Raw genomic sequence first — 144,179 nt, forward strand, 5'->3', positions numbered from 1 at the left:
ATGACAAACATCACCAAAATACCAACCAGGATCTGGAATTTTTTGCTGTTGCTTTCCTCGAACTTTTTTCCATCCCTCTTAGAGAAAGCAGCTGTCTTTGGGATTCACTCCCAAATCAAGCTGGCTTTGTAAGCACTTCCATTATTGATTTTCATTGCACAATTAATCATAATTTTCAATGCTTCAAAAAGGCTTAGACACTCACACGAATAAAAAATAAAGCATCAGCATTTAGACTAACTAGGAGAAAAAACCATGAGGACAATCAATCCACATGCCTCAGGGTACAGTCTGATCACCAGATGGACTTAGAAGGAAATGTCCCCCCACAGAGTAGTAAAGCATAATTAGGTGTATGATGAGGATTTTACACCTTCTTGTAAATCATCTACCCTAGCTAGAAATCATCAGTTCTGGCCTTAGAAAGGGGACAGCAAGCAGTATGGCTGGCTGCTGTGCTTTTGTAGAGATAAGGTTGTTCCTATTTCTTCCAGAACTGGGACTGAACCAAAACCCCAACCTGACATCACTCGTCCTTCTAAGCGCAGCCTTAGTTCTGTTATGAGCCTAATCACGAATGGCAGCTCTTGGTGTCCACTGCTGCCTAAACGAGCAGCAACTTTGATCTGGCTTCTGCTTGGAAAATGCCTCTGTCCTGTCTCTGTCAGATGGCTGCAAAAAGCACATGAGCAGCACTGGTCCTACAGCAAGTACCAGCAATTGCTGTTTTTAGCTTGATGGAGAAATGGATCCTGGTGCCTCCAGTCTTGCAAAACCCCATCCTGAGTTGCTCAGAGTCAGGTCTCTGTCTTCTCTCACTTCTAGCAGCCTCCTATACCATATGAAGAATAGAGTTGCCAAAAATTTAGGAGTATTTTCCTTCAGGCTGCTCAGCCACTTCAACCCAGTAGTTTTTAGGCAAGCAAACAAGACAAGCAGCAGAGAGCAGCACCACTGAATGCCTAACTCTAATTGCCTGCTGTGTGGTGAGCCACTTTGGAGCTACAATTTATCCACAAACCTAAGAAGCTGTTCATTAAGCAGGACGTGAATCAGAAGAGCACTATGTACTGGTAAGGTGGCAGCTATGGATTTTGTACAGCTTAATGTGAGAAAACTGTGAATTAGGGCCAAGCTCACATTATAATGCTCTCGATTTTTTTATGTTAGTCAGTGCTCGGTAGTGGTTCTCTTCTGCCACCAGGAAAACTGTGCCATTCCCCTGACAATTCCTTTCCTGCTCTTAAAGTAACACACAGCTCTTAGTTCTCACGAAGTAAAATGGCTATATTTACAAAGGACTTTTTTCATTGCACTTTATTTACTTTTTGTGCCCTGATAACTTTTCAAAGGCACCCGTGCTTTATGGGAAATCTAATTTGTTCCCAGAGTACAAACTACTATTACTATTCCAGATCCATGATAAATTGTCCAAAGCTGAGAAAGGCCAGAATTCACACAGGTCATGTGCTCGCAGGTAATGCTGTGTCGGAAATTTGTGAAAAGAGCAAAAACCACATAACCAATCACAGGTAGATACACTGAACTCCCTCAGGACAGGCACTCATTCAGTGCATTTGTTAAGGATCTAAGGAAATACAGCAAGGTAAATGCATAAAGCACAGAGAGGAGCCCACACATCCACTCCAGAAATCTCCCAGCAGGTGCTTCACATGCATGGTGCTGCTTTGATTCACACAGACAGAAAAGCGATGTCCCATTGCCAGGCACCTCTGGCAGCCTGTGAAGTTATCCTCATTCTTCACTGCAGAGGAGCAAACTGAACACCTCAGAGCACACATCCATTTGTCACTGAGGTGGGGAGATGCCATTCTGACCAACCCCTTAGCAGTATGCCCTCCCTTGATTTTGCAGCCCTGGAGCAGAACACCCTGCATGTCTGAGAGGTGGTGGGCAAGACTTAGGAGCATCAGCCTTGCCATGCCTTCTCCTGTGTTTGCTTGGGTATCAGCGAAACCATCCTGTGGTTTCATTTTACTACATGCCAGTGAAAGGCTCAGTCAGCCTCAGCACGGAAAACAGAGATTCCTGAGGAGGGATGCAGGCCCTGCTCCACTGCTTGCTGCACTGTCAAGTCACAATTGGCATTAGAGAAATATGCCCTCAGTGTCTCATAATGCTTCTCAGACCTACCTGGGCTGATGCTGTCCATGTAGTGATCAGATCTTGCATACCACTCAAATGCCTCCAGAAAATTTCCAAGTTTGTAGACACTTCCCAAATTTGCGGTTAAAGCTAAAGCAGTGGTGGGTGTCTCCGCAGTGTGGATCTGCTTGCACAGACTGCTGGTGGTGGGGACCACACCAGCTGAGAGAGGTGAACGAAAGAGGGCAGGACCTTTGCTCTATGGGGTTTCTCTCAGCATCCTCAAACAGGCCCTGACATCTTTTTAAGAGATCCCAGCATTCTCCAAAAGCCCAAAGGAAGGGTCCACTCTTCTAATTCCTGCCAAATGTCATGCAAGAAATGTGAGCAAGTGCAAGGAGTGCAAGGAAGAAAGAAAATCCTGTTGATCCAGCCAGAGACAGGCAGAACACATTTAGCAATTAGCTCCAGGGTTAATTGCATTCTGGGTATATGCACACATAACCTTTTTACGTAGAGAAGGGGACAGGTGTGCCACTATTCAAGTGCAACTTGGCCAAAGTGTGCTCTCTGTACGTGGCACTTGGTCATCTTCCTCAAGTGCTCAGAAGTTCTGCTTGGAGTGCTTCTGGGACTCTCTTTGATATCCTTTGCTTACCAAAATAAAACTTGCCTTACAAGTGCTCCTTGTTAAGGCACTGGCAAATAAGTCAGTGTGTACAGGCAAAAAGAAAGCATGAGTCACTTGGACAAGGTGTTGTTTGGGTGGTAGTTTGTTACAGACCTACAGGGAGCAGAGCTTATGAAGAAACTGTTTAAACAGTATAGACACTTCCCCACTTACCCCAAACCATGCATACACTACAGCAGCTTTCTCTCTGCTAACCTAGGAGAGCTGACTAGCAAAGAGAGTAAAATAAAAGAATTAATCAATAAAATAGGTTGGCACAACTGAACCCTCAAAAATGCCAAGGAAACATGCATTTTCAGCCTCTTCTCACAGCTATCAGCAGTGATTGAAACATACTGCTGAGGTCTGTCTCTTCCCAAGTTAATCCATTGTTTTCCAGCACAAGCAGCATCTGATTTTTATATTTGAGAATGATATGAGGTGAAATGCCAGAATCATAGAAATTTTGACATACTCCAGATTTTCCCCTCCTGGTGGTTTCATGGGCTGCAAAATTGTTTCCTGAATGAAATAACAGAGGTTGGTGACATTGGCCATGTATGCAAATGATCAGAGTGTCCTACAGAGATTAATTGGTTCATGAATAAAGATGAGGAGCTGAGGTGTGCAGGGAGAAATCATTTATCAATTATATGCCTTGGAAAACTGAAAGATGATCCTGCCTTAACGGCTGAATGGTTTTGAAAGGGGGACTTGTAAATTGAGTTCTAATTCTGTTCTGCCACATTCAAAATAAAGAGCTGTTACACTAATTGCATCCTTGTGTGGCTCATGAGCTACAGCACTCAGCTGCATCGCACAGGGAGCAACAGAGATCAGAGTTTAGTTAGATTTTAGTCATCTTCTGCCTCATGTGGGAAGGATGCTCACCGGTTACCTTTGGCCTCATCAGTAGCGATAATGCACAAAAAAATTGGCAAGAGCCTATCAGCCATTTTCACGAGATTATTTTGCATTTGAATTGAATTCAAAGAACCAGTAAGGACAGCACAGACTCACTTGGTTTTTATGTTCCACTTCAGTCACATGGATGCATCAGCACGATTACCCGTCCTGGAGGGACTCCCTGATTAACTGGAAACAAGAGGATTCTGGAGGATCAAAACCATAACAGACTATGCAAATCCCAAACAAGGAAAAAGATCTGAGGGATGTGACTGCTGATAACAGCTGACCTTTGCTCCTCCTGCCCCTTCTGAGTGCTTGTTAACAGGTTTACTGTTACAAACAGACAGCACTAGCCTACCATGGGCTTTAGCACACAATGAAATACAGACTCAGATCTGAGAATCCTGATGAGATTTCTTATTTAAAATCTTGCTGCTGGATACTGTGCAAGCCCCAGGATCAAAGAGGACAACCACACTTAGGTCACAGTTGAGTATAAAGGAAATCTCATGACACCTGGGTTGCTGAAAACCAGGGGTGGCACTGGAGATTACTCAGTGGCACTGCTGCAACTGCTCCAGACCATCTGGCTGCAGCAATTCAAGAAGTTTCTCCTTTGATTTGTTTTATCTGACAGCTTTCTCTTTCACCAAAAAGAGCGGCCTGTAGGAGTCCAGCATGATGACCAGGCACAGCCCAGCATCCCAGCATGTGCAGAAGGGTCTTGAGCAATGATAGATACCCTGACTTAGCAGGGACGCAGGTGTTGGTCTCTTCTGCTGCCAGTGACATTTTTGTGGCACTGACATCTTAAACCACCACACAAAGATCTGCTAGAGCTGGTCTGGCTGAGATACAACACCCAGTCTCTGTCCAGGGGACACTGGGGTAACTACATGTGAGTGTGCAGAGGGAGGGGAAAGACAGCATTCAGCCAAGAGTGAAGACATCTCTTTAGAACTGCCTTTAAAGTGTGATTATATTTTTAAAAACAACATAATAATGGCATCAGGAGGCTATATATGTTTCCAGTCCTAATTCCTAGAGGCATAATTTTCAACAAGGAAATCAAGAGAATACCTTGTTAATTATCTGCTCTGAAAACAAAGACCTGGTCATCCCTTTTTAAACGAGAGCCTGTGCATCTTCCAAAGCTACCCTGAAAGTTATCACAACTGAAATTGTCCCCCCATTAGTAGGAGTCCTCTGGTCATATTTGCTATGGCAACACTTGCAAATATCAGGTCAGCATAGCCCATGGACTAGCCACTGGAGAAGGAATAATTAATCCAAGTGCAGCAAAAATCTTTGAACTTGGACAGAATTTTTGACCAAGCAGCTCTTTACCAGGGAATGCTGACCTGACTCAGCAGAAGCGAAAAGGGTTCCTGGAAATTATAGGTTTTGATGAATTTTCTAATTAGAGAAAAATAAGTTTGTTCAAGAAAGAAGGATTTCAAATCTCCTCAAATTCAACTAAAACCTCACCTTGCAACTGTTTTTAAATTCAATCTTATTTCCTACAGGTTTCAAAAACAGACTGTAGAAATGCAAGTTAATTTTCAATAAAATAATTAAAACAGCTTAGAAAAAAACCAAGCAACAGCTAAAATTCTAAAAATGAAATGGTTTTAGTAGCTCAATTTTTTAATAGTTGTCCTTCACAGTGTTTTTTAAGGCTGCATTTTTCTTCCCAAATAATCTGGGAAATACTTCCCAGGTTCTCAGAAGTCCTCAAGGGTTATTAAAAGATTTACTGCTGCAGGCAGAGTTTCCTCAAACACCATTTTTCTTCTTTTTTGTATGTAATATTTTCTCTGCATTCCAGAAACCACAAAGCAAGGGAATCAGTAGCTTTCAAACACCGTGCAAACAGTCTTTTTGCAATAAACTGGAGAATCTACTGGAAAAGCAACCAACACTAAAAAATATCTTACAACTACCGTTTGTCTAAAACTTTTTTCTCGGGTAGACAGCAGAAAGTGTTCCCTTTTCCAACTTCATTAACATCAGACTAAGACATGCAGAGATATGATTCTTTCCTTTCCTTCAATAAGAGCAACTCCATCAGCTTTTCAACCTCTTCTGTTAAAACTAGCTCAGCAGATCAAATTTTTCTTCATATCTGTGCATGAAACATTTCCACATGAAAGTGTCTGGATGAGCAAGTTTTGTCTTCTGTATTTTATTTTTATTTGACAGCTTCCTTTTGCCTGTGTGAGGAAAGAGCATCAGAACCACTGGTTTAAAAATCAACCCTTCTGGCAGAGTGCTGCCCTCCGCCCTTGCTGGGAATGGCCTCTGTACCTTACCAGAACTTCCTATTTGTTTGAACAACATCTAGAAAAGATAAAATAAGAACTAAAAGGTCTAGGTAAGGCATCAGTGGCTTCATTTCTCATGAGCCTTTCTTTGCCTTTCCTTTTGGTGTCTGGTTTGTGCTCAACTCCAGTTTGAGGATTTTCAGTGTTGGTGTATTTTCACAGAGACATTAACCCCAGCGTACTCACTGGGGAGCATGATTCACCTCTGTTGAGTTCCGTCACCAAAAACTCAGCTGTCTGGCTTCTTAGGACAGGGCTGCCCTTCTGAAACAATTAGACCAAACAAACAAAAAAAACCCCAGGGCTGTGTTTGACTTCCAAAGGCCTGGCTCCCTGCTTAGGTGGAGAATTGGCTCTGATCCTGACCACTCCAGAGCTGTTCTAGAGGATGTTCATGGATGCAATCTAGTCTGCACTGGTTAACCTTAGGTCCAGGGCTTGTTCCCAGGCATTCTTCACCCAGGGTATAGCTATAACCCTGAGCATCAATTAATTTTGTTCCCTCATTCACATCCAGGTCTTGGCTCCCTGGTGTTCACTCCTCAGTCCTCGTCTGGAATGAATTCCCTCTGAAAGAGGACTTAAACCAGGATAATCAGTTGTGTCTTAGTCAAGTTTGGATTTGCTATTCAAGCACGGAATGGACATGGAGATCACCTATTCTGGACATGCCACATTCACACAGCTTTTCAGCAGGTCCTCTATGGATAATTATGGATAGAGATATGGGAAGCAAATCTTGGGGGCATGCAAAAATTAATAATAATGAGATGAAGTGTCACTTGTACTTTTTCTTGAAAAGAAATCCTTATGACATCCCTAAGTAAAATACATGGATGTCAAAGCATCACAAAAACATGTCTCACTTGCTCCTTGTTTTCTCTGCTAGCAATTTCCAGGAAAAGAGGCTTTCCTGTTCAGAATTTTTCTGTTTGGACTTAACCTCATTCCCACTGCTTTGAACTAGATTCATGCTTGGCTGTGATGTTTTATATGAGACCTGGATGCAGCATTCTGCTGTACCTCCACAAATATTAGATTACAAAAGCTTTGTGCTTAGTGTTCTTTCTTATGTCTGTGGTTCGTAGCTGCAACAAAATAAAAGGCTGAGATGACAAAGTAGTTTGTCAATATGAAAATGTCCAAAATGTATTTTATCCTCTTGTACATGGATGACACCAATACGAGCAGAACCTCCCCAGGGAGCTCTGTCATATTGACTTAGCCACCAGGAGTTTGGGGTTGAAGTAAGAGGCAGTATTAAATTTTAACTACTCTTTAAATAACATTTTTAAAATCAATAATGTAGGTCTTGAACCCTTGGCTTTCCTACTGCATTTGGTCTTGTTGTGGGTGCCATGAAGATGAAGTTTTACCTACTCTTTTTTACACTTTTTATCTTGGTTCCAGAGAAGCATGCCTTCACTATTCCAAGGTAAAATATCTACTGATGCTACTGAGCATTCTGGTGTGTGGTGTGTGGGACAGGGAAAATATTGATGCAAAATATTCTGAGTTGCATAAGAAAACATTTCTCAAAGGTTGACATATATTTATTGCCCTTGTAATTGGATACGTGGTTCAATTTAACATAAAGATGGTGGAGGAAATGACATTATTTTAAGTCTTCTTTGCATCCATAAATCCTATGTTTTTAATCATATTAAGACTACTCTTTTCGGTCTAAGTGCAAATCAATTCTGTTCATTCAGTACTTTTGAATGCCAATAAAGGGCATTTTGAAACTTAATGGGAAAAAATAATTTGCTTCGTTTGCCTTAAAACAAAATCTTAAATGAATTACTTCTTGAGGTAGAAAGAGAAACCATTTCAGAAAGTGCTAACAATCTGTTTTCTTTCCAAGGCAGCTTTTATGATGCTTTTTCCAGGCATAAATCATTTTTGAATAACCATCTGGTATTTGTACCATGTTTCAGAAGCAGCTTTATTGTTACCTATCGATAAACTTCAGAAATGCCCTGAAACCAAATGCTTTCTTAAAACATGAGAACATATGTCAAAGATGAAGACAGGCAAAGTGCTTTTATTTTCTGCATGTACCACTGGTTTAAAAACCTGAAATGTTTTAAAGAGTAGAACCAAAAAAATAAGTTCCTCCTGTGGTGATTTTAAGCAAAGCTGAACAACCTAGGATTGAGTACAACCTGCTCCCAAACTAAAATATCTACACAAATAAAATGTGAATTATTTCCCATATCCCTTCTGTGATTTTGCACCACTCTGCAGACCTTTGAGAGGTAAACACCATTGAGTTCATGCCTTAAAAAGTGGATCTTTCCTCTCCCTTTGTCTTGCAATCATAATTTGTTGTGGATTGCTATGGAGGTGAGAGGGTTAAAGTAGGGGGAAACAAATGCAGGTTTAGGTGAATTCACTGGAACAATATTGCTCTGTGCTACTTGAAGATTTATTTATTTCATGTTTAAATAGAACACTGAATATCTGACTCTTTAAGAAGAAGAATATGCTGTTTCCCACTGGAAAGCAGAAGCCTAACCCCAGCCCCAGTTACAAAAATAGCTAAAATAATGAGGTTCACCTGACTAGATGGAATTTTTTATACAGCTTGGTGTAGGAAGAAGTCCTCTTCACCTTTTTGTACAGTTAGTGGGGAAAAAAATGTGTGTTTAGAAGGCAATTCATTTCAGGTTAGCCGACACATCTAAATTAGCTCAGATTAACCTGCCCCCTAAAGTGCCTGTTTCTTTATTAAGACAGTGCCTAGCTCAGATGAAGTTATCAAACCCATCTAAAATTAACTGAAATGTATCTTAACCAGTTACAGGGTAAGAAATGAGTATTGTAGGGTGGGGATAGCAGCTGGACTTCTACAAAAAAGTAAAAGGGAAAGGAAAAAGATATGGGAAACAGAGACAGAGCCCAGTGGAACTCTGGCAGAATGTAGGAAGAAGAGAACGAGAAGGATCTTTTCAAAGACAAACTGAAAGCAACCAGGGAAGGAAGGCATGAGAACAGAAAGAAAAGAGCTGTGTTTAAGATGACCAGGTCCAGCTGTACAGGGGCTGCATGAAGCAGGGAGTACAGGGCTGTTCCAGGGCTTGGTATAAGGGTAATGATTAAAGATTTTGTTTGGGTGTTTTCTATGAAGAGTGGGGAAGAACGCAGATGAAAGACAGTATAATGCCAAATCAAAGCAGGGGAACTGAGAAGGACAGCAGCTACAGTTTTGGCTGTCAATACCCACTACACTGAAATGCAGGGGCAGAATTTGGATCAGCTTATTCAGAGTATTCAGGTCCTATCACAAGAGCTAGAGAGGAATTATAACACCTGTTCAGTACTTGCCACACTCAGAAGAAATATTTGTGCAACAAACGGTGGTGTACCAGTACACACCAGCTTACTCATTATGGTGCTCTCAGCCTGTGGGAATCATGCAACGAAACCAGATGCAGCTCCTGTATGAAAAGACTCCTTCAGCTATAAGAAGACATTCATTTTTAAGATAGCCTCAAACACACATTTCAGAGTGCAGTTACCAAAAGAAATAGGGAAACTGCCCACCTTGCCTGTCCCTGATTGTTTTTTGATGTTCTGTCAAATGATGGTGGAGGCAAAAATAGGGTTGGCATGTTGTTGGTTCTGCATGAGAAACAACAGTGATTGCTTGGAGCCTGGCTAAAAGTAAAGATGAATCACCTGGTTGCCAGATGTGTCAGGTTTCTGCTTGAAATCAGTCACAGCAATAAGCTGTGACAATCATGTTATGCTGCATGGAAACCCTAGTTTTGAGGGCCCTGCCTCCTTTCTTTTCAGGACAGTCTCTGCAGACAGGGCTGGCAGGGACTTTGATCGTGCCTGGTTTACACAGTGCCACCAGTTCCACATGATTAGATGGCTGAGAGCCACACCAGCCCAGGAAATGGAAAGACGGGTCTGACATTCCCCTGAGTCTCCTTCTTCTACACACACAAGTTATTTTCAACACCTATTCAATGCGATTTTTAATTGATTAGGACTCAATGCAGAGTGCTATTTTTTATTTTCCAGAAAGGGAATTTCACTTCTGTCACCAACAGTGGGGTCAGGCATGGAGTAGCTAGGAAACACCATGTCATGTACAGCACGTCCAGACCATGGTTTTCAAATAGAAGGGGAATATAAGTTACTGGGCAAAGATGGGGAGGACAGTGGTGCAGACAATCCAAAACAATAGCAGCAGAGGGACACAAATGAGGAAACCAGAAAAACTTGACTGAAGTAGGAATGCACATCTACAGAACATCATGCATGGCTTTTTGCCATACCTGTGGGGGCTTTTGGCAGACTGGGAGGGCTGATGTCTCTGCTGAATGATGACTGAGAAACTCACGGGACAGTAGGGGAGCCATCTTCCTGTTCTCAGCTCGTTTTCAACTGCTGCTGATGCATTGTGGATTAGCTGGGACTGGTGGCTGCAGTGCTGATGCCAGCTCCCAGGAGCAATCTCAGTGTTCAGCAGGAAATATTGGCTACCAGAGCCTTGCACCATCTTTTTCATGGATTTTACTGATTGGGAGATGCAGAGGATGGAACCAGATTCAATATCTTCACTACTGGATTGTCTTTGGGTTCACGGCAGCCAAGCCAGGGAAAACGAGAGAGGCCAAGCCTGCTTCTCCACTTCTGCGTGAACTGGAGCTGCTCCAAGTACCTGTGCTTTCCCTAAACACCCTTGTTTTTCAGCGATGAAGTTTTGTGGGCTCTCCCGCAAACTGATGAACAAGTTGAAGCTCTTCAGGATTTACTGAACACCACTGAGGTAAACAGATTATTCTGCCTCTCTGAACTCTGGGCCAAATTTTACCCCAAGTGCCCTAATACTGCCTCTCCCTCCCACAAAAGATCTAGCTCACTTCCATTCATTTGTTCTAATACATCAGTTCAGGAAATGCTTGGTTTTCCTTTCTCAGTACCTTCTGATTTACATGAGGAGACCCCTACATAATGTTTCAGTATTATACTGGAGCTCATATTTCTGCAATTGATTTTGTGTATTAAGACACTGCTAAGCTGGCAAAGCACAGTAAGTAGAAATATATGTGCTAAGGAACCTCAGCACTTTTGACCGGTGTGATCTCGACCTATATGGCCTGCACTCCTTTGAAGATCAAGACTGGATTATTGTGGTATTATTTTAAAGGTAGCATCTAGAAGAAAAAAAAAATCTTAAATAATACTTTTGTATTATTATTGCTTTTATCTTCCATTAGATAAAGGAGTATTTAGTTAAACTGAGACATCTCTTCCTCTGCACTTGCCCAATCACACCTCCCCAGTTTGAACTCAATGCCGCAACAAAGGCGTAACCATTCTCTCAATCAACATAGCTTACAGGATGATTGAGGACAGGTTTCATATAACTGAGAGCTTTTAAAGGTGTCCATGCCAAATCTTTCTCTGTCTTTCTTACCTCCTATTCATTTTATGCCCACCCCAAAATCCTTCTGTTGTCCCTACTAGCATCTTCTAATCCTTCCCTTAAGTTCTCAGAAACATTTGGATTACCTTCTTTGCTTCCTTTTCCACCTTCACAAGTTAAATCACATATACATCTCTTTTTCTGCACCAATATAAACCTCTGCTCCTCCATCTTTTTTTACTACGTAGTTCTTCACTTTCTTGTACACAGGAACCCCACGAAGTCAGGAAGAAGAACTGCAGCACACTCAGCGCAGAGAGGGCTTGTGACTGAGTTTCAAGTCTTTAATGGGAATATGCAAACCAAATATTTTTCATGGGTTATAAACTGGACAATTTGTTTCCATGACTATAAACTATAGTCAAGCTATAAGAAAGAAACAGAATGGGAATGGCAAAAGGAAAGGCAATAGGAAAGGCAATAGGAAAGGGAAAAAGAAAGGGTAGACACAAACAGTACCTCATAACTGATTGTAGTGGTTTATTTGTCATTCAAACATTTTTTCTTTTGCAACAGAACCATAAAGGAAAAAAGTAAACTCTATTGTCTGGTGAATTCATGCTGTATGATGCCCTAAAAATGCATCCAAGAATTATGCTGACTTTTTTCACACTCTAAATTTATGCCTAATTTACTGCTGTCACCCCTAGATATTTTCGTATTATTGGTTCTGAAGTTTCAGTCTTTTATTGAATATATTTGCTTCTGATTTTATTATTGTAAAATATTTAATTTTACCAAGAACAATCTCATTTTCTTACTTTTCTCCAATTTCTAATCTCTGTATTGCTTCTTCAGCTTGACTTATATTCAAACCCCTTCTGGCATTTATTTCCTCCCTGATCAAAGTCATCAGAGAATACAATAACTACAAAGACAGGTCTGATCTTCATTAATTCTCCAAATACCCTCAGGGAAAATAACTCTCAGCAGACTTGAAAACATGTAACATAATAACCAGCTAAACATATCTATTATACTAGAAATACTATCTCAGCAAAGGTTATGTTCTTGTCTTCGTTCTTGATTTATGAATTTCTGTGCAGAAGTCATTATAAACCTTTCTTAAATACACACATTTCATTTCCAGAAGTAGCAGAATGCTACATATCACAAGGAACATTAAACTACTTGTTACGAGCAGTCTCTTAAATTGAAAACACATGCTTTCATTATTTCCAAAATGCTTATTAAATGTTACTAAGAATATTTTTGCTTTCCTCAAAAAAAAAAAAAAAAAAAACATAAAATGTTTTTGGAAACTTTGTAGGTCATTCTCTGGCAACCTGTTGTTGTCGAAAACATCAAGAAGGACAGAGAAGTCCATTTCTATGTCAGGGCATCCAACATAAATATCATAAAAGCTCAGTTAAGGCAACTGGCCATCCAACACAAGTATGTATTTTTTATCTGTTGTCACGAATGATTCTGTAAAGTTGTTTGTCATTTATTTAACAGGAGGTTGTGCTCTTCCTTTGTTATTCAGAGTCTTGATGGGAGACGTTCAAGGAATTATTGAAAAACAGACTGCCAATGACACAATCAATGTTCGTGGATCTTCCTCATACTATGAAAGCTACCATTCAATGAATGAAGTAAGCTATTTTTGCTGTGAACATCTGTAGTTGCAAAGGGTGAAATTTGTCTCATGGTTGAGAATGGAGATGGAAAAATTCATTAGCAGTTAATAATTACCACTGTACTGCTCAACAAATAAGAGTTATATTTATTGTAATGCTTTCATAGAGATAGAAAGAAGCATCAGACAAAATCTCTCATGCATGTATTGCCTCAAACTGTCATTGAAAGGGAGTAAATACAGAAGCAAAATGAGGTCACAAAACAAACATAAATATTTAAAATATGAAATCAATAATAACTTGAACAAATAGAACTAAACAAGAATTTCAGGGCTACATTTGGACTGTGTTGTGACTGTATCTTACTGTTTGTTTTAACAAAAATTAGAGTCAGGCAAGTGGTAAGTGGATTGAATTATTAGGGTTTTTTTTTACCATCAGATAAAAATTAGGAGAGGTAAAATTAATTTAAGTCTAGACCACTTTTAGGGATGAAGGAAAACAATAGAGAGAAGACCCACTTACTAACTTCTCACTTGCAGATATATCGTTGGATGGAGAAAATAGTGAAAGACCACTCTGATCTCCTCGAGAAAATATATATTGGATCATCCTATGAAAAGCGACCGCTTTATGTTCTGAAGGTACACCTGTGACTTACTGCAAAAACTGTTGAAGTAGTACTGTAAGCAAATGATGGGATTTGGCCAAGACATTTCCTTGAATCTATCCCTACATTCATATTTTTTGTGCTTTTAGAAGTTTCCTAAGTTGTTCTAGTAAGATGCATTACTGTTGCAGATGCATTTGACCGGATTAGGTTCCTTTCTGGGTGACAAGGAAGTTACCACATCTAGGCCATCATGCAAAGGCATGAAATACTGACGCAGGGGATATCTTCTTCTGTTGATGAGGCCAGTCTAGTCTAGTCTGTTGCCCTGCATAGCTGCTGGCAGACTCACCTGACCTCAGGTCTTGCTGTAGTCTTGATGCCTGTGCTAGGACTTTGCAAGCAGCCTGGGTGCGGCTCTGTGACTGCATGCAAACCTAATCAATGGCTGCATCCTGGCCCAGGATCAGTCTGAGCTCTCCTTACAAGACAGATGCCTCTTCTTTCATCTTGGCTGCCTTTTCACTTCCACTTTAATGAGGTACCCTTTACAATGGTGACATTTGAATGCAATCTCTCTTTTATCAGATTTCTAAGAGCAAGGAAAACTCAAAAAATGCCATATGGATTGACTGTGGTATCCACGCTAGAGAATGGATTTCTCCTGCTTTTTGCCTGTGGTTCATAGGTCACGTGAGTACACAATCACATCAAATTACTGTTTTCAAAGCAAAGCAAAAAATCTTGATGCCATTTACCTCTGACCAACTGCATTCTAGGATCCATAAAGCCTTAATCCATTTACTCACACAACAGCAACACATGACATTTGTGTCTAAGCTGCAAGCATAGCAGTGTGTGTGTGTTGTGTGCATGTCAGTAGATAAGGGTATGTGTGTATGAGAGAAACAGAAAGTCATTGAGAGTGAATGCAAAGGAGCTCAAATATATTATCAAGTGTGAAAGAAAACCCAAAGTATGTACTGCAAATTCAACAGAGACATTTATTGCTAAGAATGGTCAGGGATGGAGAGGGCATGCCAGAAAAAGCACGTGTTTGGTAACCTACTAGGGCCGTGTCTGCACTGCCACATGGATTCCAGGAGTGGTCTTGGCTCTAAGCCACGCAGCACACGGTGTCTTGTGTCCGTAATACTGCAACTGGCACTGCCTGGAGCAGATCAGAAGACACACATGGTGAGCTCAAGCTGTCCTATAACCCTTGGCGCTTCCCTATGTGCCTTCCTAGAGGAACAGGTATCCCATACTTGCCTGTTACAGACATTGCACAGCTCCACACCAGCAATTCACTGGCTACGATGCATCACCTACTCCCGTGTCTATTGCTATTGCTCCTCCTGACTCCATGTTTTTCATCTGTGCTCCTGCTTTTTTCTGGATCTGCAGAGAATACAGCCACATAAGCCACTTTCTTCTGAAGGTATTATCCCTGCTAGTGATACCCTCATGTCAGACCTCCAGAACATGACCAACAACATCCAGCGGTAGTACCAGTTCATGGAAACTAGAAAATCACTGATGGGTTGAGCCTATAGATTAATCACTGATGGGATGGGCTTAGAATAACCAGCCTTAATGTGTGGCCACAGACAAACAGACACATCTATCTTTAGTATCTTTATTATCTACACTGCTCAGAAGAGGGAACAAAGGTGTACCAAAAGAAACAACATCCACAGTTTACAACTGGATTTTAAAATATATTGCCTTGGTCCTGTTGAACTTAAGGCATCTCTGCTGAACTCCTTATGGTGAGCTGCTGACCCAGTCCCTGGTATGGACCAGGAAAAGACTTCTGAGGCCTTTCTGGCCCAGACAAGATTGCCTATCTTGCTCATTTAATGTTCTGAGGTATTATTTTATTATTACTTTTTCACAAAAGCAAAGTTCACAGTAAAAAAAAACTAGATGACACTGAGACTTCAGTCGCCAGTACTGTAGTCAGAGAAACAACAGAGACAAGTCCTTGAAATGTGAATTATGATTTGGCCATGATGGAACTAAATAATGTGGATGATGATGATGATGATAATAATAACAATAAAAAATTTATTTATTTTTGTCATCAGTCACAGCTATAAAATCTCAATGCCTAAAATATTTCAAAGGATATTGCAGGAGTTAGGGACAGATATAGCTGAATGTACCTTGTGACACACTGATAATCCCAGCTTTCAAGGTTCTACTGGATAGAAATGCATTTGCCCTTTTCACACTGCTCCAAATAATTACCAGCTGTGCTGTCATTTTGCCAGTGACATGTCCCTGCAGCATTTTTCAGAAGTAACAAGCTGAACATTTAGGTTCTCCATTCCTTTGATCTAATTTATGTGGTTCAAATTCAAATTTTGTTTCTTTATCTCTTCATGAAACAACATTTTAAAATCTGACATTAATACATATCTGCACACATGCACTAAAATCATCAGGTCTCCCTAGCAAATCCTAGGCATTCTTTATAATGGGTCCACTTTTTATAATTTAATTTTGTCATTAAGATTGTAGAAAGATTGACATTTCTCATTTACTCAAAGGTAGTCAATTGCCTGAGGATAACTAGGAAGGATTTAAAATGAAAGAAGGTGATCTAAGTAAGGCATTAAAAAAAAAAAAAAAAAAAAAAAAAGGGATGATGAAGGACTTAGTCTATTCTAATAGTAACAAACACACTTACCTAGATTAAAATTTATTTCTTTGTCATGGACCGACAACCAGGTTTGGTATCACTAAAGCCTTCAAAATAAGCTGAGAAGCAAAATTAGTAATGTAGATCTTACTGACTCTTGTCATACAGCTGCATTGAACTCACAATCTAACAACAATAAATAATGATATGTACAGCAGCCATTTGAAATATTACTTGCTATTTTGAAGCTTGCTGTATGTTGGGTAGGGGGAGGGTTTCTATTACTTACACAGGCAGCAAAAGCTCAAACCCTCCTATTAATGGGCTTCATTTCTGTCTCATGACCACCCACTAACAATAAAGGACTGTAGAGTATCTGACTGACTGTATCAATTTCTCCCCATGGCACTTCTGAGCAGAGACCTACTTTGCTATTTAACCATTTCCATCATGTGATGAGCCTTATCAGATTCAGGTGGACTGCTCTGATAATTGCACATTTATTTTACATATGCCACCAGGTACCTTTGTAGGAAGGTAAGAAAAATAACAACTACAAATACTTTTAATGTGTTTTCCTTGTGCTTTATAGGCAATCCATGTGCGTGAGAAAGATCCAACTATGACAACCCTTCTGGAGCACTTTGATTTCTACATCATGCCTGTGATAAATGTGGATGGTTATGAGTACACGTGGAGCCACCCCTCTGTATGTAGACCTTTTTTGACAGGTTGTGGAAGGTACTGATTTATGGGAATTATCATTGTGCATGGCTAGGGCATAGTTTCCATCCTGGAACTGCACACCCCAAACTCTTACTCTGTACTTGGAATTTCTGCATCTTTGCACAAAGAATGCTGGATTTGTGCTCCTAAATTCACATACTTGGGGAAACTGTATGTCTTCTGCCCTCCTTCCACAGTCCTTTCAAATTCCGTTGAAATTAGAGTGTGATCGCTTCCCATCCTACCCAACATTTCCTTTTATCACGCAGCCTTGCTGGCAAGCAGACTGTGATTTTAGAATCTTCCTTGGCTTTCACTAGCACAGGATTGCAGAGGCACAAATGGGAAGTCACACTTAACTAGCCAGTGAGGTGGTGCAGTCACTTTTTCAGCATTTTCCCCTCAACATGACTTGTGTGTCTCTTTCAATAGAATCGGCTGTGGAGAAAAAGTCGCTCCTCGCACGGTAACAGCAAGTGCATTGGTACTGACATGAACAGGAATTTTGATGCACACTGGTGTGGTAGGACATAATTTTCTTCCTATTGTACTCCCACCTCACTTTTGGGCTTTAATGTTTTTTTATTTTGAAAACATTTTCATCTACCGTTCCACAAAGTTAATACAAAGACAAATGCAGCTGTGTAACTGTTATGAACTGGTGAAAACTTTCCCAGCTTTAGATAATCCTTTTTGGGACTCAAGATTTTTCATCCCCAGATAACACATCATAGAATAACCTCTTCCCAGCACAACAGAGCCCCTTGCCTCACACCATGGCACACCTGGGGTAGGCTGTTGGTGCAAAGAAAGAAAAAGGGAAGAGGTGGCCCTTGTAATGTCACCCAAGGCCTGTTGCACTATCCAGCTGAGTAGATGCTCTGCTGTGGTGTACAAACTGGTCAGCTCCATCATCCTTCCATAATGCTGGGCTGACCAAGGTTTTTTGGTCCTTAGTGATTCTTATGAAGACTATATCATATTTAATTACTGCAGGCACTTTAGTAATTGACAAGTGTTTTTCATAGGCTGCAGAATAGCTGCCTTAAAATGTTACTCTATAGATCAGATCTGACTTCACTCAGTGCTGACACTAAAGTCCTATATGGATTTCAGTAATTCTAGCCCATTGCTAAACTATCCATGGCTGTTATATCAAGAAAAACATTTTTTCCCCTAAACACTAAAGATCCTGACTGCTTCCAGAAAGTTATTTGGTCTTATTCTGAAGGCAGAAGTGGTGAATCCTAATTATCTTCTTGATAATTTGTTCCACTGTCAATTTTTCTTTAAAATCTTCGTTTTGATTTGTTTCGTCAGCTTCCCATTGGGGGTTTGCTTTCCCACAAGATTAAATAACCATGTAGAACTGCCTTTTTCCTGTAGTAGTTCTAGATTTTAAGATGTGGTCTCACAATCATGTGATGATTTTAAATGAAGCCTATTCATCCTCTCCTCTAAGACCTTTTTATCCAGTCTTTGAATTCCTTTTTTTCACATATTCTCCTTGATTGTTTCTAAAAGCATTATAGGTAAGAAATCCTGGTAGGTTCACAGAGATTTCTACAAGCAGGAGTTCATTCCATAGCATGGTGGAATCCATGATTTCTTGTGTATTAGCATCATACTAATGTTCTTTCATTTCATACTCTTGCATTTTCCATGAACAGAAATGCAGAAGGGAAAAAGGAGCAAAACTGTGCACTTTTTTTTGTTGTTGTTAAAGGTCCAGGAGCATCTCACTCTGAATGCCAGGAGATATACTGTGGACCCTACCCAGAGTCTGAGCCTGAAGTGAAAGCAGTGGCTCGCTTCATCAGAGACCACAAAGACACCATCAAAGCCTACATAACCATGCACTCCTACTCCCAGTTGGTGTTGTTTCCATATTCTTACACTATGAAGAAAAGCAAAGACCATGAGGAACTGGTAAGTGTTCCCACCTCCTGAAGTTTCACACTTATTTCAGAACTATTCACCCAGCTTGGTTAGTCTTGTAATGAGAGAGTCGCTGTGCTGTGAAGATCAAGAATAAGGAAATAACATTTTTCTAGATGTTCTTTAAACTTTAAAAAGTCTAGGCTGGTCTAGCAGTGTGTAAGTCAGTAAGCTTCTTCTGAAGGCTACAGAAAAAAATGAAAATATTTGTTCCAGACTGATTATACATCAAAAACACCTAGTAAGTTGAAGCTGCTGCTAAAAGAGCAAAGTCCTGTTGCTCTGAACATCTTGAAAAGATAGATATGTGCAAATTCTTCATTATGTTGTATGATTTATATAAACTCTGAAATTAATTGGGTGTAGAAAACACCCTTTGCATACCTCAGCAATGAGGTATTCTGGTGGACACTTGCTACTTTTACTAAAGCTTTTTCTAGAGATACTTATTTAAAATTGTCCTAGTGGTAGGATGGAAAGTATATCCTGCATATGTACAATTTACTTTCTTGAGCCACCAAATGACACTGTACAAACTCTCACTGGAAAGAGTGGAGTTCAAAACAGAACAGTTACTCTTTCCCTGTAAAGCAGAAAGAGGTGCACTGATTCTCGGCATTTCAGCCTTTTTTGTGGCTTAAGAGTAGGGTTCCTTCAATCAAAATATTTTCCTGTCATACTTGTCAATATTACTTAAATAAAGAGTGACTTAAGTACTGTGGAAAAAAAATGAATGAGAACAAATGGTTTGACAACAGTTTTCTGCCAGAAGAGGGGATAAGGTCCCATCTATACTTTTTATCTGTTCTATAGCAGAACTGCAATCTGTAGCATGGGCATATGCTGAAAACTTTTACCACATTCAGTGGGTTTTCTAGAACCTTTCATATGATTATTTAACTAATGTGAAATCCTGGGCACATGAGCACACAGTAAGTAAATTCTAACTGCCTACATATTATCTATTTTCATAAGGGCTTAAAGTCAATAATGCTTTGTTTAATTTCAGGAAAGTCTGGCACAGAAAGCAGCTAAAGCTATAAGGAAGACAACTCGGAAAACTTACAGACCTGGTGCTGGTGCACCAACAATCTGTAAGTATGACTTTACTGCAATGAAAGGCATGAGAGTGTGCCCTTGCTAGCACCAGAAGATAGGTTTTGAGCAGAAAAAGGTCTGGTTTCAGGCAATTTTTCTGTTTTCCCTTCCTCACGTAGATTTAGCTCCTGGAGGATCCGATGACTGGGCTTATGATCTTGGCATTAAATATTCTTTTACCTTTGAGCTTCGTGACACAGGAACTTACGGATTTTTGCTTCCTCCTCGAGAAATCAAGCCAACTTGCTTAGAAGCACTTTCTGCTGTCAAAGAGATAGCTCAACATGTTCTACAAAAGTTGTGATGTTGAATATAATTTATTCCGGCATGACGGCACTTAGTTACTTACAAAGATGTAATAAAAAAAAAAAAAAAAATGGTTGTTCCTTTATTGAAATTCTTTCTACACAGGCATAACCCCAGAAGGACTGCACCTCCTATATTTTAGAACACATCAGTTTTTCTCAGCCATACTTATATACCTACATGTACAATGGTAGCTCACTGCATCACAACTGTAATAGAGAGAGCACAGTATAGGGGTTAAAAAGCACACATGTCCCACTAGATGGTGAGAACTTCAGGTAAAGGGTCTCTGACTGACACAGGGCACACTAGGCAGACTCCATCCACAGAAGAGATTCCCCCATGCAGGTAACTTGCGTTACTGTAGGATTTTGTTACAAGAGAACAACCCCACCTATCATGTCCACTGTGAAGGAGGAAGGGTGTTCAGAGCAAGGTGAGGACACACAAGTGGCCAGGCCACCAAGTGGCAGCTGCCCAGAGGCTGCTCCACTACGATTAACCGAGTCCACTCACCCTGCAGCCAAGGGCTGGCTGCAGCATAGCACTGGCCTGAAGACTCTGTAAGACCTTTGTAAGGTGACAGGACAAGGGGCAATGGTTTTAAATCAAAATTAGGCAGGTTTAGATTAAGAAAGAAGGTTTTACAATAAGGATGGTGTGGCACAGGCACAGGTTACCCAGAGAGGTGGCGGATGCCCCATCCCTGGAAACATTTATGGATAGATAGGATGGGGCTCTGAGCAGCCTGCCCTAGTTCAAGATCACAGAAACACAGATTCAGTGAAGTTGGCAAAGACCTCTGAGATCGAGCCCAAGCTACAATCCAACACCACTCTGTCAATTAGACCAGGGCACTGAGTATCCATATTTCAGTATGTACAGTATTTCCTTAAACACCTCCAGCTACAGTGATTCCACCACATCCCTAGACATCCATTCCAATGTTTAATCATCCTTTCTGTGAAGAATTTCTTCCTAATGTTCAACTTGAATCTCCATTGGTGCAGCTTAATACTAGGTCTTCTCGTCCCGCTACTTGTTGCCAGGGAGAAGAGACCGCCCCCGCCTGGGTAAATTTCCTTTCTGGTGGTTGTAGGGAGCGATAAAGGTCCCCCCGGGGGCTCCCCCAGGCTAAACACCCGCTAAAAGCTCCGCCAGGCGCTCCTCGCCCTGTCTCAGCTCCAAGGCCTCAGCCGCCGGCATCGCCGCCCCCGGGAGGCGGGGCCTGGCGCCTCCCCAAGATGGCGGCACCGCCGCTTCTGACCTTCCCGCCACCGCCCCCCGGCTGCGACGTCACCGCCGGCGTCATCGTCGTCATCATCGGCGGCGGCGCGGGCGGCGCGAGGGCCGCCGGGAAGGGCGCGCGGAGGCGGTGGCGGCGGCGGCGCTCCCACGACGGCTGTCCCGGCGCGCGGGGCGGGAGCGGCGGGTCCGCGGGGGCGCGCGCCGCTCCGCGCGCTCCTCCCCCTCCTGCCCGCGCCGCTCCGCGCTCAGGCCCGGGAGGACGGACCCCCCCCTCGCCCCCTCCCACCCTCTCCGCCCCGGGCGGCGGCGGAGGAGGCGGCGGGGAGCGGCGCGGCAGCGCAAGGAGCAGGTGAGTGCGGCGGGGCGGCCGCGGGCGCGGAGGGTGGGGCGGAGAGGCGGGGCGGGCCCCCGCGATCCCTTCCCCCCGCCTGGCCTCGGCCCCGGCCTTGGCTCGGGGCCCCGGGCCTGCGGAGCGGCGGGGAAGGGCCGCGCTCCCGCCCGGCTCGGGGCGCGGCCGGGGCCGCACCGGGGGCTCCCCGAGGAGGACGGGGGGCGCACGGCCGGAGGCGCCGTGTGCCCGGGGCGCCGTTCCGTCGGCCGGTGGTCGTGCGGGAGTCTCCTTGCCGTATACTCGGATAGTCCCTGCTCACGGGGTTTCTTTGGATGGGTTTTGGTTTTGTTAGGGGTTTTTTTCTCCCACTTCAGTAGTGCTCTCCTCCCACTTTCTGGCAGTAAAATAGTTTCTGCTTTATGTGCTCAAGAGGGACTACTAATTTCGCTTGTATAAATTCAGACATCACCGTTCCTTCAGGCAGCGGCTACAGCTAACTCCCATCCCTTCCAGGACTTGTAGCCGGGCTCCTTGGGTTAGTGTGTTACGGGTGGTCTGCTTAGGGCCTCGCCTTTGACTTCTCGATGGATTCTTACTCCACCCTTGATTTCTTGTCAACCTCAACCTTCTGCAAGACTTTTTGAAGATCAGGTGTTTGGCTCTCAGTGGGTTAGCAACCAGCGCTTAGAGGGATCTCGGGCTGGTGATGAAACACTCACGGTTCCTCTGTGCAGACGGGAATGGACTAACTCAGCCGATGCACCTGAACATTAAAGAGTTGTGGCTTTATGTGGCTGTGTCCGAGATAATACGCCCTGCTTCTCAGCGGGTTTGCTGAGAGTGACAGCAGGCTAATGTGCTGATCCAGCTCACAGATCGGAGTGTGTGTACCGAGCAGGCTGGATACTGAGGCAGAGTGAACTTGGACCTGTCCATGCCAGTCTGCACAGACTGTCCCTTAGTCTGGGGACGCATCTTTGAGTATGAAGACTTTGTTAGACCAGGCGTGGAATACTCTATACTTCCTCATATTGTACTGGGGCCTAATGTTTTTATTCACCTGTAGAAAGCCAACCATGATTTTATACTTGTGCAAACATATTTAGCAGTTGTTTATTGCTACTGATGGAGAAATACCGTATGTGAAATTAGAGGGATAGGTTCAAGTTGCTATGGTGATGGGTTACCAACAAGGAGTTTTCAAATTGGGATTAATTTCTAGTTTTGTGTCAAACAGGCTTCTGTGTGTGAGTATTTGACTGCACTTTTGGAAGGTTCATTATGGATGCATTTTTCCATTTTTAGTAATATTTTTAGGTAGTAAACCCATGGAACTTCTTGAAATATTGCTATTTCATTAGTGATGTGACATGGAAGTGTTAACATTGTAATAGTACTGGAAATATTTTCAGGTAAAAGCTCTTCATTTTAAAAAAGGCAGGAAACCATACTCGAAGCTGTTATTTAGTTTTCAACACGTATTTAGTTTATGAAGGAGTGTTAATAATGAGTTTGTATCTGAACTTCTGTAGGACTTTGAAGTAATTTTGCTTGTTATTTGAAATGGCATTTCTTTATCTCTTCACAGGTAGGATTTTTTGAAGTGATGTTATGCTTAGCTTGTGTGCGGTGTGATGTGCATGCGCAGATGTTGACATGCTTATGAGTGATGTCTTGGACTTCCTAAAGAGATTTTTATCTCCTTAAATGTCTTCTTGTTTTTGAACTTTGCTTTTGTTCTGTTACATCTCAGTTTCAAGTTTTCCTGTAGAATCCTTCAGGATTCATTTTTTCAAGGGGCTGGATTAGGTTTTTCTAATAGAAAACCAGGGGTTTCAGATATTGCTTGATTGTAACTTATGTAGTATCACCCTGATTTTGAAGAAAAATGTTAAGCATGCTTGACACCAAAATCTAGGAATACTGGTATTAAAAAATACAGAACTTCAGTGAATGCTGTGTCAGTCATATCATGTCTCATTGATTTCAGTTCATTGGTCAGTGCCCGCTAGGTGCACTCACTTCTCTCAAGTCTGTCACATTTTATATGATTCATGTAAATAACACTCTGTGATGTGTTCTCCTTCAAGTGGTAGTGTAATTAATGTCATTAACAGATAGTCTGTCTCCTTGGGAAAGTTGCTTTATTTAAAAAATAACATAGATGCACCTGTGAATGAGTTATCCTAGTGTTACAATATTTCTAATTTATTGTCAAGGTTGTCATGGATCTTATTTATGCATGGAAAAGTCATAATTTACAGTTAAAATTTTAGGTATAGAAATTATTTTAGGAGGATGAAGTTAACTTTACTTAGTTTCAGAAACTTCATTCTGTTTCAGAAGTAGCAGAAAGTTCCCCTAAGCAGAGTCAGCAATGCAACATCATTTCCCTGAAATAGAGAAGTACATAATATTCTACTTAATTTTTTTTTTTAAATCCTGGTGGTAATTATTTGAAGTGTAGAGAATGCTTAAGGCTCAGTCCACACTGATACTCCCAGCTGTCTAATCTAATCCCACATTAGTGTTTCATAAGGAGATGGTAATTTGGAGGTACAGACATCTGATGGAAAGTCACTGCAGTGCCCATCAGCATGGGATTGATAGCCAGACTCTGATCATCAGTGGTAAAACAGGAGAAGATAAAAATGTTTGAGAAGGGGAATATTTATGGGATGTTCCATTTAAACTGTTCTTGGTTCTCCATTAATGTGCAGTCTGAGAAATCTGGAAATTAAAGACGTAATTTTTTCCCCCAACAGTACTTTGTTTATGGGCAAGTAACCTTCTTAGAAACACCAAACCTGCCCATTATCCATCTGAGATTTTCAGCACTGTTTTAATGTCTGTTTATTTTTCCAACTCACTTGGTCCTCAAAGAATGAAAATGGGACTGACTGCATTTGCAAATGCAGTCTCTCAGATGCAATGTTTGACAAAGTGCAATTCCTCAGTTTGCCTCAGAGTAATGTGTCTGGACTCTGCAGCCTTTGATAACATCTGTATTCACTTAGCAGTGGAATATCTTGCAGTTCTTGTTACATGAGCGAGGCCCTCATGTGATAATATGTGCATACAGAAAGTAAGATGCTGTGCACTCACAGCATGCTGGATTTGTTTCCATGGAGTAATCTATCATGAAATATCTCTTCTGTTAATAAAGGATCTGTTGTTAATTGCAAACTGGTAGATATGGGCCAGACTATTGCTATTGACAGATTGCTGCCTGAAATAGCGCAGGTTTGTTTCTCATTGTAAGTTGTTGTTTTGGGTTTTTTTATATAGGGGGTTTTACAAACCTTAGAAGATTCAGGGTTGAGCGATATTCTTCTTTATGCCAAAATACAGGGAAAAAGGCGGTTGGAGTTAAAATTATCTGTTCAGTTATGATGATGTTGGCTCCTTCATCCTCTCCATGTTTGCAACTATCCTTTTAAGCCTAGTCATCATCATAACTTCCTATACAAGTTAATTCCAAAAAGGTCCTATATGCAGGGTAAATTTTAACATTTAAAATGAAAGTTTTGCCTTTGTTTCTTTGAAAATGGAAGTACATTGGAATCGAGGCAAAATGAATGTGATTTTTCTGTATGCTGCAATGATGCCAGTGTGTGCTGTACTTGCATATTAGATAGGCTCATCTGTCCTTCATGTGTCGAACCCTGTCCCTCTGCCATTGCCAGTGTCGTTTATCTAACCCTTTTTATTTCAGATGTGGCTCTTTCAACTGTAAATATTTAATCCAAATTAGGCATTTGTTATGTGATTGTCTTATTGAAAAAGCTTTTGCATGTGTCAGTTGATTTTTGTATCTTCTATTAAAAGGGTGTGACTGTGTGAAACTGTAGAAATTTAGTAATTTTTTTCTGAAACTCTGTGAGGATCCTGAAATGGAAGGGTGCTCAGCTAGGTGAGATATGGTATTGTTTTGCTTTCTAACTTTGATGGTTTATCCTGTCAGACTTTTTAACTATTGCTGCACATTGAGCTGTCCACAATGACTCCTAATTATTTTTCTCAGAAGACTGGACTAATTTGGTCTCATCAAATATTTAGACAAAATCATTTCTCCTTGTGTGCATTGCATTATATTTATTTGCATTTCATCTGCTGTTGTGTATTACTCAGTTCTCTAACTCAATTAGATCTTCCTGGAAATTACTATTCTTCACAGTTCTTACTAACCCAAATAATTTCATACTACTGGAAATTCTAATATTTGACTATCTGCTTCCACTAATTGATGTTAACCATTGTTTTTAATGTTTGATATACACCATATGGTTAACTTCTACCCTCCCTGGACATCTTGATTCATGTCTTGATTATCTGAACCTTATTAATGAGATAAAATTCTTCAGATAATCAGAGGCTTGGAGAAGGAGTTGGTAGAGTAGTGGTCTACTCAGAAATCTCAAATACACTGTCTAAACTTGCTTCTGTTGTTTATAAAGGAGCTAAAGTACTTCATAAGAGCTTCAGCACAGCATTTTGTTTGTAGAAAATGCACAAGGGTCAGACTCCTAGGGAAGTCTTGCCATGGAAATAACTGTAGGGTTCAGATAATGAGGTGTCCACGTTTATACATTATAATATTTTGTTTCTATGAAATGTAAGCTTACCATACAGATACTGTGGGAACATAATGCTGCTGATCATATGGTGAAAATGTGTATTAACCCTCTCTGGTGGATGTTAGTTTAACTGTGTATTATTCTGGCTTTATGGATGAACTTTGTAGTTTGTAACCTGTTTGTGTATGAGATAGTTTGACAGTGTGTGTGTTCTAAGTGCGGTGACAGGTGCTTAGGAGCAGAAGAGACAGCAGCAGAAGGGTGGGAGATTAGTGTTTGGCTAATCATGATCTACTGATTAATGAGGCTGATGGCACATTGCAGTACAACAAAGAGGCGGTTTTTTGAGCTGTATATAAATTGTTGAGCACCTGGCAGGTGTTCCCAAATTGATTTTATTTTGGTAGATCAGCTAGAATGTAAAGAATGGACAATAGTTTTTGAGGCCCATTTTGCCCTTTTTGTACAATCTGTCTCTAGTGCTAAATATATATGTTCCCTTTTTTTCCTTTAAATATGTTTTTTTCCGATAATGCCTTCCTTTCTCAGGTAAGATGAATTATGGCTTCTTGTTTATCAAAGTTATACTGTATTTTCTTTAAAAATCTGTTTTTCTTAATGAGAAGGAGCTACTTTTTGAGCAGCTTAAGAATTGCATCATCATTATGGAGGGTTTTTTTTTTTCCCAAACTCATGTAATTCCAAATACTTATAGGAGTCACACCGATAACAAACACGGGCTGTGGATGATACCAAGATGGTTTTCAGTAGGTTGTCATACACAACAAAGGAGGGGAAAAAAATCAAGATCTCATTTTTTGAAATTTATTTCAGAAGTGGGAGTCGTTTTTAGTGGTTGGAACTGGTTTGTGAGAGACTGGTGAAATAACATTAAAGGTTCTGTTCACATCAAGTCACTTGAGTTCGTGCACCAAAAATACATGATGAAAGAAAGCATCTGTCCTGTGTGGTGTTTGCAGCATAAATGAATAACATGTCAGATGATCTTTCCCAAGGGGAAGCTGAAGAATCCAAATCAGGTCATGAAATAAAATGAAAAATTATCGTTACTGGTGTTCAGCTGACTAGTTTAAGTCAGAAGCATTCCTTGTTATTAGATTCATTTCATTCATTTATGACTTCTTTTTCTTTCTTCATCACCTCTGCAGCAACTCTTGCGACATACATCATACTATTTTATTCATCTGAGTTCAGTGTCAATAACCCCAAACTGAAGGATTTTACAGTTTTGCTTTTTTTTTTGGTTGAAGTAGTACAAAATGTCAAAAATTAGAAGGAAGGTCACAGTGGAAAATACCAAGACCATATCCGATAGCACATCCCGAAGACCCAGTGTGTTTGAAAGGCTTGGACCCAGCACTGGAAGTACTGCAGAGGTGAGTTGTAAAAGCGTTCTTCTTTTCCTCCCCACTCCAGCACCTTCTTTTCCAGGATTTATGTGGTGGGTAGCTCACAAGCACCAAATGCTCAGATGTTACTGAGGTTAAGTAAAGGAGAAAAGAATTAACGCATGGATGTTCAACATGCTGATACTAGGCCTTTCAAATACCGTGTGTTGTGCCAGCTTTTGGACGGAGCAGTAGTACTGTGCATATTAATAGTATTTCCACCAACCTAAATTTTTCTCTGCCAGACCTTATGCTCGTTGTTGATTTTTTTTTTTTTTAATTGATTATATTACTGGTAGACAGAAATTACAGATAAATGGGACTTAATGTGGAGTCATTTGTTTGTTCTGCCACACTCACACCAATGGTATTTCGAGAAAGGAGTGTGAAATTCACCCAGTAATGTCTGTCTCTTAGACACAGTGCCGTAACTGGCTGAAGACTGGCAACTGCCTCTATGGGAACACATGTAGATTCGTACATGGCCCTTCACCACGAGGTAAAGGCTATAGCAGCAGTTATAGAAGGTAAATCAAGAACTCACTTTGAATTCTTCACATGCTGTAGGAAAATAGCTTTTGCAACTCTGTCTTTTGTTTTGGTTTTTTTTTTTTTTTTTTTTTTTTTTTTTTTTTTTTTTTTTAAGTGAAATGCTGTGGTGTGCCTGATTGTATGTTATATCAATAACCAATTGCCTTATGAACCTGCTTAAAACAATTATTTTGGCAATGTGCAAGATTTTTGTGTGTATACAGCTTTAAAGAAATGGATAGAGTTGACTGGATTAACTACATATTACTTGAAATGGGAAGTTCAGATACCTTAGTACTTTTTTGGTTTGGCATAGTGTCACTGCAGCTTTCTGGTGTCTTTTTCTGGCCTGTACTAAAATGCTGATTTGCAATCAGTTACAGCAGTGCTCGCACTCACAGCCCTTCTGCCTTTGCTATGTTGTGTGATGAATGTCTATCCTTTCTCTCCTGTTGTGAGAAAACACTTCTCTCAAAAACATGGCTTTGTGACTATCTGTCAGAGACAGAAAAATGTCCTGTATTCTAGGGGGAGATCCAAAAAGTTTCCTCATTTTTCAAAAGAGAGTATTTTTCTATTATATGTCTCTTCATATATTACTAACATTGAAGGTTTTTTTTCAACTGTCCTTCATGTGGCGTAACGCCTAACTTAATTGAATTGAAACAAAGTATGGCAGTAAGCTTGTAGTATTCTTGCTATAAAGGACAGAAAGATGTTATGGTTTTAGCATAGTATCTCTTTCTGTGAAGGCGTCACAATTTACAAACAGCTGTCCTTCATAATGCCAGTATTACCTATAGATTATGGATGGGCACACTGAAGCCTGAGGAAGGTTGGCATGAGGTTAGGGTTCTGTGTCTGGTTCTTTTTCCTGTTGCTGTGGCATGCTCTTAGGATGATCTTGACTTCGCTTGTTTCATCTTCAGTTGCTTCTAAGGTGGTAGCAGCTGGGATACAAAATACTTCACTGAGTTTAATGTTTCTTTTGGTGTGTAAAAGATTTTACTCTGTTCTGCACTGAATGCTCCAAATGAATAAAGTGAGTGATTTACTGGTAGGGATTAATTATTAAAACAGTTATAATGTCACTTTGTCCTTGCTTTCAGTGTTTGGAGCACTCAGTGCATAGTGCCGCTTGGTCATTTGAAGAAAAGTGACATTTCTTTTAATGATTAAAGCTGTGTTTCTGCTTCACTGTAACCACTGACATTTAAGAAAAACGTTGATTTCCTTCTTACTGCTAACTTTTTTCCTAGGACTATATGAAAAGTCAAAGGACAAATCTTCTGCTTATTTGCTTGGCACATTCAGCATTTAATAAAGTGTTCTTAAAAGTAAGGAGGGGGAGGAAGCCCACCACCTCCACACATCCCCCCCCAAAGCAGACAAGTGAATGAGCTGTGCCTGTTTTCAAAAGTTTCCACTAATAGCTCTTTGCCAGGCAACGAAAAAGCTGGTACTTAATATGTACGTTAAATGGCATGAAAATGCCAGTATTTTATTATTAGAGAGATTTTCACAAACGTTATCCAGGCACTTCAAATACAATTTTATTGGTTTCAGGCAAGCCAAGCTAATGCTGCTTCTGCATCAGTTCAGTTAAAGCAATATTCTTGTTCAAGTATCTGGGATAGCAAAATGGCAGCATGTCTGCATGTGTTCAGCCATGCCAGGGAAGTCTCATCTGCTTTGCAAGGAGTTGAGTAGGACAAAGCATGTCTTGCTGCCTTTCTGTCTTCATACCTTCTGCCTCAAATTCCATACCTGTCTGCAATAAATCCTGTTCTTCTTAATGGTTTTATCTGACCATAATGCCTCCCCATAGGCCAAAACATCACCAGACAGCGGGAAAACTTTAAAGTGTGAAAACCATTGTTTCATTTAGGCACTAATGTTACCTCTCACAAGCATGAATTTTAATCTTGCTATAGAAATAAAACCTAATGTGTTTTTACATGAAGCTTACCTGATGGTAGTATTAAGATTTCAGTATTAGACCAGCCAGTCTTCCCAACATCAGAATTAAGGAGAAGCTGACAAAGAGCTGTGTGTAAACATGCTATCCTATGAGGAATTTTGCTCTTTCTACACTTACAGATTGTTGGTTAGCTGCTTGGCAGCTTCCTGGCTGGCTCCTTCATGCAGTTTTCAGGATCTCTGCCATTGCTGGGCCCTTTTCTTAGTCTGACTGATCCTCTTTATTTGGAATCGTCACACTACGTTTGAAAACCAAACCAGCAGTTATATTAGGAAAGAATGTATGGATTTTGAAAGTCTCAAATATTGTATTATTGGAAACTGGAAAATAGGACAGTATTTCTTGAACAGTTATGTACTTAATACTTATGTAATATTGACATAATACATACATATTGACATGTACATAACATACATGTAATTAATGACAGTAAGTATTGGTCATCTGCCTCTATGCACATGTGTGTTCTCACACAGGTGCACAGAGCTGTCCTCAGGTAGGTGTGTTGCAAGGTGTGCCTGTTGCTTGGTACTTGTTTCTGACACTGTAAGAAGTGCAGGAGCAAATGAAGGCACTGTTACGGATGTGTATTTCCTAAATGCATGAAGAACTGAACTGTTGCAGGAAGTAATGCTGTTTAAAATCACTTAACTGCCTTAGAATTTAAAATTAGGAAATTCTGCATTTTAGGCCTTATTTAAAAGATGGGCCCAAGACAAAATATTAAAAAGAAATTTAATAATGCCTTTTGTATGAAAGGTTCTGGCTGTTGCAGTCTAGCGACATCATCTTAAACAACAGAGGTAAATTGTCATGGTCTGTTGAAATTCAACAGTGAGCATGACCTGGAATAACCAAAAATTCCTTTTGGAGTGCTCCGGGGGAAAGTTACATGGAAATGAAGCTGTGGTACACATAAAAGAAAAATCAGCTAGTAGACCAGCTTGTTTTTCTGTGCATTTAGCCAAAGGATCTGAAAACTGTCATGGCTTCCTGAGTCATTATTTCTTAACATTTGATTAAGTGTTAGTCTTATTTTATTAGAGTTTTTGGAGGGTTATGATCTCTTTGGGAAAGGAGAGATAGAGTGATTTTGACTTTCCTTTGGTGTTCTAAAGCTGAAAAAAGCTGACCCAGTAACAGCAAAACCAAACAAAAAATTGACCAACACACCCCAGCTCTGAATGTACACCTTATAAATTTATGTGGGTTTTTCCTAACTTTTATTATGAAGTAGATTTGAATAATGTTTTAACATAATACCTTTTTTCAGCATGAGAGGGAAGAAAAAGTTTATTAATTGACAGTAAAATGGTTTGGATATTTTGGTTTTTTACTCCAGCCTGTAACTTAGAAAAAAAAACCCAAGTAGTATTAAAATGTCAGATATCACTATAATGTACATGAGCTGTACAATTCGGTGCAAGTTCTCTTGCTTTCTGCATTCAGCTAATGGGATTTTTTTCCTGAAGGTATTCCTCTCAAGGAACAATATTACAAATACATTATTGATAGTTATTCTGCCTTTTAACTTAATTTTCACTTTCACTATTCCAAATCCTTTGTATTTGTAGTTTAAATATTATTAAAAATTAAGGTGTTGAATTGCATTTTAATGCTGAAAGACAGTTTATTTGTCGAGGTAGCTGATGGTTGGAGTGCTTCAGAGCGTTTTGGTAATGCAAAGAATTACCTGTTTAATAAGGGGGAGGGGGAAAAATACTTTGAATCATAACCTTTACTAAGTCCAAACACTTTAAAGATCATATAGTCATGCATGCATAGGAGATAACTTATTTATATTTGTATGCTGGCTATTATTTGATCCTTAGTGGTGAAAAAAGCAGAGCTCTACTCTTCTGTACATTTCCTCTGATCTAGATTGACCTGTACTTACAATTTCACGGAGACTTAAATGCTTTGAAAAATGAGAGCAGTCACTGGTCTTTGTCTCTTGTAGGTTCTCATACATTTAACCCTATGATGCATTTTAAAGAATTAAATACAGGAAACAGTGCAGAGGAGGAGATGGAAAAAAATGCTTTTTCAAATATGAGCAGATTGAAAATGAAATAGTATTAAATTAATTTTTGTATGTATTGACTGTGAAAGACAGTTTACCCTTTATGTATAATGTGACAGGAAGAGTGGGAGAAATTAATTTCTCAATGGAAACTGATTCAGTCTGAAACAAAAAGCAAATTTCGTTATTCATATATTATGTATAAGTTTTCTAATCAAAAGCATTAGTATCTCTTTATGATTCTTTAGTGTCAGCTGGTAGGCACAGATGTAATACTTGTGTACAACCGTTTCACAGAAGAGTCTGTACTTTCAGCTACCAGCCGTCACAGAAATACTAAACTCAGTATCGAGCCAAATGCATATGAAGAGAATATTTGTTTTCTTGAACAAAAAGATCATCTGAAACAGCACCTACATTCCCTTAGCTTAGGAATTTGTTTGAATCATAGAATCACAGAATGGTTTGGGTTAGAAGGCACCTTAAAGATCATCTGGTTCCACCCCCTCTGCCATGGGCAGGGACACCTTCCACTGCACGAGATTGCTCAAAGCCTCATCCAGCCTAGCCTGTAACACTGCCGGGGATGGGACATCCGCAGCTTTTCTGGGCACCCTGTGCCAGTGCCTCACCAATGCAATGGTTGTTCTCTTTTAACTCGTAAGGGGTGAATGAACTCATGAATCCATACTAAGAGGTGACAAAATTACAGTAGTGTAGGATGCTCCTCCCCCCATTCCACGTCACTGCAATATCTTTTACAGAAACTATATAATAAAGGTGCATGACTAGTAAAGTTCATTCAGTATTTTGTACTTAAATAATGAAATAATTATATTTCTGCAAGATGGAAAATGGAAGAGGCCTCCAAGAGTTACTTTCTGGTTCATGGTCTTGCAGCAGTGTTATCCTGTGTGGCAGCCTCACCTAGACCATGGGAAGATGATGCTTATGTTATGTTATCTCTGCTTGCAGACTTCATCCACATTCAGAGTTGTGCTTCTCTGTGGCTGTCATTGCCAGTCTATAGTAGTTCAATTCTGCATTAATTGTGGTTTTAAATATATATATGTAATGTGTAGAGAGAGATGCTTATATTTATGTAATATATATAAAAATTGTTGCAGTTTAAATTATGGAGAATAATTTTGGTAGGCATGATTGTGAAAACATTTGCATGATGGTCAGGAAAAAGTTACTTATTCTGGATGGGATCACTTGAAGCTGATCTAGAGTATTAACTTAGTCATGCCTATAAACATACAAGTAATTTTTCTTCTTAGAGTCAAATCTTCCTTGACTTTTTGAAAGGATTGGGGTTTTTGTAATGCTTAAGCCCTTTAGAAGGGAATATTTTCTTACTCATCCACCTTGCTTCTGGGTGGGAGGTTTAGATTTTTCTGGATATATACTAATAAAAGATAATCCTTTAAAAAGAGTCCCGTAGAACTAGTTATATAATGTTTCTGTATAATGCAGGTCACCAGAAAGACCCACTGGAGATCTTCGGGAAAGAATGAAGAACAAACGTCAAGATGTTGAAGCAGAGCCACAGAAACGAAGTACAGAGGAATCATCCTCCCCTGTTAGGGTAAGAGTGGAGTTTGCAGAGCTCCAGAATCCCTCAGTAGCAATTGGGCAGTGTGTCCTAGAAACCTTACTACTGTGACTTGTAACATTGAAAATGTTTTAAGGAACTGATAATTTTGTACATAGCATATCGCATTTTTTGTTATGACGTGCCTTAACAATTGTACTGTTTTGCAATTTTATAGTGCTTTCTGGTCTTCTGGTTCCCAAAGATTTTATAAATCCTACAGACTTAAAATGTGTTATAAATACTGATAAACAGGTATTTAATAACAGCTAAGACTCTTCAATTATTACCAAGGAAGTATATTAACCATTGTTTCAGTTGTCCACTATTTTCCCCCAACACTTACTCATATCCCTTGTATACGTGCATCCTGACTTCAGTTGGTCACCCCAAATTTGCTTTTGATGAAACCATGCAGTTACTATTGTGCTGGTTCATTTTGCCTCCCTCCTCACATACTCATCAGGCAACCCCAACTGCTAGCTTAATGGATTTCGCAAAAAAATAATTACTGTTCTTATTTTGTAAACATCTTTCTGCAACCCTGTGGCCCTCAAATACCAAAATTTAATTTTTTTAAATTGTGTTACCTGTTTCTGATGTTACGAACAAGTAGGGATAGAGTTCATAGTGTGACCCTGTACTTGTCGCAATAGCACCACTGTGTTCCTGCACCATGTTTAAGACCATCTCCATATGAGTAATTTTTTTTAGGTTTTATTTGTAAAAAATCAGGTTTGCTTCTGCAGGTATTAACAATGTTCTATCATTTCCTCTTGGTCTGTTCCTACTTGCTGTGTAAAATGATTTTTTAATGTCAGCTGTAAATAAATCAGCAGCAGCTGCTATCATTAAATTTAACAGAATGGCTTACCTTCCAATCATGTTTTCAGTTGCTGTAAATTTGTGTAAACTCAATCTTTTTACTGAAATGTGTTTCTTTTATTTTCTAATAGTTTGAATAAACTGTTCAGTTATTGAGTACATGGTTGGTGGGAAAATTTTTTTTCCAACCGTCATTAAACATTTGCTGTAACTTCTGTCCTGGTGCAACTCTAATTTTGATGTAATTCTTACTTTTGGTTAGTTAACCTTGCTTTTTATAGTGTTCTCTTAATGTAATAATAAAATACTCTTAAACAACTAAAACCCAAGTGAAAGTGAACTGGAAGCAAGAATCTAAAGGAATTGGAGAATTAGTGTTAAAGTATCAAAGAATTATTTATAGATTGAGTGCATGGCAGAGTAAAAAATGCTCTGCTTCAATCTCATAAAATGGAAGATAGAGGAAACAGCTGAACTTTTAATTCCATGGAGGCAACTCTCAAAACACAGGATATCAAAGAAAATATTCTGGAACAAGTAGATGAAGAGGGACAGTCGTCAAGAGTTGCTTTGCAAAGAACCAGGATATCTAAAAGGACAGAAGACTCAAGTGACTGAACTGCTAAGAAAAATCTTGCTCCATCGGTAGAGCTGCTGTTATGGTGGAGATCTAATATGTGATGTTTCCATATTTTATTAAAGCTTTTGGGGTAATAGCAGAGTTTGATAAAAAAACTTGGAAATAATGAGGGTAGCTTGTTCCGTAAGAAGTTTAAAAATAAAAAAATAAAACCCGATCAGAAGCGTTCCTGCAGATGAAATCTTTACTTCACCAGACTACTAGACTGAAACTTTGATGGAGGGTAGTGGTTAAGAGAGAACTGCCTGACATAGGTCAAACCTGTTTTGAAACAAGGCTTTTGAGGCATATGTATAGATAGTCAAAGAATAGCAGGTATATTTTAGGTTTAGAAGCCAGCTAAGGGGAAAATTTTAGATTAATTTGAAGTTGAATAGCACAGAATATCATCATAATTAATTTAAAGAACTGTAACTTCAAAGAAAGTAGAAAAAATGTTGGACATCCCAAATGTCAAATGTTGCAGAGGGTTTGAAAAGAGTACTTGAGATTACTGAAGTCTGAGGAATGCCACGGTGGTTGGGAAAGATAGTTTTTGGCATTACAATGGCAGATGAAACTTGGTGTTGGCAAGGGCAAGGTAACGCACAATTGAAGAAAGCATTTAAAACAAAAAATGAATGATTTTTTTAAAGTAACTGAAAGCACGCAGTAGAAAAATAAGTTATTGTGGACAGCTCAATGAAACCATGTGTTCAGGGTGAAGTCACAGTTGTAGAAGCAAACATTTGAGTATATAGAAATAAAATAGAAAATGATCGGTAACATGCATTAGAAATTCATGGTCCAGTTTTATTTGAAATGCTTTTTGGTTGTCACCACCTGTATGCAAGAAAATACCGTGAAGGTCTTCTTGAAGTGGGCAAAGGGGTGAGAAATAAACTGGAGAGAAGAAAGGACATGGGACGAATGCATATAATGTATGTTTGAGAAAAATATAAATTAGATGCGTCATATTCATACTTTATCCCAGTAGAAAGAGTGGCAAATTTGAAAATGACAAGGGGAAATGCTATTTACATTATATATAACAATTCTGGTTTCCAGAAGATAGACACACAAAGCTGAATAGGTTCCACGAGAAGCTAAGATAGTATGACTAATACAAAATCTTTTCAGAAGAGATTTTGTGTTATTTGGAGACATAACAAGTACAATCTGTATGTATTCAGGAAGAAACTTCCTATATGGGCAGTTTATATCCCTTTTTATTTCTTCATGCTTTCTACTATTATTTGCATAGACAATATGCTGTGTTATGTGGACACCTCCATTGAACTCAATTGATTTTGTGTTTCTTGGATTTGTGTTTAGAATTACTTCAGCACTGTATGTTAGTGTATGAATTAATATACAAATAATTAGATGAGGTTCCTGCTGTTACTTTATTCAATTAGAAATTTTTTTTAAGCTTCTCACCATATTATGAGAAGACAGTTACATTGGTGTATATGAAGTCTTATCTAAATTCTTAACCTGAAAAGTATGTGTGATTTGGGAGAAACAGCGGGAGGACTTAATGTACATTTAGGAAGGTTTTTGTAAGGAATGTGTGTTGCTTGTTTCGTGTCTGTGGGTTTTGTTACTGTAGCTTTTAACTATTTCCACTGGAAATAGGACTCAGCATTGTCTTCCATCTCTGAAATGGGAACAAATACCTCCTAATGTCAGGGGAACTTCAGATTCGTTTTCTTGTGTTTCTATAGCTTGGTAGTAGTTTACGCTATAAAGATACTATACCTAGAGCAAAGTAGTACTGTGCTTGCCTAGAAGGTTGTAGCTGTAATACATGTAGCTTACTGTAGGTTTAAAGGAATCTGTGCTTTGGAATGGTTTATTTTGCTGCTGCATGTACGTGTGCAACCTGAAAAGGTTGAAACCAAGATTTCCGCAATGCAAGAATTGTAGGTTGTATGAGTCTTCTATTCTTTCCATCAGTGTTGGCAAAATAACACTTCTTGGCTAGAAGCGTGTTTCACAGATTGGATGAGTCCTTTCCTTTTGTGCTTGGCCAGGCTTTTCTGGTAGTAGTGGAAAATTTATTCAGGTAGACATCAAGTCTTGTGCTGTAGAGTGCTGATCACATGGGACAAGGAACTTCAACTTAAATAGATGTTAAGTTAAATAAAGTATCACAGAAGTCAGCCATAATGCCATCCATTTTTCCCTTTCTTATATGGCGTCTCTCCTGAACATCAAAATGAAACTGTAAGCATCTATCCAATAGCTGCTATGTCTATCTGTGAGCATATACCTGAAAACAGTGTAGACAAAGTCTACTAAATCGTTGTTTCCTCTTAGGACAAGCTACAATTTTTTTTAATAAATAAATACTTAATTACAAAAGTGTATTGTTTTTCATCTAGTAAATGGCATTTTTTCACAGTCTGCAGAGAAACAGTTAATAAGAGTGACTGAATGGATATACAGCATTTTCAAGTACAAGTGAAAGACGTGCTACTGGCCTTTAGGAACTTGCCTTACTTTACTCTTGGTGTGTTAAGGGAGGGACAAAAAAGGTCTGTAAGGATATGAAGGAAATATTTAATTCCCATAGTATGAGGGAATCAAATGTAACAAACAAGTGTAACAAGTAAAACAAAAGGAATATGTTGAAGATTTTTCACTGAGAAAAATTAGGTATATGTTCTAAACCATCATAATTTAAATTCTTGATTTGCATGCCCCAGGAAAAAATATACTCGATTTTTAAACTGATACTTGTTGTTCAAGATGCAGTGTTGTCAAAACGTTTTTTCTTGACAACTAAACATTAGTCTAAGATACTCTGCTTCCCCTATATTCAGAATTTCAGTTTGATAGCTATTTTTGTCTTCAGTTCTTCTGTAGAAATATGATTGTGCCACTACTGAATCGTTCCACTGAAAGGAGAAAATACAAGCTCTTTCGAGATGCTTGTATTGGCTTGTAAGTTTGAGGAGGTAGGCATGATACATACAGGTTGTGTAGTATTTTTAACCTGGGTTATTAAATTGAATTTGAAGCATTGACTTGCTGCATGTTCTTTGATGACAAGTTATTTGATGAATTGTCTTTGAGACGTTTTTTTAAATTGGCATAGAGAGGTTGTCTTAGTGTTCATATTTATTTGCTAGTAAGATGTGGTGTTGAATTAGTAGAATTTAGTATTTCTATTTGAGAAATTATGGTTTTGTTAGTTTGTGTTGTAGGACTTAGTTGAAAAATATAGCAGAAATACACAGTTCAGTATAACAGATGTGGCTGTTATGGAGGGTGGAATAGAAAAATGAGAACAGTCTTACAAAAGAAAACAATGGTTGCAGGGAAGGCTTGTTACACTTAGAGATTTTTTGATCTCATCGGGGTAATCTTCTTTAAAAGTAATTTGCTTTGGGGCATAGTAGAATTCTCATCCTTAGTCTGAATGCCTTTAGTGCATGCTGAGACAATGGCTTAATGGATATGGGCTTGTCTGCAGTTGATGTCAGCAATCAACACGACTCAGTAAGTTATGACCTTCTGCATCATTTTAGAGATTTACATCATTAAACTAGAGATAAGTTTTTAACATTGTTACTGAATAAAAAGGAGTAGTGAATTTTACTCATTTTTGAGTGACTGCAATTTTATGTTGTTTCCCTTATGTGTTTCTAAGGTGATGCTAAGGTTTTAAATTAAATCAAGATGTAAATCCCAATAAGGAATTGCTAGTGAAATTCTCAGGCATCTCCTTTTCTTGGTGTTTCTCCCACATACCAACATGAAAGAATCCCCAGAAAAACAAAAGAGATGGTGCTATGTGAAGTGAGAGCAACAGGGGACAGACTTTGCTTTTCTAGTTTCCTATTTAACACATTAACCTGAGATACTTCTAAGCTTGAATTTTCTTCTTTTGCTAGTAGTGAAGAAATTTTGTCCTGTATTCCACTTGAGCCCAGGTAGATCATTTAGAGAATGTTGCTTCAGCAGATACAGAGGTACAATTATGTAGCTTTATGCTGGAATTTAGCAGGGGCCCAAGAGCAGCACAGCATCAGTTGACTTGAAATTATCTTTTTTCTTGTAAGGATGGTGTCTGGCTTTCTTAGGTGTTTACAGGACCATCTGCCAAATGGGAAATGGGTACTACTTGTTAGTTAGACTTGTCTTGGAGACAGTGACAGTCAAACACAAAGCTATCATTGGAACTTGATTCGATTGTGTTGTTCTAGAATTTTTTCCTCTTCTGCCAGCAAAGGGTCTCTGGGTTTATTTATTTTATTATCTCCTCCCCCTCCACATTCTTTATCCTCTGAAGAATTAAGTGGTCCTACTTCTGAGGCTCATCTGCTTTGCATATAAATATTCTTATTTACAGCTGAGAATTCTTTCTCAAGCTGTTAAAATTATACTCTTTAAATGATCATTGAACTTCTGGTCTTTAGAACTTAATCTCTTCTTTCAGTGCCTATTTTAAACTTTATTCTCTGATGTGTGCTTGACTCTTGCCCTGCCTTTAAGCCTTCTCTTCTCCTCATCTGCTATTTACATCCTGATTATATGAATTTGCATTAGAACATGTAGCCTGTGGAGTCTCTACTTGTTTAGAAAGGTATTTGTTCAACAGACTAAAGGAAAAATGCTTTTTGTACTGTGAAAAAAACCCAGCCAAAATGCTATGTAAAATACACCTGCTTCTTCAGGCTTCTTTTAAAATAAAGTTGTTTACTCTAATGTGGCACTTTTCCCTTTATAGAAAGAGTCTTCACGAGGAAGACATAGAGAAAAGGAGGATATCAAAATTACAAAGGAGCGAACACCAGAAAGCGAAGAGGAAAATGGGGATTGGGAAACAAATAGAGAAGGTACGTATAAGGTATTCAACTGAGAAGTCCCCTGACACCTCAAAGAACTGAGGTTTCTGGGCTGTGTGTCAAGTGGAGTGCTTCAAGATCTGGTTTCTAGGCAGAATACTTTCATGCAGTAGCCATTAATTTTTTTTTTGAGGAGAATGAACAAGTTACGTGAGTCAGACTGCTACAGTGGTTATATCAACTAGCTTTAACAACGCAGGCTTTTTTTTTTTTTTTTTTTTTTTTTTTTTCTTCCCCTCTTTGGCTACTCAGGCAGCAAGGAATTTAGGTATAGTCTACTCCATGGTGAATCTTTCACATTAAGGTCAGTAGATGAATCCAAATTGCATCTGAAGTAATTTTGGAACTTGTCAGTGTGAGGAGAACGTGTAACTCCTTTGAATTCAAAAGTCAGCCGTTTTTGTTGCATAACTTGTAATGATGTAAACTGTCATTAGCAAGGTCTCCATTAGAATGAGTATAGCAACAGTTGAAGTGAACATTGATGAAATATTTATGTTCTAAACATACTTGAAGAGTGCTAAGTGTCTTGCATTACCTTCTGTAGTCACTTGTTGAAGTTGGTGGTTGGGAGTTTTTGCGTTTTGAGGTTTTAGATGGTTTCGTTGTTGCTGTGGGCAATTTTCTTCTCTCCTAAGTTTCACTTTTGTTGGAGTCCTAGTTCACTTGATAGTGATGTTACAGGAGCTTCTACTTAACTGTGGTGTTTCTGTGATTTTTTAAGTGTCTGTGTCTCAGAAGTAGTTACAACATTGGAAGAAAAAAATGGCAATTCTGATCCGTCTGATGGAATTCAGATCTGATGAACATATTTGCAGTGAAGTTCACTACAGGTTGTAGGATGGAGCAGTTGGAAATGTCAGTAACTAGGGAGCTTTTTAATACCGTGTGCTAAAAGTGTTGCAGGTCTCATTTTGCTGTGTATTAAGTACAGTACATGGAATGTATTGTGGAATGGAAAAGTAGCCATTGTATATATTCACTCATTTGTAGATTTCTTTTTACACACTTTCAAGAAAAAATGATCTATGGCATGTATACATGAAAGTAAAACCTAACTCAAAAAAGTTTGGAACATAGAAACCACAAGGTCTGTATAAACGTATGGTATGAATGTCCAAAGTCATAGACACTGAGACTTTAATCTTGAGAATTCAGCTTTTTTTTCCAAATAGTGTCTATTATCAGTATATGGATGAAGGAGAACTACTGTCTGTAATTTCTACTGCGTGCTATATAAGTAGATGGATAGACTGGGGAAAAAAACATACACTTAGGAACTGCACCTTTCTCTGAACTCTTCCCATGCGTTCATGCCACATGAAGGCAATTTGTAGACTGAGTTTAGTTATTGCAAAACCTTTTATATAGTTCCTTTATGTAGGAAGGTAGTGAAAGCTAATGACTTTTTAATGAAGTCATCTTTTCTCTGACAGATATTTTCCCAAAATGCTTTTTGAGTATTAGACTTAAATAGCCATCAACAAAATAAATATAAACAGAGTGCATAAATTCAATTTTCAGTAAGATTTCAGTTGCCAGGTTGGAAGCTTAAGATATTAACTGTCCATGATTTTGTGAAAAAATGAGAAAAATAGCACTTTTTCTAATGTGAAAACCAAACTGATAATGTTGTAAAACCAGATGTAAACTCTTGAAGTGTATGTTTATTCAATGAAAGGGTTCATACAGAACTCCTGTCTTATTTTAAAATAAATGTTTACATGTGATTGTGTATCAATTGATTTGTAAGACACTGTACTAAATAAACCCCTCTAGTATTATGCATCTCTACACAAATTTGTTTCATGTGAGTTCTCCAGTTAGGCAGTGCTCTACATACTATTATTCCTTGTGAAGACACACAGTTTTAATTTTTTTTTTTTTTGTTATTTAAATATAAATAAGTGGTTTACTGTGTTTCCCTTCTTACCTCAGATGAATGTCCATGAAAGAAGTTAAGGTGTTCTTTTTAATGAAGTTTAAGAATTGAACTTCAGGTTGTATGGAACTAACTGGAATTACTTCAGGTTTGCACACATAATTGGAGAAGAAATTTGGCATTCATTCCTTGGTCCACTCATGCAGTGCTTAAAAGTCATGGAAATATTTATAGTTGGCATCTAGTATGGTAAATGTTATTGTTATGTTTTTAGAAGAAATTGTCTACTAATCTATTTACTTTCTTTTTTCTTCAAATAAAGACTCTGATAATGGAGATGTTAATTATGATTATGATCATGAGCTGTCTTTGGAAATGAAGCGCCAAAAGATTCAGAGAGAACTCATGAAATTGGAACAGGAAAACATGGAGAAACGAGAGGAAATAGTAATTAAAAAAGAGGTTTGTATTACATAAATGTGAAATAAGACAAGTCATCAGCCATTTCATAGCCTTCTCATAGTTTCCCAGAAGACTTAGTTTTTTTGGGCTACAAATGCACTATTGTGTTTCATAATAAATAACTAACACCTATATAATTAGTGTGTGACTTGAGTATTAGAAGTAAGCATCTGATCAGTCATCCAGCACAGTAACCAAGTTTCCTCCTTTAAATGAGAAGGATTTTATGCAATTTTGTGAAAACTGTAACTAGTAAGATCTGTAACAGAGAAGATGTGTAAAAGAAAACACAAAGCACTTTTCAATCTCATTTTCCAGCTTGCCTTGTAGTAACAGCGTACAGTAGCAGAGACAAAGCTGTAGGTGTTAGAAAATGTAAAATTTTGGGGAAGATTAAGGAAAAATTCTCTAAGGATGTCTTTTTCAGACAAATGTGAGTGTTAGTTGTGAGCATACTGATGCTAAACTTTAAGTTACAGTTTTTGTAACATGTTGCAGAATGTATCACCTTCTCTACACTCTATTTGTTGTCTTCATTTTATGTGTTTTTCCTTTATGGTGTTCTTTGCAAACAGTGTGATGAGGTTGAAGTAGAGATGTAGATGGTTCTCATTCTATCTCACTTGCTGAATTAACATATTTGACACACATATTGGCATACAGTTACACTTTTGGGCATCAGTATCTTATTGCTTAATTATATTCTCTCTCTCAAGATTTCTCCAGAGGTGGTTAGATCAAAATTATCACCATCGCCATCACCACGCAAGTCTAGCAAATCTCCAAAACGAAGATCCAGTCCCAAATCATCATCTTCAGCTAGTAAGAAAGACAAGAAAGTATCTACTGTCTCTTCACCACTTTTGGAGCAGCAGAGGTCAGTGTGTAGATTCATCTTGCAAGAGAGTGAAAACAGAACCACACTTATATTTATTACCGGAGTTTTCATAAATAATATTTTCCATTTTTCTTCCCTTCAGTGCCCTTGATTATATAAATTTAGGAGAAGATCTTGAAATTGTGCATTGTGAATCATCTTAGGCAGAAAATTTTTATATGGATGTAGTTGTCAGTTGATTATTTTTTCATGGTTTACAAGCAGATCTTTTCTCTTTGAATCTCCAGAATCTTTGTGAGGTTATGAGAAAATATAAACCATTGAAAAGTGGAAAACACTTCTGTTTGAATTGCTGTGGCCTGTGAAGCAGCCTCTCTAAGCTGAAGTGTTTAAAATTTGACCAGCTGCACATTTTGTTGGTATTGCATATTATTGTTCAAGATATAATGTGGGACTTTCAAGGCAGAGAATTTCTCAGAATTCAGAGGATAATAAGTGAGAGATGTGGGGCTGCTGGGAAGAATTAAGGATAAAATATGTAAATGTCACAGGATTTTAACTAGGTGCTGTGCCACCAAAGTCAATCTCCAAAACCTGTTTCTGAAGTTCTTGCTGGCCACAAGACATTGTGAGTTGTTGTTTGCAGCTTTTAGATGGGACAGTAATTACTGCAGCAGTGTAACCAGACACATCTGTGTTTGCTAAAATCCTCTATTTAATCAACTTGTTAAAATCTCCTTTAAAATAGGGGAAGAATGATGTTTCTACCACAGGAATGTGCTATAACATGTGCTGCTATGCTACTGGCTTATGCAGTGATACCTAGTTCATAGGATTTATCTTAGTGGTAAATTATGTGGTAAATACATACTATTTCATATTGTGAGTTGCATATTCAATAGTGTTTAGATGCTTCATCCTGTCAGATAGCTAACATTAAACTGAAAACATGAGTAGTTCAAGTAATTTTATGTATATGGTTGGGGTATTGCCTTGCAGAAATGGGAGTCTAAACAGACAAGGTACTGTATGGTTTTTGTCTTCTGATGTACGCAGTTCATGTAAGGGCATTTTATCTTTGAAAACTGGTTCTGTCTGAATGAGAGCAATTCCTGTTTTTGTTCACTTCCTTCAGGAAAAAAGCTATAAATTGAAGAGCTCAACATAAATTTTTACCATTTCTATTCACTTTTCTGTCAAGTTTTACTATTCAATGGTGCTTGCTAAGGGAGTTGGTAAATCCTGTCCTAAAAGCTTCCAGGCCTTCTATGTTATAACTTTCCTGTCAACATCTGAGAAATTGTTATTTGAAATAGTTGTCAGATCTTCATTTTTATACCCTCCTGCCCTGTTAATTTCTCTCTAGGAGTTCTAAAAGTAACCAGAGTAAAAAGAAAGGTCCTCGTACCCCTAGCCCTCCTCCCCCAGTACAAGAGGAAACTTCCCTGGGGAAAAAACACAAAGAAAAACATAAAGCAAAAGAACGTTCAGAAGAAAAGGCAAGGGAGGTGAAAGAGAGAGGGCGTGACTTTGAAAGGCACAAGGAGAAAAAAGAGAAGCAGAGGTAACTTATGTTGCATTATTAACTTTTAACTGTAATGTAACCTTGCTTTTAGAGTTATCTTTTATAGAACACTGAATAATAAGGGTGGTATTACCTACTTTGCTGACAACCTTTTCAGTACACAATGGAGTATTTTCAGTATGTTATATAGATGGGTTGATAGACTGTAACTAACAAATTGGTAGGTTTTAATTACATAACTTAGTAAGTTTTGTAAAATGCCCCTTTGAAAGATTCATTACTTTTCAAGAACTTGGATCTTCACCGGTGGAACAGATCATTTGCCAAAATCTTTATTGAAATTTATTGAAGTCGTTCACTGGTCTGATTGCACGCTTTTCGGAAATCTTAGAGAACTAATACCTTTGTAAGTTGTGCAGTATGCATTTAAACTTTCCACAATCTTCAGTAGCTTCAAGTATTTTTGAAGTAGTCAAAGATTACTTTTAGAATTGCTTCACTTTTGCATATATACATATCTATATATTTTAAAAAGAGTGGACTACTATGACTATTCCATTAATTCCTGGAGCATATATGTCTGCTTAAGCTGAAAGATACAAGATACTGCATTTTTAAGTCCTGTATTTTCTTGATGAAAGTAGGGTACATGTTCTTAAGTCTTACTTTGTAAGTGGCATTGCAGACTAAGGATTGGAAGAGCAGTGAATCATATATTTTTAATCCATTAAATAAATTCCACCATACTTACTTGAGAGTATTTTATTTTCCTCATGATTGCACACTCCATTACTAGAAGGAAGTTGCAAGCAGTAGAAGAGAACATTCTAGGTAGTGGTGAAAGGATCATGACAGTACATGTCTTATCATTGTACTATAACCAGATGTTGCTGTGGTAACTACAGCCTTATATTTCACTGCTGGATTTTTGTCTTTTTTTTTTTCCCTACATAGTAAAAATGAAGTTGTGATGTCAAATCTCTATGAGGAGCAGTCAGTGAAATAGTTGAAGGTTTTGACAGATTACTTTCATTCACTTGCCACCGAGATTAGCCTTTAAAAATGTGTCTGAGCTTGAAACTTAAAAAAAGTTCTGATATTACAGAAGTATTTTAATAACATAGCAAAATATTTCAACATTGGTAAGAATTCTGTTTTACTACCACAAGAAATGTTAGGCAAAATTACAAGAAGGTTTTTTTTGGTTTTAACATGTTCTAGTTTTTACAGTCGAGTGTAGCAAGAAATTTGGTGCATATCATGCATTCTTGAGTTTTGCTAGCTTAAGGTAATTTCATATGTGAAATCATAGCTGGAACAGATGATTATATAACATATCTTGATGTGGTAATCACAGGTTGTGTCTTGGAGGTGTTTGCAGTTTCTTAGAAATGTGCTAATGCCATCTTAGCCCTGTTAAACAAGCTGCTGTTTATGTTTCCCAGGGATCCGTCTGAAAGCTCGCGTAGACAGAAACGGTCTCCTAGTCCTGCAGATCACTCTGGCAGTAATTCTTCCCCTTCCAGAGAGTACTCACCACCTGCTGCAAGGCGAAGGCAAACCTCCCGAGCTCCAGCCAAGTCTACCACTCACAAACATAACTTCTCACCCTCTCGAAGGTTGGAAGTCAATTCTGTGGATTTTATTCCCTTTAATAGTTCTGGTTTGGAAACTTCTTCTCTTGGTTTGACTACTTGTTTATATGTCTATTGTGAATATGTTTGTGCCTCAAACACTTGAGCTTTTTTTTTTTCCTCACCTGGTTACTACATTGAGAGTACCTGTCATGTCAAGAAAACAAGTCATGGTGAAATTTCCATTTATCAGTTCCTCTCAAATGTTTTGCCTTCAGGTAGAACTTCAGAAGTCTGATATGAGATATAGTAGTCTGTGAGCCTTCAGGAACTTTCTCCCTCCCTAACCGTCCCCTTTTTAAAAAGTGGGACACAGAAAAATCTTTTACCTTTGGGATGGGAAACTGCAGTTTCTCCATTCTAGAGTGGGCAAAGTGATACACAGGTCCTGGTTCTGCTCATCTTTCTTGAGAAGCTGGCACAGCTGGCTAAACAATGCTGTACAAAGCTTCTTGCAGGAAGTTTTGGGGACGGTATCATATCTGTTAGTTCTTGGGACTTTGAAAAAAATGTTTTATCACCCATTAAAAATCAAGTAGGCTCCTTACTTTGGCCTGAAAGAGTGTAAGCTCAGGTTTAGAACAGTAGTGCTAAATACTACCATAGCCCCATAATGGAAAGCAAGGCATTCTTATTTTCTGCACCTCTGTTGAAGGGTGGAGGAAGCTCCAGATGTCGTCCATATTTCTGTGTGCTCATTAAACAAACAAAATAAAACCCATCCAAGGAGTTGTAAGCGAACTGTTTGGCTTCTGTGGTGACTCAGTTCAGCTGGAACAACATTAGGTTATTTTATGGGGGTTGCCACTGATGGACATTTTTGCTGTGTTGGATTTTTCATAGGGAAGAGAGTTCCTCCTGGAGCAATAGTATGGAGTCTCTAAAAAATCTGTTCTCCCTGTTTTTTAACTTACTCCAGTGTCATGGTTTCAGCTGGGATAGAGTTAATTTTCTTCCTAGTAGCTACTGCAGTGCTGTGTTTTGGATTTAGCATGAGAATATTGATAGCACACAGCTGTTTTAGTTGTTGCTAAGTAGTGTTTATGACAGTTTCCTACACCCTACCAGTGAGCAGGTGCACAAAATACTGGGAGGGAGCATGGCCAAGACAGCTGACCTGAACTGGCCAAAAAGATATTCCATACCATGGAGCATCATGTTCATTGTATAAACTGGGGGAGTTGGCCGGCAGCTCCCAGCTGCTTAGGGACAGGCTGGGCATCAGTTGAGGTGAGCAAACAATGTTGTGCATCACCGTTTCTCTTGGTTTTCATCTTCTTCTCTCTTTTATCTCCCTTTTTATTGCTATTATTGTTACTGTCATGATTACATTTTATTTTATTTCAGTTTTTAAACTGTTCTTATGTCATCCCACAGGCTTTATCCTTTTCTCATTCTTCTCCCCATCCTGCTGGGGGTGGGTGAGGGCGTGAGTGAGCAGCTGTGTGGTACTTAGTTGCTAGCTGGGGTTAAACATGACATGGAGTGTTTTGCTCATCATTGCCTACTTGTATCAAGTATTGTGCAAGGGAATGTTAAACAGGGAAGATAAATGGGCCTTCTGCTAGAAGCAGGGAAGGATATTCTAAATATTTTGTCCCATACCATTGAAAAAGCCTTCCATGCAAGCCAAATTGAGCAAACCTGTGTTTCAAAATAATGGTTTCACAGGAAAAAATAAATATAGTCTTAGTTTAACAACAGTAAGTCATGAAAGTCTTTTGGATTCTATCAGTCATATCTAGCCCTGACAGAAATTTACATTGACTACTTTGGAAATTTTATTACTAATTCCAGGTCATCTGTTTAATTTGTATATGAGTTGTCATCTTAGAGGCATGCAGGCTACTTGTTTCCTAAGGATCAGTGAGATTTTTTGAAGATATGTTGTCCATATCTTTTAAACTTTTTAACTCCCACTCTTCTTCTTGTCATCTCTGTAGTTTTGTGAAGTAGAAGGAAGTTGGGAGTTAAGGACAGTATATATTACATGAGAAAAGATACTTTCAAGTTCCTTTGATGCTGTTAAGGGGAAAAATACCCCACTACTGAGCCTAAAGACTTGAAGTGTGTTTTTGTCCATGTTAGTTATATTATGAGGAAATTTTTTACTGTTGTGTAAATTATCTTTAGTTGGTGACAGAATTTCAAAGATCAGAAATATATTGTATACATTTTCTTATTCTGTCAGATGTGAGTTTTTCATGTTTGTGTAAACATTCACATTTGCTAACATTTTAAGTAGGTGTATGTATGTTTTTTCTGGCTCTAAAAATTGTTTAAAGATCAATCCTTACAATAAAAGGTGTTAAAAATGAATAGGAAGGAGACACTGTTGCTTTGTAAAAGAATTGGATACTGTTGTAAACAAAAAAATTATAGTTACACCTTGTAAAATTATCTGTCATTTTATTATGAACTAAAAAAACGATTTTATATTGAAGAAAACAATGGTTTTCATTTGGGGATGGGAAAAAAGATAATGATTTTTTTTCTGACTCCTCCTTCCCTTCTCCTGCATTCTGGTAGCTATGTAAAACAATTCTGATTGGACAAATTTTTCCTGAGTATTAAATAAATAATAATTTAAAGATAGGCGTATTTTGAAAATATATACTTGGCACTCTGGAGGGAAGTCAAGTTTGATGTTTTATAGAAAAAGCACATATTTTCAGCAGTCAGAGGATAGAGAATACAAAAACTATTTTAATTGCTTTTCTGCATGGTATGTTAAGAACCTTTCAGATCAAATTACTGCACATATACCTGTTTTAACTCTTCCTTGCAGGTCTGCTTCTCCATCAGGTCAGCATCATTCTCCCATATCCTCCAGACATCACTCCTCGTCCTCACAGTCAGGCTCCTCTGTTCAAAGACATTCTCCTTCCCCACACCGCAAACGAACTCCTTCTCCATCCTATCAAAGGACAGCTTCCCCGCCTGTGAGGCGCTCATCTTCCCCCTATCCCCCACACTCTTCCTCTCCACCTCAGAGGAAGCGAAGTCCTTCGCGACACCGATCTCCTGGAAGAGACAAGGGAAGACACGATCGGGATCGGACTTCGCAGTCTCATGACAGGCGCCACGAAAGGCGGGACGGTATGAATGCAAACAGCACTTCAGAATTGTTTTTTATTTGTTTACAAATTGCATTTTGAAACTTGATTTTCAAATTGTGGCTTTGCGTGTACCCATCCCAGTGGCAAGGGGGTGAAGAAAATGCTGTCTGTGTTTACTCTGCCTGTGCTGGTGGTGCTGTTTGCAGGTACTGTCTATTAGAGTACCCTGGGCAGAACTGCTTATGTAGGCTCAACTGATTGTAAAGGCACTTACAGATATCTATGTGGGTGTTCCTTATGTAATGCAGTGGTGGTGTCAGCAGGAAAGTGATTTTCACAGCAGGGTACACATAAGTAACTATTACTCTTTTCTGTGAGGTGCCCAAATCCAGTCCGCACTGATTGCTGTCTATTGTCTTTGTAATTGACATTAAGTGAGGTGTGTGCAAAGAAACAGTCATTCCCTCTATTTGGGCAATATGGGATGAGCAAACATGCTGTTTGCCTCTAGAGACAGGTTACAAAGAGTGCATATGTCAGCTCTATTTTAGACTAGCTGTAAACTTAGCTTCCTGTAGCAGTAGTATTATAAATATGTAATAGAAAAAACCCAAGACAAATCAGACCTCCCAAATTCAAACCAACAGATTTTAGCAGGGCACTGATGCCTTACAAGTGGTCTAAAGATACCACAAATGTTTTGGAAGTGTCTGTGTGTATGTAGGAAATAAGAGGAATCTATGATTAGAGGAGTAATCACCCTACCTTAAAATTATTTAAGTGCGCTTACTCTTTAGTATGTTTGACATTTATTTTCATTATACTTACTGTGTTCTGAATGGGCAAATAACTGTAGAGATTCATATTCAGAATAAGATCTTTAAAACTTAATAGATGCATAGATAGATAACCTGACATGGTCTTGTCCTACTTATGTATTAATTTTGATTTGCTAAGTGTATTTTGAGTATGTTATTTTAGTATTATTTGTGTGCTGAGTGTTTGCTTGCTCTAATTAAGCCAGATATACAATACTCTTTTGAATGTTTTACAGAAACAAGAGGCAAGAGAGAAAAAGAAAGAGAAACAAGGGATGATCGTGATTATGACCAAGAGCAGAGTACCTCCAGGGACCACAGGGATGACAGGGAGTCTCGCGATGGAAGAGATCGGAGGGACACGAGAGACACCAGAGATCGGCGGGAGCCACGGGATTCCAGAGATACTCGAGACTCCAGAGACACCCGGGATTATGGCAGGGATGCCAAAGACAGTCGTGACCAGAGGGACTCACGCTCCACACGGGACTCGCATGACTACAGGGACAGAGAGAGTCGTGATGCCCATAAAAAGGATGACCAGTATCAAGACGACTTACGCAGCTATGGAAGATCCCATGGCAGAGAGGAGAGCTCTCGGGCTGAAACAAGGAATGACTCCAGAAGTGACTCTAGAAATGAGAGCAGAAGTGATAGAACTGGCAGAAGTCGAGGCAGAGGTCCAGAATTATCTGACAAAGGTATTGCATAATTTAAAAAATTCATGTGTCCCTATCATTGAAGATTGAATATTTGCATTCATACTGCCTTGTTAGATATTTGACATGCAAGAATGCCAAATAGTTCACACTTTTAAAGCTGTGTCCAATTCTTCTGTCTTTAATATAAAACTGTTGTTGAAATTTAGAGCGTTTCTGTGTTCTCTATTCATTAAAGTGGCATAACATTGGTATTCTGCTGTCCCATTTTAAAACAAAGCCTTACCCTTACATCACTCTGTTTAATGTTTCTGCCACTCTAGGTTTTCCCATTGGCTACAAACACAGTAAGAGGCTGATGTGTAGTGGAAAATTCACAGGGGGTAATGCATCTCAAAGCTCTAGGCAGCAAGTTTCTTATGGTCTTTCAAAAACAACTGCATGTCATAGGGGCCTGAAAACCATCTTCACACACACCCACCTCTACCTGCCTCACCACCTTGCCCCATCCGATTTCCAAAAAGTGTGACTTTAATCTTTAAAATGGTTTCTGAAGTCGAATGCATTAATAATGATAATTATGATAATAATAAATAGCAACTTTTAATAATCTGTAATTTATTTGGCTCTTTTGGGCTTGTTGTGACATTTTTGTTAGGGAAATTGCATACAGTTGTTACATGGAGAATGATCTCTGCTTTCTCTGCCTATTCTTGCTGCACTGTCTATTAGCTTACAGCCTACACAGAACAATTGCCAACTGGCTTTTGGACTGATCTTTCTAGTCAGGAGACCTTGTACTATGAGCAGGGAATGAGGATTTAGAAAGTCTTGATTTTGCAGTTTGCAAATAAGAACTTTATAGTTAAAACATATGCAATTTGAGATACTGATTAGAGTTTTATGCTACAATCTTAGGTCTGTGAACAGCTAATTCAAATTTATTAGATGTTAATACATAGTTGTTATAAATGATTAGTGGATTTCCTTATGTGCGGAAGCTCATGTTTTGTGTTGCTGCATCTCCATTAGGGAGTCGGGGAACTAGAGGATCCCAGGTTGACAGTCACAGCAGTAGTGGGAACTACCACGACAGCTGGGAATCAAGGAGTAGCTACACTGATCGGGATCGCTATGACAGTCGGGATCAAGCAAGGGATTCCTCCTTTGAAAGAAGACATGGTGAACGGGATAGGCGTGACAACAGAGAAAGAGGTATTTCAGTGTCTGTTTTTGCTCATACATCTGTAGGCAAATGTACATGTATGAATGAATGTTTCCTTCCTTCTTCTACCTTGTTCTGCCTCCACAAAATCATAAATAGCTCATCTGACACCACACAGTGACACTACTCCTATCCTTGATAGAAGATGATCGTTCATTGGCTATGGCTTGATGTTGGTATCTTCTGTGTTTATTTATCTAACTAGTATTTAAAATATTCAAGGGATTTCATTGTACAACTTCACTGTAAAATTTTTTTTACAGTGTTTTTGCCTCCTCCTCCACTTCATGTTACATAAACCTGTTAAGCTTAGGGTCCATATAAGCTTAGAGTCATGATTGCGTTTCATTGCTGGTACTGTTTGTCTGTATAGAAACATTATGCTTTTGTACTGTAAATTGCTTGAGTGCATTTTGGGGAAGGCCTGAACCAGACTGACAGTTATGGACTACTTGCTACTAAAGTAAGTGACAATTTAAATTCATGCCTAATTCAAAAATTTGTTGTCTGGGGAGTTTTATAGTGATGAGGGCTTTGCTGTTGTCAATAATAATTAGCTAGTAAACGTTGATGCAGATACCAGTGGTCATGAAAACAGCATGCAAGACTTATAGTAGTCTTTGACATAGTGTGCAAGATGTCAGACTTCTGTACCAGAAAGTGTACTGTGTTGGCTTGAAGGAACTTAGTACCAGCTTACACTCTGGAATATATTTATATTGCTCACCAATTAAGAGAACAGGAAGAGTCAGGGAAATGAAAATAGCGCGGAAATTAAAAGAGGAGCTGTGAAGACTAAACATAAAATTACAGTTGGTTATTTTCTGTCATGAGTTTTGGTTTAAGGGTGATAGATACATTCTAGCTGCTGAGTAATTTCAGTTTTTCAAAGAGATATTTTGTATGCCACTTTGAAAGATAGTTTTTAGCCTATTGAAACAGATCTGTTGCTTGTTCTTGTGAAAGGCTCAGCTTCAAATTCTCTCTCATCTTCAAGGCAGGATTTCAACAGACCTAAACTCCAGGCTTCCTTTTTCATGTCAGCTGAAAAATCCTGAAGACTTGAGTGTGTCCTGGGGGTTGGCTTTTGCAGTCTAGCTTTCATCTCTTTCACTTCCTCAGCCCAAATAAATGCTACATATATATAATATAATTTTGTGCCCTTCATATCCTACCAACTTCTTAATTTACTAGGAAAAACAACAAACGTCCACCCCCCAAAAAAATCAAAACAAAACCCCCAACCATCAGAAGAAACCTTGGAAATAAAAGTATGTAACAACAACAAAAGAAATTTCTAGTAAGGAAGTTGCTTTGAATGGTTTGTGTTTCCCTTTGGGGGAAAAATATAGAGTGTGCATTCAAAATTTATTGTCTTCTTCCTTAAAAATTTAGATCACTTTTTGTATATGTAAATCCTCAGAGTTATAATTCAAGACAGTTTCCCTAATTAGACTACAGTTTTAATATGTGTCATTGTGAGAAAAACTGAGATAGATTTTGGTTCTATAATATGCAAGGAGGGTGATTTTAAAATGCAAGCTTGCAAATTCGAGCTGTCTTTTTTCAGCTAAGGCAAATATGGGAGTTTTCCAAACAACCACTTTCCAAACAGTACTTCAAAAAATGAAGTCACATAAGAAGTGCTGACTATCTGCATTTAATTGTCTAATACACTTGCAGTATTTGATTTGCATAAGACTTTCATGGGGGTATTTTGTCACCAAAACTGACATAACAAATAGGAGTTACAGAATTTCTTTATAAAATCTAATACTTGGTATGCACACTAAATCATATTACAGTGTTGTAGACCCCATTAAAAGAATGTGAAACCTGTTCATGGAACTGATTGCGTGGATTGATGGTTTACTTTTTTAAAAAGGCAGAAATGTCACTCAGCTTTGCTTTCAATTTTACATGGTAACAGGGGAACACTAAATCATTGTTAATTCACTCAGAGATGAAAATTGATTAAACTGACGGAAATTCACATTTTATTGATTTAGTCCAAACTCTGCCTGCTCACGCCTAGTGGACATTGCCTCAATTTACAGCAAAGTGCACTCAGCCTCAGAGTAATGGAGTGAGAAATACCAACTTCTGTTCATGCCATTTTTGTCCTCTTTTGTATAGTTTTTTTATATATATGTTGTAGGAAAATAGTTTTATTGATTTGTTGCAGCTCAAATACTACTAAAATAGCGTAGAAATTGCTATGAAGCAGTCAAAACTTATAGAAATACTCAAAAAATAACCAAAATACAATGAAAAACATGTAGATAAGTCTGTGGAGAGTAAATATAATTGGATAAATCAGATTTCACTGTTCTTCTGGATCAGTAATTTTCGACATGTTTAATTTTCCTTCTGACTCTAATCCACTGTCTGAATAACAAACTGAGATTCCTAAATTTTAAGATTCTGCAGTGGACACGAATGAAAACTTCTGGCAGCTCTACTTCCCTTATTTCATCCTTGCCTCTCCCTGTGTTGTAGATTTGGTTGTCTGTTTCTGTACATCTTCTGTGATGAGACAAGCTAGGCTTTCTAATTTTGCAGAAACTTTTACTCTGTATTGTAAATAGCTTGAGTCCTTGTAAAGCACTTGACTCGTAATAGATTAAGGAAGTAAAATCTTTGTATGGAAGTCTTAACATTTCCTATGCATGGCATTCCCAGCTTTTTAAGATCTTACACCAGATTTGAAATCATTGGGTAAGGCAATTGTAATAGCTACATTGTCTTTTGACGCCATTCAGAAAAATCTGGTAGAAAATTAAAAAAAATTTTGGCAACTTTTGTTGAAGTAAGCAAAGCCTACTTCCTAAATGTCGAAAAATTCTTTAAAAATTTCTTCTGCTTTTTGTCTTCCTTCCTCCCTAAAGGGAATATTCATGTTTCTGCAGGAAGTTGCTTGTCATTTAATGCAAACCAAGATCTAGACTGTCAAGACAAAGGCTCTTTGTTTTATTAGTGTAGTTGAAGCAGTGTTTATCTGTTTAGCACTTGGTAATCAAAGCTGCTTCTGTTTGCAGATCAGAGAGCAAGCTCACCGGCACGACACCAAGGACGGAGTGATGATCTCGACCGGGATGAGAGGAGAGAGGAGCGAAGGGTGGATCGGTCTGATGACAGGAGAGATGAAAGGGCCCGGGAGAGAGAGCGGGAAAGGGAGAGGGACCGAGAGAGGGAAAGAGAAAGAGACCGGGAAAGAGAGAGGGAGAAAGAAAGAGAGTTGGAACGAGATCGTGCTCGGGAGCGGGAGAGGGACAGAGAGCGGGACAAAGAAAGAGACCGTGAACGGGACCGAGACAGAGACCACGACAGGGAAAGGGAACGAGAGAGGGAGAGGGAGAAGGAGCGGGAGCGAGAGAGAGAGCGGGAGGAACGAGAAAGGGAGCGAGAACGAGAGAGAGATCGAGAGCGGGAGCGCGAAAGGGAGAGAGGTCGAGACAGAGACAAAGAAAGAGACCGCCAGAGAGACTGGGATGACAAAGAAAAAGGAAGGGAAGACCGCAGAGATAAGAGAGAAGATATTCGAGAAGAAAGAGGCTCAAGAGATGTTCATGAGGAAAGAAAATCCAAGTGAGTGAATCTAAATGTTACTTCAGTCAAAGGAAAAAAAAGGCAGTCTTTAACTGTTGAATTTGGTAAATTAGTAGACAAGGGAGTATCTTAAGGAAGAAGGCATCCTGTTTATGCATAGTCTTGGTCTGGAGCTGTCCCCCCTGCATCTGTGTGGCACATGCTGGTAGCCCCCAGATTGGTGAAGTTATTCCAGTGTTTTATTAGTGCTGAATCATGTAACTACATATGAGTTAATAGTTGAGCTGGACGATGTAATTTTCCCTTTTATGCATGCTTGAATTGTCTTGCCTTTAATAATACAATCATTAATGGAAACGTAGTAGAAAACTGTGGTACATTATGAAGTCTGAAATTCAAATAGCAGCTATCTAGGTCAAGGTTTGTGACTTTGTTAATTAAATTTCTTTGGAACATGCATTACCCTTTGCACTACCAAATTTCCAGCACCAGAAGACTACCAGTGAAGGTGTGAAAAATATCCCCAGTATATGTGTTATGCTTCCTTTAAGTGCATAGCTGTTACTTGGAATGGCAGCTTAGAAAACTACAGAACTTCATGACATCTTTAAATGTCTTTTGTATGAAGTGCTTAGACTTCAGTGATTGTATTGATGATAAACTCAGAGCATCCTGAAGAAGTTTGGTGGTGCATGTTCTTTTTCAGGAAGCGTCACAGAAACGAAAGCAGTCCAAGTCCCCGTCAGTCACCCAAACGTCGCCGTGATCATTCCCCTGATAGTGATGCTTACAACAGTGGAGATGATAAAAGTAAGTGAGAGTGGGCTCTCTCTGCAGCTGGACACAGGTTATCTTCTGTCTGTGGAAAATAACTTGCAATTTTAGATAGAAAAAACATGGGGAAAGTTTTGTAAGTGTTCCCCATATTTTTATGAGGACTTCCATTTTTCTTCATCTTTATTTGTTGTTTATCTTCATTTTGTCACTGTGTATTATGTCTGCTAGGTGACAGTGACTTCCACAGCCCCTGTTTAAGATGCATGTTTACCAGATTGGAAATTGTCTTTTGCTGCTGCAGCAGTAGAAAAACCTAAGAAATCTAACTGAAATGATAGGTTATGTGTTTTAATGGAACACTTTCTTTGGCACACAGAAGACAGCAAATGCTCGCACATTCTCCTTCGTACACACTCAAGACATATTCTTTTTTGCATTTTGCAGATGAAAAGCACAGACTCCTGAGCCAGGTTGTGCGGCCGCAAGAATCCCGGTCACTGAGCCCCTCTCACGTCACGGAGGAGCGGCAGAGCCGCTGGAAAGATGAAGAGCGAAAATCGGACAGAAAGGAAAGTTCCCGGCGCTATGAAGAACCAGAGTTTAAAGAGAGGGTTTCTTCAGCAGATAAGCAAAGAGAGCAACCAGATGCTTCAGAAGGTTCCCGGTCCAGGGTTAAGGAAAATCTTGGAAACCGTCCTTCTGAAGAAAGAGATGCTTCTGATAGAATGCTTGATGACAACAAGAAGAAGTCTAAGATACAGAAAAAGGCCACGAAGAAGAAGAAAGATGATGACAGTGGGGTGGAAAGGTATGCTAATGAACCAGCACCTGAGGAAAGCCAGGTCTTTTCTCCTAAAAAAGGTCAAAAAAGGAAAAATGTGGAGAAAAAGCGGAAGAGATCCAAGGGTGATTCTGAAGTTTCTGATGAAGAAATTGTTCCACATCATAAAAAGAAAAAGGGCCCAAGAACCCCTCCTGTAAATAAAGAAGAATTGGTTGAAGCACCACCTGAGAAAGCAGTGGCAGAAGTCCCCACAAAAAGAGAAGATACAACATTTAGTGACTGGTCAGATGAAGATGTTCCTGAACGTGGTGACATTGTTGTTCCAGAAAGAACCACTGAGGATTCCCATAGAAAAAGTCACAGGACAAGGGGAGAAAAGGTGGAAGCCCCTCATGTTACTATAGAGGATGGACCACACCGTAAGCCTGTGGACCAGAAGCGCAGCAGCAGCCTCGGCAGCAATCGGAGCCATGCCTCCAGCAGGCTTAGATCCCCCTCCAATGAGTCAGCGCATCGCAGCGGAGACGATCAGACTGGACGGAAGAGGATCCTGCACAGTAGCTCTAGGGACAGGGACAGGGATAGGGACAGGGACAGGGAGAGGGAGAAGAAAAGCTTAGAAATCACTGAAAGGAAGTCCCGAATTGATCAGCTGAAACGAGGGGAACCCAGTCGCAGCACATCTTCAGGTAATAAGATATATTTTAGTGAGACCGTGTCATTCTGTGTACAAGCCCAAATTGTTCTTCATGGCTCTAATTAGTGTGACCGGGGAGGGAGGTGCTGTCTGCCTTTCACTGTAAAACTGGAATGAATTAGGATTCCTGCAAGTGTTAACATGTTTGAAAAGCTGCTTTTTCAGTGGGCAGGATTACCATTTTGTTTACACCAAAACATTCAGTTGGATTTGGTTCATACTGTCTGTGGAATAAAGTAATTTGTAGGACAGAAGAACCTCATGGAGAAAATGCTTGTGCTAACAGAACATTGAAGTTGTTTTATAATCTAAATAATGTTCTTAAATTCATTACTAGTGTTAATTTTGCTAAGGAAATTCCTGAAATTATGCAAAATCAGGTAGTCTTTTATGGTTCCTGTTAGGCATACTTCTAATAGGCACATGGAAATCATCTTCATTGCCAATCAAAATAGTCACATTTTTTTAATGTGTGTAGTTGCTGTGAAAAAAACAGGTAAAATACTTTAAAACTTAAACAGCATCAATACAAAAATACCTCCTTCCGAAAGCATTTTGACTCTCTGTTCTCCTCATGGTTATATGTCTGAAATTATTTTTCTGAATTCATCTGTTAACTAAAGCATTCCTAGCTTTTAGAGGACATGTTATAAAAATTTTGAATTTTGCTGTGATTCTCTTTTCTTTTTCCCCCAAGCCTAAATTTCTGAGTTCAGTGTGTATGATTGTATACCTTCAGTAGAAAGTAGCCACTGAAGTTCTTTTTTGGAAGTGGGAAAAGTTACCTCATGTTTTGAAGTAAGGTTAAATCTTCTAAGGCAATCTGAAAGCATTATTAATTTGAATATGATGCTTTTGAGAAGTGTATTTTCATACCGGAATCTTTAAAATGCTTTGGTCTAGTAAAATAGTGTTACATTTATGCATCATAGTCATGCTTACATATAATCTTTTATTCAGATCGTCAAGATTCAAGAAGCCACAGTTCCAGAAGAAGTTCCCCTGAGTCGGATCGTCAGGTTCATTCCAGATCTGGGTCCTTTGATAGCAGGGAAAGGCTTCAGGAGCGAGATCGACATGAACACGATCGAGAGCGAGAGAGAGACAGGAGAGAGGGGAGACAGAGAGACTGGGACCGAGATGTGGACAAAGACTGGCCGAGGAGCCGGGAGCGAGAGAGACTCAGGGAGCGGGAGAGGGAGAGGGAGAAAAGACGGGAGCTGGAGAGAGAGAGAGACCGACAGCTGCCTGATACTGCTGAAAGAGAGAGAGAGAGAACTCTTGACATCTCCTCTCAAAAGGAATCAACAAAGCACAGTGAAACAAAATTGGACAGAGATCACGATAAGGAGTTTGATGGTATTTGCCGGGACTCAGCGGCTTCAGAGAAGGAAAAAACAGACAAAGATTTAGGATCTTTACAAGGCTTTGAAGATGGAAACGAGGCTGAAAAAGTAGAGAGTGTAGAAGGTGAGCTATTCTGGCAAAGAACCTGGATTAACAAATATTTTATTCTTTTTCTTTTGGCATAGTGCTGAACTGAGCTATATTGCAATCATTTTCTACTGAAAGGCTTATTGGCTTCAGCTTCTCTGCTGTGGAAGAAGATAATGAGAAAAATCTGATGAGCATCTTCCTTACTGTTAATTGTGCTAGTGCTGTTTCTTAATTTCTGGAGAAGTCTTGAGGCAAAGAAGCATAAATTGTCTGAGATATTTTCACCAAAATGTAATGTTTCTGAATAGGCAGTTTACAAAAAGATAACACCTACATTTGATTGCCTTCTTATATCATTGTAAGATCTGTTTCTTATTTTGGGAGTGACAGGTAATGAGTGAAAAAAAAAAAAAAAAAAAAAGAGTGTGGACTTGAAATTGTTTCTTGGGTTTTTTTCAGCCAGAGCCCAATTATCACAGAACTGTTTGTATGATTAGTAGGTGAAACATATGTATGGCTTGGCACAGTAGTCCAAAAATAGCTTTCCTGAGGTAATCTTACAGATCTTTCCTGATCTAACCTTATCTGAGGTGATCTCAGTAATATCAGCTGAAAATGCAGCTTCATTTTGCTGGCCCTAATGGTACTGAGGGAAGCATGCATAGAATTGATAAAGTCAGTGAGGGGTAAACACTAACAAACTCCTGACAGTTTGTCACATGGATTAAAAGCTTGAGCTTTGCAAGAATAGCGAGTTGGCTTTCATAGGAGCAACATAAAAGAAACAAGAGTCTAAATCCAGAGTAACTGTTGTATGTTATGGTTCTGCTCATTGTGTGTGCCTTTCTTAGTAAGAGTTACCTGTAGTGTTCATTGTTAATTTGGGCAGTTAAATCAAATGCTGTCTCAAGAGGGTGGTGAGGAATATTTAGTACTTAGGTCTCCTACCTGATTACTCTTAAAGTGGTCTTTAGAGTTGAGAGATCCTGTTGAGAAAGTTTCATTTAAGAAGATTATCTGTGGAGTGGAAGCACTTGACAGACAAAGACAGTATTTGAAGTGAGCCTCTAAAAGTCTACTTTTGCTGCAATAGACAGAATTAACTATTTTTAAGCTGGAGGAAAAGCATGATGTGATAAATCTGAGAGTACCATGTGGTAGCTTGAGAAAAGAGATAATGAAAGGCCATTCTTGGGCACATGACCTGTTTCCAAGAGGGCACCTTTAACTATATAGGCTGTACATGTTAAATATGTTCCTAAGTCTAGCCTTTCAGTGTATGTGTATTCTTTTGTCTGTTTTTCAGAGGCTGTGTTCTGAATTCTGCAGATTATAGTAGGGAGTTAGGTATATTTAGGATTTCTTAATTTTTTTTAGGAAAATCTATTTTGGGAAATACTTAGATGGCATTCCATTTTATTAAAGCATACTCTATATAGCATGGTTGTGGTTTTCTAAGGTTTAGTATAGTTCATGGTCTTTCATTACTTTGTAACTCCTCTTAACATTGCTCCGTTCAGCTGAGTATGTTCAGTTTTTAATGCAGAATTAATATAAAAGTACACTTCCACATAAGAATGATAAAAGATAGTCTAGAAATTATCAAACTTTTACTTGAAATCCAAATATAAAGTATTTTAAAAAAATTACGTGTTGAGAACTATGAATTGTATTATTTTCCATTTCTTTATACAGTAAATTTTTAATGGGTCCAGGCATGTAGTACTGGTGAACTAGTAGATTTGGTACATCAGTGTAGATGCAGCAGATGGATCTTACAGGCAGTGAATATTTAAAGTAGTAAGACACAAAATGAAATCTAGTGCAAATCACCTTATTCTCCTTTCTAAAAAGGAAAAAACTTGTTAGAAAACAAAACTAAGTACAGTTTCCAAATGTGATGATGTTAGGGGGAGGTATCTGGTGTTTACTTGGGGAAATTACTGTTGTGTATTGTCTTAACAGAGTATGTTGGGATATTATTAAATTGTCTTAGGGTTTTGACCCTAATATGTTTGCTTTAGGAGTGTGGTTAAATAATGCCTAAGATGCTATATGCTTCCTCCAAAGCATTGCCAGATGGTCTAAGTAGTTTGTTTATGCATTATTGGCTTGTCTTTTACTTGCTTTTTCCTTGATGATTTTTAGGCTAATTGAGGTGACTATTTTCTCTTCCCCAGCAAAGGCAAGCCAAAAAAAAAAAAAAAAAAACAAACCACAAAAAAAACAAAACCCAAAGAATCGGGCAAAACTTAAAATAGAAGCAGTTTTAATCTGGCTAAGGGAGATAACACGTATCAGAATAGTCATCCACAGAGGAAGATCCCTGTAAATTCTGTCCAGTTTGCGTGGCACAACTCCTTGCTAGTAATCATGGTGGAGAAATGTAATGAAGTCTGAGTTCAGAGCAATGGAATTTTTAAGTGCTGGAGTCAGATCTTTCAGTCTGGAGGTGAGAGGATGTCCCTTTTGTGAACTGCAAAATTCAGTGTTTAAGTGTCTTGTGTTCACAGGTCCTAAGGAATATGTTTCCACATACAGCACGTGTATTTTTGTATGCAGATAGTATATGGAGGGAAAGGAAGTCAGCAACTAAAAGAAGTTTGGCATGGTTTTCTAAAAGCTCTCCTTGTGACTGCTACAAACAGTCTAAATTTCTGTACATAATTGTTTCATTCGGGATACCTGTTACCTTTTTGTATTTTGGAGTTTGTTACTTATTTTAGGAGCTTTGGACTAAATCCTGATTTTAGATTAACTTGCTAAAGCATCTGAAAGACTTTGTGGCACTTACTTAGATTTTTATAAACTATTTATTATTATAAACTACATGTCAGATATCAGATAATCAACATGTATGTCGTGAAAATGGCCTTCCCTGAGCAGTTTCACTAATACTGCCCCCAAAAATTGACCAGTGTATGTAAAATTTAAACTGCCACATTGTGTATGGGAGGAATAACTTGACTGTTTCTGTGGGTTAATACAAGTTTTTATGTTGAATATACTTGTTCCTAAAAGCTAGCAGTTTAGTTTGCTAAACCTTTTTTGTCTTCAGGCAGTGTACAGCATGTTTAGAAAACAAATATGATTGCTTTAAAGCTACAGTATGTATCTGTCTCTGTAGGAGGAGAGGATGAAACAAAGACTAATGATGTGCAGTCCCTGGGGTCTGGTGCTGGAGAATATGAGCCAATCAGTGATGATGAACTGGATGAAATTCTGGCAGGTGATGCTGAAAAGCGTGAGGATCAACAAGAGGATGAGAAGATGCCTGGTAAAAGTATATCAACTCTCCTTTGTGATTATTTGAATATACAGATTACAATTAGGAGTGCAGTCTGTGAGCAGATTCTGTCTGTGCTTGAATGCTTTCCAAGTGCATTGGGAAGAATGGAATTGGTCTAATTGTCCTGAGTTCAGTTGGGTAACCTGGGCTGTGTGAACTAGCTTTCTGAGCATTTAATTTGAATCTATCTTAGCATGTTCAGTTGTATTGTGACTTTCCTGAATGCATAAGTAATATGCCCAAACCTGCTGGCTTAGCAGGATCTGAGCAACCTTTCACAAAGGGATTGCAATAAAAATAAAGCAGAATATTAGGCATGGGTTAGTTTCTTTTAATCCTTTTTATTCCTATTTCTTTTTGCATTTCTTCTGTTTTCCACCCGTCCAAGTGAGTTTTGACATTCTTACCTGAAGGGTCCAAGAGGACTGCAGAACAATGTTCATCTAATACATCTATTGCTTTCAGGAGACTGCCATGTACACAGCGTATGAAGTTAATCAGCTGTGGCAAGGGGTACTGGTGTGGTAACTTATTCTCTGTCGATGTTTTTGCAGATCCAGTGGATGTTATAGATGTAGACTGGTCCAGTCTTATGCCAAAGCAGCCAAAAGAACCACGTGAGCCTGGCGCTGCACTCTTAAAATTCACACCAGGTGCTGTTATGTTGAGAGTTGGCATTTCCAAGCGATTGGCAGGACCAGAGCTCTTCACCAAAATAAAAGAGACATGCCAGAGAGTGTTAGAAAAACCTAAAGGTAACTTCTGCAGGGATTAAACTGTCTTTTGTGTAGTGAAAAAGTCCTTATGAAATGTGCATTAGTTCATTATTTTAGGTTTCAAGACCACAGAAAGTGTATAATGAGTATCATGTGAAAATTACAGAAATGTAATACCAGCAGCATGTTAGTTGGATTAGTGTTTTGATTCCAGCAATGCTGAGGAGGTCTAGACTATTAAACAAAACAAAATTGCTGGTATCTTAGTGAAATATTCTTTTTGTGAGACCGTGCATGCTTTCCTAGCCTAAAGTGCAATTTCTTAGCTAAATATCTTTTCCAGTGAACTACTAGCAGTATTTCAAGAAAGAAATAAGATTTCTTATTTTCATTCTAAGGATGCTTTCTAGAATTCATGGATAGGGGTGTTGGATCAGAATGAAGGCACTAAGTGATATATATATTATATCTCTACTAAAAGTGGGAAATTCAGCAGTTTACAGGTTTGGAATTTGGACAAGGCGTATGTCATAAGACATGCATGATAAATGGGATAGGCATCAATTTTACTAGTGCTGTTTGCTACATTTGTGAGTGTTAGCAGGGCTTTTCCATGAGAAAGAATACTAATTTTTCTCCTTCACACCCCAGGAACCAGTTGAGCTGCTTGCAACAACTTGCATGGTAGAATGGTTCTTTTAGGACTATGAAACAACTGCTTTCTGTAAGACATCTATGCAAATTATTGCAGGATCTAAATTAGAAAATTGTGGCTTATAAATAATAGTATCTGCAGAGCTCATGGGTTTTTTTACTCTGTAAGTTCTAGTTCTTAATTTGAAACAATACCTTTCACTTTACATTATTCTTTATGCAGTTGTCTTGTTAACCTCACAGTCTCAGGTTAGTGGGGGAAAAAATCCCAAACTTTTTTTCACTGTGCTAATCTCCATCAATGTCACTGTTTGCTTGAGCCATTTAAATCATTTAACTGTATTAATCATGAGCTGTTACTACTGCTCCTACTATTTTTTTTTTTGAGACAAAGATTGAGTCTTCCTGAGTGTACGAACTGATATAGTGAGGTATGAACTATGTGTCTCTCTTTAATGTAAGCTTTAATTTTGCTGTATACTTCAACAATTCTTACCAGGGATTCCTTGCAACAGCAACTGCACTGCAGGATCATTCCACCTGGCTGTTTAAAATGATACCTGAAACAATCTTAGCAATCCTTGCATGCTTCCCTAGAAGTAAAGTCCTTACTGGTAATAGGAGGCTCTCCAGCACTGCCTCTGGACTGTCTTAAGTATACTTGGATTCAGCAGAACCTTGCTCTGGAGAGTACGGGGAATTTGAAGTGCCTCTCTTGATTTCCCTTTGGTGGGTGTGTGCAGTCTGTCACACATCAGAGTTCTACACTGCCACTAGGCTTTCAAGCGTATGCACTTCCTCTGCAGTCTGCCAGGTGAATGTTCTCTGTGTAGAGACTACACAGCCACAGCACATATATTCTAAAGAAAGGCACAAATATGGTGACCTGAAAACTGAGTGAATCTGGGCTAGATGTGCTCAGTGTGTGTAGCAGTGAAAAAGTAGTGTTTTCACTCTGGACTTCATGGTGGTATAATTTGTCTCCCTGTCTTGTTCCTGAGGTTGGTGTTCCCATCTCTGTTAAGGAACAAATTGAAGTATTTCTAGTAATGCTGTTAAATGCAGGAAGTAGGGAAGTGATACCTTGTTTCAGGGCGTGCTTTCTAAATAATTTTTTCTTTGGAAACAAAAATCTGTATTATGTGATGATTTTGAGATTTTTAACTGACTTGCCCTGTATTATATGCAATTGCTCCTCTAAGGATATGGACATGCTTACTTGCCAGATATGCTCAGCAAGCATCTGGCACCTGAGAAGACACTGCAAGCTGTCCGTGTTACCTTTGCAGTGGCCTTTTTGTGTCTTGTCACTTATTTCCATTTTTTGATTGTCCATGGAGGTTGTCTTTGACTTCAGTGCAGTGCTCTTTAATCTGCCCTTCATTTCATGTAACTTTCTTGTTTCTTTTCACCTTGTTTAAAAACCTACTGAGTTTCATCCAGGTTCTGAGTGGTTAAAAAAATGCATCTTTGTCCTCTTCTGTGTTCATGCTGCCAAACTGCTGGGGTGGTCTTTGCTTTTAAATGCTGTATTTTCCCCAGGGTTCTTCACATCTTGAATGAGGTGTTAAATTCTCTGCTGAACACCCAGCTTTAGTATATAGAGGCAGCTGGATTGGACTCAGCCACTGTTGGGGAAGATGAATCAGGGAAACCTTATAAATATGATTGCTTAGCAAAATATTCTGAAAATATGAAACTTATAAGCAAAATAGAAATGAAAGCTTACTTTAAGTTGTAGGATACTGAGTCTTAGTTACTATATAACCTGAAAACAATAGCTTAGCTAGCTGAAGGAGAATCCCTTTTGATTGAACAATACCTTTCTGCTGGCTAAGGGATCCAAAGGTGAATGCAGCAAAACAGAAAAGTCTAAAGAGTAGTTTTTAGAGTTTGAAATATAACACAGTATGGTAATGTAGTAGTTCTTATAGGCTGTATGTAGATTCTATAGGATTTTGTGTCTTGTACTGGTTGGTCACTGTAAATTAGAATATTCATCACAAAAGGAGATATAGTGTATTGTAACAAGAACCTCGCTCTCTTACCTCTTCGCTCTTGCTCCTCTTCTTCCTGCTACTCTTACCTCTCCTGCTCTTAACTCTTACCTCTTACTCCCCCTACTCTTACCTCTTACTGCTCCTCTCTTACCCCTGTCCTTTTCCCCCTGCTCTTCCCCCTGTGCTCTTCCCCCTGCCACCTTGCTCTCTTGCTCCCTTCTCTCTGAGCTCATACCCTGCTGTTCTTTCTCCCTCTCTCTTTAAGGGTTTCCCTTCAGCCGAAGCTGGTGGCTGAAGGCAAGGTCCTTTTACCCACGACCCTTGCAATAAAACCACGTGTTCTAGAATATCTCAGGTCAGCAGAATTCCTTGTCCCAGCCGTGCGCAGATTCTCCTACAAGCCACATACCCTAGCTTTTTTTCTATTACATGATAATCTTCCTATCTATTGTAAAAGGGCTAAAAATCAATGAGCTCTGGTCCAGCCCTGTGTGCTCTTTTTGTCTTTGCATGTCATAGAAACAGACTTGTTGCAGAACACCATTCACTTCAGGATATATCTTTTCTAAAAGTGTTCTTTCTGCACACTATTTCTTCTGGTAAATGTGTTGAAGGACTGCTACTGTCACCTTGAGTTCTGTTAAATGCCTTGGGTGAGCCGGTAGGAAGGGGTAGTCCATTGGCAGCTGCTGACTTGTTCTCCAGGTTTATCCACCAGAAATAAAAATTTATTCTAGATAGTTGTGTTTCACTTCTGCATAGTCACACAAAACCAGTATTGACACTGGCATAGTTACCTGATGTCTTGCAAAGAAGTGAAACTTGGGCTACTTTATGATTAATGCAAATGGTAAACAAACACTTTTTATCCATCACACGTCCGACCATAAATCATACCCTGTCTTCTGTCCAAAGCTGTCACTTCATTTTTAGGCTTCCCAGTGATTGCTGTCTCAATATTGCTTTCCAGTGCTGAAACTAAATACAAGGGTATCCATCCTTCCCTTTGCATGGTGAAGAATTTATTCATGTTATTTTATAAACTCAAGTACTTTATTTTCCAAACCTTTATATTGTTTAGAAGGCAGAAATACAAATAGTAAAACCTTAAGAAAATTAATATGACTGTATGTTGCTGTTCAAAAATACCGTGTTTATTGATCTCTGTAAATCTCAATTCTTTCTAGATGCAGAAAACCTTTTTGAACACGAACTGGGAGCACTGAACATGGCTGCACTTCGGCGAAAAGAAGAGAGAGCAGGTCTTCTGAGCAATCTGGGCCCTTGCTGCAAAGCACTGTGCTTCCGCAGGGATTCTGCAATTCGTAAGCAGCTCATGAAGAATGAAAAGGCAAGTGCTGGATCGAAGTGTGGGAACACAGATGCCCCTAAACAGAGCTTTTCTCCTGGAAGATAATTTTTGTCTTTGTTGTTCTGATGCAGATCTGGTCCTTTAAAAAATAAACTGACTTTTATTTAGAGAGATTGCAGGGTGTTTAATTTTTATGTAGAATGAGAGATGGAGTTTGAGACTAGAGCTAAGTCCTGTTTCTTTTCATTTTGAGGTTTAAGTTCTGGAGATAGATTTTCTATATTTAGAGAATACATAATAAAAGTAGTTAGGTAAAATATTATTTCAAAGGTATCTGTTGAATAACTTTCCTGCTTAAGATTCCACGTGCTTTTATACGAATTGGAAGAATCCAAGTTAAAATTAAAACTTCTGCAGTAGGTTTTATGATTTTGTATGCTACTAGAAAAATCATTAATTCTCCAAATCTTTTCTAGTGGTATGATTAGTATGATTAAACCTCTTAATTACTGAGAGTACTTAAGGTTAATTTCCCAGCTTGCATGTTAAAAGACATTGTTTTTAGTTCTTCATTTTTTTAAATTCCATTTCCAATTTCAACAGGGTGCAACAAAACAAACTTACACAAATTCCGCAGCAATGGACAGCGACTTGTTACGGTTGAGTCTACGGTTATTCAAACGAAAGACTGTGTGCCAAGTTCCTGGGCAGGAAAAGACAGAGGACAGCAAAATTCCACAGCCAGCTCTCCAGCAGGAAGTGTGTGTGACTTGAGGAAGTGGCTGCAGTGGCACTGCCTTGATTTTGAGTTGATTTCTCACTTACCACTGTGGGTGTTGCTGTTTAGAACTGGTGGTTATAAAGCAGCTCTAGAAGATAAAAGGAAATAACTCCATTTGTACACAGTTAAGAGTATTTGGTTTAGATGTGAATAGGAATGAAAAATTAAGACTTCTGTGTGGGAGTCTGTTTTGTAATATTGAACCTTACATTGTAACATAAACCTGTTTTATGGTGCATCAAGTGTAATAATGTGAAGATGTCTGAGTTTAGCAGTTTATAACATCAACTGATATTAAACTGAAGAAAAGTGTCTGTGTATCATTTTCCTTATTATGAATGGGTATTTCCACCACCACCTTGGTCCCTCAGTACACTTCTGAAATTTGTTAAATAGCTGTGAGTCTGTTTGCCTTCTTTTTTCCAAATCCCTTTCTTATCACAGTAGCCTCTGGTGTGGATTTAGATCAAACTCTAGCTCTTTTCCATCTTTAACGTAGATTTCCTTTATTGTGACTTCTGTACACAAAAACCTAGTCCAGTCACTTAAGGCTCTTTTTTCTTGTTGATTAAAGAGAAAGTCTAAACAAAACAAAAGAAAAACACTTCAAGAGATTATTTATTACCAGTTTTAGGTGTCTATATTTATGAGACTAACTGCATTTTGGAAATGCTGGCTGCTTTTAAAAAGGACTGACTAGTGCATAATGAAAACGGCATAGTCATTGATTACAGCCAGCAGGGCTTTTTGTGGGAACCTGCTTTTCAAACCTGATTTCCTTTTACAACAAAGTAACCCACCTGCTTGATCAAGGGAAGACAGTTGATGTAATCTTCTTGGATTTCAGTAAAGTTTGTTGATACTGTCTCTGAAATACCGTTCTGGACAAAAAGGATATCCAGCACACAGCTCATGGGTCAGGTACACAGGGTTATAGTGAATGCAGTGACATCAGACTGGTGGCCTATTACTAGTGGGGTTCCACAGGCCCTGTGCTCTTCATCATCTTCATTAAGGGCTAAGTAAGCTTATTAGTGATACTAATTTAGGAGGAACTCTAGATTTCCTGGCAGGTAGAGTGGGCCAGAAGAGAGATCTCGATAAATTAGAGATGGGCAATCACCACCTATATGACCTTCAACAAGGGCAAGGGCTGGGTTCTGCACCTGGGATGGGACAACCCTGGATGTATGGACTGACTGGGGAATGAGGGGTTGAAAAGGAGCCTCATGGAAAAGGACTTTGGGGTCCTGGTTACTGGCAGGTTGGGAGTGCCCTGGCAGCCAGGAGGACCAACCCTGTCCTGGGTTGCATTGGACACCGCATGGCCAGCCAGGCAAGGGAGGGGGTTGTCCTGCTCTGCTCTGCGCTGGGGCACCTTGAGTGCTGTGTGCAGTTTCGGGTGCTACAATATAAACAAGACATTTGACAATAGAGAGTGTTCAAAAGGAAGGCAATGTGGATAGTGAAGGGCCTCGTGGGGCTGCCATAGAAGGACCAGCTTAGGTCACTTGGTCTGCTCAGCCCGAAGGAGAGCAGAGACCTCATTATGATCTTCAACATCCTCACAAGGGGAAGAAGAGGGGTGGGAACTGATCTCTCTGCACCAGTGACAAACCAGAGGAAAGAGCATGAAGCTCAAATGGAGGTTTAGGTTGGATATCAGGAAAAGGTTCTTCACACAAAGGGTGATTGGGCACTTGGAGCATGCTCTCCAGGGAAGTGGTCACAGCACCTGCCTGACAGAAGCCAGAAGCATTTGGACAAGGTTTTAGGCATATGTTGTGATTCCTGTGGTGTTCTCTGCAGGGCTAGGAGTCCGACTTTGATGATTCCTGTGGGTCCCTTCCAACTCAGGATGTTCTGTGATTGATTTTACATTCTGTTAATTATCAGGGCAGATCGATCCCATGCAGCAGCCTGAGGGTATTTTACAGTTGCTGAGTTTCAGGAGGTTTTGTATGTTAGCTGTAGAGGCAATGACCAATGATGGTTTTGCTGGTTATTAAGATTTCAGAGGCATGGTAGGGGCTTGTCAAGCCTGGGCTCAATTTTGTAAGAATTGTTTTATTACAAAATTGGTGAGGGATCTTTGGATCATACCAGTAAGATATCTTTAGGTAGTCTGTGTTGTCCTCCATATGAAACCTAAACTACTGAAACCTCAGACTAAGTCTGTATACACCTCTATACTTTTCCTAGCTTTAAACTTGAACTGTTTCTTTGAATTCTGCTCATAGAGGATTGAAAAAAAATCCATAGCTGTACCTTGATACTGGGTTGCTGCAGAGCAGCTTGCTTTTGTTGTTCTCACTTACGTTGAAAATGAGTTATGAACCACTAAATTTTTTGACAAGTTGGTTTATATCAGTTTTTTATCCTTTTTCTCCACTTGGAACCAGCAGACTGTGGTGGGATGTTGAGTGTGCTAACAGCAGGTCTGTCTCATGTCTTGTGATTGCTGACAGTTGAATTGGCTTCAGGCAAAAGCCTATGGACAGCAATGCAGTTCAAATACAGAGACTTCTTACTATAATGCTTGCTGTAGCACCTAGTACCTAAGGGTTCAGTAAAATATTCTTACACTACATTTAAAGAATTGTTGAAGAAGACGTGAGGAAGTTTTTATTTCTGTTTTTAGTTCTATTTTTTTAAGTGACCACACAGCAGTGTATCGTACTAGTATCAAATATAAATGATGTCAGAAATCTCCGCCATTTTTTTGAATTCTTTTTAAACTATGTAACTCAGGCAGAACTTCATTTTATGTTTTTCACTTGCTTGACATTTTTAGATTGCTAACTATTATTTGTAATGTCATTGATGATTTTATATACACTTTTAAAAAATAATGTCTTGAACACTGTAGCACCTGAGCAAGAGTTAACAAACCAATTCTATTCGGCATTTAAATGTATTCTCACCTGTTTTATAGCTACAATAATGCTGCCTTTAAGCTGAAAGTATTGGATCATTGCTACCAATTATGTTAAAGCCTATTTTAACCTCTGTCTCTAAAAGACATAAAAATGTTTGATGGCTAGAAACAGCCTTATCTAAAGCCACAGTACACAAAATAGATTAATGGTGTGGCATTTAATTACACTGTGCTTTAAACTGTCTTCCTGTAAAACAGTCAAGGTGTATATATGCACTTAGTTTGGAGAAGAATATTTCACATTACCCTGGGAAATGCAAAGTAAAGTAAGTCTGGTGGGCTAATATGATTATCTCCTGGAGTGATAGTGTCCCGTCAAAGCCGGTGCTGACCTGACCATCATTTGTTGGGATTATACACAGGACAGTGCTGAAATTGCCTCTTACACACCTTTGCTTTAATTCAGTTTGCAGCACTTAGGACTGCAGAAGTATGTTCCAGTACTGGCAGAAAACGTGCTCCTGTGGGAAGCACTAAGATTTATTTTTCAAGCGTTTCTCTTCACCTGGCAGGAATTACTGTACAGGTAGAGCACAGTAAGTGAGAAGTTCCTGTGCATGAGTATTTTGGTCTCCATCATTTTAACTAAAAGTAATGTTTAGTTTGCAGGGAATATAAGTTAAAAACTGTCATCAGGTAGTTCTGCAATAGCTTTAGGAAAAGGAGAATTGCCCACATCCCAATTTCAGAAAAAGGCATGAAACTCGTCTGAATTGCAGACCTTGCTTTAGGACCACCCATCTTTGGACCCTCCACACCTTCCTTGTGTTGATCATCATTCTGTGATGGGTCTTCTTGCATCTCTTCCTTCCTCTCCATTTCTCTCCCAGCTTGATTTTGTGTGGAAAAAGAATGTGTGGAAGAATTTTAGTCCATTTCATATTTTGCAAGGCTGCAGGAGGATACCCAAGAGCCTGTAATATTTCCAGGAATGAGGCTAAGTGTATGCCTTGGGTGCCCTTTGTGCTCTGGCTTCAAGTCTGAAAACATGGAGAAGCATCTCCCCCTACTCAGTTCCTCTTTTTAAACTGTGGCAGCGACTTTAAAGTGGTCCCTGAACCAGATTAGAGATGTCTGCCCTCTCTGCTGCTAAACCCATGCTGTGCCTAGTTGGATGATAAATTAGTTTTAAGCATCCCTGAGGTGCCACTGGCACGTGGCGCTGCAGAACAATGAGCTGTGCTGGTGGATGAACCAGGCTTTTTTCCCGGTGAAATGCTGGGCTGAGCTCCTGCAGCCAGAATGGATTCACGAAGAGCAGAGCAGTTTTTTAGAGCCTTGAGACACAACTGGGACTATGACCTGTATCTTGGGATAGTGTCACATTCATTATCCCAAACAGGACTTCAGGGCTATTGCTGCTTCAGCTAGTGGAGGGAGACAGGGATTTTGACAGTGGGCCATCTGCACAACATACTCAAAAGGCGGAGTTTAAACAATTTTGCTAGATTAAGGCTTTTATTTGAATTGCCTTGACACAGTTGTGTTCTCCTTTTCCTGCTATGGGGATGCCCTTCAGCAGGGAACAGGCTGGCTGGACATGGACGCTGCCTGTGTGTTCAATTCAAAAATTTGCTACCAGCTAAAAGAGCTTGGGAACCTCTTGTTTTGCAGTAGAAGTCAAAGCCTGTTTTTCAAAGAGTCCTTTTACAAAGCAGCTGTTTTTACTGTAAAAGTCTTTGTTTTAATGCCAGTTGGAGGCCCAAAGATACAGTACCAATTGCTTGGTCTCATTCCACACATTGTAAAGTGAGTAAGGGATTGTGGGCAGAGTGGGTGTCCAAGGTGGTTTTGGATGCAATTTGGATTTGGATGCAATTGAGAATGGCAAATGAATTGTTGAAATAATAATAATAAGCTCTAAACAAAGCCCTAAACGCCAAAGTAAAGCAATGTGACCAAACATCAAGATGTGAGGAGTTTCTTCAACAACTAGCCTCTAGAAAATTTGAAAATTTGTCCCATCAAACTCTATAAAGGAGACCAGTCTTGTGGGAGAGAAAAGTGCTAAAACAGTATTTAGTGGCCAGATGCCCAGCATTTCATGGAAGAAGACTGTTTTTGTACTGAACAGCCATTATTATTGCCTCTGCCCTATCAGCAGGGATGAATTGATGAAAGGGGAAAGATAAACTTCTGGGAAGGCCTGATTTCTTAATACTTGCTTTCTCTGCTGGGGATGCCTCTACCAAAGGCTTACTTTCATTAGTGATGAAGTTGAGGTATTACCTATAAAGATTGAAGTGTCAGAATATGTGTTAGTATAAACTGCTGAGGTACAGAGCAATGTGCTGCAGATTTTAAGTGTATGTTCATGTGTGAAAGGGCTGTGAAGGGGGCAAGCATACAGTTCCTAACCAAGGGAAGACTTAAGCAATGGGTTTTGGATGAGGATTTTAAGAAAGTTCACAGCTTTGGGTGGAGTGGAAAATGTTCTTTCTCATCGACTTAATGGTTCAATTTGGGTTTGGGATATATTATGGTATGAGGAGTGCTTGGGGCACTGCCTGGAAAGTACTTGAGGAAGGGAGTAACAGAAATGGGGCACAATTTGAGTAGCATAGGTTGTAGTTTGCAGCCTGGGAATGTGGCTTCACACTCCTAGAAGCTGGTAGCTTGCTCATCCAAGGGATGGAGACAGGAGGATCTAGGTGTGCTAAGGAAGTACATGAAGCACTGGTGAAATAGCTCTGCAAACAGGCTGTAACAGGTGTGGCTGTAACATGGTTCCAGATGGATGTTTCCAGCAGGGAGAGGAGTGGTTTTACTGCTCTCTGTAGTACCTGCAGATTCTCACCTGGTCTGCCCTGGTCTGCGTCCTTGTGCTTTCAGAAGCTGGATTCAACCTAGCCACTCAAAGAGCCCTGAAAATTAGAAGAAGCATGGAATATTAATTCTGTCTTCTGAGAAAGTGAGAGATGGGGAGAAAACACTGAAGAAAAAGAAAACAGAAAAAGAACAGGTGGAGGCCTATACTGTTCATATGTACTTCTAAGATGGCTACTGAGATCTGAATAGGTGCACACAAGATTTGCCTTCTCTCTGAGTTGCAAATGTGCTTTGTACCAGCATGAAAGACACAGTTGGCTCTGTCTTAGACATCGTGCCTGCATCTGTGCCTTGCATGCTCACAGAAAATGTGCTAGCAAGAGGTTTCAGAGGACTTCTGAAATGTCTCACACAAGGTTAGTAGGGGAAAATTAAGCCGTAGTGAGTGAAGAATAAAGAAATGACATGAATTTAAAATTAACGAGGAAACAGAAGGTAAAAGAGAGGATTAACTGATCACGTCTCATCACAAATAGCTCACAGTGGGTGACCTCCCTGTACATTTGTGATTTGGGAAGGAGCTGACTGAGAAGCAAGATGAGAAAATTTGCAAATCACAGTTAACAACTGGAGGGAAACCCAAAGAGGTGTGTTTGCTGCCACGTGGCACATTCATTTAGTTCATTTAAGTCCTTCTGCCAATCAGCATCAAGATGTTGAAAAGTGACTTTATTTGATTTGCTCAGCATGGGTTTGGTCACAGGGGTCTACAGGGATGTGTTCTGTGAGAAGCAGCCAGAAGCTTCCCCCATATCTGATAGATTTAATGGCAGCTGGCTCCAGGACACCCTCCACCAGCCAAGGCTGAGCCCTGCAGTGACAGTGGTAGCACCTCTGGGGTAACAGAGTTAGGAAAGGGGAAAAAATAAAAGCCTCTATCATCGTGGATGGAGAGAGGAGTGAGAATGCATGAGAGAAACAGCCCTGCAGACACCAGTGTCAGTGGGGAAGGAGGGGCAGGAGCTGCTCCAGGCACCAGAGCTGGGATTCCCCTGCAGCCGCTGGTGCAGCCCATGGGGAGGCAGCTGTGCCCCTGCAGCCCATGGGTGTCCTTGGGGAAGCAGAGATCCACCTGCAGCCTATGGAAGAGTTCACACTAGAGCAGAGGGATGCCCAAAGGAGGCTGTGATCCTGTGGGAAGTCCGTGCTGGAGCAGCCTCCTGGCAGCACATGAGGTCCTGTGCAGAGAGGGGCCCACACTGGAACAGGCTTGCTTGCAGGACTTGTGACCCTGTAGAGCAGTTCTTGAAGAGGAGAGAAATTTCTCAGGGAGAAATTCATAGAGGACTGTCTTCCATAGGAGGACCCACAGTGGAGCAGGGGAAGAGTGTGAGTCCTGAGGAGAAGGAAGAAGCAGCAGAGACGAGTGATCAACTGACCACAGCCCCCATTTTGTATTCAATGGTGCCACTGAGGTGGGGCAGACAGAGAATTCAAGAATAAAGTTAAGCCCAGGAAGAGGGGAAGAGTGAGGGAAAGATGTTCTAAGACTTGGGTTTTACTTCTCATTACTCTACTGCGATAATAATTTAAATAAAACTTCCCCAGCTTGAGTCTATTTTGTCCACGACAGTAATTGGTGAGTGATCTCTCTCTGTCCCTATGTCTCACAAGCCTTTCATTATATTTTCTCTCCCCTGTCCAGGTGAGCGAAGTGAATCGAGTGGCTTCAGTGGCCACCTGATATCTAGCCAGGGTCAACCCACCATATTGACATAACACTGAAGCAGAAAATTTAATCAATGTCTCTACCTTGTAGTGCTGAAAGTTTGTGGTATCGGTGCCAGAAGGAAACCTAAAGTTCACAGAAAACTTCAATCTAGTATAGAGAGATATGTGTAAAGCCAAAAATAGAAGAATATGCAGAAAACATTATGTATGCAGAGGTAGAAACTGCACAACGAGTAGGTTCCTAATGTAAGGAAGTTTACTGCAAAGCAGGTGAGAACTTGAGGAAGGCACATAAGATCTTATATCAAGGATATTAAAATTCTTGGGACTGTGCCCTTAGACAGGAAAGAAGTAATAGTAGATACTATTAAATTATGTGAAGTAGTGGTCCAGAAAAACAAGCATGGAAGATACTTTTTTTCTGCTCCTTATGACAAAGTTCAGTTGATATTCAGTAGAATTGAAGACTGGCAGAACTGAATAATGAAATAGAAATGCTTGTTTTCCTCACAGTGCCTAATTAGGTTTAGAGTTCAAACTGTAGGATGTTGCAGAAGCTAAAACTTACCAAAATTTTCAAAGATTTTAGCATGCTGTGACCATATACAGATGTTTTTGGGAGGTAAATGAAGACTGTGTCTAAACCAGCTTCTATTACATGAACTTTTACACAGTGAGGAAGACTGTCAGGCATTGTGAGCTCCTGGTATCCTGCAGTTTGTATCTCTGTGAGCAAGCTCCCTAATTCCTGAAATGGGATAGGTGCATGTTGGGAAAAGTCCCTGACCCAGCTGCCAAATCACATAGGGTATTTGGTTGGGAAAAATTCATATTGGGGTGAGCCAGGTTCCACTACACAATTGTTCAGACTCAGACACATTCCTCCACTTGGGAACCATCCTGGGCATGTTTGTATCTTCCAAGGTGTCGTATGTGGGGCTTATACAGTTCATCTCTTGGAGACTATAAGAGCTGCTGAGCAGGCTATGTCAGCCTGTGTCTAACTCTGGTAGAAAATAGGAGACTCTGTCTGATGGCTTTTGAATTTCCCTTTGAGGTGTCTAGTTAGGACCACTGTAAGAGAGATAAATTGACAGATAACATGCCTGACTGTGACATTTTCCCTGCATGATCTGAATTTCTATTTTGTTTTCTTTTGGGAAATGGATCCTTTTGCTAGCTTATCCAAAAGCAAGTTGTGCAAGTAATAAATGCACTGTTAAATCCACACTTAGCAGCAACTATTCTGTTCTTCACTTCTCCAAACAGTGGCACCCCTCTTTGAAAATCTCATCTGATGCATGAACTGTCAAAACATAAATGGGCAACTGTGACTTCTCTGCTGTCTGCTCTGGAATGATAGCATAATCTATTTGCTGTATTCATGCCTTTAATTTCCATTTTTATTGCTATAATCTCACCCACTTTTTTTCTTTCTTAGTGCACAAATTATGAATATGGCCTTGCCTATTCATCAGTGGAGTCTAAAGTGCATGCAGTGTGTGATGCACAATCCTGTCTTGTTGTTTGGTCTAGTTAATGCTGCATTCATAACTATACATAAAAAATGGGAGTGCTGCCTGATGACAGCTTGGTGTAAATCATGGCATCCTCTGGCCAAAGTGGAAGCATGGAACCTTAGCAGATCTGAAGCTTAAAAGAAAACAAAGAAAAGAGAGGGATAAACAGTGCTTTTAAAGCATTTCTAAACCTGTAAAAAAGAGAGTTGTTCTACTGTTCTGTTTGTTGTACAGGTTTGAATGGACACATGAGCCTTTTCCTGGAACATAGGACCAATGGCATCACTATTTATATTGAAATGTCACCATGGGAGAGTTACATAACCACAAGATTTGTTCATAAGGAAAAGCTCAAATTAGGGTTCCATTTCAGCATCATTTCAGGAAAAGCAATTTAATCCTGTTCAAAATCAGTAAGAGAATAAATCAGCCTGCTTTTGCTTAAATTGCTGGATCTTATAAAAAAAGTACCCACTGGGTAGTTAATAAATAAAGCAACTGGATGGTGTTTGAGAGTCAGATTTTTTTTCTGTCAAAGACGTATATCAGTTCTAGGCTCGGCTTAACCATGCACATCTGGATAGAAAGGAAATATCACATTTATGTATGGGAGATTCAACTCTAATTTTCACCTGTATAAACCAATGTGAAGTGTGAAGAGAATGACATGATAAAATTGATGTACTACCAAAGTGATAAATCCAATATCTGGAAAGATGTTTTCCTTCCCTTCTTGCTTCTGAACTGTAGAAATTGGTTTTCAGCTCTTCACCCGAGGACAGTAGAGGAGGATTTATCACGTGGGGTTATTTTTTTTCTTTAGAAGTATTTTGTGTTGCTCTGAAAGTACCTAATCACTGCAGTATTGATTTCTGTATCAAAAGAGAATATTAGTTAAAGAGCAGGAGTTCTCTTGGCTTTTGTCACTGATTGTTACTGGAATACATTTATATATTTTACTGCAGTTTCCAGAGGGTAATTTGTCTGATCTGGCCATGGGACACAGGCAGTGGAGTTATTGCCATCATGCTTGAGCCTGTGGGGTGTCCCTGTGGTAGTCCTGGTGCTATGGAGGGGCCATGGACTCATTGTGCTGCTTCTGGCCATGCACAGCTCCAGTGAGAAGCACCAACACGTTGGCCATGGCCCCAGGGGCTGTCACACCTCAAGCTGCCTGTGGGCAGAGGTATCCTAAACATGTTTGCAAACAGCATCTTTAGGAGGATTTATGTGATGTCACTGTTTTTGAGCACGGCACAAAAGCACAAGGTCCGCAGCTACAAAAGAAATATTTTATCTGCAGACATTAATCTGATAAATGCTGACATGGTCCCATAAAGGGATGGAGGAGAAATCGATGTAACCCTAAATTAATTTGAATTGTTGGAGGTTTTTTTATTTTTCTTTTTCAAGACTAGGGTAGCTTTGTGTTTCAGTGATCAAGAGCTGTGAAAGTTTCTTTCCAGGCTTAGAAAATTAAATTTCATGCAGCTTTTGACCTGGTTTAGTGGTGGACAGAGCTATTGCCTGATACCAATTATTTCTTAGCTGTTACCGCTGGCCTGCTTCATCCCTCCAGTGATGGCATGTGCTGCTCTCTGTGAGCTGGCAGTTGCACAGAAGCTTGCTGGAAAAGGAGTCATGGAAGGGTTATTAGACAGCAATAGAAAGTTATTGTAAACAAAAACATTCAAAAAGCCAGCAAAAGTCTTAAAATACATTGTAAAGAATATTGGGAAGATCATTTTAGAGATACAGTTATCTTCAATGTGACTTTCCTTCTAATTGAGTCTTAGATCCCCCCTGGTTAAATGACTGACTTTAGATCTACATGGTTAAATTTACTTTTTAGGTTTTTTTCCAGATAAAAATTTATGAACATTTCTCCTGTTACAAATCCTGAAGTACAATTTACATTGACAATAAAACCTTTAACAATTGCTAAAACAGTTACCCAGCATCATAGATCTAGCCTTAGGAAGTTAACTAACAAACATGTTATTAACCACTGATGAGGAGCTGTTTGGAAGAGATCATTGCTTAATTAATCTTTGTACTGAGCTAATAAGAGTGTTAAATGGGTCTCTCTGTTGAACTGGGTTGTTAGTACAGATTGCAAGTTCCCTTGGGGGGAAATCTGAGGCCAATATGACATTAAAGTTAGCCATCCAACAAAGAAGATATTTTAGGCATTACAAATAATGAATCCAAACATCTCCATTAATAATGCCGTAAGATTCAGTGGCTGTGTATGGATGACTGAGTGTACGTGCGTGTGTGAATTACTGTGCTCTTTCCTCTTCTGGTAAGAAAGCTTTGTCAAAAATCTTATTTAGATTCAGTGTTTTTCATCACTGTTCTGTTGTGGCATAAATTAAACTTGTCACACTTATCTGAAGGAGGCAGGTTCCGCTGATCAGGAAGGCAGAATCTGACGCAAACTCTAATGTCATCTGCTTATCCTAAAAAGACAAACAAGATCAAAAATCTCTTCATATTAATGGACTGGATAAACCCTCTGCTTGATACAATTTGATGGCACAGTAAAAGGCAATGTGACCAGACTGCCCTTGTGCTTCACTGCATTTTTAGCAGTGAGTGCTCAGGTTTTAGCCATGGAGCAAGGTGCCCATAGTTAATATTAAACATTTGTTTTGGAAGGCATTATAATTCCCTGCACGAGAAGTTACCTACTGCCTTGAGCTCCTTTTTAACACACACATTACATCTTTTGGGAGAAGAGAAAGTTTCCATAAACGAAAGGTTGGAAAGGAATAACTTATCCTTGAATGTCTGGTGTTAGTAATTCAGAAAGGATATTGGTCTGTCACTGGAGGCACTTCCCCAGCAGTCCCTATCCCTCATGAGACCAACTTCCATCCTTCCATCCCTCCTTCCAGCTCAGAGGTGTTGACTCTATGTGTGCCTGCATCCCATCATCTGAATATCACACTCAATATGTGATTACATTTGTTTTGTACGAAATGATCTCAAAAACGACTAGGCAGGGAATGTACAACAGGAAAATGGCAATATGACAAAAATGCATTCATGCATACCTGTATTTTTGATGTTTGGGTTTTATCTTGCTTGAATTCTTGCTGGCTTCATGTTTAATATACTGCACACACCCCCTTGGCAAAGCCTGGGCGTGTCTAGGCAATATGAAATCCTTGTGCCTGACTCCACTGTGACCAGCCTTTGACATCTCACAGGTTTCTTTCATGGTCTTTTGTCACACACACTTGAATACTGATAAGAGTCTTGCCCTTCAGGAATGTGGTCATAGCAGAGATCTTCACTTAGTGGTCCATAGACCAACACAGGTTTCTCTGTGTTGTTTGTGTTGTCTCTAATGCATCACATTGAAGCACCAAGGCAAAACCTTCTTGATTAGCAAACCCTTGGAGACCTCTAAATATTACCTCACTTCATTACTACTGCAAAATAATCAATATGTCTCACCAGAATTAACTGTACATTGGACATCTCCCTTGCCTTATTACTGTGCATTTTTTATTCTTCAAGGATAATGGAGGTTTGTTCCCAGCCAAGATGTTACCCTGGTTGTAGGCACAGCTGCAGAGTCTCTCTGTGCCTGTGGTCTTTTTGGGAATGGGCCTTAGCTGCTAATCAAAAATAGTCTGTACATGTGCACATGATTTCTGTTTGGTCAGTATGAGCTGAGATTCATAAATGGTAAATGAGTGATTAGAATAACATACCTCTGTGCTTTTTTAATATCAGGATGAGGGCTGTAATAACTCACTTGTGACTGTCTACAGCACACGTTCACAAACCAGAGATGTTTTCCTACCCCTCATTTCATGCTGACCTTTTAATGCAGTAACCGAAGCTAATGTTACACGTACAACATCATACTGGTTGCAATGCAAACATTTATTTCGTTACAAATAATTACTATTGCTCTAGTCAGACATTTTCTCATTTATTATTTCCAATTGCTTCATGGTTATTAAAAGGCCACATTTCAAGTGTGGACAAGTGTCCATGATGATATACAGAGGTCTGTTAAGTGGAAAACTTAAAGGTGCCTTTGTATTACTCAGATCGCTGAGAAATACTGCTGTGGTCATGGTGTCTTCAAAGACATATATGATCTATCCTTGGTAAGCACTGCTAAAGGCTAGAATAAATATGCATGTTTTCTATGTTTATTAAGCAAAACTCTAGACATTAAAAGAACGTGAGAGTAGTTTCCACTGGTCTCCCAACCAACATTGTAAATTGCTCATGCTGGATGTGCCTGCCTGCCTCAGCTCCTCTCCACTCATCCATGCTGCTGTTTTTCCACACAGGCATTCATAGAAATCCATTTGCATAGAAATACAGCTCACTAGTCAGTCCTTTGCATTGTAAATCCAGCTTTAATATAACCAGCAGTGCTGCTTCCTGCTGTGCATCAAGGTCCAGTAAGCCACTCCTTCATGTTGTGGGCAGTGGGACCCATTCCAAATCCTGTGTCTTCCAGGCTCTTGCTTTCCATTGCACCTTCTTCCATGAGCAATACCAGGTCCCTCTTTCTGCAGTGGAGGCCAGCTGAGCTGCTGCAGTAAGTGCAGGAACCTTCTAGATTCAACACCACAAAATTGTCCTCAGTAAAATCTCCTTATCAAGGTTTTTCTTGCAGGATCCTTTCTGCACAGAAGGAGTTAGATCCCAAGTGAGTGTGAGCTTCAGTGTGGAGGTCTAAGTGACAAGGTCTGAGAGTGCAAAACCTAATCCCCTTACAGCTCACCACCACATCCTAACTTGTGATCCTAACCACTGTCAGCTGGGTCTGAACAGTGACAGTGCTTGGGAAGAGAGGAAAGTAAAGATGAAAAGGAAAAGCAAGTGAAAAGAGTACATACAAATGTGTGAAAAAAGATATGCAAGAATTAAAAAATTACGGAGCAGATGTTGTGAAATATCTATTCATTGGGTAGTAAAAATCTACACAGAGAAAAATAATTTGCTTTCCAGGACAGACCTAGCTCCCAACAGTCATATGGGATTCAGGGCCTTATTTTTTACAAGATTCTTTTTAAGTGGAAAAAATGCTGTCTTTTTACTGATAAAAATCTGAACACCATGATCAGGAATCCAGCTAAGGATAAACTTCAACACCAGTAGTCCTGTTTGCCCAGCACAGGTCTCCCCCTTTGCTTTCAGACCATGATATTTCATTTTCTCAGTTGCTCTGGATACTCTTTTGTTTCCAGCCACAGCCCAACCACCGCAACAGTGGTCCCCTGCTCCCTTTTCCCTCTCCTGTTTGAGTATGTTCCCACCACTGCTGTGACCTTCAGAGCTGATGTATGAAGCATCCCTGCATGATCCCCTGACACTAAACATGAGGCTGGGCAATAAAATGAGGAATTATCCAACATTTACATTCTGAAATTAATGATGAGGAGTGTGAGGCTTCCGAACATCTGTTTCTCCTGTTTTCAAGGGGGCCTTCAATTTGTTCCCACGTGGCTGTTGCCATTAGCCATCAGTCAGCAGTGTCCTGCATCCCCTGGGAAGGGCTGTGGAATGAGCTCCCTCTAAGCTGTGGTATGTCTCAGTTTTGGAGGGGATGATTGTACCAGCCATGAGGTTAGGAAACAGCTGGAGACCCCTGTAAGGCTGATGAGAGAAACACAGGGACACAGCTGTGCTGTCCTCAGGTCTGGAGCTGTACTCAGGGCTGCACAAATAGGAAATTGCTCTCCAAGTGGTTGTGATCTCTTCTACAGGGCACCACTGTCCTGTCTCCTCTGCTGTGTCCCAGGCTGACAACTGTCTCCCACAGAAGAACAAAGATCTGACCTAAAGGTGAGAGAAGAGCCAGAAACTTCAGAAATGTCAGCTTCCAGAGGAAAAAAAGAATAAGAGGGAAAATATAGTAGGACAAAAGCCCCAGGATTGCATCTGTATGGAAAAAGAAGTAAGGGGAGATAGACAAAGAGAAACTCTGGTAATGACCACTGTTTGGAAATGGGCTTGATGGGCAGAATGAACAGCAGAATGCTGTTCCCCAGTAAAACACAGGCAAGGGTGAAGCTGCCAAAGAGCAGCCATCTCCTCATCCTGTGAGTGAAGAGGACAAATGGGGATCCCTGGCACACGGTCAGGGTGTCAGAGCAAAATGTAGAATGGACTCTTTATGGAATAAAATGGCTGAGTGGATTACAAAACTAAATATAACAACAAATCTTCCTGGTGCCCCTGACTTTGACTTTCAAAGCCTTATGAGAGCACATTGTTCAGCTGTTACACCCCTCCTTGCTTTAGTGGCACTGGAAGTAACCTTCCCCTCCCAGAGTTCCGCACTTTATTGCCTTTAATAACCTCATGAAGGGTAACGAAGCATTTTAAGTCTTGTGTCAAGCTGACTGGTGTGGTGAGGGTGGGAAAGGTGGGCTTTGGGACATTGGGTCAAGGCTTTGAGATGTCTTTGAGCAGGGGCCTGGGGTGGGAATGTGACATCCCAAAGCTCAGCCCTGGGGTCAGGGTGCTGCTGCAGCAGTTTCAGCTGAGACCTCCCTGCCCCGTTCAAAGCCAGCTCCTCATACTTTCCCAAATTTTCCTTAGTCCCTCTGTGACTTTCACGTGGAAATTTTGGGCTGAGGCAGCACAAGGGTGCAGGACAGTGGAGGCATCGCCTGAGCCTCACACCTGCTGGCCACCCACAGGAAGAGCTGGAGGTGAGTTTTAGCATTCCCTCTTGTCAGAGGACTTCTCCCAGGCCAAAATCTAAGAACACTAGGGGCTGGGGGGAGCTTTAACAGCCTGATGCCAAAAACTACTTTCATTATGCATTGCACTGTTTGCAGTCATCCAAGTGTTGCAATGTCGGTGCACTCCCAAAATTGGATTTGTGACAGCTGGATTCAGGGTGGAGGTGTGGGAAGCCTCTGTGGTTTACCAAATAACAGGGAGAGACAGGAAAATCAACATGTCACACGGTGTCTGCTGGCAGTCTGATGGATTTAACCAGCTCCACATTTTTTAGCATTTGTGTTGAATTTGTTTGGCTTTTAAAAACAGACAGACTTTCAGGCTTGCAGCCATTTCCAGACTAAACAGCCCACAGCACTCTGTCCTCCCCATCCTATGCTGAGATGCTTTTCGACCTACACAGATTGTCTGATGAGGACTTGTTTCCAAAATGCTGCCTCCAACATCCAATAGAATGCTGTCATAAAACCGTTTTTGGTTTTTTTGGGTTTTGTTTGTTTATTTGGCTGTTTCTCTTTTAAAGAAGGTAACCAAGTAACCCCACCTTGCACCCTGAAATGCTGATTGCATTAAGTAGTTCAGTCCATCAGGTTCCCAGTGACACTTTCCGTCTGTGAGTTTCAGATAAAGACAGGGAACTAAAGTAGCTTAGTGGATTAAAGGAATTGCCTTTCCCACCTAGACACCTCGGCTGGAACCCGATTTTGGAGCTCACGTGTGATTGCTCATTTACTTCGGGGGAGGGAGATGGGGAAAGACCATCTGAATTTGTGTAATCACCTTCCAGCCAGCGGTGGCAGCCGCTGGCACCGGGGCCATTGGCTCCCTGCAAGTTGTTCCCCTGCCAGATGTTTTCCCCATATGGGATTTCCCCGCCCCTAAAAATTCAGTCTCCTTTGGCATGAAATACCTACCCCTCACAGCAAATATGGCGAAGCTCTTCCCAGTACGGAATACACTGTGACAAATTCGTGTTCATGGAGAGTGGTGTTCAGACAGAGGAGGTGCTAAATGGTTAACCTTTCCATCAGTCCAGGGAGAGGCTCTGGCTGTGAAAGCACCAGTAATTTACCTTCCATTAAGATGCTGCAGCTTCTCGTCTATTTGAAGGCTGCAAGAAATTGTTTTCTAAATAATAAGACTTTCTCTGTAAAAAAATATCACAGGTAATGGAAAGATTAAAACAGGGGTTGAGACACCACCAATCTATATATTCAATCAATGTCAAATGCTTTATGCAGTCGTTCTCTCCTTCCTGATACATGTTACTAGGACCATACCAGAAAGCTCAGGAGAATTTCCAGGAATTGCTGCTATTTAAACTTTCTTTTTTTATTAATATTTTTAGTCCAGCTTTGTGGTCTAGAACAGAATAATTGAAAGTTGTCCAAATGACTGAGATCAGTGGAAAATCTTTCAGACAACCAATGACTTTTGGTTTACAGTCCTAGGGCCACTTTCAAAGGACCAACACAGCTCTCAGGGCTGTTCCTTTCACTCTTCAGTGTGGCTGTGATAAAAGTGAACTTTCTTAAGGGATATTTGTTTCTGTGCGCAGCTGAGGCAAATCATTCCTTATATACCAAGACATCCCAGGGCACCTGAGAAAATGTGTCCTGAAGTGTTGTGTTGTGTTCTTAATTGTTGTGTTCTCCAAGGTGGAGCATCAGAATTCTCTCTGGTAACAGCTGCAATCTTCACAGGCAGAAAATTTCTCCAAGATAGTGAGATTTTGATTAGGAAGAACAGAAGCAGCCAAGCTGAATCTGAACAGTCAACATCCCCATTTTGCAGACTTCTTTTTTTCCCATATAGTGTCTAGGAAAACAGTCTATGAGAGCAGTAGGGAAGAGGAAACCACTTCTTACCTCTGCAAACAGAAGCTGGTCCCACTCTGCTGGTTGAGGCACAAGTGAAACTCAGAGTTTCATGGGAAGGATGTGTCTGCGTGGATGAGGGGAGGGACAGAAATAGCACTTAATGTCGAATTAATCCAACACGATTTAATAATAAGGCACAAAGGAATATAGTTGTCATTTACCATCGGATTCAAAACACTTTGTGTGTAAGCTGCCCATTTAAACCCTCTTAATACTGTCTCTTGTTAGCATTTGCTACACATCCCACTTTTCCTGCCCCTCTCTTCTGGGCTTTTCCTGACCCAGCTTTCACCGAAATATGATTCAAGCAGAAAAATGGGTTGAAAGCTGCTGCAAGGAGGGTCCACTTCTCTCTCAATATTTTCTGTAAGAGTCTAGAAGAAGGCTGACCTTGACATAGGACATGGTGTCCTTGCCTCTTCCCTTTGCTACGTGGTGTAACAGCTACTCCCTCTTGTGAGGATAAGGAGGAAGCCTTCTCTGCAGCCCTAAACAAGGGAAAAGTTTTCCTTGACACTGAATTGAGCTAATAGGATGGGAGATTGTTCTTGGGTACTATCTGCAGGGTTGATTCCAGGCTGCAGCCAGAGCTGAAGAGAGTCTTTTTTCCCCATGGAATTAGGGACTTTTGTTGTCTGTGCTGATTTTCAAGTTTCTCTGCGAAAAACCCATAGGTTACAAAACGGAAACATTTGGGAGTTTCTTGGCAATCAAAACTTTACAGATCATGAAAAATCATTAAAATAATCATGTACTTGAAAACGTGTATTGAGTGCAAAAGCTGTTTTTCACTGGAAAACATCAGGGACGATTTTCTTCACCAGTCTGGCAGATCTAGTCACGGATAAGCCTCAGCTCCTTTCTTATGCTGTTTCATTTCCATTTGTTTTGCCTCCTTCTGCCCAAATGCCCCTCTCCCTCTCTGTCAGGCAGAGGGCTGGTGCTGTGGCCAAAGGGTCAGTGCATGATCAGAGGGTCGGTGCTCCCTGGCTCAGCCCCTGCTGTCAGAAGGCTGTCAGCATCATTGAAACGTCCCAGACACCAGTGGGACTTCGTGGTGCTCTGGTATCGGGGGGAAACAATTGACAGATTCCCCATTTACTTCTGACTCTAGGAAGCAGGAGAAGGCTGGAGCTGGAAATGGGAGTAGAGCACCAAAATGAGGGAAAACTTCCAGGCCCTGCCCAGGCTTCTGCTGTAGGCAGTGATGGGTCACTCTACCCCTGTGTCCATCCACAGAGGGACACTCTCATACTCACTGAAGACCCACTCCCCTGCCCTGTCCCCTGCACTGTGGCATAAAGATCCCCTCAGCTGAAATATCAGTGTGCTATGACAATATTACTGGGATATGTTCATCTGCCTTACTCAGACCTGGTTAATTAGGATCCACTAGCCAAAGAAATTGCTATTTACCCCAGTCAGCCACCGAATACAGTTTATTTAACTTACAACATGCAGATATCCTGGTGGTCAGAGGGTTAAGAGACAGCAGTGACTAAGTACTTCAAATTGATGTAGTGCCCTGAGGGCACCTCTGCCGGTAAGGAAGTGCATCTCCAGGAGATCTGACTGTGCTACAGCCCAGCAAAGTGAAGTGGAGTGGGTCTGTCCCAGGCTACCTGCAAATGAGACTGACATTCTACTACAAACTAACACCCACCAGGGCTCCGATTACATTAATCACAAAGCCTTGGAAAACCATCTACAAGGACTTTCTCTTCTTCAGGAGAAATTAATTGATGTGATCTGCAAACAGTGGAAAAATCAGATGTACAGGAAGCAAAAGCCATTTAAGTTCTTTTCTTTGCTCACGTTTCTCATAATGGGAACCAGTAATACTAGCAACAGCTGCTACGTGTGAATTAATCTGGGTGTTCCTCCTCCCCCACTTTCCTTGCCCTGGCCTTTGAGGTAGAGAAGCCCCTCTCCCCATGGATGTGGCCACTCCCAGACAAGTGGCAGGAGGTAAGGAACCATCACTGCAAGACAGACAGTAGGAGATGAATGGGACTGTGACAGTGAAAAATGCACGAGATGGGAAAGGTTGGATTTCTCAGGGGGCTTGAGGACACCCACATGTGGTCTGAGTGCCCCTGCAGGTGAGATTAGGGTGCCATGGGTGCCTTCCACCCCTGCCTCACCCTGCAGCACCCAGACTCGCTCTATATGCCAAATCTTGCCACAGGGATGTGACCGTGCTGTCCCCAAGCCCACACCTCTGCCCTCCTGCTGAAGGGCTTCAGGGCAGGCACCAAAGGGCCAAGAGACACAGGGTGGCCAAACCTCCTCCAGTGGTTTTTGGAGGAACAAAAGTGTGCTTATTTTCTTCGCTAAAAGGAAATGTGTTCAGGAGCCAAGATCAACAGAGGGTTGAGGTCCCTCCTCATGACTTTATCCCACTTGTGCTTGTGCACTGGAACTCCTCACCCTCAGCAGACACAGCAGAAACACAGACAATGTGGTAAGCCCCAGGCTGCACACTGGATCAGGGGCTGAATAATATTGGGATTACAAAAAAAGTGAAAAATAAAAATTCGAGGGAAAAAAACCCCACTAATCTGAGCTTTGAAACTGCAATTTGTCCCAGGTCCTTCTTTCTTATGATGGGCCATGGGCCAGGATGGCTGGTAGGTGTTCTTTGAAGCAGGATAACTCCTCTTGGACTTTGATTCAAAGTCACCATGCCAGAAAGATGCTGCTTCATGCCTTATCCTCCAGTTCAGCTACTTTACATTTCAGATGCAGGGGCATGGTTTATAACCTAATTCCAAAATGCAAAGGCTTGGCATCTATTTTTTTATGCTTTGTTAAGTAGCTGTTTGGATTTTTATGATTCAACTTATATTTGTGGGGTTTTTTGTTATGTGCAGCCATCCAACAGTAACATTAAATAAAAAAGTGGAGTCCTTGTATTGATTTGCTTTTGGTTAAAAAAACCCATGTCATATATAAATGAGATGCACACTGCTCGTAGATAGTATGAAGACATTTATAAAGCCAAAGAAAAAAAGAAATAATTAAAATGAATATATCACAGCCATCTTTCTGAATCATTCAAACAGGGAAGTTTACACTTGTAAAAGGCTGATACTCTTCCTGGCAAACTTCTAATACAATCATTTGGTTCGTACTTTAAATGCCTGGCATATTTTAACCTTGGAGATAAATGAATCTCAGTGGGATTGCTGAGTAATTAAGGAAAGTGTGTCTGATGGGCTTGCTTCATATGGAGAGGTGAAATAACACCGTGAGAGTCGGCTGATCATTTGATATCTTTGCATTAAAAAAAAACCAAGACAAACCCCGAGGCATGCCATTGTTATGCTGTGTGACAGGGATTGCTTTCAAACAAGTCATGTTTTCAGTGTTAGCTGTATCATGGTTTTTAAATTGCCATTTAAAATGCAAACCAATGTGCTTTCTGGAAGGAAACCTCCTGAGACCCCCTGAACTGGAGCACGGTGGCCTCAAGGCCAGAGGTCAGGGCTCATCTGCTCACTAAGGCTTTCCCCTGATTGAGGGCGACAGCTCTCTGAGAGAGTGGCAGTGGTGGAAGGGCTTGAGGAGGAGCAGTTTGGCGTCTGCTGGCTAATTGCTGGAAAGAGATCTGCAGGAGCTGTTTAGTTTCTAGCAATAGGTCAAGACATAGTCAGGATAGTCTTGAGAGTTTGCTTTAGGGTTTTGTGTTGAGCCATCTGGATGCTGTTTTACTGAGGGCTTAGACTCTTGGTAAGAAATGTCAAAAAGCAGCTGAAACACTGAGCCCCCAAAGAAAGGAAATCAGGCTTTGAATTACTGCCCAAGTGTGGTGTGCCATGAGGATCAACACACACAGTTTTAGTCCCAGTGCTACTGCACATAAATCACACTGGGAAGGCTCCCTCAGCTATTACTGCCAGCAGAGGGATGTTTGCACATCAAGACGTTTCACTCGAAGTAGTTGCTTCTCTGGAAAAACCTTGGAGAGGAGGCTCCAGGAATTTTCCCTCCAGCACAAAGCAGCAGAGTTAAATCCCGGGCCGGAAGCATCCAGCCTTGGTCTCTGCTGGCTGCCCAAGGTCAGGCTCTTCTGGCCCCTCGGGAGTTGGCTGTATCACAGCCAGGAACCGTGGTGTCAGCTGGGATTTGTGCTGACAATATTGCTCGTGGTTTCAATGAGCGTCCTCTAGCATGAAAAGCATTCCAGGAAGGAGGTGGCTGTATCCCCAGGGATGATAACTGATCTCGTTGTGAAAAACATTAGTTGTTCTCTGGGAAACAGAGCCACCATCAAGACATTATGCAATTAGGACCATTGCCCCTCAAAATTATTATTTTCCACTAAAAGATGTTGTTATTATTTGTTGTTATTATTGGTGGAGAAGTGGCTGCAGGAGCAGTCCACTTCACAGTTGTGTCTGACAGCATGGGGCAGAAGCACCTGTTTATTGACTATATAAATCAAATTAATTTAGTTAAATTTACAAACACAGGAAGAAAAGCAATAAGGTCTGTCATGAGGCTGTGCCCCAAAACAGGCAACACTGTCAGTATTGAAACTGCCCTCCCCAGGGAAACCAAGAATGTGATACGGCGGCAAGTATTCATTTGGTTGTTGCCATTTCCAGTGCTACATATTTTATATTTACTTCAAGCACTGTTGAAAGCCTATAATGGTGAGGAATTACCTGCCCAGAGGGACTCTGGGTGACGGGCCCACCAGCACGAAGGGAAGTTGTGCTGTCCTGCTCCACAGAAATAGTGAATTAAGGGTTTATAACCAAGGTTAATAACTGCAGATATATCTCCTTCTTCCACACAAGGGAAGTGAATTATTTATAGGCAGAACTCCTGCCCCTCTAACCCTCACCTTCTGCCTCTCTCCACTGCTTTACCAACATCCTTTGCCCTGTCCATGACTCCAGCCACACCTAAAGCAGGGCACAGCTTCACTCTTCTACCTGGGATGCAAAGAAGAGGTAAAAAAGAGGTCATATTTCAAAAATCCTCCCCTACATTTCTTGCTGTGCTATTTGCCACATTATCCAAGGCCAGATGGGTTGTGTGATGTGGATCCTGGACACTTCAGTCTGTATCTGACTTGTGAGATCCTAATCCAGGGGCACAGGGATACACAGTCCCTGCAGAATGCAGCCTGCAGGGAGCTGGGTGACTTCCACTGCCCTGGGCACTTGGCAATGGCAGTCATTGGTTTGCTCCATCTCCACTTCATTCAGCATAATCACAAGGGTATATTGAGCTGAAGGACAGCCCCAGAATTTGTTTCAGGGAGGACTGAAACAGAGGGGAGCCACCTCAGTTTTTTTCTTCTGAGATTATCTTGAGGGTGAGATAAACAGTCTATTGCCATCAGATGTCTGCCTACAAATGCCACTGGTGCTGTGGGAGCACCACATGTGAGCACAGGAAGAAGATCTGGTCCTCCAGGTGAGGCCCTTCTTCAGCATCTTTTTTGTGTACAGTTTCTGGGCAGATGAGTCCCCGCACCATCTCTGACCTCTGTGCACTCAACCTAAGCTATCTGTAGGCTGGGAAAATGCCACCAGCTGCCAGGATGCCTTTGGTACTTGTGCAGATGTGAAAGGACACATTCCAAGCAAGCTGTTCCTGGGTACCTCAGGCAGGATGGCACCTCTGGTGACATGCTGGGACATGGTAATCGTCTTAACAGTACTTGGCACTGAACACTGCCTCTCATCCTCATTGCTCCCCAGTCTCTCTACCATTAGCTAATTGATCTTTGCCGCAAAGCCTTTAAAACACTGGCTTTGGCAGGCACATTTTTCAAATACAGATTTGGAAAGGCTACATGTGCCTCTTGGCCAGTGGTCATCTGTGGGATATGTGGGACCTGTGAGCAGGAGCTGGTGAGACTCTCCAATAGTGAAAGTGGCCCCTGGTCCCACCAGGACCACGAGGGAAAATATATCTGTAATCTCTCCCAGAGACTCATTAAAAGTGGCTTGAAATTTAGAAAAGGGGTCTGAAATTTAGACACTTGTCCAGCCATTTCCAGCCTGGATGATTTATCATCCTTGTGACCCAGAAAAGCAGGGAGGGACTCAGCATTCTGTCTTGCTGAGTCGTTCGGATACAGCCCACCACCTCTTTTTCTCCTTGGTGGGGGAGACAGGAGCAGCAGTATCTGGTTCATCAGGGCTCCTCTACAGCCCCAAAAATCTTCTCACTCTTTGGCATGAGCACAGCAAGTCTGTCTCCCTCCTGCTACCTGTCTGTCCTTTGCATATTCCCATGTGTGTGTGTCTGTGAGTCTGTTTTATTGCAGTTGGACTGAGCAAAGCCCACTGGGACTCTGGCAGGCTCCTAGGTTGGCCCCAGCACCCTGATTACACACCAGCGCTGGAGCTGAGAGCACACTGAGCAGATTAAAGGGCATCAGCTGTGCTGCCACCAGCCTGCATTGCCACTGCCACTTCCCCCAGCTCAGCACAGCTCTGGGAGCAGAGAGAGGGGTGAGACAGCTTCTCAGGCAGGCGTCCCAGCCTGGAAAAGCTCCTCGTCCCTTAAAAACTCCTCGGAGTTAGAGGCTACCTCTGAGCAAGCTGCTGTCGGCAGGAGAAGGAGGCTCCTCCGTCCAGCACTTGTGGCTCCAGGAGCTTTTTCTCTCCAACGCAAGGCGACTGAGACAGACACAGTCCATCCATCCAGCCGGCAGGGCCTGGGGCAGCACAAGTCTCCGGTGGGCACTGTTAGGCTGGCAATTGAAAGCAATAGGTCTTTATGGTAATTTGGGCACCAGGCAACCACTATGAATAGGAAATGATGGCAGTTACTTTATCTAGTAACAGCATGAAAATGTGAAGTGCCTTTATTGAGCTGCTGGCTTGCTGGTGAGAGTTAAAGGAGATGCTCTCCTGGGTATAACATTTGCAGAGAAGTGGCAGGAGATAGTGCCATAAACTCCTCCGTTAATAAGCGAGCAGAGGAAGGCAGGGAATACCTAATGCAGCCGTGTGAAAGGACAAAATTAAGACGCTAGAAGCAGCAACATTTTTCCCTCAGCAGCAGATGTACCCCAAGGAGAAATGAAGAATTTCCCTCTTGACCCAACAACTAGAAAACTCATGTAGTCCTAATATTAATATAGGAAGGATGGCTTTGAAAGGAATAAAAGAAAAACACGTCTTGCCACATCAGTTCCCTCCAATACCAGCTAGGAATTTAAGTCTCTGCCAAAGGGAAGATTAACAGGGAAGAGAGCAGCTCAGCAGCTGTGTGGTGACAAGGCTCTGCAGGTGGCCAGGGGGGTGCAGAAATCACTTTTACTCTGTGACAGATGGGGGAGATGTGGCCCAAGTATGTAAAAAATGGCAGCATGCATCCCCAGTTATTCCAATGATGGTGCTGGACTGCAGCGTTGCAAAGCAGCTCTGAGGGCAACAAACATGCACAGTTGAAGGTGAGGTGACCAGAAAGAGCAGTAAACAGCACTCAGGAAACACTGGGAAGAACCTCAGAATTTCAAAATTGGTTATAGTTCAGCAAATTCTGTTTTCTTCCAAGCTTTGTAAGATTGTCTGTGGCATTAATAGCTGATATCTTAATTGGTGTGTTATTTAACTGCTTAAAAGGCTGCTTTTGATACTTCTTGCCCAATGAAAGCTGTTCTTCTGAGAAAATAAAAACTGTTGAGACATTTAGGATCAATTTCTGCTTAAAGCACGTGTACATTTCCAGTGCAGATATTGCTTATATTGATTAATGGAATCAAAATGGATTTCTGAAAACCTATTTTGCAAAATAATTCACCACAGATAAAGAACTTTGGTAAAGCAAATAACTTCTGACAGCACTTTGCTTTTGAAAAAAGACAAGTATTAAATAAGAGAAAAAAAATCCACTTATATTCTCACCTCCCATCTCTGTAGTTGCCCAAGAAGATGAGAGGATGAAGAACTTCCCTGCATTTTTAGGGGAGAACTAAGATTCTCCTCCATGTCTGCAGGCAGCTCTGGCTTCCTTGTAGCTGCACTGATGTTAAATCTGCCCTGCAAGCAAAGTGGAGGTGTGGAATGGAAACCCAAAGGAGTGAACAGGTCATGCTTGTAACCAGAGCACCATGATGTCTCTTTGCTTCTGTACTCATTTATGGTGAGAAGCAGATCAGGTTCAAGAGGAGGAGGAGGAGGAGGAAGAGGAAGAGGAGAAGGAGGTAGAGAAAATGCACAGGGAACCTGCAGGAGTGACCTGACCTTGGGCAAGAAACGTGCTTTGCGAAGGAAACACTACCTGTCTCTTGGGCTTGTTGGAGGAGGTTTGGGGCCAAAACTGAGTCTTCACATGGAGAAAGTCTGATGGCAGAGACTGCCCCAGCTCAGTTAGGGGTAGCACAATGACTTACTGAAGTCAGAAGCTCATGAGGGAAAATAATTCAGACTGAAGTTATGATTAAAAAATACCTGTGGTGAAGACAAATAATTTTGGAAGAACTTAACAGGAGATGCCACTGGTCTTTTTCATGGGAATCTTCAAATCCAGGTTTTTTGAAAAGAATGGACTCCAATCAAATCACAAAGTAACTCCAATCAAAGCTCAAAGCATAAAGTGTGAAGTAACACCTGCCTTACAGGAGCCAGGCTGGACTACTGCAAATCTTGTTCCAGTTGTAAAAGTTGTTGCTGCTTCTAGAAGGCAGCTCTGATTAAAAGGCTGAAGATGACCACTGTAAATGCTTAGGGAATGCCAGGAGAATGGACAGCAGGTGTTGATCCCTGTCCACGAGTTAACTCAAGCTGCCATCTCCTGTAGTCACTGCAGGGGACAGGGTGCAGGGCTGGAGGGGTCATTGCACTGACCTGGTGGGACTTTTTGTATGTTCTTGCCTAAAAGACAAGACAGGAAAATGATAACAGTGCAAACACCTCTCCTCAAAACCTGCTGTGAGAGCCAGGAGAGCACATGAAGTTCTGTACATAGTTTGTACATGCAGAAAGGATGGAGAAAACAGACTGATGTCCCAGCCAGGTGGCCGGTTAGATTGGCCTGGTTCCTTTCTTTGGGGAATACAAGGAGCAGAGCCAGAGGATGTCCTGCCATCACTCAGCCTTGCCAGAAACTCTACGAGCACTCAGAAACATGGGCAGGGTGGTAAGGGGCCTGAACAGACACTTCTGATACCCTGAGCAGCATCTGCTTTCCTGTTCTTGGGATAGAGACTGGTGCTGATGTGGTCCATGTTAGGACCACAGGTTAGGTTTCCCGTATGGCTGCTGAAGAGAGACAGAAGCATGTAGAAAGGTCACTCACAAAAATACCCAGTCAGAAAGACTGGTTGAATCTGGTTGAAACCCAAAATCTCATGTTGGGTTTGGACAGAGCAACTCATCTCCCAGGCTATCATCCTGCCAAGTCACACGGTGGCTGGACAACTGAGGTATCCCACAAGTGTTCTCCTTTCACCTTGGCAGCTTGGGCTGAGAAACTGGAAAGCTATTGCTGCTGTGGTTGGTTTTTGTGTCTAGCTGATCCTATTACTATGCAAACCTGATGCAGCCACAGCAGCAGCTCAGCTGTAAGAGCATTATAACCGCCCATGCATGTTACAGTGATGCCACTTGGGCTGCTAATTTGGCAAAACCTGGATCCTAACAGAGATTTAGCTCATGGACTTCTGCCACTCCCCACTTGTCTGCTACAGAATCAACCATCTTGGAAATAATGCAGTCACCAGGAATTCACAACCAGCAGTGAAATGGGATTCACCAAGAGCCCCTTGCTCTTGGCGAACTTGTTTCTCCTCTCTCGGGCTACATCCATACTGATAAAGAATGCCATTAAGGACCCGCTCTGTGGTGTGTGACCAGGTGGGGCAGCAGACCTTGAATTCCCAAGCCTGGATGAGACCACCATGAACACAAATTAATGGAGTTATGCTGGTCCAGAGCCTCAGTGTGCAAAAGCAGAAGAAAGAACTGGATCCACGCCCACATGCCAGATGATGCTGCTGATCCTTTGTTTGCAAGAGAAATTGCATGCACAGCCAGCTGCTGTGCCTTGGTGGGTGTAGGGTCCCTCATCAAGCAGGTGCTTAAAGTCCTGAATTGAAATGCAATAAGCAGGTGCTGTGTGAGGGCTTCTGGACAAAATATCGGCAATATGTCCAGATGTGGCACCATGAACGTGAGCTCATGCACTGAGCACAAGTTACCTTCAGATGCACTGAATGCTCATTTTCATCCTTCCCCACAGATACTGGTGACAGACAGATGCTTCTCAGAAGGTCACATGTAGCAAGTATGATGGGCACAGATGCACGCAGGGATTTTGGGCATTGCAAAGGTCTCTCACCCATCCTTGAACATGGTCTTTTTTTTTGGAGAACGACAACCCTTTTTGTATACCAGCCCAGAGGCATGAATACATTTTCAGGCTGAAGATGATCCTGTGTGCCTGTGGGATCAGGGATGTCTCTCTTGCCAACCCTGGAAGGCAGCTGGGTCTCAAGGAGGTGGATCACAGAATTGCCAGAGCCCTGAAGTTAGCAGGACTGCAAGGATGGGGAGTTCCACCTCTGCTGCCCATGGATATGGTGGTGCTCCCCAAGTCTAGGCATTTAGTCAATAGTCAAACAGAAATGATCTCCCAGGATTCAGGCGGTAATAACCAGTGTAAATAGCAAGGACCTTTAGCTCATTTATGGCTTTGATGGCCAAACACTTGCACTGGTAACTTGCAGACTGAAATTTCCTGGTATCAAGATTTGTGCAGCTACTAACTACAAATCAGAAAAGACCCAAATAATAAATTGCTGGAGGCTTACAGTTACTTTGGGAACAGAGAGAGAAAGAATACATTTAAGCGAAACGATTCACTCACTTGTCCTCAAGTCTGTCTGAAAATATTCTTAAAGTGTCACTCAGCACTGCAAAAATTATCTCCCGTTCTCATTTACAACCAAATGTTAAGAACTGGGGGATACATATTCCTCCCATCCTGAACATTTTTTTGAGGGTTGTGTAATCAGCTGGTCCAACATTCACAATTTTTGCTTATTTATCTACTCAGGCCTTTTTTTTTTTTTTTTTTTTCTAAATGCACAGCCTCTCTGCAGTCTGGCAGAGCCAGGCTTGCAGTATTGATTTAGGAAGAGGCAGTTGTGACAATATAGTCCCAGGCTAATTCTTGTGCTGTACGGGGGCTGCTCTGCCTTTAGCAGCAGCCTCACCCCCAGCATGGGGCTCGCTTTAAAAACGAAGAAAAAAAATTAAAGAAAAGCTACTTTTCTCTGTTCTGCTTTGAAGGGAAAAAGGATTACCAAGGCTAAATAAGTCATCTGAGTACTTAGCTAGCAAGCCTAAATAGCACCCTGATAGGAAGTTCTGGCAGAGAGCTAATTAAATTAACTCTCTTTGATTTATTAACAAGCAGAGCAACATATCACACAGGATTGTCCCGTGAAATGAATGTGTTTTCTGATTCCCTTAGCTGCTTCAGCGCAGTCACCTCCCAGAAAACCCCGTTACAGGGACTCAAGTTTAATGAGACTCAATGGCCCGAGAAGGATCCCTGCTCACCAGCAGAGATACGCACTGGTAATCATACCTAAAAGCATGTTTATTTTCGTTGCACTCCCCTAATTCCTTTTTAATGCCTAGGACTATCTAATGGCTAATTCATAATTTCCTGCTAACCAATATACAGATGAATGACAAGCAAAAGCCTTCTGCATGTTTAATTATTCTGTTGATTTAAAAGCCACTTCTCCCTCAGTGCAAGTTTCTCTGTGTGTGTGTGCTCTCATGCATCACGTATTTCATTATTTTTAGAAGCATGCTCTGTGCCTTTTTATGCTCCCATAGTTCCAGCATCCAGTAATTACCATGTTTTGTGTCCAACAGACCTGATCCACCAGCAAGTGTAAAGCAGGAAAACATTGCTGTCTCCAAATGGAGTTATTCCATGTTACACCAGACCTGAGACCTGACCCCTTCTATTTTCAACGGGGAAAATGTTATTTGTGCACTGGGACTCTTGTGAAGTAGCAGGATATAAAATTCAGAAAACTTCAGAGCAGTGAAAATCCAAATTGAAGACTGTGAATGCACAGACGAGAATCTATTTATGTAGCAAGCTCTACTTCTGCTTAACCCCTGCAAGGAACTGTAACTCTCTTTGCATATTTGATTTTTCTCCCTCAGTAAAGCATAGTCTGCTTAACCTATTTTTGCTACTTTCCAGCAGTTTCACTGGAGGGATTCTTCCTTACGCCTTACATGTAGCTTTGCTATCTGAGCGCTCCTTTGTTAAATTAAGGCAATTAATAAATGGAGATGTTAAGCAATCAATTTTTGCCTGAATATCTCCACAGCCTTACGTATGACTGGCTGTAATCACAAGATAAATGCAATGTGCTGATGTATGGTAATGTTCAATAATACATTCTACACCAGGCTCAATTCATCAGGGAGTTTCTGGAGGGGAGGCATTTGTTATTGGCTGTCTCCGGACCTCAAGGATAACATTCCTGTCCTTTCCATTGGCCACCCCGCTGCTGCAAGCCTCTTCCCGTCTTATTTTGATGATGAATATGAAGGCATGCTAAGCTGTGCCGGAGAGCAGCTCTCGCCGACTGCACTCCCACCCCGGGCTCAAGGACTCCAGAGCTCCCCGGCTGCTTCCCCTGCCCACTGCCAGCAGCAGCAGCAACAGCAGCAGCAGCAGCAGCAGCAACGCCAAAAGTTGTGATGCTTTTCTTCACCCAGTGCTTTGGGGCTGTGTTAGATCTTATTCATCTGCGGTTTCAGCACTACAAGGCAAAGAGGGTTTTCTCAGCTGCCGGGCAACTTGTCTGTGTCGTCAACCCAACACACAGCCTCAAGGTGAGTTAAAAAATATTTTTTTCTCTTCTAACGTCTCCTTGTCTGCTCCACCACCGCCACCCGTGATTCTCCACAGGGAATGAAATTATGCTCTGGCAGCAAGGGGAGAGTGCTGTTAACACATTGCAGCCCTGGCAGAGAGGATGTTCGCATTGTCTGAATGCATGATTCCCTCTGGAGCAAAGGACAAGCAACCCACTGCTCCGAGCGATCGTGGGAAGTCGCGGCTCCCCCTCCCCAAAGTTTCCTCATCCTTTTCACCCACGTAATGAGCATGCATGTTGCAAGCGTTTAGTAAAAAAAAAATGATTGGGAAAGTTAGTTTGATGAATTAACATCCCTTTCTAGTAGAAGGATGCTGTGTGGTCTCCCAGGCTGACACCCCAGCGCAGGGGGATGCTGCCAGGCAGAGGGGAGCGGGAAGACGGGGGTGGCGGTACAGGATCTCCTCTGCTGCCGTTTTCTCTTTCAGGGGAAAAACGGCTCTTTCTGTCTCCTGCGGGGAGTCGGAGGCATTCCTCTGGCGCTGAAACTGCCCTTAAGCTGTTTGCAAGGTGAATCTATTCTAGGAGGGAGAATACACTTGTTTTAATGCAAAACTATTTATAGTTTCCATAAAAACATGTCTTTTACTTGCACAATTCTGAATTTACACTGACAAAGTGTCAACAGCTCCATCTATAGCAGAGCCTTCATGTTTGTAGTAGAGAAGGAGCAGCAGGGGGAGAAAGCAATCAGGAGGCTTTAATTACTTTATCACACTAGTGAGTGACCAACTTTAATGAAGCGGCTTCTGTTTTGTGAGAAGTCCTTGCTGGCCTGACTTGTGAGGTAGCTCCGCTATCCTGGTGTAGGCTTAGAAATTAATTTAATTCAGAACAACTTGGGTTTGGCTCTGCAAGGCTCCCTGTGAGGTACTTGGAGGGGTTGCAGGAAGCATCTTTCCCGAGCTCCTGATCCCTGGGACACCGTTTGATGGGGTAAATCCCTTTTCAGAACGGCATCACTTCTCCAAAAAAAGGCATGCTTCCCACAGACATTTTTCCTGTCTCAGGGTGTGCTTAGGCAGGGGGAGATGGCTTCTAGCAGGGTGCCGGCTCCGGGAGGATTTTCCCGCAAGGCTGTGCTCTGAGCACTGCCGCCTGGGGCAGGAGCTCCCGGGGGATGAAGCGCCCGGGTGCAGGCTCGCCTCTCCCGGCACCGCGCTCCGCACAAAATAAGTTAAAAACACACAGCCTCATCATTATCTAAAAGGGTCTGGTTGTCAGAATGGGTAAAAGAAGTAGCTGCATTCCTAAGTGCACGGGGAGATCTTGTAAGTGAATTCTTCTGTGCTCAAACCTTTTATGTGACTGTCTCCCGCTACTTTCATGTATAATGTTCATTATTTGAAAAATAAAAAAAAAGTGAGCAGGAAAAAAGTCTGTCAACACACAACACAATTTCAGTGCCAGTGGAACTGGCTGATAAGGTCCTATAAGCACACAGGGGGATGACTATTGCTCCACTGTTACCTAAGGCTAGATCCAAGTTTATCATTTCAGGACATGCTGAGTTGTGGGTTTGCTACTGCAGGAGCTGCAACTGTATTAACACAGAGAGAATTTAATTTTGCTAAAATTCCCCATATCCGAGCTCTTCTCTGCTCAGACTGAAAGCCCAGCAGAAAGACAAACAATCTCTACCTTGGCAGCCTTTGAATGTAGGCATAGGAAGCAAAACTGCCTTGGAAACAAACAGGAAACCTCTAGGAAAAGGTCTGGTGTGTCACTGCAGCCCCAGCAAGAGTTGTCTTGTCCTGGGTGGGAATTGCTCCCCTGATAAGGCTGCATTGGGAACTCAATGGCACAGGGGTGTGCACAGGAGCCTGCTGAGACACCATTCAAGTGAACAAGCAGATGACAAACCCTCTGCTCTGATAAACCCCTCTGACTGTAGAGTGAAACATGCTGTGTGAGTGCTCCCAGGTTACCCAGCTCACAACTGGCCGCATCAATGTGCTGGGCTTTAGCTCTAATGTGCTCCCCAAGTGTTCAGCTTCCCTCCAGCTGCTTAAGGAACACATCACCACTTTGTGGCAGCATCCAGAGGAGATGTGGGGATCAGGTCTCTTTGTGCCCAGCCTGACACAAACAGTTGATCACCCACAGCAGCCTGTGGGCCAGCTGGAGCCTGCTGGCTCTGGGCCAGCAAGGCATCTTGTCCAAACCCTGGTGTCAGAGTCAAGTCAGGTGAACCTGCTTCTCAGAGTGCCCATTTCTCCCCCAGGGATGCACAGAGGGGAGGCTGTTGTTGCTCTAAAAGGCATCTAAGGGACAATGAAATGTAAAAGGGCCTAACTTACTCCTTTGTGATGGTTTAGAGTATTGTGACTACTTTTATGTTTCTTAGTCTATTATTTCTAGCTGGGTCTTTTCATCTGTAGCATTTTGTTGACAGCCCCCAAATCTATCTTAACAATTGACAAGTGGAGTGAAAACTGTATTAAAGTTTGCAGTCGATGAATACAGACCTGCTAGGAAACAAGGGCTGGGAGCAATGTCATTTCTCTCCCTTTTCTTCGAGGTTTAATGTTTGTTTTTACTCCAAAATTGTAAGCCCTTTGCAAAGGGATTATTTTATTCTGTATCTCCACAGTGCTGGCGCAATGGGACTCCTGGCTGATTGGGGCAAATGATAAGTGACAGGCATCACACTCTGGTGTGATTATGCATGCTGACATCCTTCACACGGGTCAGGTCTTCAATCAGTGCCAATGCACATAACTTCATTAAAGTCAATTGCTGCAGGACCTCCATTTTCACTCCTTCCACCCAAGGGAGTGCTCAGGGATGGTAGTGGGATTCACCCACACAGGAGGATCCGTGGCTGGTTATCACGTATGTGTGTCAGAGATGTGGCATCGCAGAAAGCGCTCAGGGAGCAGCAGAGGACAGGGGAGATCTGGTGCCCTCCAGGGAAGGTTGCACCAGCTTCTGCAGTCACAGACCCACAGCCAGACCAAGGGGGCACTCCTGTAAAGTTATGCCAGAACGCTGTCATCATCATCAGCCTGGACATCTGACAATTACCAGAGCCCATCACTTATCTCTTTTTTTAGGAGAGATCCAGAGCTTGATAGAGAAGAACACACTTAGAGAGAAACCCATGTATTTCTTCCCACAGAAAGGCTCATTAATTGGGAAGGCTGATGAACATTTCTGTGTTTCTTAAAGGGCAAGATGGTAAAAGTGTCAGCACAGACACCTCTATTGATCTGCTGCTACTTTCCCTGCACTTGACAGGCTGACATGGGTGACTCTAAGAGGGAAAGACAATTTCGCAACTGTCCCCCTCTGCTTTGTTGGTTTGGCAGGAGTATGAATGGGAGGGGGTGTTTGTTTCAGAGCCTTTGTCGTTCTTGCCACTTTCTGCTCTTTGTCCTCCTACCGAGCTTTCCCAGATATAGCAGCATCTCACAGTATAGTGCTACTCTGGGATCAAAATTCACTTGCCAAGCAGAGAAAACCACTTACTTACCACGCTTCTATAGGTCACCTTTGTTCTCAATCATTTTATACCCATTAATTTGTAACCTGTCTTCTTTCAAGCATGTGGTCAACCTGACATCTTCCCTTGGAGAGGCACAGCTGGGCAACGGAGCTCTCTAGCCAAGTGGTTGCTCTCTCCAAAGCCATACTGATTAAAAGAGCAACACTTATGCTGCTGGCTGCAGGTCCCAGCATGCAGGGAAAGTTTAAGGGTCCTCCATTCCATGGAAGAAATGGACAGGGTTTTCTGATCCTGCAGAGGTGAGACTCAGTGAACTCCTGTATATTTGGCCCCTGTCAATAACAATTCTGCCCAGAATTGCAAACTGGAAAGAAGAGGAAGCTGGGGGGTATCCTCACTCCTTAGCATCAGTCACTGTCCCAATAGCCAGCCTTACATGGCAGGAACGGCAGGACAATCACATTCCAGACAGGTGCTGATGCTTCAAGAGATGCTGCATACGGCTGGGTAAAACAGATCTTCTTTCAAGAAGTTACTAGGTTTTTACACACAATGTTTAACTTTTTGGGGAGTGTGAAAACTGTTCATTTAAAACAATAAAATTGTGTTTACAATATTCTTGTAAGAAGCACCAATCTCCACCGCTGTTTTTTTGATTTACAAAAAAAGAATTTTCAAACAAGGTCATAAATAGTTCAATCTTATATTCTAAAAGGGTCATAACACGATTTATGGGTCCAGCTGTCTTTCAGCTAGTTTTTAAAGCAACAAGCAAATCTGCTCCGACCTAGGGAAGGGGTTGGAATCCTGTTATAACAGCTGGCTCTGCACCCAGTGGCAGCCAAATAGCATTGTAATCCACTTTACCCCAGGAGGATTAAAGTGCTAGAGTGCATTACACCCCCATGAGATCTATTTATTTGGTGCAAGGGAGGAGAGCGACTTTGAAACCTGCTGCTAACAACCCCCAGATGCCACTGTCTCAGCCCAGACCCTCAAGTTTCCCAGGCAGGGCTGTGATTTGGAGACAAAGTGGCATTTGGCCCCAGTGTCCAGCAGGATTGTGACAGCTGCGGTGAGAGGATCTGTACAATGCTCTGCTACCTGCAAACCCGGGCTCCTGGCAAGGTGCCTGTTTCCCACCCCAGCTATGGGCTAGGGCTGTGTGAGCACTGGGCATGTCAGATTTAAATCCTTTTGTAGAGATGTGGATAGCAGTAGGCAGGGCTTTGTCACCTCTCCTTCAGCCCTGCCTCTGTTTGACGGAATTCCAGTTGACCCAGAAGCCTCGGTCTGTCCTGAGATGTGACTTCAAGGGTGCCCTGCAGAGGAGGGGCACAGCACCTCAGGCAGCTCTCCCCGGGGACTCTCCATTCGCTGCTGCTCCCTGACCCCAGGTCCCCCTCTCTCCAGCAAGCCATTAACCTCAAGCCTGCAGATCCACTCAGCTGCACCACCATGGGCTGTGGCAAAGGCAGCACGGGCTTCACGGAACACTCGCTGCAAAGCGAGACAGCTTCTGCGTGCTCCCAGAGAATAACAACCACTTTCTCCTGGGGACAGCGAGGGAAAGAGCCCTCAGCCCAGGAGTTTCTGTGTGAACAGGCTCGGGTTTCCTTCTCCTCACCTCCCAGCCCACATCCACTGCAGAAAGTTAATTACCATTGTTAGCTGGTCCCGCGTGTAATGCTACAGCTCTGGAGGTGGGATAGAGTATAGGGATAGAGTAGACAAGCGCTGAGTCCTCTCCTGCCCACACTTGATTTTGAGACTGGATTTGAGGCAATAGCACAAGGGGTAATGGTTTTAAACTGAAGGAGGATCGATTTAAATTAGATAAAATGAAAAAAGGTTTTTTTATGATAAGGGTGGTGAAACACTGGCAGTTTTCCCAGAGAGGTGGTTGATGCCCTGTACCTGGAAACATTCAAGGTCAGGCTGGACAGAGTGTTGAGCAGCCTGATCTCATTGAAGATGTCCCTACTCATTGCAGTGGGGCTGAAGTAGATGGCCTTTAAATGGTCCCTTCCAACTCAAACTATTCTAGGATTCTCTGATTCTGTATTAAATCTGACCTGGTTGCAGGACATTTGAAGTCAGATGTTATCAATGGAAGACAGTGCTGTTATTTTAATATTAGAGAAACATCTCTCCCCTTGACAGGGTGTTTGACAGCAAGGTGAGGAGTAGCCATCAGACACTGCCACATACTACTTTGTAATCCTCCCACTCTGATGTGGCTCAGTATATCAGGAATTTCTCAGCGCAGCCCTTCAGGTTAGACATAATAGCCCAGGTAACTTTCTTGGGAGATATACTGTCCCAGAGGAATTGCTGTGACTAACACAGAGGGTGCAGAGGAAAAAGGGATGTTCTATTACAAGGCTTGATTACATGAAATCAGTGGCAAGGTCTCAGTTTGCTTCCCATCAGATCTAAGTCACACTGAATATGATCCTGCAAGTCCCAGGTGCTAAAATGTCCTCAGTCAGATTCCTAGACACCATGAATTTTGCCTCAAAGTCAGAATTTACAGAGTATAATTTTTTGTTTAACCATTAAAATTCTCACCTGGTAGCAAAGAACTCCCAGCATAAGTAGCTGGGTGACATTTAAAAGCTTCACTTCTTTTTCTCAGAAACGATTTGAGGTTCTTAAGTAATGCGAGAAATTGAGTTTAAAGGTAGCACATAGGATCCCAAGAGCCCTGGTAAAATGACGGAAAGGAGCTGCTGTGTCTGTGCCCAGCCTTCCTGGGACTTTGGTGTTTTCTACACTGTCCAAAAGCCCATAATTCTTGTTCTGCCTGGCTCGGAGCTGAGACTTCATGTCTCTTTTGGCAGCACCAAAGTCTGGCCCTCACAATAGGAAATTGGCATCCCTCAACTGAGTGCACGAGAGAGAACTGAATTCTGCAACAATTTCACAGGGTAGCAGTGGGGGGAAGACAGTCTTCATGCAGCTTTACTGGGAATTGAGTGAGGAAGTGAGGAGCAAAGGAGAACACAGCCATGCTCTCCTGGCTCCGTGGGTTGGGGTGTTAAGGCTTGCTGCTCCCCTGGCATGGTGACCATGGGATCAATGACCATGACAAGCTGCCCCTGGCACCTCTTGTGGCATTGGCGCTGGCACACATGGCATGGCACACAATGGTACAGAGCCATTGTCAGGCAGCACATGAGCCACCAAAAAGGAGGAATTCATTTGGAGAGCTGAACAAGGTTTAGGCAATACACCAGGCCTGCTTTTGCTGTGATTTTTGCAGCAGAACTGAGCAAAGCTGAGCCATGCACCTTCTGACGGACCTAGGAGAAGCCACTTGGGTCTAGTTGAATGTGACATCAACTTCCCAGCCCACCTCTTTATGCATATGGTGTATTTGGAAAAAAAAAAAAAGCACAGATGTTCAGTCATTATACACCTTATCAGACTGAATTCTTTTTCTCTCTTTCCATAGCTTGCCTCTTTTTGTTATCTTTTCTTCTCTGCTCTTGCTCTTTCTAATGCTTCCCATTCCCTGCTGTACCAAAGTCTTATAGCAAAAGATTTTTCTTATCTGTCATTCAAAAACCTAATTTGGGGCTTTTCTTGCTCCTGCTGGAAGGAAAGCATCACTAACTTCACTGCAACTTTGGATGTCTTATTTTCCTCCAAACTGTTTCAGAAGAAATCACAATACATTCAGTCCTTGCTGACACTAATTTTGCAATTGACAGATGAAGTTTCTTTTTTACATGATCAGGAGCATGACCAGGAGAGCTACAAAAAGCAGTGAAGCATTGTGTCCCAAGCCATGGATGCAGCTGGCAAGGAAGCCAAGGGCTTTACATGCCTGCAAAACTTAATTGCCATCCTGCACTGGACTGGGGCCCAAGCAAACAGGTCCAGCTGAAGGAGCCACATCGCTTGTTGTCCACCCAGCATATTGAGACATGGAAATGATCCCATCAGCTCCCAAAAGAGAATATCTTCCCTCTGCTTTGTTGTGGTAAAGTAAACATAATCCAGCAGGGATTGAAGCTGGCAGTTTTGTGTGCGCACCACCAAAGAAGACACACATCCCTTCTGCTTCCACACTGCAAGGGCAAGCAGCTGGGCAGGGCAGTGGCTCAACTGTTTTTTAGAGCCTCACACAAAGCTCTGACCCCTTGGCATTATTGAGGGCTGTGCTGAATGGAAAATTTTCCCTTGTGCATGGAGACTTCCTGAAAATTGCTCTGGATGACCTGCTAACAACCACCTGCAATGCTCCTGCTCAGCTCTCCCATTGCATGCTCCAAAGAGGGAAGAGCATCTTGGCACTCCGATAAATTCCCTGACACATGTGCAGTGTACAATCTGAAGTACTTTTATTTATTTAGAGACATTTCTGAGCATCTTATATAACATTAATGGATTTATCTTTAGTTCTCCCCTTTCATCTCAGCAATACCATGAAAGTGTCACTGAAGGAGAGCAGCAGGAACCTCTGAATACTTTGTATGTTTATTTTGGTGTTCTTTTTTTAAAAGACAGAAATGTTTGAAACAACTTTGGGAAGAAATTAACCACCTACTTCCATACCAGATGCAGAGCTTTCGGTTCTGGTCTTTTCTTCCAGAGCAATTTCATTCTGAATTGATCCAAAATGAAACCCTTTTTCACTTCTAGGTTGGCCTCCTCAGTTATAAAAAAAAAGAAAAAAAATCATTTGAACAGCTTTAATATTTCACATATGGAAATATTAGGGTTCAGAATAGTTGATGAACTGCCCATCAGCTCCTAGTAAATGCATAGCTGAGAAGAGACACAGGTCCTTGTGAATATTTTAAACACCAGATCACACACTCTTTCACATCAAATGCCAGCTGAAATGTAAAGAGAAACAGAGAAATGGAGCATAAATAAGATTGAAAAATATTAAATTGGTAACATCTCCTTGTGCAGAACACAAATGCTATAGATGAGCAAGGAGGCGGATGCTACGGAGCAGAAAACCACATCAGCAGAGGATGAAAATGTTCTTCCACTCCTGGGAACTGCCATGTGGAAAATAAGCAAATAAGCGTAAAAATGGAGTAAATGACCACCACACAGGGATTACGTAGGGCAGCTGGGGTAAGGGCATGGTCATGGTCACCTTCAGGCTTTGTGAAAATGAGAGGCTGAAATGGGAACAGCAGAACGGTGGCAAGTGGGATGGTCATGGCAATACCCCAGCTCAGCAGGAGCACTCAGGGGATCGGCGTCAAGCTTATGCACAGATGGAAAATATGGATGTTTTACCAGATCAGACACTTACTCAGACATACTTATTCTGAAAATTATCAAACTTGATCCAGCAAAGGACTGTATGAAAAACCTGCTGGAGTTCAGCAGATGTACCCACCTCTTTTGAAGAGTGCAGGGCATACTAGAGACATCCTCATTCTCAGTAGGGATGTCTGAGTTCTGCATTGCAACGTGTGCCCAGCTGAGGACACCTGGCTGCACACAGGGATGTGCTGTCTATGCTGGTTGGACTCCCCTGTATGAAAAGCCACACCACATGCCAGGGGAGTCCAGGGAAGTCTAGGCTTTACTTGTAAAAGGAGGGCAGTTAACTGTGAGCTCCCTGCTTTTTTTGCCTGAGAGCTGAGGTTCTCTGTGGTGCAACACCCTCAGGAGTCTAGGATCAGCGAGATTCTTCATTCTCAAAGAAAGACTGCTTTTCTTGCCACCAACAATCAAGGAAGCTGGAAGACAAGCTTAGGAAGAGTATGTTATTTTTATTTAGCTGAAGTTAATTTAAATGGACCCCACTGATATCCTACAGTTCCTTTGGCTCAATCAAAAGAAAAACCAAGCAAGATAGTTGTATTCTTCAAGCAAATCCAAAAGGTTGGGCACTGTAACATAAATACTATGTTTGCTGTTTAGCACAGGTTCAAGTAAGACAGCTTTCTTTCCACTCCAGAAAAAAAAAATGTCTGGCAACATGACTGCATGCTGAGAGCTTTCAATTTACTTCTACTAGAAGGAACTCATCACCAAGAAAAATTAGAGAATTATTTTTGGATGAGTAGGCAACAGAGAATTTCAGGCAAAGTAAGTGAATAAAGCATGGATTTCATTACCTTTGCCAGGTAAGAGGGACAAAGGGCATCTACTTGGTAGATAAGCTGAACATGAGCCAGCAATGTATCCTTGGAGCAAAGACCAGCCTCATCCTGAACTGTGTTAGCAGGACTGTAAACCAGTCACAGTGTAGCTTCTGAGATCACATCCAGAACTGCCCAGAAATCCTTTCCCAGCTGAATTGCCCTGACCCTGCAATACTCTATAAAAATAGAACTTGGTGTAAACAAGGAGGTGCAGAAGTCTAAGGGTGCTGAGAATAATCTTGGGAGATTTGCCTCAATAATGACCAAACCAAAGTCATACCAGGCAAATGCATCTGAAAAGAACAAAGAAGGCAGACAGAGAGTCATATGGGGTGCACTTGGGAATCCAAGGTTCAGCACAGGAGACTGACACCAGTGCAAAAGTATTGAGCTATGCCAGTTACACAAATATCTGGTAATTTAAACTCATCAGAAATGCAAATCCTGGTCCAAAGCCCAGAGTCATCACCAGCTAATTAAATCAATCTGGACTGGAAAGGAGGTCACTGTGGCAGATGAGGGATGGCAAAAGAGAGTAAGAATACTCCAAAATATGCTTTGGGACAAGCACCCTTATTTGTTATTACAAGCAATACTAAATAAATTCTGACAATGAGAAGACAGATTGCCCAAAATCTACCAGAAAAGACTTTGCACCATGGCACAAGTGGAAATATGTTCCTAAAGAGAGCTGAGTGGAGAAAATAATATGGAGCAAATCACATAGAGAAAATAATCCACTTGGACAAATCTTCCTCTCATTCTCCTTATGGGATGGCTTCCAGCAGAAAAAAAAATTTCCTGGGCTTATTCAATTAACTGCTTCATGATTACTTTCCCCTTATGGCAGAATCCCTGATGCTTCAGACCCGTTTTCGGATGTGCAAGCTGTGTTAATTCACCGTGCAAAGAGGCACAAAGCAGAGAAGTTACTTAGGTAGTGTCATTTCTGTTCCTTGCCTGGATTCTGGGTCTGCTTACAGGCTCAGTGGAGTCTGTTTCTGTTTGTCTTTGGTCCCTGAAAGCCAGAGGTGTAGCATGGATTTTGGTGACCTAGGATGAGATAGCATGACTAGAGGTGAGGAAATGCTGACTTTCCCAGCCTTTTTAGGCTAGCTTGTGTTCTGCAGTATGGAAGTCTGTGGGTGACTTGTGTTTTATTGTTGGAGGGGCTCTGTTGGAGTAAAATACTGCTATTCCCCATGTCATTGTTGGTTCCTTAAAAGCTGTCATAGCCCTGGTGCAGCGGCAGCAGAGGGGGAAACAAAGCTTGGTCCTCAGGCTACCCCCAACCATTTCACAGGCTATTATTTTATTAAAATAGTTTACATTTGAATGTCAAACTAGAGAGACAGCTGAAATACAACTACATGTTCTTCTTTGCTGCCCTGGCAGTGGCTGCGTTGGTCCTGGAATCAGGAATGTCCTAGGCCACCACAGCAAGTTTCACCATAAGGTATCTGACAGGAGCCCTAGACACAAGCCCTTCAAAATTGTTTTGTTTCAAGTTTGTTGGCTTGGGATATACGTTCACCTCTTATTTTCTCACATTCTTACGAAATAGTTGTGATGTGGTCAGGATATTGTTGGGCTCATTCAGTTTCTTCTCTGTCATCATTCTGGCAAAAGCTTTTTGGGAATGTCTTTACCTTTGTTGAGCCAAGCAGTGTCCCATGTAAATATTTCCCTCGAGACATCAACTCAGGCCGAAACTTCTCATTATTTGTGCTAAAGGGAGTGGCTGAAGCTTTTACAGTTTTTACAAGTTTTTACAGCCACACGCCAGCCTCAGCAGAGTGCAATCTCAGTGCAGCAATGCAGCAGGAGCACATTCCTTACAAATAGGTGCATGTCTATCTGCAGACAATTCATGGCTATACCCAGGTCAAGATTTAAATTGTGTCAGGAAAACTGATGCAAATGCTTGCAGTAATTCACCTTCACTTCTTCTGGTTCCTCACATACAGCCAAACTGAGACCCTTTGTCCAATTACTGTTCCTGCCTGGAATCTCAAGGGTCTAAATCACAAGGGAAATAATACAGCTTTAAAAGAAAATGAAACTTTTACTGAGTTTTTTTCTGCCATAGAAAATATTTCAAAAAAGAGACTCAAAAATATTAAGGTCGCGAATGGTTGCACAAACATAACCACTGATTTGTAAATAACTGATCATAAAGACTGAATTTTGTTTCAGGCTGTTGGTAAAAGATGAAGGCACTATCAGAAAACAGATCTGAAAGCAGCTTAATCTCCAGAAGCTTCACAAGGCAACTGGAGAAAATTTATACTTGCAGCTAAACATGAGCTTAACTGGTGAGGTATCTCTTAATAATTTTTAAGCTTTTAATGATTTTTTTAATAATAAACAAGTGATTAGAAAAGAACATTCCAGTTCACAGATAAATCAGGCTGTGTCTGGATATTTTGGTTATTTGCTGTTTTAACTAAAACAACTTCAATTTGCCAGCGGCCAATGAACAGCCGGTAGCAAGAGAACTCAGTCTGATGAAGCAGATGTTGGGAAAGGGAAAACCTTTTCATTACTCACTCATAGGGAAAATCTGCCAAAAGCAGCCTTTCAGCATTTTTTGTAATAGTAACTTTTGCTTCTTGGCTTCTAGAAGAAACTTGCAGATCAAGTAGCTTCCAAGTTATTTTTTGTGGAAAAGGACCTTGAGGCTCTCTACAGGAAAGTCACACAGAGGGTTGCAGCCTCCTGCAGTCCTGAGTGACCCATAATTATATCTCAGGTCCTCCAGGAAGACCTGTGTCACCTGGTACTTTCAAATAGCCGAGTGTTAAAAGTTGAGCAAAAATCTACCCTTCTGCAGCCAAGAACTCCTATAACTTAGGTCTGGTTTTTGTGGGTTATGTGTTTCCCTGGTGAGGAACAACCCTACACAATGGTGTGCATCACCAAGATTTCCCCAAGACCCTTCCATCTGTTCCTGATTTCATGGGCAAAATCAGCCTGAGCTTTCCAGAGAGCCCTCAGGGATGACTGACCAGTCTGAGCCCAGGTTACAGGGAACAGTGACAGAGAGTCTGCTGTGCTTTCCTCTGTACCCAAAACTGCCTTTCCCCTCCATGTACAAACACAGCCTTTGGGCACACCAACAGCCCTGGCAGGCTGTCTCCTGCCCCTCTAGGTCTTGGAGCTGGGGTGCAAGAATAGATGGAGCAGGGATGCAGCAGAGGCTGGATACGAGCCAGGCTGAGCCTAAAGAGATGCATCAGGCGGGCACTGTGCCTGAACTAATAAGCCCTGCAGGAGACAGGATCTGTTCAACACAGCATCCTGCCAAGGCCTTGTGGAATATTTGCCTCCAAACCTGATGGGCCTATCCATGTGCTGCAGCACTATATTGTGCTGCTGGAGCTGCAGGAGCTATCAGCTAGCTGGGATGCTCTGCAGGAATCTGTGTCTTTGGTTTGTCTCTCCATAAATTAGTGAGGGACAATATTCCCTGACATCAGTTAAGTGGTTTGAGGTGGAGGCCAAAATAATTAAACCACCTGTTTAGGTTAACCTTCTGTGTGTGTGCAAAGGGCCCATCTGCAAAACTGATGTTGTTGCCATAAATACTGTGAAGTTGCCAATCTTTTTGGTGTCAGTAAGGCCAAAGGATATAATCTACTGATCTCACTGCTGCAAATAGGTAAGAAACAAAATGAGGATGCTGAAGCTTAACTGTAGCCATCTAAGTTTATAATTTTTTTTTCTTTAATCCCTTAATGATGATTACAATGTAAGTAGAAAATATAAAGCATTTTAGGAGCAGTAAGTAATACTTAGAGGGCTCATTAATCCGCGGTTAATGTGCAGCCACCACTGAGAAGGGAAGAAGCAATCATGCTGCCTCAGCACTGCTCAGTGTGCCATCACTGCCTGGCTTCAGGAGGGAGGCAGAGGATGCTCCCTCAGCCTGGCACTGTGGGAGGAGACAGAGGTGGAGAGAAAATGAGGGTCTGAAGTAGACTCCACAAGGCACATACAGGTCCCTAACTTCCCTTGTCATTGTGAATTAAGCTTGGGGGCAGATCTATGCCAACGACTTGCCTTTTTCCCCTGGCAAAACCAGCAAAGTTGGCATCTTTTTTTTTTCAGCTTCCAACCTGAGTAAAATTCTGCCACCTAGATCATAAGTGAAGGTTGTGCTTTGGAAAGTGTATGTCAGTGCAGCAACCTCTGTGTTTTTCCCTTGCAAAGGCAAGATTCTTGGGAGCTCAGTCATAAATCATCTAGGTTTGATTAAAAAAAATACATGTGTGGAAGTATTTGCCAGCCTTATCTTCACCAATAAAAAAAAATGTTTTTCATCATGTTGGGTTTTCCTGGTGGTTCCCTGTGCACAACAGTGATAAGACTGTCTCATTCTGTCCTGAGTATCATGAGTTGCCACACCTGAAGAAGAAATCTGTGTCTGCAGTGTAGTCACCTAGTCTCTGGGCTTTAATTATGGGAAGGGGACTTAATTCTCATACAATACGTCCAAACATAAAATGGAAAATAATAAAAAACTTCTCAGCTCAGTGATCTTCAGGAAGATCTTAACTGGCAGAAATTTTCAGGGTGTACTGTGCCCTGCCTTAGGACTGGACCAAACAAGAATGGAGGGGCATATCAGGCAACAGTAGATGTACATGTCACAGTCAAAGGCAAGATTATCCTTTGTCTTGCCAGGGAACTTAATTTTCCTGATACTTTTCACCATAGCAAATGAGTAGTGAGGCTGTCGCTGTTCCATATGATATTTTTTTCATGCATTATCTTCACTTCCAGCAAGAAAAGTCTAAGGCTGACTGGGATGCAATACAGTGTCATGGCCAAATCTCCAAACAGGAGGTGGTTGTCCTAGCTGTAAAGCAAAGAGAGGAGCAAGAGCAAGAAGCCTTTTGATGGGCTTTCCCCTCACACACTGTCCCTAAGGTGAAGAAGGAAAACTCCAGTGATGCTCAAGGCGTAAATCCTTCTCTGGACAAAACCAGGAGGGGTGCAGGGCCCTTGGATGCCTCAGGCCTGCATCTGTGCTCTATGGCTCACACACTGGTGCTACCCGTGGTGGTAAGTGACCTGTGGTGTTCTGCTGTATTGGCAATCGCCCCAAACATCACAGCCAGGGAACAGGGAGTGGGGACAGGTTATCTTCAAAATATAACAGCTTGCTTCAGATCAGCCCCCTTCTTCCTGCTCTGTGCTGCCCTTGCCACTAATGTGGGTGTATCTTCTGCGCCTACACTAATCCAGGAGCCATGCCCAGGGAACCAATAAATGCCATACCTTGATGTGATGCTCCCGATTTTCCATAATTTTTATCTAAGCATAATCTATAGGTGTTATTTAATTACCATAAAGCAGCTGCCTTTTAGCATCTAAAATATATTTATTTCCCTTAATTTTGCAGTATGGTAATTAACTACCAACAAATGATTTAAAACATATTTACAGAGGGAAATGTCAGAGATGCATTATTTTTTCATGCCCAGTAAATGCATTCACAATAACCAATTTGGTATTTAATTAACTCTCTTACGAGCTCACCTATGAGAAATATTGTTTGAGAGAACATGCTGGCTGTGATGCTTAGGCAGGCTCTCAGAGGGAGAACGCACCAGCTGCAGGTCAGCAACAATTTTTGCTTTATTATGTCAGGGCGTTTTTGCTGTTTGTATGGGCTTAATGTAGTTATGGCCTTCACATAATTTCAAAGTTAAACTATTAAACATGCAGAAAATCAATATGTAATAGAAGAATGTTCATTAAGCGAACCATAAATCAACTCTTGTGCAGACAGAGCAGGTACCAAGAGCTTTCATAAAGCTCCTGGCCCATCATGATCAGAGGAGAGGAGATGGTTACCATGAACAGCACATTTCTGTGTTTCAGACCTGGGTTAAGCAATACATACACACTAAAAAATATTAATTAGGAAGGGAATTTGCACCCATCAGGACCTAGCAACAGTGTGGTCCCTCCAGTGTTCTTTTCTGCTGTAACTCCCCAGATGAGATGGAAATTGCACAAGTTAAATGGCTCTTCCATTTCTGTTCCTATTTGAAGTTTCACTGACATAACACAGGGTGAAGCTTTGGTGTGGCTATGGTAAGGGTTTGGTGAAATTTTCTTGTCTTGCAGGCACAAATACACATCCTTTAAAGCTAGAAGAGGCTCTTATAGCAACCTAACCAGGCTAGCTGCACAAATCCAAAACCAAGGTCCTTCCTCAGGAGATCAAGGCCGTAACTTCAGCTCCCAGATATCTTTTAGAAAGTCCTCTGGTTTGGACACAATGACTCTAGTCAATAGAGATCACATGTCTATGGGCAAAATATTATATTTTTAGAAGTGGTACTGTCAGTAGAAAAAAAAAGGGCTACATTTGATTACCTTGGAAGGCAAAGCTGGGAAGGCATGGATCAGTGTTTTCTTCTTCCGTAATGTTAACAAAATAGCAGCAAAGTTTGTATCAATTTGGTATAGTTTTGCAGTAGGCTTACATTCCCTTGGGTGTTTACTACATCAGCCTGCTCCCCCCACAGTCCCTTTTCCCTGTGCTCTTCTCCTACCAGCTTTTGCAGGTGCAGTTACAGCTCATCTTGACTGCTGGATCAGCACTTTCTGCCCTCTGAGGCTTTGTGAAAGTCACCCCAGCTTGCAAACCTCCTGACTGATGCTTCAGCACTCTGTAAAAGCCAGCCATGTCTGCACACACCACTTACCCACCCCACAGCAGTCCCAGCTCTCCCCGCTGCTTTCCCAGAGGTAGCTGCAGCATCCTACCCTGCCTCACTCTGCTAGATTGCTCCTTTGCTTTTCCCCCAGTCACCTCCTGACTAATCCAGCTGGATTCTCCATCCAGGAGAAGGCAGAGAGCATTCTCCCTGCAGAGCATCTGCTCCTGCAGGTTCCTGAAGCAACCCTGGTCACCCTGTATCACGGGGATCAGCTGTGGGCTTTCTGCTCCCTTCACCCTGGCCTGACCAGTCTGGCAGAATTAAAATGCCTTAATGCTACTTCTGTTCTTATTAAGTATTGAAGCTCCTGTTTCAAGGGACTGGTACTAGATATCCTCCTTTTTTTTTTTTTTTTTTTTTTTTCTCCTGGAGTATAGAGCCTGTGGCTCATTGATCTGGAAAATATTGCACTTGTCTTTGGCAAGTAGCTAGGCTTCCATAAAATGTCCCTCAAGTAGAAACTCCCAGTTGGCTTATAAATATTGTCACCTGCATTTTAGAGCTGGAAAAACCAAGGCCTTTCTGAGGTTAAAGCAAGACCTGTAACACAGAAAAGAGAAAACTCCAGTGTCTTTTCACTAAGATGGTCTCAGTAATTTTGTGGAATGAGAGATGAAACCTCTTCTGAAGTCAGAGAAAGTCTCACGGGCTCAGCACTTAGAGGTTCACACCTCTCATTAACTGAAAGAAGAGGGTTTTTTTGAAGCTGATCAAAATACATTTGATGTTGAAGTTACAGAAAGCTATTAATTATTCTGGTTTTGGAGATAATCAGTCCAAGCACCTGTTCATACAACAAACAGCAATACAATGTTAAAAAATAGAAAAGAAAAGCAAATGTAAGCTGATAGCATTTATAGTGAGGAAAAGGTGTCCTTTGAAGGGCAAACACTATTCTTTATCTCACTCTGAAGTCCATGAGCTTTGTGAGAACATCTCAGCTCCTGTCAGGGCTGTTTTACTAGCCCAAAAAAATCTAGAAAATTAGTTTTAAAAGTTACTTTCAAGGCTGTGCTGCATCATCTCAAGATTGTCCTAAACTTGTTATACAGAATAGAAAAAAAATTAAGACACTCTGGAGTGCCTGAGGGCAAAAGTGCAAATTTCATTCAAGATAATTCTGTTTATCCCCAGGGGCAGTGCTTGGGCAGTGCTTGTGGGATGCCACCTTCCAGCTGTGCCTCTGCTGCTGCTGGTCATGCAGGGGAGACCTACAGCAAATGCCTTCTGCTGATTATTTAAGAGGAAGAGAGAAGTTTTGATTGAATTAAGTCTGTGGTGGAATTTATTTAGGATTAAATTGCAGCTAAGTTTAAAGTTCCTTTCGAACAACTGGAAGAACTCTGTGCACATTGCCTAGAGGTTTTATCCACCTCTGAATCCGAACTGGAGAATGAACAGTCCGGGTGGGAGATGGTTTCAATGTCAAAATGTAAGGGCTGGGTTTTGTTCTCTCCGCTGTGGATGGGCAGTAACAATCCCAAGGCATGGGAGGTGCATGGCAGCAGCTCTGAAGCTCAGCCTGGCTCTTTGGCCATTCTGCAGACTGAGCTCCCTGGAGACCAACAGGATAATTGTCCTGGAAGTAGACAAATCTGCATTTTTCTCATCACCCAAATTCACAGAAAAGTTAATGATAGTGCAAAGCTTGTACTTTTCTCCTGTCTTTTTCTTGCTCTTAGTATAGCCAAGTGGTGTGCTGTTAATGGACATGCATCAAACTGCTTGAGACAGCATGTTCAGCACTGAGAGCAGGAAATAATCATTTCAGGGCCACCGCTAAGAAAACCTGTCGAAATGTCTTGGGGCAGAGGGAATATCTAGTACTTGGGGATTAATTATCTGGAATTTAATGAGGCCAAAAGCTAGGTAGCAATTAAATGTCTGTAGGTGGAGAGAGTAGCTTCGTAAAAGACTTCAGTGGTGAGGCTGGCTTAAAAAGATTTTGCTCTCCCATCTCAGGCTGTTACCAGTATTACTGGCTTTAGGGATGTGCTGTGAACCAGATTGCTGAAGGGATCTGCATTGCAAACTCTTTTGGGGGATAATATGTGAGGTGTGACATTTCAAAATTAGACTTAGGTTTCTGCCAAACTGGAGGAAAAAAGGAGACGTGTGTGTGTGCGTGCAGCACATATGACCTTACACACATCGACATAAATGTGTTGCAGAAATGATGTTTGCACAGTATCAGCATCTAAGACTGGTGGTTTACGTACAAATAAAAGAGGGATGGGAAGTAACCTCTTTCCTGAAGTTAATACAAGTGACTTCTTCATCTGGTTAGGGTTAGCTCTTGCCACAGCAATTTCACCTTGGAAGGATGTAGCTAGGGTGGTGCAAAGAGAATCAGGCAGTGAGCTGATTGTTCAGGTGTGTGAATGCTCAGGAGTTCTATTTTCATGTGTACATCTATGCAGAAACGGACTGTGGTTTTTAACAGCAAATTATACTTTGATAATCCTATTTTCTTTCTAATTTATATTAAGCCATGATCATACCCGTGTACTCAGCACTGATGAAGCTGCACCTCGAATCCTGTGCTCAGTTCTAGGTCCCTCGGTGTAAGAAGGACATTGAGGTGCTGGAGTGAGTCCAGAGAAGGGCAATGGGGCTGGGTGGGGTCTGGAGCACAAGGCTTGTGAGGAGGGCCTGAGGGAGCTGGGGGTGTTTAGCCTCAAGGAAAGGAGGCTCAGGGGAGACCTTACCACTCTCTACAGCTCCCTGGAAGGAAGGAGCAGCCAGGTAAGGATCAGTCTCTTCTCTCAAGTAGCAAGAGACAGAACAAGAAGAAAATGGCTTCAAGTTGAGTCAGGGGAGGTTTAGATTGGATGGCAGGAAGAATTTCTGCCCTAAAAATGTAGTCAAGCATTGGAACAGGCTGCGCAAGAAAGTGGTTGGGTCACCATCTCTGGAGGTGCTTAAAAGAGGCGTAGATGTGGTGTTTAGGGACGTGATGTTGTGGTGGTCTTGGCAGTTCTGGGTTAACAGTTGGACTCAATCTTAAAAGTCTTTTCCAATTGAAACAATTCTGTGATTCTAAGAAATATGTGAACAGTTCCCATCTAGTGTTTTTAAGAAAAATTTGTTGGACAGTAGAACTTCTGGCCACTGTATGACCTGCCACACAGGTGTCTACGTGACATTAGCTAAAATCCAGTCCTGGTCTCTGTTTCATCCAGTCCAGTTTTTCTGCAGAGTTCATGCTTCCCTCTGAGTACAATAACAATATCACTTCAGTTATTGCTGTTGTAGCAAGGAGATCAGACACGCTCCCTGGCATCTCCATACAACATATTAATTCTGATTATGTAAAATATTACAACAATTATTGCATCAAACAGGATGCAGACAACAGGATTGAAACACTGTGGCATGACACATATAATAAGAAGTTATAGACATATTACTTGACTAGGTATTATGTTAGTTTGCATATGGGACCTAGGAAAAGACTCACAGCATCAAAGCTCATTTTATTTTTTAAATCAAGAATCAGAATATAGCCACTCTGGGCTTGAGCAGAGCCCTTTCTTGCCACTTATAAAAAGACTGATGGTTTTCTTACAGCCATGAACCAGCTCTCCATCACATATTTTGTTTTTTAAAGCTGTAATGAGATCAGACATAGCTCAGCTTTCCTTAACTCTCCGTGGGCTTGTATCAACGCAGATGTTCATTAAGAAGAGATAATGGTTTAAGAGCTCTAATTTTGTTACCCTCTCTGCCATCTAAACTGATCCTAATGTGATTAGGAAAGTCCTTTCTTACTTAGGCAGGGTCAATTTGTCTCCGAGGAGGCAGGGAAAGGAGACATTGAGGGTGCCAGTGCTGGCTCCGTGCTCAGAAATGTTATCGTGGCGGCGAGCAGACTTGTTAATGCCGTGTCCTTCATCACATCCTAAGGCAGGGGAGGGCAACCCGCTTTAGTCTGTCCTTATTTATCTGCATTTATCTGGAAGCAAAGGGCTGCCACATTTCCAGAAGTGCACTTTATACAAAGAGAGACTCCCAAACCTGGTCACTGAGGCTGCACCCATCACATCTGATTTATCACAGCTTCATCTCAGTGCTGTGGAGGACCACAAGAAACTCAGTGAACCAAGAGGAAGCTGCAGAAGTGTTGGCACAACAGGTTTGGTTGCCAGAGCTCCCAAGCATTTTGTGTCACACAGAACCAGACAAAAAGTTAAGTGAGTTATAAGGAAGTCAATAGACTGAGATACCCCAGGTTTCAGTGGTCCCCCAGTAAATAGGGGATGGATAAGTTCCCGTGAGAGATGCTGGCTTAGCCAGTGCGGGAGAAAATTGTGCTTTTTCCTTTACCTGTTCACGAACATGACCTGCTGGGGGCTCAGGGCAGGATACAGCTCCTAAAATACAATTAGATGCTATTTGGTCTCTGACTCCAAAAGACTCATCTGATCACTTAGAGACAATAAGAGTCCCTGTACACCAAAGCTGCCACTGAGAATGTGTAAATGTACCCAGAGTGCCTCTTTGCCCAGGGCTGATGTCCTCGAAGCATCTTGCTCAGCTCTGCATCTCCCACTTGTACATCCCTGGGTGCAAAATCAGATGGTCCCATTGGACCAGATCCTGTATTTAATCTGTGGGTACCCAACACAGACTGACAGTCTAGAGGACAGGCAAAGACACAGCCCCCTAGCAACAGCTTTCAGTCTGTGTTTCATCCATTCCTTACAGAGCAACTTGACAAGTAAGAAGCTTCTCCCAAAAGGGAGGGAGCTGCATCTGCTACTTCCCACAGGAGTGCCCTAGTGGTAGAACAGACTGAAGCAAAGATCACCTTCCACTCTTTCTCCTGAAGCAAGGTCATCATGCAGGCAAAAACACAAGCATCTTGGGATAGAAAAAATATGATTCAATACCTATGTCTCTTATGGAAACAGTGAACCACAGGCTGGTTTTTCTCTCTCCTGTAAAAAACAATCCACAGAAACTAGGGCTCTATCCTAAATTTATCTTCCTTCACGTCAGCACACAAACTGTGAAAGCCTCTTCTGTCCCCATGCCTTCCTGCTCCTAGCAGCTCAGCTCTGTGGAATGGCTGCAGTGGAGCTGTCCTGGCTTTGTTCAGCTAAGAATTTGGGTTTACAGTGGTTCACCCTTTCTGTACAGTGCTTTCTCAAGGTATCTGTTATGCTCAGTGCTGGAGAAGAAGCAATAGCAGAAATAATGAGGGTGGCACAAACATTAAAGCAGCCAAGTGAGAAATGTACCACTCCAGTGCAAATGGGACTCGTTCTGGCCACTCAGCACCTGCTCTTCTCCCTGGAGCTGCAGCTCTGCTACCAGCTATGTCTACAGAACCTTGAGGTGGCTCCACTGAATCATGATGTCACCTGCCCACAGCTGAGCATGTTCAATTCAGTGTGACCTCTTACCTGGTGTCTGCAGCTGTGGGCATGGGATTCAAATATAGAACAAGGAGGCAAGTTTACTTGCGATACCCTTGCTCCAGAGTGACAATTTCAGGACATAAATAACATGGAAGGAAATAATGCACTCCTATGATTACAGTATAGGCTTAAAATTAATTCCCTGTAGCTGAAACTGGTTGTTCACATAAATCTCACTCTGCTTTTAAGCTAGGACATAACCTCTGCTTAATTGATATTCGTGCCTGAAGAAGAAGAAATCAATTTGGCATGTCTAAGGAGCCTTTAGGTTTTTTGCATAGAAAGTCTTTCCCTTCTAAATGAGTTTGCCTTTTTATAGGCTCTGATTTGTGAAACAGAAGATAAAGCTTTACTAGATGTAGCCTTACTTGGTAGGTTTGGAAACCAAAACACCTTCTGTGTGCATCCTTTCCATGGTCAAATGCCTGGGCATATGTAAACTCACACAGTTAGTTCCAATTCTTTCCCTCACTATTCCAGGGTAAGATGTCCATTTGTAATTGTTTATCACTGTGCACACTATCAAGCCCTGCAGAGGCACCTGCTGAAGTGGGGGTATGACACTTCCATTCCCATTTTATTTGTTCTTTAACCTCTGCCCACCCAGTAACATTCTCAGATTTAGGTGAAGATGAACAAACAAGGTTGGAAAGCTCATTTTAGTATCAACCCTGCAGTGTGGGCATATCAGCATTAAAAAATACAATGTGTGAGAAATCTCAGCCCCATTTCTGACTGACTGGAGTTTAGACGTGTCACAAGCATGCCCTTCCTTAAAGTCCTGAACCAAGCAAGTGGAAGAGCGAAGAGTCTGTGCTAGACTTTGAAATGAGCTTGTACAGCAGGTTTGGTGCGTGGTTATCATGCCTTGTTACACACACTGCTTCATGTCCTACAATTTATGTGCTAAGTGTTTCTAATACAGCAACCGCATTGATTTCAAGGGCAGTTTGCAAAATGGTGTGACTCTGCAGCTGACAGGGAAGGTAAAACCTGAATGCCCTCTTCTAGACATAGAAGGGCTGCAGTACGGCTGAGGAGTTGAAATCAGTCCAAAAGCTGCTGACAAAATGTGCACTTGAGGGAAGAGAGGCTTTTTATATAGTGCCTTGTGAAAACAAACGCATACCTGACATGTAACTGCATCTTGACATAAGAGGCCAGCAGAAAAAGCCTTTCACAGGAAAGTGCTTATTATTTTCACTTTCAAATGACCAAGTGCTTAGGAAAGGTGTCAAAAGAAATCCCTGAGGGCTGTCAGTCTCTGTGCAGCCATTAACCTTCAAGGGCTTGGTAAGCAGGACACGAATTCACCTGATGAGGATTTTTACCTCTTGCCTACATGTGCTGAGCCACCTCTGGGTGTGGGAAATTCAGATGTGGCTCTATCTACCAAACCACAGCAGGCCAAGGCCAAACACCAACTTGCAATTATCCGTGCAGTGTGATGGGCAGCATTCTTCCCAGATTTGGCACATACCAACAACCATTCTCCTTAATTTCCTTGGAGAGACCAGGAACTGTTTCCACCAGACACAATGCAGAGGTCACTCTGTGTGAGAGGTAAATTAAACCACATGGACAAAAGATGTTCCACTTGATATCAGGGCCAGGAAATGACCCATGATTTGTTTTATTTACCTGTATAGAGGTAGTCTCTGCTGATAATTTAGGGATGAGCCAGTGTGGGACCAGATAGACAGATCAGGAAGAAAAAGACTCAAAGGGCTTGAAGGTTACCAGGGAGCTCAGAGGCAGGAGCACAGTGGGATTCATCTCACCTTAGTGTAAGAACTGAAAACCCAATATCTGCGTCTGAGCTCAGCTTAGTCACCCTCAACTCCCCTTACAGGCAGTGGAGAGAAATAGCCCAGTGAAATCAGAATCATGGCAATGCCAGACCAAACTGGAAAGTAAGTTTAGCTGTAACTCTGACACTCTATAGCTACAGATGGTTCAGCTCAATCCTGATGCTATTTCATGCAGTCTTTTCTAAATTTTCCACCTGCATTTCTCTAACTGCGGTCACCTGTATACGGTCAGTAGCGAGGAGCTCCAGCAAAAGGGCATTTGCAAGTCAGTTAAATTGTTACTGCTATCACCAATATTCATTTTCACGTGTGACCATTAAAAAAGAGTCAAAGATTATCTTGCTCTCTACTTTAATGCAAATAATTTCTCTTAACACTCTTTTTAACCTCAGTTTCTCATCCTGAAACATTTACTCTCATTTTCTACCAGTGTCACCTTGATGTCTACCACCGATAGTTGTGACTGTGCCTCCCCTTTGCTGTTCTCTCTCATATTGTCCTTTCTACTTCATTGCCTGAGTTACATGACTTGAAAAATAGTAGCCAGCCATCATTGTCACCTGGGCTTGGCACTTTTCTAAGTACAAAGGAAATTAAATATTGAGCAGTAATAAGTGAAAATGAAACACAGATCAGTATGGCAGAGCATGAGAAGGCTGAGGGTCCTTGAATTACAAGGGATTTTTCCTTAAATCATTCTTATTTCACAAGACCATCTATGTACTCTGTACCCAAGGGCACTACCAGGCCCACAGCATTTAACATAGCACCAAGTCTTCTCCAGAGTCTATTAATTTGGAGGATCTCTGGCTGGTTCAAGCCACAGCTGTTGCAGACCCTGTACAAATGTGCTGCTGCTGATTGCCATTCTGGAAAAAGGAAGAAAGCAGCATGAGCCTGCTCCTCCATTTACTTAATGTATCCTCACTAGCATTGCCCTGTAATATATCTGTTACCAATCAATACTTGATATAATTTTAGCAAATGGTGCTGGAGCAAGCCCAAAAGCTAAAGCAGATCTTCACGTAAGACAGGCAGCAGAAATAAATGGGGAGAAAATTCATGTGGAAAGCAAAGTAGAGATGGCACTTTCTGCAGATTTACTCTGTGACACTGCGTGGACAGACCTCTAGAAATGAAAGACAATGGGACAGTTTTCCATCTTAGGACTGGAACAAAAAGGAACAAGACATCAACTAGAGACTAACTATTAGTGGCAGGCACTTATTAAGTGGCAGGCAATTATTAGAATTTTCTTTCCTTCAGTGAGACATGAGACAAGGCCAGGGCATTGAGTCATGCAGTTGGGAAATGCTGGAGAGCTAGGGTAGGTTGCAGGGAGGAGAGCAGTGTTGCTGTGTCAGGGAAGGCTGACCCAGGGCACAGCTGGAGCACAGGCTCAGACCAGGAGGGGTGCTGTGGTGCTGAGCCACTAGGTGATGGCCACACAATCTGTCTAGAGGAAGAGAAGAAGCCAAACGTATGTGTCTTGAGTTTGAGACTGTGCAGAATTCTAGAGTCTAATTTTGCTTTCACACAGCTCACAGTCAGGTTATCCACGACATTCTTCAATATTTCCTCTAAAACTTGGAAGCTATTGGTTTCCCTGCACTAAGGATGCTTTTGAAAGAGACCTACTTTGTTAAGTGACAGCAGGGACTGGTCTTCAATCAACATCAGAGTAAGAACACAGGAATCTGTCAAGGTGGCTGCTATTGGGAGCAAACTGTCCTGTACACTTACCTCCTTTTGAGTCAGAACCTCTTTGGTGGGGAGTTTAGCTGCAGGCAATGACTGAGGGAAAAGAGCTGAGCAAGTGTATGGCTAACTGCTCCTTTGTTTCTGTGAACTCCAGCATGTGGCAGCTGGATTGCACTTCCAGGTAGCAATGGGAGGCAGCCTGTGTGAGTGGAAAGTCCCACTAGGCTCAAAAAATTTGGGCCCACAGCTCAAGGTCCTGGTGTCACTGAGCTTTTCCCCCATATAATTCTAGAAAGAGCCTCTGGTAAAGGCAGTGTTCATCTCTTTATCAATTCAATTTTTTCATAGCCCTGCTAGGCTCTTAATTTCTTGTGTTAAAACAACAAATGAGATGACCCTACTGCAATCTCTAATAGGTATCATGGGTCAGCAATCATTCATTTGTTATAGTGCCTCTCACCCGAAGGACAGAGATGAAAATTTGTCCTCCTAATGGCAAGAGCTGTAAATTAGTTTTATTTCACTGTTAAATCTAGATGCCTGAAAATCAGGATGACCAACCCTTAGCTGGGAAGAAAATGTGTCAGCTCAAGGGAATTTCTGCATTAGGCAAATAGCAGCTCATAATCACCCATTAAACAGTCACAGTGGCTGTGTCCTGACAGCCTTGCTACTCAGACTCTGAGTGCCTCTGCTGATATACTGAACATGGTGAGAGTTTACAAGCCTGATGGCCACTTCTGGGCCAATGATCCCGGATTCACTTCTAGTTTAGGAAAGAGAAGTGAACATCTCCTGCAGATGCTCATGGTAATTTCATCTTTCATGAAGATGCACATGTTTAAGATAGAGATGACGAATTTCTCTCTGAAGGTATATCTTATCTCTGTTATTAAGGGAGCTTCAAATGAGCAGGTCAGATTGGAATATGTTGATCTTTTAGGCATATACATTTAGATGAGACAAATCCCACCCAAAATTTAGCCATTTGTTTGTCACAGTTGTTCTTCAGATGAATATCATCTTTATCCTTGAAGTCTTTGCAAACCCTGTGGGTCTAAAAGATGTTATTCTGAATTAGCATGGACTCGCTGTGGATTCTGAAATTACAGGGTAAGCCATCACTACATACTTACAGGATGTAAAAGAGGGAAATGAAGGGGTTTAAAAACAGATGGAAGCTCTGTTGACAGGGGCATGAAGGTGCCTAACAGTCTTCACTGAGCAAGTAGCTGCTAGTGAAGTTGTAGAAACACTTGAGTGGTTCCTCCTGGGAGTGTGGGTGCCCCTCTAGCAGTCACTTCACACATTATTCATGCTTTTGGCAAGACAGACTGCACAGAACACCACACAGCCATTCCTGCTCGTTAAGCTTGATCCCGGAGGGCTGCCCGGAGCTCTCCCAGCCCCGTCTGAAACCCATGGGGGATATATAGCTCACCCCGACCGATGCAGTTCCTTGCAGCAAAGCCATGCTGTTCACTGCAGGGTCATACCCCAACAGGCAGCAGGGATTGCAGCAGGCATCTCAGTGCCCCCAGGGCACCCTCAGAGGGCAGTGAGGGCGGGTAGGCAGCACCTCAATGTGAGAGATGGGGAGCAGATGTTAACTCCATCCCATCCCTGAGAAACCACATTTCTTCTATGCAGCCCTTGGGGAAGAAAGAGAGAAGTTTGTCCTGGGAAAGAAAGGCTGAAACACCTTCGATGTGATGAAAGGACTGGTCTGTCGTCTTGTTCAATAACGTGTCACACAGAAAGCTCTCTAAAAAGCCCTCTATAGAAAGCTGAAAATAAATCTTAAAAATCTACCCCACTGTCAAATCCTCAAAACGCATAAGTGTATCAGAATAGTTGTGAAATTATTTACTTTTATGATGTGCAAGTTATAGAGTATTGTACAGCCAGACAAGTTTATAAGAACATGTATTAAAATGCCAGCATGGGGAGGACCTAGCTGAAGTTAACACATAAAACCTTGTCACAAGACAAGTGAGGGTGTGAGGAGGGACATTAAAGAGTGAGAATGGCTTTGAATAAGAAATGTGGTCCTCTGCCCCCTTTTCCTGGTGCTCCACTTGCACTGAAATAGGAAATTTTAGAATGGAGAACCAGAGAGACCACAGATGATAAAAAGAGCCTGTGGTGCTTCAGCCAGAGCTGCATTGTCTATGCTAATAGATTTCTGACTTTAAAAATAAGTAGACTCTAGGGACTGCAGCTCTGCTGGGTAATGGGTTTCTAACCTCTCACTGTGCCTGTTTTCCCCATGAACAACCTCGTCATTCCTTGGTGATCCTCAAGCCATCAGCCTCACCTCCACGCCTGGTAAAATCATGGAGCAGGTCCTCCTGGAAGATGTCAAAACATATGGAAGACAGGGATGTGATTACAGAATGCCTACAGCCCTTCACCAAAGACAAATCATGCCTGACTATTTTAGTAGCTTTCTTCAATGGACTGACTGCATCAGCAGACAAGAGAACAGCTACAGTTGCCATTCACTTCAACTTCTCTAAGAGTTTTGATACATCCCCCACAGTAGCGTTACCTCTAAGTTGGAGAGAGGTAAAGGGTTTGACAGCTAGACTGTTAGATGAATAAGCAATTGACTGGAAATATTCAAATGGAAACCAGTAACAACTGGTGTGTCCCACAGGGATCGCATATTGGGACCAATACTATTAAATATCTGCATCAGGGACATAGGCAGTGGGATCAGTGCACCCTCAGCAAGTTTGCAGATGACATCAAGCTGAGTGCTGCAATTGGTTCACTTGAGGGAAGGGATGTTATCCTCAACAGGCTTGAGGAGCAGGGCCTTGTGAATCTCATGAAATTCAAGTGCAAGTCCCTGCACCTGGCTCAGGTCAATCCCAGATATCAATACTGGCTGAGTGATGGATGGATTTGGAGCAATCCGGTGGAAAAGGACTTGAAGGGTATCTGTCCACAAAAAATCAGATATGACTCTGCAATACGCACTTGCAGCCCAGAAAGCTGACCATGCTCTGGTGTGTCTAAACATAAAAGTGACCAGCAGGTCAGCAGAGGTGATTCTGCCTGTCTACTCCACTCTTGTGAGACCCTACCCAGAATACTGCATCCAGCTCTAGGGGATCCCAGCACAAGGCGGACCTGAACCTGTTAGAGCAGATCCAAAGAAGGGCCATGAAGGTGATCAGAGGGCCAGAGCAATTCACCTATCAGGATAGGTTGAAAGAGATGGGGTTGGAGAAGAGAATGCTCCAAGGAGATCTGATTGCAGCTCTTCAGTTTATGAAGGGGCCTGATAAAAGAGATGGAGAGGCATCTTTTACCTGTGCCTGTAGTAAGAGGACAAATAACAGTTTTAAACTGAAGGAGGGCAAGTTTAGATCAGACATAATGAAGAAAATCTTTACAGTGAGGATAGTGAGATGGGGGAACAGGTTGCCCAGAGAAGCTGTGGATGCTCCATCCCTGGAATTATTGGCAGCTAGTTTGGATGGGACTTTGAGGAAACCTGATCTAGTAATAGATGTCCATGGCAGGGCATTGGGACTAGAAGATCTTCAAAGGTCCCTTCTACCCCAAACCCTCTGTGACTCAGTGGTCCTGCACTCCCTCTTGCTGTTGGCACATGAGGTCAGAAGGCAGGTGCCAGCAGGCTGGGGGATCCAGGGGATTCTCCTACAAAACAGCAGAGCTGCAGGAGGCACCGCATGGAGACTGACTGACTCAGCCTCTCCTGGATAGGATAGACAGTAACTTTCTGTAAGCAGGAATGTTAACTCAGAAGATTGTTGTGGATTATGGTTTTTGGGGTTTTGTTGGGTTGTTTTTTTTTAACAAAACTTTATAAATTTTCAGTCTATTAATAGCAGTGGAACATTGTCTTCTCAGGCTAAGCTGAGCTTTCCTTTCTGTTCTTTCTTTCTACCTGCATCCTCCCCTCATGAAGAAAACTTCTAGAAGAATTATTCTTTGAGAATTTGAGGGGAAGATGAAGAAGGAACAGGCTATGATTTGCACAAAATTAAAAGAATATTTGAGACACAAGACAAATGTTCCCAGAGAAATGCCCCTTTCCTTACTGCAAAGAATATGTCAATGAAGCACTTGCATACATTACACAAACTAAATTAATTTACTCAGACTTGCTGTTTGTTTTTCCTGCCCAAAGCTAATAGCTCATATGGATTTTCTGGGTTGTTTTGTGGTTTTTTTCCTCTTTCTTAAGCCTGACTACAAAAACTCAAGACACCTTCATCTGACAGTGGAATAAGGATGAATTTTGGGTGGTCTTGTAACAGGGAGACTTTTCTTTCAGTGCCACACTTACATTGCAAGGTACCCAGAGCAAGGGTAAGCTGAAGGTCACTACTGGAGAAGGGGCAGAGATGTGCAGGGAAAGGGAGAGTTACTCTGAGCTAGAAACAATTTATTTTCCCCTCTTCTATAACCTGAGCATGATCCCCACCACACCAGACCATTGTGAGTGGGTTTGGGATGCCCATTGTTTGCTGGATCCATAAATGCCTCAGCAAGAAGAAGACAGGCATGACTTTAGGACACCCTTGCATTTCCTCAGAAACAGCTCTCAGGAGAAAGCCTGAACTAAAAATGTGGAGTGTTTTACAGCTCATACATCGATCAGTGACTGCTACAGAGGTGTAGGCACAGGCAGAGCCTATGAGACAGGGCAGGGAGACAGGGTTGGCAGCACTGAGAGCCCTGTGCTCCCTCCTCACTATGCCTACCTGGCCCCAGCCTACCCTACTGTCTGCACCCCACTGTGACCAGTCTGGCACAGGCTTAGCTGCACATTGCTGTGTGACAGCTGACAGAGAATGTGACATAGACCACAGAGCAAAGCTTTGGCCAGGAGGGGTGCATAGATGGGGCTGGAGACACTGGTACCACCAAGAGAGGCTGTAAGCTGGTTCAACAACCACCATCTCCTCCCTTCTCTCCTTCCAGCAGACCAGCAATGTTTGGGCCATCCATTGGCACTCCTGGCGTGCATCTCTGAAAGAGCAATTAATGGATTTATATGTCATAAAACCGTGATAGTTGGAAATTGTCTGATGGAAGAGGAGAAATTCAATTGTCTAAGGGTGGATTTGGTCTAATTATCTCGGATGACACCAGCAAATCTGCTTCTCTTGGAGACACGCTGTTACTGTAGTAACTTGTAAATGAGTATCAGATGATGAGTTATTTAGAGGCAGTCTGAATTGCTAAGTTTATGAGCACAGTGGGCAATAATTTCTTCTTGCTTTTTTTTTCTTTTTTTTTTTTTCCCCATATTAATTTCTTTTTCAGTGTGAATGTAAACCACAAAATCAACAGGTCAGATATAGGGCTCTTGTGAACTCTGCCTTCCCTATCAGACAGAGCAGATGTGCCTTGGAAGTGCTTTATCACTTTGCTTTTAATTAAAGTCTATAATGGTTTTGCATTTTGTGAACAGGCTTTATCCAAAATACAAAGTGGATAAAGGATGAATCAAATCTTCAGATAACTCTGCATTTTTGATTATCTCTATTGTACATATGCAGGCTGCTCACTCCCTCACCCAGAGCCGGGATCAGCAATGTCTCATGAACAAGCTGCTGATAAAAAATGGTTGTACCATGCCCTTGTGGAGTAAGAGTTGATAGGGTGTGACTTGGCTACTGATACTTGCCTTGTGTGGCCAAAGGGGATGGCATTTAGAGGCATCATCCTTGCTTAAATCAAGGCATAAAATCTTCTGCTCCAAAGAGAAGATGGTAAATGCCTGCACACCCCAGTGCATCAGAAGTTGCAATGCAGCATCAGATACACTATGCTGTCGTTTGCTGTCACTGCACTCTGCCCAGTCCTAAAATGCAGCAGAGAGAATACAAGTTGCAAATCAGGTCCCAAGGGCCTGTCCCACCCTCCAGCCTAGCTTTTTATTTTGACTAGCAAATAACTGCCAGATGCTCCACAGGAATTGCCCACGCACACGGTTTTGTTTGTATCTAATCAATGCATTTTATTTCTCAAAGGGAGCGCAGAAAGTGATCTCAGTCAGATCCATCAAACACAGCAGCTAAATCGGGGTCGTTTTCCTGGGTGCCCATGATCCTGCTGCAGCTTTGGCTGAGGGTCAGCAAGGTGGTGCATCACCCTTCAGTTTGAAACATGGGAAGTTTTGGTGTCCGTCTTGACTTGGAAGGGTTCATCAAACTTAGGTTTCAAGTAGGAGAGCTGGATGTCCACATGGGTCTGTCTCAGAAAGCATCTATAGACTGAAATGTTTTGGTGTGGATCCTGTTTATATTTCATTATAATTACATTGTTTTCAATATATTAAAGAAGGTTGAGTTTGTTGAAGTTTTCTGCTTGTATTTGAAAAGTGCATAACAGTTAATGCTGAATAAAATTATTTTTGAAAAGAAAGCAAGGGGATTTAATTTGAGAATGACACCTCTCTTTTCACCTGGGATGCATTTAAAATAAATGAATCATAGGCTTGCTAGATCCAAAACAAAACGAATGGGTTTTTCCCAAAATGCCGCTAAATATATGTGGATTCACCTAAAATTCAGGGTCATCTGACAGAGAGAAGTGTGTGGTACAGCATGGACATCTACTAAAGCTGCATTTTCTCTGCATAGTCAGAGGTGTGTAATTAGCAGGAGGACAGCCATTAACACATCCCTGTGCTGTGTCACCAAGTCACGCCTGATTATGTTGCAAAGTGAGATTTAGTAAAATGAGCTTGAAGTTGTCCTCTCACGGCCATTTGATAGTAGGGAAAACAAATCCTTCCACAGCTGCAACTAATATTCAGTACTTAAGAAATTCAACTGATGCATTCATAATGAACAGGATTTTGTGTAATTAAAATTTTAAATAAATCCCCAACATGAGCCCTGGCTTGGATTTCTTAATTTCAGATATGAAAGTACAGCTTTTGACAAAATAGGTTGAGGGGGTTGGGGTTTTTTTTCCTTCTCTTTTCTTTCATCTGAAAGACTCTAAAAAATCTTATTAGCATATTAAAAAAGAGCAGAAGATAAATTAAATGAAGACCAGGATTAAAAGACTCACTACTTTCTTCATGTCACCTTTATAGTTCTTTTGAGCTTCTGTCCCTGTGAGGTGGGTGTAAGTAACGTGGAGGTGGATGTTAGTGGGTGGCAAAGCTTTTGTGAGGCAGAAAGAAGCTGAGGATTAGAAAATTATTGGAGGCAGTTTCCACACAGATGAAAAGAAGTAGTCAGTTCCTGAGAAGCCAAGAAACAGGAGAAAGACAGTAAGAAAACTGAATAAATGGCACATTTTGCTGGCAAATAAAATGCCGATTTGTTTCAGCAGAAACCCTAAAAGTTGCCATGGTTGCTGAAAGTTGCTGAAAACTCTGGAAGTTGCTCGCTCAAAGCAATCTCACAGCTGCAGGCCCAGGTCCCTTCTTGTCTGCAGAAATCTTTAGGTCACCATCAAAAATCCACCGAGATTTCATGGCTCATTTCCAGTTACTTACCTACCAACAGAGTGACTGCATCTCTTCTTGTTCCTTGTCACAGGCAGGTTGGTGGAATTGTACCAAGGGGTGTGAGAACAGCCCCTATCAATCCCTGGTTCCCACCAAAGGTTGCAGCTGCCATGAACATGGACAGCTCCGACCAACTCTCCCATAATCTAGCCAAGAAAGCTGAGGATGAAGAGGAAAGAATTTGGGTACATGGAAAGAGTAGTTTCCTCTTGGGAGGGGGATTAGTTTACAATGTCTCAGGGTGTGCTAAGGTTGGACTGGGGTAGAGAGGGAGCACTGTCTTCTGGTTTGGGCTGGCTGGCATGTCTGGTGGCTTTGTTTTCATCTTTGCAGGTTTGTGTGTGACCCTGCTCAGAAGCCCCACCATGGTGGCCTTCAGACCACACCACTGACTGCCCCAAGCAAAATCCCAGCAAAAGGGTGAATTGACGAGTGCTTGCAAAGTGTGTGTGACCACTGGAGAAAACGCAGTTGCACGGGTGTGAAGTGTCTGGAAAAGGATGATTATTTGCAGCACCTGCTTTCCTGTCAGAAACACTTATTTACTGGGCAGTGAACCAGTCCCTGTTCTCCCTCCTTGGGATATACTCAGCACACACTGGTACTGTTCACAGGGATGAGAAAGGCTGATTTTTGCACATTGTGTGCATTACAGTACGTAAAAGTATGGATGAGGCATCCAGGTTCCCAGTATTACACTGAGGAACATTAGAAAGTGCTGAAAGGTGACACTTAACCTTTACTCTGGAGACCTGAGCAGGTCTTGACCTGACCATCTTCTATAATGTGGTGGTGTTACATGCCCCCCTTTATACTCCAGGTCATCAGTGTCCAGGCCCTCTCTCAATGGGATAGGAGCACTGCTTCCAACTCTCTCTCACCCTGCGGGGTTTATCTTGAGCAAATTCACCATTTTTAAGTCAGACTTCAATGGCAGGACATTTAGCTGTTGAAGCTGCCCTTGCTCTCCCTGCTAAAGCTGTGCCAGTGTGCAGCAGAGAATCAAGGCTTGAGGGCAGTAGTGTATCCATTGTCTGCACCCCACAGGGCCATGAGCTCAGCCAGCATAGGTGCAGTGTGGGTTGCTGCCTCTATTTCAACTATTTTCACCATAGCTGATCTAAAGGCTTCACTAGTTCAAATACAAAAGATCCCTCAGAACATGAGGAGCAATAGCAAAGCCCTTCTCCTGGGTGGATACCTCAGCTTTGCAGCTGCAGACTCAGAGATGTGTTTGTGTATTCTTTACCCCTTGGAGGTCTTTAACTCTTGGATCTAGCCTTCATCCTTCCCCTGAATTTTCTCTCAAGTAATTGGAGTTGTAATGATGGTCAGGAGCCACAGACTTACACCCTCATGTGAACAGGCATCCATTTCTCTCTCTATGGGATGCCTTGTCTCCAGCGCAGCAGGAGAAGCCTGTGCTGGTGCAGCTTTTTCCTGACTAAGATAGGATTGTCCTTCTGTTTCTTGTCTAGAAACCAGTAACAACCTCCGTGGGTCTGTGCTGAGGATGGGTTTGGTCCCGTCTGCATGTTGAGAGGGTGTCCAGGGGGATGCTCCTCCAACACCTCTTGGAATCAAGTGAATTGCACTCCAGTGCTCTTCATGGGCTGTAAAAGGAGCTGTCAGTCTTCAGAGTTAGGCACCTACCCCTCAGACATCAAAGGTAGACCATATGTGTCACATCTAAAGCAACTTGCTGCATTTTTTAGCAAAAAACCTGTTTCTCAGTCCAAATCTAGTCATGGTTTGGTTGGGGTTTTTTCCATAAGAAAAGCACCACGTGTTTATAAATTGCTCTTTGCCAAATGACTTGTTCTTAAAAAGAACTGCTCTGTAATAAGCTGCATCATTAAAAGATATTTTTCTGTGAGCAGCAGAGCTCGGTTTCCTGCGGTTTTGGTGCCTCGTGGTGGGATTATGTTGCATCTAATGAGGAGCTCTCTGGCTGAAGCCTTTTCTCCTCTTCATAAAGGCACTGTCTCATGTGAGTTCTCTGGTGTCTATAATCCATTTGGGATCAAACTGCCATTGTTTAGGTTCTTTCCTATCTGTCAATGTAACATTGCCCACGTGGCCAACTGTTCCTCCCTGGAGACATGAAAGGGTCATGCTGCTCTACCCTGATGCCTCTTCTCTCAGAAATAGTTGAAAATTAAAGCATTTGAGAATTCCATCCCACAGTTCAGTTTGACTGAAATTGGGCAACAGGCTAAAAGATAATTGAGAATAATACTAGACTGACACAACAATATAATAAAACTAATTTTATTAGGTAATCGGGCAATAAATGGTAGAAAGTAAATACTGGAGCAGATTAAACATGGAAAAACTGCTCATAAATATTTATTCAAGCATTAAATACACTCAAGGTGACCATTTTTTGCCTGTTTTGCATTTCAATTTTAGCATTTCAATTCACAGTCGTGTGAATGACCAACAACAGCACACCCCAATGGTTACACTCGTGCCTCTAAAGTAAATATAAAATAATTCTTTTCTCTGAGACTTTTTTAAAAAAGTGACAGGGAACTATTAAACATTACTTTCAAAATGCTACAAATTTAGAATTTTGAAACAGGAATGTCAAACGATTCAGAAGCCAGATTTTGAAGATGGTTCTTACCAAGTCAAAGAATAAAAAGAGATCATGTCATTTGTGGTATGTGCTGAGTTTCCAGAATTTTCAATAAACCTGAAGTGAACAAAGTTAGACCAGAAATCCTTTGTTGAAATAATTAATGGAAATATTTCAGAAATGTGAGTTGTGAAAGGGAGCTCATAATTATGCGCACACACAAAAATTCACAAGCTTAGGAAAAAAGAAAGATATATTGTATTTTCTCACTGTAATTTATTTTTCCAGTTCTCAAGCCATAGAAACATGTTGGTCATAAAATGATATTTGAAGACATTTGTATTTTCTTACTTTGGATGCAGTTTAGACATATGAGCTACCATTGTTCTCCATGTTTCTCAAATTAGGAGAATGCATTTCTAAATTCAATTTCATCCTCAGTGGAAATGGTTTCTCTGACTCTGGTAATCTTTGGAGAAGAACTATACACAGTCTATAAAGCTTCAAATTTCAAAACCTAATTTTGAATGTTAGTCAAGAGGTTAATTTAAGATTCATCTTCCAAAAAGGGAGTTAAATAAAACTGATAGAAGGCTGGAACTTGTCGAGTGGTTGAGAGGTTTATCAGCATGTGAGTACGAGTTCATTAGTTTTAATTAGTATAATCAGTAATGTTACATTAACAGTTTGGTGAGAGAAAGTAATTGCTCACACCCACTGTATTAGATTGGGAGATTAGAATTCATTTTATGAGGCAATTAGCATTTCAGGGATTTTTTTTTAAAGGCTTTTACGATCTGCCATTGCAGTAGCCTCCTTCACCAAAAAGAGTTTAAATTAACCATAACTTTCATCCTAATGGGATGCAAAAATTAATGTAGAATTAAGTGTGAACCAGTAATCCCACTGTGATAAGCAGGCAGCTAAAGCCACAAACCTTGATTAGTTTATAATGACCTGTTTTATTTCCCAGACCATCATAGTCATTTATCTGTCCTCAATTCATTATCTTCTTGGAAAGTTTATATTCTTGAATTTTATACTGCAAAACAAATAAAATATGAGGAAAGGAAAAGTAGAACGTACTACTGAAGTAATTATTGACAAAAGAAAAAGCTGCTAGTTCCAGTAGTAAGACTTAACTTGTCAATTATTCTTCCTATCAAATGCCAGAGGAAGAGCAGCTCCCTCTGACATCCAGTGCCTTGGGAAGAGTCATGGATCTCACAGCAACAGCAATCACAACCCCGCTCTATCCATCACAACCTTTGGCAGTTACTACACAAAGAAAACAGATGGAATTGTCATCCTGGCTGGCAAGGAAGCCCTGGTGATCTGAGAGTTAGGACAGTTTACCCAAGAGGTTGCCTTCCAAACTGTCCTGCAAAGAAACGTGCAAGTTCTGATGGGAAAAATGGCTTACAGCAAGGCTGTAGTGAAAGCTTCCATGATATCCATAACAAGACAAGACAATGCACCCTTTGCAGCAAATCTACCACCCATTATATGGGATTATGCTTGTCCCTGGATAAAACAAACCTCTGCTCAAAAATCCCAAATTTGTTATGAGTTGAATGTGGCACGGAGGAGAACAACTGTTAAATGTTAGAACTATAATGTAGTTCGTGTCATTTTAGGTACATATATTAAAATAAGGGGATGTGGGACACTATTTAGGGAATTACATTAATCTTCCTAGGACATATGTTAAAACAAAATGTACCCATATATATACGTACTGCTATAAGGAACATTAATGGATGTAAGAGATGTACCTTTATAAGATGACTTCAGAGAGAAAAAAATGTTTAACAGCTAAGATTTAGGCACAACTGGGCAGACTGGATCTCAGTCTCTGGCATTAGCTGGTGTCACCTTGAGAAGCTAAACTACTCCAATTAAGACTCGAATCCTGCTGTCTAAGGACTGCCTCACTATGCAGGCTGCAGAGGCAGCCCCAGGTAACCAGGTTTCCATCTTGAGTGGGTGAAGTAAATGTTTAAAATTGGGTAAGATGAATCATGACCAGCATGCCTGTGCCTTAGGGTTTGTCTATGCACACAGTTACTGTGGAGAGACATTACTCTTCCTGAATAACATTACATGTGAATACACTTTTGGCTGAGTAAGACTTGTTTCTCTTCAACAACATCCACTTGAGAGAGGCAGAGCAGTTTGCTTTTCAGCCCTCACGTGGAATTCTTCTGCAAGAGCTGCTGCCTTTTAAGTGAGTTGTCCTAACTTAATCCAAATTTACTTTGGTATAGAAATGCTCTAAATCTGCCATCCAATCACCATTGAGAGCAATTTAAGATTTATGGTGGTAAGGACATCAATTAGGCACAAATACATTGAACAAAAAAATAAAATAGTGACTGTATCATTTACAAGAAAAACTGACATTTATTTCACAAATTATGGATGTAATAAAGCCTATTGTTTCAGGAAAAATGCCTGTATTTGCCCGTATGTTTCATTAAAGAATAATAATGCCATACATATTTCATTCCCTTGTTCTGAGCAGCAAGAGTCTTAACTATATAAAATGCTCCATGCTGTCCTTGCTTTGTTGGGTTGTTTTTTTCCTTTTAATCAGATTTTTTACCCTGAACTAATGAAATTGCTCTTTAAACACATACATCATTTTCATTTGAAGTGACTTATCATGACTCAGTTTGTCTCTTCTCCTGGAGAACAAGGCAACTGCCATGTCCCTGTGCTGTGCAGATCCAGGTCAGGGCTGCCTCCGATCCCTGGTGTGCTGGGTTCTCTGCACCCCCACTGCTGCTGCTTTAGGTGGAGTGTGGGTGGCTGATGTCTGTGGGGTCTGCACCTTGCATATCTGCCCCGGTTTCTGGTCCACCTGCTTTCACATTTAATTTCTCTCTTCCACAGTATGCACCAACCCGCTGTGCCGCTGCACAGGCGTCCCCGGAGCAAGGCATCCTTCCCCCCTGCCATCACCATGAGACAGTGCACGACCCCCAGCTGGTCCCCTGCACATGCCCGCTCTTCTCCTGCCCGTGGGAAGGGCACCTGGAGGTGGTGGTGTCCCACCTGAGGCAGACCCACCGCATCAACATCCTTCAGGGCGCTGAGATTGTCTTCCTGGCCACGGACATGCACCTGCCCGCGCCCACGGACTGGATCATCATGCACTCTTGCCTTGGCCACCAGTTTTTGCTGGTCCTCAGGAAGCAGGAGAAGTATGAGGGCCACCCGCAGTTCTTCGCCACGATGATGCTGATTGGCACTCCCACCCAAGCCAACAACTTCACCTACCGCCTGGAGCTCAACAGGAACCAGAGGCGCCTCAAGTGGGAGGCGACCCCCAGGTCGATACTAGAGTGTGTGGACTCTGTCATTTCGGACGGGGATTGCCTTGTGTTGAACACTTCCCTGGCTCAGCTCTTTTCTGACAACGGGAGCCTAGCCATAGGAATTGCCATAACCACCAGCAAAGTTCACAGCTCTGAAGCTGAAATGTGAGGGGGAGGAGGGAGAGGAGGAACAACAGCAACAACCATGGTGCTCTAGCTGCCTTCTCAGAGCCAGAACTCACGGACTTTTTTGGGGGGTGGGTCTCAGGTCTTTTATGGTATTTAGTACTTGTCCACAGTGGGCATTATGTAAACATCCCGTGGTTACGGTCCCTGTGTCATGTATTTACCGTTTTGCTAATACAATTTTATGAGAAATTTTAAAGAGGCTAATCAATTTATTGTTGCCCTCCAGCAGCACTGGAAACACTTGTTAATGAAAAGTGCAGCCAGGGTGACCCACAGAACCTTTGGTCTGACTATGCTATGCAAATACATTTCCTTTATTGCCTGCCTAATGGACCAGAGGCCGCTGCGCCTGACAAAAGGTCAAGTATTCCACGAGGGGACAAGAGCACCCAGGTTCCCATATTAGCAGTGGTGAGCTCCTATATTTTGGGCACAACTAAGCTCTGCAAGGGCTGGCAGTTTCAGAGCTCCCTTCAGCTTCCGAGGAAACAACTTTCTCACCCAAACAGTGAAAGCTTAGAAGAACAAGTCACCCCTTCTGCTGAGCAGAGGGTTGGGAAGCCTCATCCTCCCTTAAACTGGGAATGACAGCTAGTGGGTGGTCACAGTGAACATGGTTAAATCTTACTCTTGTATCATAAACAGCAAGGAGAGTTTGCTAGATGGTCTGGCCATAGGATGGGCAAAACCATACCCAGCCATTGGGGCATTCATCTTTTCAGCTGCTGTTTCCCTAAGTATTCAAAAAGAGATTTTTGAATTAGAAAATAAAGCATAAGAAGGGCCCTAAACTGGGTATTGATCTTGGTACTGAATTCTTCTGCAGTTACACCCTCAGTTTGTGCTGCTACATACTGATTTACAGCAATATAGACAGGATGCCTGTTTGCAAATTGGCTTTGAGATTTGGCATACCCTCCTTTGGAAAAAAACCTCAGTGTTTTTTCCCTTGCATACATTTTGTGGGGCGGTGGTGAGGGGTGACTGACACTTTCTTCTCCTGTGGGTGTTTCACAAACAGTGATGGTCACAAAAAGGCACAGCTTCTCTAAGAGCTTCTCCCTTGGATGGTTCCTTGGGGTGGAGTTGGAGGCAAGTGCTGGCCATCTCCTGCCACTCATTCCCATCTGCAGTCAGGCCTGTTTCCCCCACAGCCAACAGCAGCAGTGAAATCCCACTGCAGTAGGTGATGTTGAAGGAGGGAGCTCAACAGATAGCGTGACACATGAGAAGCATGGGAAACTGTCTTTTCCTGTTTTCCCTTCTGCCTGTGTATGGCTGTGGTCTGGCTGCTCTCAAATGCTTTTTCAAGAAACATCTGGGGTTCAAGAAACATCTGGTGGGATGGGGCTGTTAGTAGCTCGAGACTGAGGCTCAGAGCTGGAGCCCCTTTGAAAACCAAGGAAGGGAGAGAAACTAGCTAAGAACAACTCTTTAGTGTTTCAAAATGCAACTCACTCTAGCTTTGGGTAGGCAAAAACACTGATGCTGATCTCTCCCACCCGTTGCTCTCCTGAGGATTATTATAAATGATGCATGAAGCAAAATGAATTGCAGTTTTCCTGAGATGAATGCCATGCAGGCAAATATCTCCTGAGGCATAGATGCACCTCACCTCCTTACCTGGACTTTCATAGCAGGTCAGAGAAGGATGGGGGTCTCTTCAACAGGCTGCTCATGACCACACAAGCTGAGGTCTGAAGAAGTCTCAGTCCCTGTAAGAAGGCACTGGAGCATAGCTTCCCAGCTCTCCCACGCCTTTATTTAGGGGGCCAAGGTTGGCATACTGATTTGCAGTGCCTCACTGGAACAGGCAGGCTTCAGAGTGGCTGGCTTTTTCCCTGCGATGTTAAATATTCAGGACCAGCAAATGCTGCCCTTTCCCTAAATGATAGCAATAAATAAATCATTGGTGTTTTTGTGGACTGAAACTGACTTCTCCAGCTCCTCTAACAATTATTCTGCTGCTGAATTAAAACAAAGCAAAAGCAATAAAACCAGTTCCTCTAGTTTAAATTTCCTGAGCTCTTTGTACGCTGGGGTAGAAACCAAATGTAATTTTGTTGCCTGACCACAGGTTCTAGGGGGAGGTATATTACTAAGTTATTCATTTTTTCAGTCTATTTACTTCTTCTTAGTTGGCACCATTTTTAATTGAAATGCCTACTGCAATACAGGTATTTTGGGGTATGGTCCTTGCTGAAGGAGCAGTGTATTTCTGGCAGGATGAGTGTGCCAGTATCAGCTCTCTGGAATGGGTATCTCCATCTCTTGCCAGCACCCTAGTTTTGAAGGAGGCATAGTTAAAGTATCACCTCCCCAACATAACCTACCACACACCCCATGTGTTCTTCTGGAAGAGTTTTCTTGTGACCACACCAACAGATCAGCTTTTCCATTTTGTTTTCAGTCTTCTCCCCACATCTGATAGCTGCCTTTCTCAGCCCATTCTCAAGCCCTCAGCTGTGGTTTTACCCTTTAACTTGCAGATCCCATGGCACTTCTTGCCTTCTCACATTTGTACCTGTTGGATGCCATTGTTTAGATCATTCTCTCTGCTTTCTGAAGCCAACCAAGTAACCTCCTTTATCAGTTTTCTCTACATCTGCAAAGTCCTAGCTCTGGCAGGGATTTCAGAAATTCAGATACACTGGAGTACTGATGAAAATCTGCCCAATATGACTTCCAGTAAAGAAAATGAAGACATATTTTGGGAAGAAATGAGATATGGTTGCCTAAATCCCACTTTCATAAGTATCTCAGCATGAAGTGCAAGTGTTGCCATAAAGCAAAGGTGAAGCAAATATTCTGCATTGTAGGACATAAATTCTAAAATACTGGCAAGTAGGATCAACAATGAAATTCACTTTGCAAGCATTCTTTCAGTGCTCATGGTATAACACTTCTTACAGCTCTGCTTATGGTTGAAAGGCAGCTGAAGTTTGGCTTCCTAAATTCAACCTAAAATCAGGGCTTCTAAAACTAATTTTGTATTCTAATATTTTGTATGTTTATAATGTACTAAATCTGAATTCCTGCCTTCCTGGGAAGAACACAGCCTTACATCTCTTTGAAGTAAGGAAGCACCCTTCATGTGGTGCAGGAGAAAATGAGATCTTTCAAAATTACTATGCAGTGGTTGCAAAATTCTCTTTTCCTACATACCTGAGAGTGGTGCTCCCCCTTTGTTTTGGTGGGGTTTCAATTGGTTTTTTTGGTTTTTCACATAGACAAAATATTGCCTTTGGGCTTGTAATTTTATTTAGGATTTTTATATCTCTCTGTTCATAGATGGATTTTCTTGTGCTTAGTTTAGTAAATTGCAACAATAATTTCATCAGGCTGAGATAGATGAATTGGTATCAGACCCACTAGAAAACCTATTTTGGTTCTTCTGCACTATCCATCAGACACTGTGTGAATGTAAATGTCAGACCTGCAGTAAAACAGCATTGGTGCTTTCAGCTCAATCCTACTATGAGTTAAGCACTCACATCATGTATCCATGATTCCTTACAAATCTGCTGAAGAATCCTAAGTCTCATCATCTTGAAGATGACAAAGGATCTTGCTGTGCCAGTGCTGTCTGTAGGGCTTGTTGAGAAGTGAGGCAGTAGTCCTCTTCTCACTGCACTTGATGTCACACCCTCTGTTTCATACCATCCTTATGAATACAGGCCAGTGAACTACTGAAGAAGTGAGATGTGGAAAATTCTGGACAAGTTAGGGTTATAGCAAAATGAGTGCCTTACAATCAATTGCTGGATGCTACTGTATGGCTCTCTCTTTTGTGCATCTGAGGAACTACATCCAATTGACAGCACTGTAGTATAGGCAATTAATCTGTTTTTCTAGCCCAACACACACCTAAAACCCACTTAGATTGGAGAAGAGTCTGTCAGAACTGACTCAGATGTGTTTCTTCTTCAATCGAATCAGAAACACCTTCTCACATGGAAGAGCTGCAGATTTTGAACTGTTCAGACACAAGCATAAGTTTAAATTATTTTTTTCAATAAACTCAGTCTGCTCACACCCTTCAGAGTGAAGGGCGGAAAACAAAGATTGCCACGTGTCATCACCAGAACTCTTCACACACAAATATGATTCATCTTCTGCAGAGATGAGCCTGCAGAAACAGAGAGGGTTTCACTGCAGGGTAGCACAGGGCAGCACCTTCAGGCTCCAGAGGCGTGCACATAGACCCGAGGGCAGAGCTCATCCTCCAGACAGAAACTACTCAACAGGAACTCCTTGGTGTGTGGTCACAGCCAGGCTGCCAAGAAAGCGATCAGACCTGCTGGGAGCAGCAAGGAGTTAAGGCTCTGTGTAGAGATGTTTCTCTTTTCCTGGGTCTACAGGGTCTCTCCTCTCCTGGGAACCTTGTCTCTGGAGCAGTGCAGGTGATCAGATCAGCTGGGTCTGCATGTGAAGGATCCTGCACAAGGATGCTGCATCGTGAGTGCAAACACCCAGCCCCAGTCCTGCCTGGCTCCTTTGGGTTGGGTGGGTACCCAGCTACCTGCAGCTGCTAATGATCCCTCCAGGTCCTGACACCTGATGGTTTTGCAGTTTTTCATCTGCATAGCTCCCACCAGGATAGTAAACTACTTGCAGAAAACCACACATAAAATCTTTGGCAGAACATCACATTAAACCTCTACCTCACACCCCTGGCTAGGAATACAAGCACTCGTTCTTTCTCTCTCCACACAGGCAATAGACTAATGCATAGATCTCTTATCTCCCTTTGGGATCTGCCACTCCACAAAATACATGTGAAAGACAACGAGGCAGTGATCTTCTTCAAGCGAAGAATGAGGACTACCTTTCATTGCAAAAAAATGGCTCTTACAGTACTTTCACAAAAGGATGCCAGGCCCCAAGAAAGAAGCTAACAAACTGTAGTGGAAGGCAAATGGGAAACCCCAGTTGCAAAGCCTGCTGTCCTTCAACCAGAACAAGCTTTATGTCTTCCAGGTAGGGAAAATCCTCCTGAGACATTGCCTATCTGAATACATCACTTAATCTTGTAGAAAGCTGCAGGACAGAGAGGTTCTTCTGTTAGAAATTGCATCAAGTAACCTTATTGAAGATAAATGGCTTTGAACTTTCATAGCAACAGTGATGAAGTGCTTCAACATCCATGCAGTACAGACTGAAAAATCAGAGCTTTTAGACAAAGAAATAAACTTATTCAAATGCAAATGTGAGATTCAGGGCAGAGTTTCCAGGTGATCTTAAAAGCACTTTTCTTATTGCTGAGACTGGATGTCTGCATAGCAAGAGATATTTCACTGCTAGCCAGGTCCTACTGGCTTGAGTTCAGGAAAAACTCAGACAGTTTTTGTTTCTCTGCTAAGTGAGACCACTTGAAAAAGTAAAGCAAACACACTAATGCATGAAGCAAGTCTGGAAAGGATCTTTGTTTTCAGATCAGACTGCCTGGTGAGCAGACTGTGGAGAAAGCACTACATCTCCCACCTGTTCAAGGTGAATCCAGACTGGCAAGCACAGACTATGCTGAAATTTTCTTCATGTTGCAATCTCTGCCTCAGCCACTGAAGGTAACAGCTGCCAAGCAGCTGACTTGAAGACTTCGATGACTCTGAGACTGTTCTCTAAATATCTACAAATATCGACTTTTAGGCTGAGATGGGTTCAGGACATGAGACAGCAAGGCTCCACAGAGGCTCTGCAAGACTCCTCAGCATGAGTGCAAGGAAGGGATGCAGGCAAGCCTCACATCTCTGCCTTTCACAGCAGGACCACTAGATACACCCACAGGGATCAGTCTGGGCCTTTCCTAGCAAACTGTGGCAAATAGCTGGGCCACAATAGCTGGACGCTACCATTCTAGAGTGGTTCAGTTTAACAGCAGCCAAAATCAATGTGAGTTCCCTCCTTAGCTTTGAGAATTAAAACAGGACCTGGCTCATCAGAAACATTAGGCCCATTCTTATCACCATCAGATATTTCCTGTTTCAGGATACAGGTTCCTCTCTGGCTTCTGACAATGACAGCAGACTACAAAACATGTCTGGGTGCTACTGCAGCTTCTACAGTACAGTTCTGACCCAGAGAGAGATCTCTGGGAACTACAGCAACACAAATGAATAATTGTATCATGTACTAACATAAAATAATAACACAGTGAGGGCTGATAACGTCTTTAAAAGTAGCAGCTGGTACTGAAAGGGGTCACTAAGTAAGCTTCAGGAGACGCCTGTATTTTTGCCTAACTGAGATGTGGAGGGAGATATTCAAAAGAGTGACAGTCTCAGGACTACCCTAATTACTCAAAGAAATGCTGAATGAAAAAAATCAGCTACAAGAGTCCTTAGTGAAATAGAAATAAATTGCTGTTGCCTCTGGGCAGCATTTTCGTGTGGTTTGTGTCCTTGGAAAAGGAATTCCAGTAGGTAGAGACAG

General features: G+C 41.6%; 3 protein-coding genes across 6 annotated transcripts; all 3 read left to right on the forward strand.

The window, feature by feature from the left end:
• Positions 1–7,351: 7,351 nt before the first annotated feature.
• CPB2 (carboxypeptidase B2) lies at positions 7,352–20,439 on the forward strand. The gene is made up of 11 exons (XM_066313296.1): positions 7,352–7,444; positions 10,717–10,792; positions 12,723–12,847; positions 12,939–13,047; positions 13,575–13,676; positions 14,231–14,335; positions 16,882–16,998; positions 17,448–17,538; positions 18,742–18,944; positions 19,963–20,047; positions 20,171–20,439. The coding sequence occupies exons 1-11, from the start codon at positions 7,368–7,370 to the stop codon at positions 20,353–20,355; spliced, it is 1,275 nt and encodes a 424-aa protein (XP_066169393.1). The 5' UTR covers positions 7,352–7,367; the 3' UTR covers positions 20,356–20,439.
• Positions 20,440–21,746: 1,307 nt separating this feature from the next.
• On the forward strand, positions 21,747–68,764 carry ZC3H13 (zinc finger CCCH-type containing 13). Of its 4 annotated transcripts, none has more exons than XM_066313297.1 (20): positions 21,747–21,954; positions 27,788–27,910; positions 28,340–28,449; positions 33,937–34,048; positions 40,237–40,345; positions 42,559–42,698; positions 43,415–43,575; positions 44,903–45,100; positions 46,507–46,680; positions 49,484–49,794; positions 50,809–51,273; positions 52,264–52,446; positions 55,495–56,044; positions 56,712–56,815; positions 57,227–58,255; positions 59,224–59,733; positions 62,828–62,983; positions 63,544–63,744; positions 67,547–67,710; positions 68,275–68,764. In XM_066313297.1, exons 2-20 carry the CDS (start codon positions 27,794–27,796, stop codon positions 68,443–68,445), a joined length of 4,965 nt encoding a protein of 1,654 aa, XP_066169394.1. In that variant the 5' UTR covers positions 21,747–21,954; positions 27,788–27,793; the 3' UTR covers positions 68,446–68,764. The 4 variants fall into 4 exon arrangements, with proteins under 4 accessions (XP_066169394.1, XP_066169398.1, XP_066169395.1 ...); XM_066313298.1 differs by having other exon boundaries at positions 21,828–21,954; positions 27,785–27,910; XM_066313300.1 differs by having other exon boundaries at positions 21,828–21,954; positions 27,785–27,910; positions 62,828–62,977.
• A 29,816-nt stretch (positions 68,765–98,580) lies between these two features.
• Positions 98,581–137,943, forward strand: SIAH3 (siah E3 ubiquitin protein ligase family member 3). The gene is made up of 2 exons (XM_066313302.1): positions 98,581–98,861; positions 137,134–137,943. The coding sequence occupies exons 1-2, from the start codon at positions 98,727–98,729 to the stop codon at positions 137,725–137,727; spliced, it is 729 nt and encodes a 242-aa protein (XP_066169399.1). The 5' UTR covers positions 98,581–98,726; the 3' UTR covers positions 137,728–137,943.
• Positions 137,944–144,179: the final 6,236 nt, after the last annotated feature.

The sequence above is a fragment of the Sylvia atricapilla genome, chromosome 2 (genome assembly GCF_009819655.1).
Source record: "Sylvia atricapilla isolate bSylAtr1 chromosome 2, bSylAtr1.pri, whole genome shotgun sequence".
Taxonomy (NCBI): Eukaryota; Metazoa; Chordata; class Aves; order Passeriformes; family Sylviidae; genus Sylvia; species Sylvia atricapilla.

What these genes read in the sequence shown, in the direction of transcription:
- CPB2 (XM_066313296.1), top strand. Translation starts at nt 7,368, where the DNA reads ATGAAGATGAAGTTTTACCTACTCTTTTTTACACTTTTTATCTTGGTT. An exon ending in GACCGCTTTATGTTCTGAAG is followed by an intron (nt 13,677 to 14,230) that starts GTACACCTGTGA and finishes CTCTTTTATCAG; the next exon opens with ATTTCTAAGAGCAAGGAAAA. An exon ending in ACACGTGGAGCCACCCCTCT is followed by an intron (nt 16,999 to 17,447) that starts GTATGTAGACCT and finishes CTCTTTCAATAG; the next exon opens with AATCGGCTGTGGAGAAAAAG.
- ZC3H13 (XM_066313297.1), top strand. Translation starts at nt 27,794, where the DNA reads ATGTCAAAAATTAGAAGGAAGGTCACAGTGGAAAATACCAAGACCATA. An exon ending in TCCAGAATTATCTGACAAAG is followed by an intron (nt 51,274 to 52,263) that starts GTATTGCATAAT and finishes CATCTCCATTAG; the next exon opens with GGAGTCGGGGAACTAGAGGA. An exon ending in GCGTGACAACAGAGAAAGAG is followed by an intron (nt 52,447 to 55,494) that starts GTATTTCAGTGT and finishes TTCTGTTTGCAG; the next exon opens with ATCAGAGAGCAAGCTCACCG.
- SIAH3 (XM_066313302.1), top strand. Translation starts at nt 98,727, where the DNA reads ATGCTTTTCTTCACCCAGTGCTTTGGGGCTGTGTTAGATCTTATTCAT. An exon ending in ACCCAACACACAGCCTCAAG is followed by an intron (nt 98,862 to 137,133) that starts GTGAGTTAAAAA and finishes TCTCTTCCACAG; the next exon opens with TATGCACCAACCCGCTGTGC.